Below are 118911 nucleotides of genomic sequence, written 5' to 3' on the forward strand. Positions count from 1 at the left end.
GGGGGGGGGCTTTGGAAATATGTGTGGGGATTTCTTAAGAAAATTCCATGTCCCTTTGAGGATAGGGCCTTCAACTTCTGGTTAGGTCAGAGGAAAGAACCCTGGAGAAAGACTCAGAGCATGCTGCTGTCAAGTCCTTACTCTGGGTCTCTGTTTACTCATCTGTAAACCAAGATACTGGACTGAATGATCCAAGCACCCTCTGTCCCCCTAACTCAGTGGAGGAAGTGCTAATGGGGTCTGGGTAGGAGGACTGGCTTCTTTGGTTTGTTGGTTTTGTGGTGCTAGGGATTGAACCAGGCCTCTGGCGTGCATACTAGGCAAGCCCTCCTCCCTGTGCTGCAGTTTTGAGGGCTGTTTGAGCCAGTCCTAGCCCTGAAGAATGGACCGACAGGATCAGAGGGCAGTGTTCCTTGAGGAGTTTTGTCCCGTCTTCGCTTCTCTTCCCATGCTCAAACTCACGGAAAGGCTACCAGAAGGTTCTCGGACCCACTGCAGCCTACCTAGAACTGAGCCATGTGCTCGTCACACTCTCTCTGCACTTAGCCCCTTTGTCTGTCCCCCTTCCCCTGCTAGTCGCCCCCTGAACCCTCTCTGTGGGTTCAGAAGCCATAGCATGCCACTCCACCCCCTCCCACTCCATGAACTGCTTCTATTTCTGCCTCTTTGACAAGTTGTGACATATTTGGGAGCAGCTGCTGCCTGGGTGGAGATGCCTTTGCTTTTCTCCCGGCTCCGACCTCTCTTCCCCAGTCCCTCTCCCAACAGCTCCCCCTTCCCAGAATGTGCCCTGAGACCTCCCTGCATTCTCCCTCTGGAACTCAGACATCCAGCTTTTCCTAGGTCTCTGAAGGGTTGGCCAGGGATCTAGAATTATGCAAAGGGGGTCTTCTGGGACAAAAAGTCATGTGTCCAGGGGTGGGGCTGGGACCTCTTCTGCCTGATTCAAGCTGTGTGGTTTGAGGCATTTCCTCTGGGCTTTACTTTTCTATCCTTAAAATGGGGGTGATGAGTAATTCCTTCCCTGCCAACTGTATGTCCCTTTGCCAACTATCAGCTGAAGAGACTTGACCTCTCCCAGTGCTATTGATTCCATGCTCTTGTCTTCTCTGAGGACTTCATTACGTCGCCTCTCCCTACTGGCCTTTCCTCTGAGCCCATGAACATCCCATTGAAATATCCATCCATTTTTCATGAAACCCTCTCAAATATGGCTCGGTCACTGATCTTCCTTTCTTCACCAAGTTTCTAGAAAGAGGATTTATACTTAGTCTTTCCACCTTCCAGTCAATTGTCTACTCATTGGCTTCCCTCTTCCCTGGGTCACTAGAACTGTTCTTTCACATATCACTAGACTCCCTCCGTAGGTGCTAATTCCAGAAGGAACCTCCCAGTTTTAATCTGACTTGGTTGGTCTGTGTCATCTGGCAATGTTAGCCATGTCCTTGACATTCTCTTCACTCTTAGCTTCCATGACCCCTCCATCTCCTGGTTCTCTGATTTTTCTCATCACTTCTCCTCTTTCTTTCCTCTCCCCTCTCTTCTACTCTCTCTTCACGAACTCCACCTCTGCCCAACTTGTAAGAGGATTTAGTCATCTTTCCTATAGTCTCCCTGGCGATCTCATCTCTCATCAAGGTTTTAACTACTATGTGTAACAATGTTTGGAGAATGTTAGCTGCTCCTAACTGTTATGTAGCGATTACTCCCAATTCTATACTCTAGCCTCAATCTCTTCCCTGACTTGTAGATCATATAACCAAGGTTTTGGTAGATATTTCTACTTATCTGTCTTATAGGCTCCTAAAGTTATAGGTATCTGATATGAAATCTACTCATTCTCCTCCATTCCAGTATTTCTCTTCTTGCTAATTGATACCACCACCCACCCAATAATTTTTCAGCGTCTCTTATCATCCACATCCAATCATTCAAGTTTCCACGGTCAGTCCATTCCTAGACTCACCAAGGTCAGAAATTGTTTCAGTTTCCACTAGCCAGAGGGCGAGACCTCATTAAAGACATGGAACATTTAACAGATATTGCAACCTTAGCAATAAAGATTACTCCAAATCTGCCTTCAGCAAGTTTAAAAGGACTGGGGGTGGGGGGAATAGTTCAGTGGTAGAGCACTTGCTTAACGTGTGTGAGGCCCTGGGTTTGATCCCTAGCAAAATACGCCCCTCCACACACACATTTAAAAACAAATCTCAAAAACATCAAATAAATTTAACTGTCTGCCCAAAGTCCAATACTCTTCAAAGGATTATAATAAAATCTAACACCCTGTTGTAAAAAATTCACAATGACAGTTATTCCATAATAAATGAGTAGATAACAAAGAAGTGGGAACAAATGTGACCCATGGGGGGAGAAAATTTAAAAAATTAAGTTAATTGAAAAAAAATTAAGTTAATTGAAAAAAATTAAGTTAATTGAAACTGATCTAGAAATTATAGGGAAGATAGAAATAATAATTAGGACTATTAAAATAGCTATTGTAAATATACTCAAGAATTTAAAGAAAAACATGAACATAGAGAAGAAAATAAATGGAAGACAGAAAAAGTGAAAGTTTTATGGATGGGAGTATGTGTTAGTTTGCTTGGGCTGTCGTAACAAAATACCGTAGACTGGCTGATTTAAACAATGAACATTTGTTTTCTGATAGTTCTGGAGCCTAGACGTTTGAGAGAAGGGTACCAGTATAGTTAGATTCTGGTGAGGACCCTTCTCCTGGCTTGCAGGTACCTACTTTCATGCTTACATAACATTTCCTCTTTGGACTATGCATGGAGGGGGTGGGTAGAAAGGGAGGGAGAGGGAGAGATAGAGGTGGAGAGAGAAGGTCTCTGGTATTTTTTCTTTTTTCTAAAGGTACTAGTCCCATTAGACTAGGGCTCCATCCTCATGACTTAATTACCTCCCCAAATTCCCATCTGCAAACACTAGCTCACTGGGTTAGGGGTTTAACATGAATTTTGAGAGGAAATAAATATTCACTTCATAACAGAACAGCAGGTTATACACTGCAGAAAAATGTTTACTGACTATGAATATAAAGCAATAGAACGATCCAAAATGAAACACAGGGAAAAAAATCACTAAAAACAAAACAAAGAGGACTTCAGTATCCTATGAGATAATACTATACCAAGTGAATTAACATACATGTAACTAAAGTGCCAGAAAGGTGCAGAAAAATATTAGAAGAAACAATGGCTACCTATTTTCCAAATTTGATGAGAACAGTAATTCATGGATTTAAGTCATTCAATAAACTCCCAAAAGGATAAATAAAGAAAAGCACACCAAGGCATAATCAAATTGCTGAAAACCAGTGCCAGAAAAAAATTTAAATATAGCCAGAGAAAAAGAGGCATATTATATAGAGAGGATAAAGATAAAAAATTACCACTGATTTTTCATCTGTTACGATGAATGCCAGGAGACAATACAACATCTTTAAAGTGCTCAAAGAAAAGACATCTTGTCAAGCAAGAACTCTATATCCAATGAAAACAGCTTTCAAGAATAAAGGTGACCTTAAGACTCTTTCAGACAAAGAGGAGAGACAGGATTCATCACCAGCAGATCTCTATGACAAGAAATGTTAAAGGAAGTTTTTTTAAGAAGAAGAAAAATGGTACCAGTTGGAAACTTAGAGGTACCTAAGAGAATGAAGAACAGCAGAGATGGTAAATGCATGGCTATAATATAAAACATAAAAAAAGAATGTTTCCCTCTTCAATTTTTCCTTAAAAGGTAGTTGGCTATTTAAAGCAAAAATAATAACAGTGTATTATTGGGTTTATAAAACAGAAAAAGATGTTTGACAACAGTAGAACAAAAGATGGGAGTGTAATGACAGTGTACTGTTGTAAGTTTCTCACATATGTAAGTAGTGTAATACCCAAGATGGACCGTGATAGCCCAAAGATGCAGATTGTTGACAAATACTAAAAAATAAAGGATAGATGTATAATTAACAAGCCCATACTGGATATAAATTGGGGTATTTAAAAATGGTTAATTTATTTGTGTGTCTACCCATCTAACAGTATGGATCTGAGGCAGTAGAGTTTCTGACCTGTGGACTTACAGTGTCCCTGAAGGTTTCCAGTACCTCACCATTTAGCAGGAGACAAATAATAACAACAACCAATGCAAACAACATACAACATTAAATCAAATAGTTCCTGCTATGACATCTATAGCGTTAATTGTCACAGTAAGCAAAAATGATGCGATCAGTTATTGCCCACAGTAAAAACAGTAAGTTTGCAAAAGGGTTTACAATTTCAAATGGTGAACAGAGAGAAAACAGAAGTGATTATTAAGAGGAGAGAAGATAGAGTAAAAAGTTAAAGGAAGAGTGAAAGAACAATAGAGATTGGCTGTTAGCAGAAGAAAAGAGAGAAAGAGAATCAAGGGAAACAGATAAGTGAGAGAAAAAAATATATAAAACTTAAAAAGAATACAAAACAAAACTGAAATATACTAATCTAACATCCTAGTCCTTAAAATACTGACCCATGAAAAATAACTGCCTTCAAAAAATGCTAGAAATGAAAAAAAAGAAGCAAATATGAATATGTGTAGGTGTCCACATGAAGCATTCAGGTCACAATTAAACAAAGAAAAGGAAAAAAAAAACAAGATTAATCTAAAAGAAGAAAAGAGGCAGAGGAGGGGATGGGGCAAATTGAAAATAATTTGGAAGATGGTAACAACATACATAACTGTATTAAATATAAATAGACTAGATTTTAAAAAGGAACACTCAACTACAAGGCTGTCTATGAGGATCTAACCAGGCACATAAAGACATCTAACTAAGCACATAGGATAGGTTGAGAGTAAAAGGATAGAAAAATATATGGGATGCAAACATAATCCTAAGAAGCCTGAAGTGGTTAAGTTAATATCAGGAAAAAAGTAGATTTATGAATGAGGAGTATTGTCACAGATAAAGAGGTAGATTATATAATGATAAGGGATCAATGAATAAGGCATATAATTCTATATCTACTGTGAAACAAAAACTGAAGAAACTGAAAGGAGAAATAGTCAAATCCAAAATTTTAGTTAGAGACTCCAATATGCCTCTTGTTAATTCACAGAACAAGTAGATGAATCAATATGGAAATAGAAGACTTAATCCATTAATTCTCAAGTTTCCAATTCTGTGAATATTTCAATGAAATTGACATGGGTGCATTAAAATAGGTTGGAAATAATAACCTAGAGCTTATATATACTTAGTATTTTTATTATATATGTGGACATACATACAAATATATATATATATATATATATATATATATATATATATATATATATATATACACACACACACACACACACACACACACACACACACACCNATATATATATATATATATATATATATATATACACATACACACACACACACACACACACACACACACACATTCTAGTGCTCTAATCATGCACCTGTTATTTTTCTAAAAAAAACCAAAAAGACCTCTAAAACATAATAGTTATTTCAAAGGTACCATGAGTGGTATATTTGTTACTCAATTTATGTTTTTAAAGGTGTTCCACATCTGGGTCAATGGGACAAAATTAGTTAAGCAACTCTATCAATTTTACTGTTGAATTTTCTACCTAGCAATAACTTTATACTTATTTTTTCCAAGTGTACATGAAACTTTCATCAATGTCACATGCTGGGCCATGAAACAAGTCTCAATAAATTTAAAAAACATTCACTAGAAAGAGCATGTGTTCTAACAATAATGGAATAAAATTAGAAATCAATATTTAATAAATTTCTGGAAAAATCTGGAAATCTTTGGAAATTATAATTCTGTACAACTCATGGGTCATTGATTACTGAGCTAAGTAAAAACAAGGGCCTGCACTGAATGAGTCAGAAACTGTGACTCATCTGATCCTCTCCATAAGGTGATGACCATTATTGGGATCTGCAGCATGCAGAGGTGTAGGCAGCTGGGAAGCCAGGAGCAGAAATTCAGGTCTTTCTCTTGCCAGGGCCCAGCGCATGGTCTGGGTGTCATTCCACAGTCAATGAGTTAGAGCTTTTACCCTCTGACCTTGGGGAGCTGGCCTCCTCCCCAGGCCCCGCCCATAAATCCACTCCAGGCTTGGTGCTCAGGGCCCCCGACTGGAGCCTTGTGTCCTTCCAACCCATTTGAGACTCTCTGTCCCCAGTGAACTTTCTCCTTGGCAGCTCACTGGCTTTCTTAGATGCTCTGTTGAAACTCCTCCCCAACCCCCCTGGCCTTCCTCGTCTAGGGGTCCCACCCCCACCCTCACTCCTGCTCCCCCATCCTGACCCCAGCAGGCCTGCTTTCTGTGCAAGCAAGACCCAAGACACTATGCTCCTCAGACTCCCTCCTCAACACAAACCCACTCTCGCTGGTCACCTGGAGCCCACCAGTAGTCAGAGCATCCCCAGACTATCCAGTGCTCCATTTCTCTTTTTCTTTTAAAGGAGAGACCCTTGAGCCAGATTTCCTGGATTTTAATCCTGGCAATATCACTTTCTAGCTTTGTGATCTTATGTAAGTGACTTTACCTCTCTGTTTAATAAGGATAAAAATAAGACCTGTCTCACGAGGCTCCTATACAGATTAAATGAGGTCATGTTTTAGTGCCTGGCACTCAGTAAACATGAGCTCTGTTATTATTATTATTATTAAATCCACCTTCTTCTGCCCACGTCTTCCCAAGAGACTGGGAGCTTCCTGAGAGCAGAAGTAGTATTTCTCCTATCACTCCATCATCCTGGGGGGAGGGCTTCATCACCGCTGAAGAATGGAGGCTCCCCACAGCAGGCACTGCTTGCTCCCAGGCTCTCGCCTCTAGGCGCTTGTCACAGGCTGTGGGTACAGGAGGCCTGGCAGAGCTGCACCCTGGTGAGGATGTTCTGGGGCCGTCTCTGGAAGCTCACTCTGTGGAGAGGTCTGAGCCTAGTGAGGGGCCATGGGATTCCAGATGGATTCCTGCTTAAGGCAGTGACTCCCAGAGGGAGCTGAGCAGCTCCTGGAACAAGGCCACAAGGCAGTCTCCAGGGGACAGTTCTACCTCCCTGAAGAGGCAGGCTGGGGTAACACCCCCTGTCTACCCACATCACTGTTCCGGGAGAGGCTACCTTACTTTTGCTCAGGGGGTGCAGAATGGCAAGGGGCACAGAGAGAACTGAGCTGGCATGGAATCCTGGCTCTGCCACTTCCTAGCTGGGTAACCTTTTCTTCATTTAATATCTTGGAACCTTCGTTTCCTCATAGTCAAAATGTTAACAGGAAAACCTGTTTCTCTGGGCATATCATGTGCTCTGTAAGTGCTGGTTGAATGAAGGAATGCATATTCATTTCCTTTCTTTTGGGCAGTTTAGGCGCCGTATATCCAGCCCTGTCTCTGATAAATTGAATTCTAGCATCTGCGGGCAGAACAGGTCATCGAGATGACATTTAATTCATTCTCAGCCTTTAATCCATCCCAGGCACACACTTAAATAAGCTCCCAAAATGGAACCCTTGGTAATGCATTCCTGAGCTTTGGTCATGAGAAAGTCCCTTCTAACATCACATTGCCCCCTCCCTTCCTGCCCCCAATGGCACATCCCAGGCATGTCATTTCTTTGACTCTTTTCTGTAGCCAGAATGAGGAATGTGGCATAACTCAGGGGGTCAAGAGTCAGATCCTCTGGATTCTAGTTCTAGCTCTGCCACCAATTCCCATGTGACCTTGGGAATTGGAAACTGATATCAATAGAGCCTGTGCTATGTGCTCCCCGTTTACAAAGGAGAAATCTGAGGCTCAGAGGGGTTAAGGAAGTTGCACCACATCACACAGCTACTAAGTGGTGAGTGCACGGATCCCTGATTCCTCAGTTCATTTCCACAGCTCAGTGCTCACTTCTCGGCAGGCCAGTTTCCTATCTGTAAAATAAGGGAATTGGATTCAGTGTTCGAGAAGGGCCTTTTAGTGTTGATATTTTGCTGCCACCTGCTCAAGGCCTCTGGAAGGAGCTCAGGAAATTTCTGCTCAGCTTCTTGGCTGAGTTTCCCTGCCTTTCCCTGACCTTCTCCTTTGTCTCTCTCAGGCCCTCCTCACCAGCCTTTCCAGGGAGTCTGTGTGAGACAAGGAACCAAATGTTTCCCTGGTGTCAGGGTAGTCCATCTGCTGCGTTCCCTGCATAGCTGGCTGTGGGAACGCCACACTCCGCCCCCAGGACCCTGGTGCCTAGAGTGTTTTCCTTGAGCCTCGGGGCCAGTCCGCATTCCCCTTCCTGTGGGGTCCTGAACCAGCCCCAGGCAAGACCCACTGGCTACTCTGCCTCCGGAAGCAGATGGCCTCCAGGGAGTGTGGGTGAAGGAACTGCACTGGCTTCCCAGGCTTGGGGGCTTTTCCTGGTACCCCGAGACCACCGAAGGAGTTCATATAGCTGGACATTCACTCGTGGCCATGATCTGTACCCTTAGTGGAGATGTAGCCCTGACTTTAGATTTCTAGCTGCACCCCCTCAGCCTATGATTTGCTTTTCTGCATTTGTGGATGGGGACATTGAGGCCTTGGAATGTGTGCCAGAGGACCGCCTTGGGACAGGAACTCAGGAAACTGCCCCCATTCCAGTAGCATTGCCTCCACAACACGGTCTGACTTTTCAAGTCCTGGCTGCCTGTTCCTATCTTTCTTGACTCTAAACAGGTATTTGAAAGCAGGTGTTACTTTGCTGGCTAGTAAGTTGCTCACACTTCCTGGTTCTAGGGCCAGGAGCAATGTTTTCTTGGATACTTGAACCCAGAGCCACCTGACCAGTGTCACTCGTAGGAGCTGGACCAGGGAAAGCACCATGGGCCAGTGTAGGATTGCATGGGGCGGGGCAGTGTGATCATCCTAACCGTGTTATCTAGAGCTACATCATCATTCAGGACGTTGTTGTTCATCAAGCACCAGGAAAAATGTTTTAGACACATTAACTATTGAGTCTCCATGATGATTCTATGAACTGGGTGTTATCAGCATTTCCAGACCGGGACTCATGGTTAAGGAACTTGGTAATGGTGCTAATGGAAGATGGAGGCAAGAGAGCAACCCAGCCTGACTCTCTCCAGAGTCAGTGGACAGTCTTGTCTGTTAAGATCTAAGGTCTCAGACTCAGACCTTGGATCACCTTGGTGATCAGAGTGTGTAAACAGTAGGCACTCTGCAAGTGTACACTGTGAGTGTTCACTACATACTTATCGATTAACTAAGCTAAGTGATGGAGCCCACATCACTAAAGCAAGTCTCTTCTACGTCACAGAGTGAGATTTCAGGACCATTTCTCCTTCCCTGGGTAGACCTCATAATCATGACCTGGGGTGAATTCCTGGCCCGTGGATCTTGGGGTATCCACTGGGAAAAGACAAGTATGCTATTTGAAAGGGCACAGAATTGTAAACTAACAGAGTCCATGTCCAAATGCCTTGACCTTCAAAAGGGTTGTTGTGGCCTGAAAAGTAGGTGAGTTTCATCAAGTCGCCCGGGGCTTTGTTTGTTCTGAGGCAGGCAGGCTTGCTCCTGGAGTCGGGAATTTCTGAACATTCCACCTAACCATTGGAGGGGGTGCCTGGCACCGGCGCCTGCAGCTCTGGGAGTGGGTGTTGGCACGATCAGTGGGCTCATGGAGCCTCACTCCCTGCCACATGCTGATCCCAGGCAGGGGCTGGCGAGCAGACGGTGCCTGCTGACTCGCTTTCGTTTGACTGGCCGTCCTTGCCAGGCCTTGGCTCTTGGCCTTGGATGCTGGGAACCGACCTCTGGCCTTTGACACTGCCAACCTCCCCTCTCCCACACTTGTTAACCGCAGTGAATTCATAGATGCATAAATTATCAGAGCTGAGAAGCATCTTAGACCAACTGTCTCATTTTAACAAGAAGAAACTGAGAACGAGGGAGGAGGGAGAGACTTTTCTAAGGTGACAGATGGTAGAGTGCAGTGAGCCATATTGGACTTCAGCGGTCGGCCTGCCTTGTCCTCAAGAACCAGGAATATTCATTGAAGACACACTAATGTCTTCTACATCCAATCACACTGTCTTTATGCCAGTGATCACCTGGGTGGCGCCTGCACACACACACACACATTCAACTTCCCTCTGTACTTCTCCTGGACCTGCCAAACCCCGGGTCCCTCCACATCCCTGTCACCATCCCCACCACCATCAAAGTTCCTTATCCAGCTTTCTGCCTCCTGAGACCTTGTTTCTGTTAGGTGACAAGGAGCTAATGGGACATGGTGTGAGATGTCTAGACCACTGGCCTCTTGTCTTTCCTGCACAAAGCAGTCAGAGAACCTTGACGCTTAGAGCTATGAGGCCTTAGGTTGTTAGGAACCCTCGCCAAGCCTTAGTTTGGTCATTTTGAAAATCAGGGTAATAAGGCACTTAGCTTAGTACCTGGCACCCCAGCAAGCTAATAGATAATGTCAACAATGATTTGCTTTCATTAGTGTGATTATGATTATTCCTGAAAGTGGTGGTTCTCTGGAGGAATTCTCACCCGGCCTGGGGGCCGGGGCTTGGGTTCTATGTACCTTTTCCGTGATGGTACCCATCCTCCCCCAGCCCTGCATTCTAGGAGTCTTGGTGGAGGTCTCAGGTCCTCCCTGGCCCAAACCATTGTCAGCCAAGCCTCCTACATTTCACGGATCTCAACTCTGCATGTTGCAAGTTATGAATAACCTCTGTCCATCTGTTCTATGAAACCCCAATAGTGAGACCAAAAGCAGAAGCTTCCTAGATCCCTGCCTCCATCCTTCCCCATCTCCCTCTGCTTCTGGCAGGATTTTTATTCTCTCTGCTTTAGAATTTAAAGCTCCTCTTTTTGCACTGCCTCCCCCAACACCAGGCCTGCGTGTAGATTCGCCATCACTGCACGTGTCGGGGAACTCTCGGGGGAACAGTTCTCTTGGAAGGAAGAGCTCATTTAAAGAAATTGCACAAAAGCCATGTGCTCCCTCCTCAGCTCGTGGCTGGCGGGGCCAGCAGCTGCAAAGTGGATGGAATGTGCCCAGGAAACATGAGGGGACTGTGAGGCAGGCACCATTCAGCAATGGAGCTCAGGAACAGTGGCTTCCTGAGCCTCCAGGGCCAAGCCAGTCCTCACTTGCTTGTGGGGGGGGGGGGAACGAGGTCAGAATCTTTGAGATCTTCATTCTCAGTCCCACCCGCTGTACTCTTCATGAGTCCCAAGTGCTCTGGTCCCTCTCAGCTCACAAAGTGATGATTCTAGGTGGTTACATGCTGTGGACTGAATGCTTGCCGCCTGCTGCCCCAACCAATTCATATATTGTAGCTCCAACTCCCAATGTGCACAGAAGCCATTGGGATTTTATTTTGAGATGTAACCTTGAGAGATAATTAGTGGTACATGAGATCACAAGAGTGGGGCCCTCATGGTGGGATTAGTGCCCTTGTAAGTGGAGGCAACAGTATTTGCATACCAAAGAATGGCCATGTGACCACTGCAAACCAGGAAGAGAGCCTTCACCATGACCCAAGCACATAGGCAGACGGATCCCAGATTCAAGCCTCCAGAATATGAAAAAGTAAATTTTATTTGTTTAAGCACCCAGGTTTGTAATATTTTGTTTGGGCAGCCTGAGCTGACTAATGTACTACATTAACAGAAGGGCCAGGACATGCCCTCTCCTCAGGAAGAGCATCTCATCAGGGGCTTCCTGATGACTGTGGTTTCCTCCATTAGTGAATCTTGGTGCAGAGGCAGCCATGTTTTTCCCATCTTGAACCACATGATCAGGAATCAATATGTGTGAAAAGTATTAATGGCTGTACCAAGTTCTTCAAAATAAAAAGTCATATTTATAAATCATATGTACAGAATAACAATTCAACAACACTCATATCCCTGCCATCTAGTTTAAGAAAGAGAACATGGCAGCATGTTCAATATGCAAACACAGTTTCCTCTCTCCTGGAGCTGAGGTAACTCTCGTGGTTAATTTTGCATATAAAATTCTCTTTTCTTTACTGAATTAGCACATTTCTATTTCTAAATGACATATTGTTTGATTTTACATGTTTTTAAAATTTGTATTAATGGAATCGAGCCTGTGTCTTCTTTTGTGCCGACTTTTTCATCTGTGTTGTGTGTGTTGTGCATCGTATATGTTACAATACATTTCCTTTTCATGATAGTGCAGAATTCGATTGTGTGAACATACTAGTGATTTCTCAATTCCATTGCTTATGGAAAGTAGTTTCCCCCCAGATTTGGAGCACTATGCCTCAGGGAGTATTCTACTTCATGCTGCTTGATTTCCTATATGGAAGAATTGCTTTGGGATCTGTGCAGAGAAGTGGAATTGCTAAGTCACAGAGTCCTTGCCTCCTAAACATTGCTGGATCATGTAAAATTTGTTTTCCAAGATGATTGCACCAATTAACACTTCTAGATTAGTGATGTTGTCAAACTTAAATTTTTTGTTGCTGTTGTATATGTGGAGGGAATAAAATGGTATCTCCTGCTTAAAATTTGAATGTTCCTGATGACTAATCAAGTTGAGCATTTCTTCAAATGTTTATTGGTCATTCAGTCTTCTTTGTGAAATTCCTACTCAAGTATCTTATCCATTTCTATTGGATTATGCCTCTTCCATTGTCATGGATGAGATAATCAACTTAAAAGTAGGAAAGTTTTATGTTGCCTTCTGGTTTTCAGAGGTTTCGATCTATGGTCATTTGGATCTGATGTTTTTGGGCCTGTGGTGAGGCAGAATGTCCTGGTGCAGAGCACATGGTGAAGCAAAGCTTCTTACCTCATGGTGGCTGGGAAGCAAAGAAAAGAGGCCAGGGTTCCCCATATCCCCTCCAAGGGCACACCCCCAGTGACCTAACTTCCTCCCACTAGGCCCCACCTCTTAAAGCTGTTACCTTCTAATAGTGCCACAATTTGGCAATCAAGCTTTTAGCACATGAGTCTTTTGGAGAACAATTAGGATTCAAACTGTAACACATCATCATTTCCTTACAAGTTGTAAGAGTTCATAGTATGTAATTGATATAGCATTGCATTTCATAAGCTAATTAAGCTAATATTAGGTTTAGGGTTCTCAAGCATGTCCATGAGGGAGACTGATGTGTAACTTTCCAATTTTTCTTTCCTACAAGGTTTTGGTACCATGATTATGTTGCCCTCATAATACAGATTGATAAAATTTTTTCTCTTTCTATTATCTTGAAGATTTTGTATAAGATTTGTGCTCAATTCTTCATTAAATACTTAGAAGAGTTCACTTGGGAATCCATACAGTCCTAGAGTTTTCTTCATAAGAAGTTTTTAAATGACAGATTTAAGTTCTTTACTAGAAATAGGAAGAATAATAATTTCTATTTCTTTTAGTGTTAATTTTAGTAACTTGTGCATTTCAAGAACTTTTTCCTTTAATGACAATTTTCAAATGTATTGGCAGTTGTTTAAAACATCCTCTTATTATATTTTTAGCATTTGTAGGATATGATTTAAAATTCTTGATATTGGAATATATGTTTTCTTTGTAATCAGTTTCACAAAGTATTTATTAACTTGATTAGTCATACAAAGAATTAACTTCTGGCTTTGTTGACTTTCTGTTATATGCCTTTTTTTAAATCCATATCATTGATTTTTGCTCTTATCCTTATTATACTATTTCTTAGACTTTCTTTGGGTTTAATTTTTTCTTCTTTGACTGGTTCTTGGATGTTTGGATTATTTTTTTTCAGATTTTATTTGTAATGTATGTATTAAAGCTTCACTTCTAAAATATGAACATAAATTTCCTTCTGAACACTGCTTTAGTTGCATCTCAAATGTTTTGATATTTTGGATTTCTATAATCATTCACTTCGAAATGTTTTCTAATTTCCATTGTGAATTACTCTATCATTTGTAGGTGATTTCAAAATGTGTTTAATTTCTAAACATTTGGTGATATTCTCTTTATCTTTTTGTCATTATTACTTTTCTTAATTACTTGTATGATTTCAAAACCTGCTCCAAAATTTACATTGACATTTAATTGCCATTGTAATAGTATTAAGAGGCAAGGCCTTTAAGAGATGGTTATGTCACAAGAGCAAAACCTTCATGAATGGATTGATGCTGCTACCTTGGAATGGGCTCCTCCTGATGAAAGGATAAGTTCGAACCTCCCTTCCCTCCTCACTCTTATGCCCTCCACCACATTATGATTCAGCAAGAAGGCCCTTTCCAAATGCAGCACTCCATCTTGGACTTTTTAGCTTCTAAACTGTGAACCAAATAAATTAGTGTTTATAATTTACCCAGTCTGTGGTATTTTGTTACAGCAGCAGAAAACAAACTAAGACAATTCCTCTGTTGTCAGAGCACATACTCTGTGGTTTTAGCTTTTAGAGGCTTGTAGGAATACTTTATGGTAAATGACCTGTGTGTACTTGAAAAGCACATACATTATGCAAGTTTAATATTTGGGTCAGGTTTGTTAATCATGCCACTCAAAATTTCTCTATACTACAGAGTTTTTGACTTTTTAATCTATCAATTACTAATAGAGATGTGGTAAAAATTCCCATTAAAATTTCCAATTAGAATTGTGTATTTATCTGTTCATTTTGTTGATTTTTGCTTGCTTCATATATTTTAAGGTTGTAACTAGTAGATACATAAACATAGAATTATTTTGTCTTTTATTGAATCCATTCTTTCATTGTTAACCTATTTATTTCTGATAATAAATTATTGATGTAGGACAAATGAGGCTGGATACCTGAAGAATTAACAGGGAGCAGATTTATTGGCTGCAGGGTCCAGAGGGGGTATTGCCTAAAACTCTCTGGAAAATGAGTCTAGAAATTCTTGAACTTTGTTGAGGGGAGGACTTGGAGGTTTACATTTTTGCAGGAGTTTACATTAAAGTATCTTTTTTTTCTTTGAGTTCTCAGAAAGTGCATTTTGTCTCATTTTTTAGAATAGTCAAAGATTTTACACACTTTAACACAAAAGCCAGAATAACATCATCGAATCTGTGATTAAACTTAGCTTTTGCAAGACAGAGCAATAGGAAATAGAAAGTTCTAACCACACTGAGCTCTTTTGCAGAAGTCTTTGCTGTTATTCTGTTAACAAGAACAATTATGGTAAGGGTCTCTGGAGAAGCTTAATTAAAATGCATTGGTAGAGGAGGGGGCACCACTACAATTATGCCTTAAGTTCTACTTTGTCTGAAATTAGTGTAGTTATACCAACTTTCTTTGGTTAGGGCTAATAAGGCATATTTTCCCATCCTTTTACTTTTAATCTTTTTCTGAACTTATATATTAAAATAAGTTTTAAATATAAGCAGCATTTAAAAACTTGAGTCTGTCTTTATGTGGGATATTCAGTTCATTATTATTCAAACAATTACAGATATGAGGTTTAAATATATCATGTTGCTCTTTGTTTTCTGTTTTCCCCATATTCATTTCTTTTTTAAAAAAATTCTTGCCTCCTTTTGAATTAATCAATTTATTTACTATTCCATTACTCTCTTACTCTCCATTAGGATTATTTTTGATGTATTATTTTATTATTATTTTAATTATGGCATGTGCCTTTGGCTTACTGTACTTTCAATTACTATTTTTACTATTTTTTACATAATAAGGAACTGACAACACTTTAATTTCTTTTAAGTACCTCCTTTTTTCCATTTAACTCTACACATATATAAAACCCTGTAAGACATTACTGTTATTTGTTTTAGTAATAAATTTCCTTCTAGATTTACTCACATTTTATTACTTTATGTTGTTCTTCATTTCTGCCTGAATTATCATCTTTCCCTCTGGGATCATTTTACTTTTATGTGTATTTTAGTGTTGGTGGGCTGGTGATAAACTCTATTTAGTTTGAGAACCTTTAACCTACATCTTTTTAAGATTATTTTTGCTGTTTATAGAATTTTAAATTTATGGTTATTTGTTTTTAGCACCTTAAATATGTCATTCCATCCCTTTTGGCTTTCAATATTTTTGTTGAAAAATCAGCTGACAGTATTATAGTTGCTCCTTTGCAACAATGTCTCTGGACTCTTCCTGTTTGTAAACAATTTCTCTTTGTTTTCTCCAGTTTCACTATGATGTACTTTTTTTCAATGTTGATATGATACTTTTCTCCAGTTTTACAATGATGTACTTTTGGTGGGGGAAGTTGTAGATATTCTGGAATCTGTAGCTCCATTTTGAAATATTCTAGACTAGTATCTTCACATGCTGCATCACATTAGCTTTTTTTCCTATCTTCTGGAACTCCAGTTGCACATATGTAGGGCTTTTAACCATGAACTATACGTCTCTCATGTATTTCCCATTCTTTGTTAGAGGTCTTTATTTTAATCTGAATATATTCTATTGTTTCATCTTCCAGTTATGGATACTCTCTTTCACTGTGTCTAATCTGCTGTCAAATACATTGAATGGATTCTTAATTTTCGTTATTGTATTTTTGTCCTAGGATTTCTATTCAACGCTTTTTGAAAGATTCTAATTCTCAACTGACATATGCTATCTTTAATGCATTTTCCTGGACACATTACTCATTGATATTTTAAAGTCTGAATCTGATAAATTAAAAAATCAGAACCAACTATGGGTCTCAGTTTTCTTATCCCTCTCTTGTCTTTTAATCTTTTATGTGCTATCAGTTTTGATTGATTTTTGGTTATTGTTTGATAAATTTCAGAAGCTCTATATGATGTTAACTTCCTCTGGATAAGGATTTAATTTTCATCTACCAGGTAGATGGGTTGTTATTAGAAAAACTTTATCCAGTTGAGACTTCTCTGTTCCCATGACACCCTTACTTCTAAAATATATTCTAGTATCTAAATTGAAAGCCCTGGGATCCTGAGCTCCAGTTTTGTCTTCCATGAACCATAAACATTGCCAAAATTCTGCTGATTTCTTGTAGCATTGCTTCATGTATACACCTTTAAGCAAATGCCTTCGTGGGAAAATATCTCTAGACTATTGGGCTCAATTCAATGCATTTTCCCTTTTCTTCAAGCCCTTGAAGTCCTGGCTGCAATTGTTGCTCTTTGTGCCTTCAGTTATATCCAGCATTTAAAATCTTGGTGTGAAGAATAATCTGATACCAACTATTTTTTTCCACAGGTAGGAGCAGCATAATAGGTGCTTAATATAGGACAGTCCAGTTCTTGGCTTCAACATGGGTCCCAGCAATAATTTGATTTGCCCTCTGAACAGCAAGTGAATCTCAAAATCCTGGGAGATGCTGCTTCTGAACCTGTGGCACCTCTTGGGGTTTTGATACAGATCAGTTTTGGTGAGAAGTGATCTTTCTAATTTATGTATTCCAAAACATAAATAGGAAGCCTGTCTTCATTTATTTAACTCAGTATGAGAGGCAATATAATACACAGTTAAGAGCATGTGTCCTGTACCTAGATTCCTGGGTTCAAGTTCCAATATATATGTTTGTGACTTTGAAATAGTTTCTAGTTTCCTCATCTATAAATGGGATGATGACAATAATACTGCATTTATCTTAGGGTGGTTATGAGGATTTAAAAAAAAATTTTAGTTGTCAATGGACCTTTACTTTACTTATTTATATGCAGTGCTGAGAATCGAACCCAGTGCCTCACTCTTGCTAGGCAAGTGCTCTACCATTGAGCCACAACCCCAGCCTCGGTTATGAGGACTTTTTAGGTTACTAATTGTAAAAGATTAAAAGCACTTGACATATAGTAGGTTCTACAGAAGTGTTTCTTTCTTTATATTTTTGGTGGTACTGGGGATTGAACCTGGGGCCTTGGGCATGTGAGGCAAGCACTCTACCAACTGAGCTATATCCCCAATCCACAAGTGTTTCTTATACTAAGTGATAATTCTTTAATGTTTTTCAATAAAGCTTTAAATATTTCTTCATAAGAAATCTTGCATATCTTTTTAAAGACTTATTTTTAGTTACCTAGTGTTAAATGATTATAGTATAAGTTACATTTTCTGGCTTTTTTTTTTTACTGGAAATGAATTGATTTTTGTACATGGAAATAGAATTGACTTGGTGAATTGGATTTTTGTATATTGATTTTGTGTCCAGTAAATATGTAAGTGCTTCAATTTATTCTAGTCATTTATCTGTGGATTATTTAGGATTTGCCACATAGATATCTTATCATACATGAAAAACGACAATTTTGATTCCTTCATCTCAATTCTTATGCCTTTCCTCCCTCCCTCCTTTATTTTCCTTCCCCTTTTCTGCAGCTTGTTTAAAATTCCAAGTAATTGGAATTTTAATTTTGGGGGGATATAGCTTGGTGGTAAAATATTTGCCTAGGATGCAGGAGACCCTGGGTTCTATCCTCAGCACTGCAAAAAAATTTTTTTTAGAGAATTCACTATTAAATATAATGTTTACTGCAAGTTTTTAAAAGCTATATTTTAATCAATTTCCCTCTGCTTTGAGTTCACTAAGAGTTTTTGTCAAGGATGTGGATTTAGTGGATATACATCTAGTAAAATACATATTTTTCAGCAGCAAATGAGATGATTTTTCTCCTTTAATCTATTAATGAAGTGAATTACATTAATTGCTTTCTTTAAAAAACAATAGAGCAACTTTCATTCCCTGAATAAATTCATTTTGGTCAGGATGTAATACATTTTTAATGTTGCTGAATTTGGTTTGCAATATTTTATTTAGATTTTGCATCAACATTCTTGATAAAATGGCCTTGATCTGATTTTGGTATCAAGGTTCTGCTAGGCTTGTAAAATGAGTTGGGTATTGTTTCTTGTTTTATACTTCCGGAGAAGTATTTGTAAGACTGCGATTGTTTCTTGAATTTGTGGTAGAAATACTAACTTAATTCCTTTATTAGTCATAAGGCTACTTAGGTTTATTTCTTCTTGGGTTAGTTGTGGTAAATTATATTTTTCTAAGAATTTTTTCCATTTCATCTAAATTTTCCATGTTTTGCCATAAAAGTTTTTCTCAATCTGATCTTACATCTTTTAAAATCTTTGTATCTTGTTTAATCCACCCTTCTCATTTCAAATATTTTTTGAGTTGTGCCTTCTGTTCTTTACTTGATCACTCTTGCCAATATTTTTTTTAAATTATATTTCAAAAGTTAATTTTTTGGCACTATTGATCCTCTCTATTGTTTTCTATTTTATTAATCTGGTTTCTAAGTTGCTTTCCCCCTTCTACTTTCTTTGAGTTTAATTTGTTGGGCCTTTTCTTTAATTTCTCCTCCTCCTCCTCCTCCTCCTCCTTCTTCTCAGTTGTAGATGGACAACATACTTTTATTTTATTTATTTGTATGCAGTGCTGAGAATCAAACCCAGTGCCTCACACATGCTAGGCAAGTGCTCTGCCACTGAGCTACCACTCCAGCCCCTTGAATTTCCTACGCTGAATGTTTAGCACATTAATTTTCAGTCTGTTTTATTTTTAATGTATCTATGAGTAATTGTATTTCATAAAATTGACATGTAGTTTTTAAGGTCTTGTAAATATTTTGAATTTCCATTATGATTTACTCTTTAATTCATTGAGTTATTTAATTTTTGTGTAGGTTTTTGTTTGTTTTGTTTTGATTTTCACAGGCATAAAAATTCTATAGACTTGCCTAGCATGCATGAGGCCAGGGTTCAATCCCAGTACACAACCACACACATATCCAGGATGAGATTTATATATTAAACCATATTAAAGATATTATTCCATTATCCCTGGGATTTCATAATGGATGAAAAAACAATCAGCATAATTGTCATTCTTGACTGTTTCTACAGTCATTCACTGCATAACAATATTTTAGTCAATATATGCAATGATGGTCTCCTAAGATTATAATGGAGCTGCAACATTCCCATCACCTAATGAAGACATAGCTGTTGTAACATAATGGCACAACCACATCACTCACAAGTTTGTGGTGATGCTTGTGTAAACAAATCTGCAGTGCTGCCAGTGATACAAAAGCATAACATATAATTTTTAAGTATAATACATAATACTTGATAATGATGTTAAATGACTTGCTACTATTTGGATCTTGAGTGTCTCCCAAAGGCCCATGTGTTAAAGGCTTTGTCCTCAGTGTGGTGCTAGTGGGAGGTGATGGAACCTTTAAGAGGTGGAGCCTAGTGGGAGGTCTTTAAGTCACTGAAAGTTTGCCTTCAGGGGATTGTGGGACTCTGGCCTCCTCTTTGTTCTTTCTTTGCTCCCTGGCCATCAGGTGAGCCACCTGGCTCTGACACATGTTCCTACCATGTTATGCTGCCTTGCCATAGGTCCAAGAGCAACGGCACCAACTGATCATGGACTGAAATCTCCAAAACTCTAAGCCAAAAGAAGCTTTTTCTCAATAAGTTCATTATCTCAGACATTTTGTTATAGTGATGAGAATCTGGATAAAAAAATGTTACTTATTTATGCATTTACTATGCTGTATTTTTATCAATATTTATTCCTTCTACTTATTAAAAAAAATGTTTACAGGGTTTGCCACATGAATACCAGCAGCAGCCTCAAACACCTCATATTTATTAAGCCTCTTGAGTGCATCAAGAGGCCACATCAAGGGTCTGGCCTATACCATCTGGTATGTGTAAGGGCATGTTATGATGTTCATACAATGATAAAATGTTCTCATGGCACAGTTCTCAGAATGTACCACCATTTGAGTGATTCATGACTGTACATCTTTTCTTTCTATTTTTGATATATTTTATTTTTTAAATTTAAAAACATTTAAACATTCTGGAAGTTCTAGAATACTGTGATGTGTTCTAGGTGTGGATTATACATTGTTTATGCTGCTTGTGATTAGTTGAACTTTCCAATTCAGTAGACCACTACCAGTGATCTATTCTTCAATTCTGAGAAATTTCCAGTTAGCCACTCTTTAAATACTGCCTCTACCCTTTCTCTTTCTCTTGTCCTCTAGAATTCTGATTAAATCTTTCATACTTTCTATCTCTTTGGCTCTTGGTGCTGCATTCTGGATAATTTCTTCAGATCTGTCTTTTAGTACAATAATTCTCACCTCAGTTTGTCTAATCTGCTATTAAAACTGTCCATCTAATTTTAAAAACACTTTTTAAGTTGTGAAAAATATAACAGAACTCAGAAAGGCGCAAAGATATGAATATATGTTATTGACTATATATTATCAAACTCAATAATTAATTATAAACAATTACCCAAGTAGAAATGGAATATTAACAACAGCCCTGAAACCCACAGTGTATAATTTCCTGAACCCCTTCCTTCTGAACCCCAACCCTTTCCTTCTTCAGCAAAAACTACCACCCTATCTGTTATGTCATCATTTCTTTGTTTTTTTTTTTAATCAGTTTGTCTGCAATATCTGATTTTGTTTGCTTGTTCTTTGTAAACTACTACTACTGTGTATATATTTTGGGTCTGCTTCTTTTATTCAATGTTATGTTTAAAGGTTAATCCATATTTGCATCTGTGATTCCTCTATTTTCAGTGCCGTGAAGTGTTCAGTTGTATATTATAATTTTTCATTCTATTTTTGGTGGATATTCGAGTTTATATTTCCCCTGTTTTGTGGGAAGCGGTTTCAGCAATGCTGCTATGAACATCATTGTATATTTGAACACACGTGCATGAGTTTCTCTGAGTTATATACTAGACATTGAATGTTAGGTCATAGATTATCTAGATAATTCCAAACTATTCTCCAAAATGATTATTTTAATCCCAATTATTTTTACTTTAATCTGTTTTTAGAAATTTTATTTGGTTCTTTTTCAAATCTGCTTGATATATATTTCCTTTCTCTATATTCATTTTAAATTTCTTCTTTTATATCCTTAAGTTAATACAGAAACTTTTCCAATACAGAAACTTTGCACAAGCAGATAAATTTGTATCTCAGGGTTTCTCAACTTTGGCACTATTGTTGTCTTGGGCCAGATACATCTTTGGTGTAACAGGCTGTCCCGTGCATTGTAGATGTTTAACAATATCCCTGGATTTCACGCACCAAATGCCAGTAGCACCCATCTCACTCACTCGCCCAGTATGACAATCAAAAATGTCCCTGAGAGGGCAAATTGCTCTGGGCTGTGAACCACCATGCTCTCAGTTTTATTCCTCAGTGGACTCTTGCTCATGGTGTTTTACTTCCTTGTGTTTCGTGATTTACTTACGTATGTATTTTTTACTGTGAGTTTATTGTCATGGTTTGGATCATAAATATTCTCCAAAGGCTCTGTGTTGAAGGCTTGGTCCCCAGTGATGGCGCTGTTAGGAGGTTGTGGAAACTTTAGGAAGTGGTTCCTAATGGAAGGAAGTTAGGTCATTGGGGTCTTGCCCTTGACCAAAATACCCTTCTTCATTCTTTGCTACCTGGCCACCATGAGGTGAGGAGCTTTGCTCAACCATGTACTCCCCACTATACTATTCTGTTTTGCCACAGACCCAGAACAACAGGGCCAAGTGGCCATGGACTGTAACCTCTGATACTGTGAGCCAGAATAAACCTTTCAGCCCTTCAAGGTGATTCATCTCAGGCATTTTGTCAGAGTAATGGAAAGCTGACTAACACACTCAGGTTTCTAAGAACATATCTGTGGGAATTCTCTGATGCCTGGGTTGAGGGTGCTTTCCTTTTCTCCAGGAGCATTTTTTATTTGCTATTGCAGACAACTGAGGGCACTTGCAGCCCAGAGTTATAAGAAAGCAAACTCTTGGCTTTCGATTTTTTGGATGACCAAGATGGTATGAATTGGGATTTCAAACCTAAACAAGTGTAGCTGGCAGTAATTAATTCCAAGGGAGGTGTTTTCTCCCCTCTACTGAGTGTCAAATTCAAGACAGGCAGGGCACCTATGTATTTTGAATTCACTCTTTGTGTTCCAGGTGTATTGGGTTTATGCTGGGGGTGTGGTCTTCCATCAGACTCCCCAATGCTGGTAAACCCTCTGAGTTGTGTAAATTGAAGCTCAGTGTCAATGACATCTGTGTCAGGCTCTCCTCTCTGGCTGCCTGCTTTCACATAATTTTAGGCTTCTAGGTTTGCCTTTCATTCTTTTCCAGTTTATTGATGCATTTAAAAAGGTGTTTAAATATTTGGTTCAGTATTTATTGTTGTCTTTACGGTGAGGATTATTCAGTGTACTCTGCTACACCTCAGAACCAAAGTCTATAACTTTTTAAATATTAATAACAATAGTAAGCCAACTGAACAAAGTTGGATTGTTACCAGCAGTTGGATTGAAAACGTATGCAGAGGCGCTCTCTTAGAGGCCTATGCTAGGTGTGGGTCGATTTTGAAACCATTAGTGCAGCCCACAAAAACAGGTATTGTTTTAGACAGCTTTTTCACTGCTGTGACTAAAAGACCTGACAAGAACAAATTTTATTTGGGGGCTTGCCATTTCAGAGGTCTCAGTCCATAGACAGCCCGCTCCATTCCTTGGGGCTTGAGGTGAGGCAGAACGTCATGGCAGAAGAGTGTGACGGAAGGAAGCCTCTCATATGATGATCAGAAAGAAGAGGAAGACTCCATTCTCCAGATACAAAATATATACCCTATAGCCACGCCCCCAGATCCACCTCCTCCAGCCGTACCCTACCCATCTTCAGTTACCACTCAATCTGTATCAGGGATTCATTCACTGATTGGGTTAAGGCTTTCATAGCTTAATCATTTCACCTCTGAATGTTCTTGCATTGTCTCACACATGAACTTTTGGGGGACACCTAATATGTAAACCATAACAGGTGTATAACAGACGGAGCCATGTTGTGTGCATAGTCTGGGAACATCTCAATACAGGCTCCAGAGTTCTATCCCTGGATTGTTGATTCTTAGTGTGGGTCTCTGTCCTTTCATGAAAGAGAAAAATAGACCTAGATGTCCAGAGTTAGGCCACACAATAGGTCATGTCTGGTACTTATTCAGAGTTGTCTAAAATTCTAGGAAAGCTGAGTCTTCTTGGTGAGTCTTCTTGGTGAGCCTTAATAAGTTCCCTGGAAATGAAGCCCTACCGAGAGGGCTGATGCCTGGAAATGTAGGCATATTCTCAAGTTTGTACACAAAGTGGTAACAGGGACTTTTTTTTTTTTTTTCACTATGGATTGAACCCAGGGGTGCTTAACCACTGAGCCACATCCTTAGCCCTTTTTATATTTTATTTGAAACAGGGTCTTGCTAAGTTGCTGAGGGCCTCATTAAGTTGCTGAGGCTGGCTTTGAACTCATGAACCTCCTGCTTCAACCTCCAGAGCCATTGTGATTACAGGTATGGGCCATGGTGCCCAGCTCCAATTCAGAGTCTTTGCCTCTGAACTTCTGTGAGTCTCAGTTTTATCATTTGTGAAACTGAAATAATACTAGAAATTACCCACATAGATTTGTTGAGAGGTTCCAATGAACCAGTGCAGGTGACGTACCAGGAATTGTGACTGGGCCATAAACACTCCATAGAGGTTAACATCCAAAAGGTCAAAAGCAGGACTGGGGCTGTAGCTCAGTGGTAAAGTACTTGCCTTGCATGCGTGAGGCACTGGGTTCAATCCTCAGCACCACATAAAAGATAAATTCATAAAAAGATATTGTGTCCATTTACAACTAAAACAAAATTTAAAAGAGAAAAGCTCAAAAGTGCAGAAACCTAAAGCAAATCCATACTTGTCCAAATCCGAGCCTTTTCCCCACCATGTGACTTTATATGCATCAACAGTGCTACGTTTCTGTACCGTTGATGATTTCATTGTGCTTGAAATAGTCATGCAATAAGAAATGAGAGGAGTTCCAGTGGTCAGTCCTGAGTCCAGTGTCCAGCCTAAGTTCAACATGGGCATCAGCAATGTGTCAAACAAATTCCGAGTGTTTACAAGTCTTGTACTGCAGTAAGGCCCGCAGCCTGATGAGTTGGGTCCCTCAAAGCCTTTTAATCCCCCGTGGCTCTTCATCTGGGAAGCAGCTCAGCAAATCTTCCCCCCAAGTTTCCATGACTTCACCACCCAAGAGCATCCACATAAACAATGTCTCCATACTTGGCTTCATCTTCTCCCCAAATTCAGCTAGCATATAATACTTGAAGCATGGGGAAAAAAATTTAAAAACCTTGTAATTTTGTTGGCTTTCTCCATGGTATCGTGCAATGCATGTGATTTGCCACGTGCAGAGTGCAAACTCCATAGTGCAAAGCAAACTCCTTTGCAGGGAAATGAACTGCAGAGATCCCTCTGCGCTGAGTGTCTCTCATTACTGAGCCCCATCTACCAGCAGGGAGCTCAGGTTTTGCATATTTATGGCCAAACTCTTTTTTTTTTTTTTAACAACCTCATCTTGACAGGTTGAGTTCTAGTTCTGTCAAAAGTCCCTTGTGAATTACACCTTTATGTGTATCTATAAAGCACCAAATAAAAATGAAATGAATAAATAAATAAACCAAAGGAAGATCAGCAGAGTAAAGGGAGGGGAGTGGGGGAGGTGGTGGGGTCCCTGATGGACTGCCTTTCAGGGCCAGGGGCTGTGTGTTCCCTTCTGGTCATGGAAGGAGGGAGAGAGGTACCTTGATGAGTCTGGATCTTACATTAATTTTCTGCATTTTTTCCTTTCCTTTTTTTGGTACCAGGGATTGAACTCAGGGTCACTCGACCACTGAGCCACATCCCCAGCCCTATTTTGTATTTTATTTAGAGACAGGGTCTCACTGAGTTGCTTAGCACCTCACTGTTGCTGAGGCTGGCTTTCAACTCACGACCCTCCTGTCTTGGTCTCCCTGGGCGCTGGGATTACAGTCGTGCGCCTGGCTACACTTTTTGCTTTTTGTTTGTTTGTTTAAGTTAGCGTTAACTGGGCATTTATACACTAGGCCCTGTTCTTGGAACCTTCCACGTGACTCCTTGGCTGGGAAGACAACAGACTCCTAACTCACATTTGGCTTTCTTTTGAATGGGGGAAGGGCAGAGGAAGAGTGAGGGGTCTGAGTGAAAATCACCTGTGTCCACACATGTCCTCATCCTGGGCTCCTTGTCTCAGTTGACGGCTCCACTCTCCACTCCCAGGTGAGGGGAAACCCAGGTGTCAGGATGGACCCCTCCTCCCTCCCTTCCCACAGCTCCCCCATTCCTGTCTCAGGTGGCCACACTGGCTTCTCTCTATCAGAGCACTTTTCACATCCATCCATAACTATCCACCTCCCGGTCCGTCTTCCCCTCTTAGGATGTTGAGTGTCTTTGATCTTTGATCTCGGATGCTTGGTGCCATAGCAAGCCCTCAAAAGATGGTTGCAGAATGAATGGAGAAAGCTCTGTCTTTTCTATACAAGGGTTTCTTGAGCGAATCCCTTGAACCCCGCTCTGTTGACTGTCCCAGCTTAGGCCATAGCTCTTGTCACCAGAACTTTTGTAACAACCGCCTGATGGCTGCTCCTTCTCTCCACTTGGCACCATTCTCACCCACTTTCCTCATTCCCTCAAGGGTTGTTCCCTCTCTAAAGGACAAGTCAGTGTGCCCTAGCTTTGATGAAACTTTTCAACTCTTCTCATTGCCCTGTGGATAAATTCAAGGCCTCATCTCTTATTTCTGTTCCTTCTGGACTTTGTGTCCAGCCATATTCAACGTTAATGTAAGTAGTGCTGATTTGTGTTTAGAACCCAGGGCCTTGGCACATGAGCCTTCTACCTAGGGTGCTACTCCCTTTTCTCTAGTTGACAATCTCTTGCCTATCCTCAAACATCCCTCCTCTGTGAAGCCTTCTGGGACCCTATAGCTTCCACTTCCAGAGGATTAGCCCTCACCTGAGTGCTTGTTTATTACTGTAATAGTTGGCTCACATATTTATGCCTCCATCTCTCCCTACCCTGCTAGACTCTGAGCACCTTAGGAGCACAATCCTGGGCTTGGTATCCCTGGCTTCTTGGTGGGCTTTATTATTAGGGGAAAGGGAGGAAGAGATGCAGAGATCTGCCAGCCTCTGTATGCAACGAAAACTCTTGGGTCCAAAGGGTCTGGCCTGAGTTGACACTGGCAGACACAGCTGCTAAAATGGCCCCGCCCTCCAAACATGGGCGTTTGCTGTCTCCTCCTTTCTTATTTCTCTTTCTGTCCTCTCATTTCTTCCTCTCTGCTCGCTCCCTTTCCTTTCTCCCCCTCTTTCATTCACTTTCCTCTCCTCCCTTCTTCTCATTGCTATTTCACTTTAACATGAATCCCATGTTACACTAACAACATTAGAGCAGTGAGTGGGAATCAGCAGTAATAACGGTGCACCAACAATTCTGCTACTACAACAAATCAGATTTTCATTTATCTAGATTCCCTTCCCATCTTTGAATGCCCATGTCATTTTGCGTAGTTGTAATCATGATGTGGTTTTAATTCTGTAGTCTACTTTTTAACTTAATATTGGAAGCATTTCCATGCTCCTGTATGGTCTTCCTAATTATTGTTTTAATGGCTGCATAATATTCCACTGAACACATACGCCAAGTTTCACTTAACTGTTTCCTTTCCATTGAAACGTTCCAGTCTTTCCCTGTTGCAAAGTGCTGTGGTAAATAAGCAGCGGTTTTTACCTCTTTCTCACTCCTTCTGTTCACTTTCTAAGAGAGAACTTCACTACTCTTGGCTGTAGCTCTCTTGCCTAGAGCAGTAATTTCCCCCTATGTGGAGACAGAAATCATCTTATTGGACACTAGGATTTTTGGGGAAAAAAAGCTTAATTCCTAAAAATTAGCTAAAAAACAGCTAAGCATTGCTAAAAATAATAAAATGCTCCTAAGGACATTTTTTGCTATTTTTATACTTTCAAAACGTGTAAATGCTACATCTCTTTGTTCACAAGGGGTAAGAACACAGGACTAGGTGGGACCAGGTAGGATCATGTTGGGGAAGACATAAACTTGTGATAGAGACACATTGTTTTTGATGGGAGAAAATGAGAAACAATGTGATTATCTATCACTAGGGACATGGGTAAATAAACCATGATGTGTCCACCATAGGAATCTGATATTCTTTTTCTTTCTTTATTGTTTTGTATTGGGGATTGAACCCAGGGGTGCTTTATCACTGAGCTATATCCCCAGTCCTTTTTATTTTTTTATTTTGAGACAGGGTTTTTTGAAGTTTCTCAGGTTGGCCTTGAACTTGTGATCCTCCTGCCTCAGCCTCCTGAGTCCCTGGGATTATAGGCATGTGCCACAGCTGCATGGCTTGAGGTAGCCTATCGAAAGATTGTAGAGTTATATGTCCTGACTTGGACAAATAAGACTTTTTATAGTGCATTTAGTTGCAGAATATTTGTAGCTTACAATACACACACACACACACACACACACACACACACACACACACCCTCAAAACCCAACACTAATAATGCCATATAAAATATAGGCTTATATTATATATCATACAAAACGCCTGAAAAAAATACATACCAAACTGATAACAATGGTCACCTCTGTGTTTAGGAGAAAAGGTCTGGCTTTGGGGGACTGATCCTAGAGATTTGGAGCCTGAATTACAATGAATGGTTTTATTACTTTATCGAGAAAGTGTATTCACAAATTACTTGTATAATAAAGAATTAATTTTTAAGTGCCCACCGCATTGTTTCTGTCTGCTCCTGCATGCTGAGCAGTCCCTGGCTAGGAGCTGGCCATGAATAAATGACATGAAGTCAGGGGTGCTGATAAATATGTAAAGGTCCTTTTAGAAGAACTGGGTTTTTGCCTTTTTCATGCTGGAATGTAGGCTGTTTGGGACAGGCTGGTGGGCCGGGATGAGGAGAAAGGAGATAAGGACCCCCCAAATTAGACCCTGCTTCTGAGCCAGTCCTCCCCACCCACTCCTGGCAGGTGGAAGTTGGGGGTTTTGAAGTGCAGTCTCTTGCCCTGAGTCCTGGACGGAGGACAACAGATGGGGCCACACAGACCACGCTCAGACCGAGGGGAACAGGTGAAGGCTCTGGGGTCAGAGTGTGAATGCTGGCGATTCATGAGTGCTGCGGGCGGGCGGAGTGCCCAGCTCAGGGGCAGTGACAGCTGGGCAGCATGTGGGCGGAGGAGGGGGCAGGAGGAAGGGGTGGGGGATGGTGGGTCCAGCCCTGGGGGCAGCAGCCCTAGAGGGCAGAGGACAAGGTCCAGATACAGTGGCAACTCCTCCCTCCCTACAGCTGTGGTCAGAGGTCCCAGCCTGCTCTGAAAGGCTTAGGAGCTGTGGCGTAAGTGGACATTATGAGGGAGAAGGGTGCCCCTTTTCTACCCCTTCACCCTCCTCCCCCATCCCCAGCTGTCCTCTACCTAGCCCTAAACCCAAGGCATTTGGGCCACTCCAGCAGCTGTGCCAGGCCTTTGGCTGGGTCAGGGCATGAGCAGGGGAAGCAAGCAGCTGCCACCCGTCCCCTTGCAGACGGGGAGTTGAGAACAAGGAGGTGACCAGGTTGGGGAACTCACAATCACAGGGCAGGCCACACCCCACACTTTTCTACCCAGAACTCCCACCTGCCTGCTGAAAAGCATTAGCATAAGAAAGGCCAAAGGACTATGAAACCAGTAGTGACCTCAGTACCAGTACTAGCTACCTAGCACTCAGTGCTATTGATCTTATAATGTATCCCCAGTCCTCCTGATGGCCCACCGGGGAAATAGTTGCCTTTTACCGATGAGAAAACCGAGACTTTGTTGAACAGTCCTCAAACTTACGCACTAAAAGGGAAAGAAATGAGATTTCCTGCCACATTCGCTTGGCTCTGGGGACCAAGCTCCTGTCTGACCGGACCGAGGAGCCGCAGGGAGCTGGGCGGCTCCACCACCCTCTCTGGGCTCCAGAGCTGAGCGCAGCACGAGGGGCCGGGTGGGAAGCCGAGGAAGCACAGCGTCCTTTTCCCTGGCGCCTTCTCCGGATGAAGGGCTCCCGTCCCTTTGGGCAGGTTGAGGAGGTTTGCCTGGCTCAGCCCGCGCTCTGAACCCCGGGCTCCGGGCTGGGAGATGTGTATAAGAGACAGGTACTTTACCACTGAGCTACAGCCCCAGTCCTGCTTTTGACCTTTTGGATGTTAACCTCTATGGAGTGTTTATGGCCCAGTCACAATTCCTGGTACGTCACCTGCACTGGTTCNAGCGGCGCCCGGCTGCGCGGCTGTGGCTGCCCCTGGCTCTGCGCTCAGCAGGTCCTCAAGCTCCCTCTCTCCTCCCCTCCCTCCGCCTCAGCGTCCTCCTCTGGGAAATGGGAAAACAGTTGCACTTACTCCACCAACGAGACCGTGAGAGGCAAATGAGCTCAATTAAGTGTTGTTGGATTGGGTCTTGGGCCCTGGGAGGAGATCACTCTGCCTGCTCCACTTCCCGTCCGTGTTTCTGGAACTCTACGGTGTATCAAGGAGCTATTTTAAGTCCTGGATCGAGTCGTCCAACTTTCTGGCCAGCCATGGTGGTAGAAATGGAAAAGCACTGAAGTCCGTGTCTCCCAGGGCCCCTGACCAGCCAGATGGAGTAAGTGGCTTTTTGGCAAGCAGCTGTTTGCTCTCCTGGCCTTCACCTTGGGGACCCTGGGTGGGCCCACAGAGGGCACTGACAGCCAGTCCACCCGCCACCTCTCCACCTTGACCTCAGGAAAAAGGCTTGGTGCACATTTCTTGCAAAGGTCCAGTGCTCTCTGGTAACAGGGCCTGGCTGCAGGGCAGAGGGGTCCAGGCAGATCTGAAGGGAACAGCTCTGGACTCGCATTTAGAGTCCCGCTTAAGATCAGGGACATGGGGTCAGAGAAGACTGGGGTTGAGGGAATGAGCTGAACCAGACTCGGTGGCCAAGGCCGTGTGACCCGTTTGGACTCAATGTTATGGTCGAATGCCTAGTGTTTCCACACACCTGGCTTCCATCTTTGCTGAGCCCCCTCAGGGGGAGGATTAGCTGTAGATATGTGCGTGTGAGAGGCTGACAGGCTCCCTGGGTCCCCAGCTGCTGACTGAGGAGAGGGGCCGCCCCATGCCTGTGGCCTTCTACCCAGCAGATAAAAAACTGTTCCTTCCAAGAACACTGCCCGACCCTTCCATCTCAGTCCCCACACCCTGGGACACAAGCTCCTAATTAGGGTTAGAGGAGTGAGGTGAACTGTTCACTTGATCAGGTTCCCTTTGGATTTCTTCCACTGAGTGGACTGCAGACTCTCTAAAGAGGGCTCATGGTGCAGCGGAAGAACATTGAACTGGGAATTGAGAGCCCTGAGCTCCTGTCTCAGTTTTAGTACCCGGTGGTCTGGGGCCTCCCTCCAAACCTCTCTTTTAATTGATTAAAGGGTATCATAATAGCTTTCAACCAGGCTCTGTAAAGGTACAGGAGATAAAGGTGAGAGGGGAGAAGGGGCCAGGCCCCTGCTCTCCCTTTCCTTCTATGTATATCTACCCCCAAAATGAAAATATGTTTGCACAAAAATTCATTTGTAACTTTTCATAGCATTACATATAATAGCCCCAAAGTGGAAACAACCCAAATGTCCATCAACTAAAGAATGGATAAACAAAATTGTGGTATGTCCATGGGGGGAATATTATTTAGCCATAAAAAGGAAATGAAGTGCTGACACATGGATCTACTCAGACCAAGTTTCCACATTGCGCTAAGCAGAAGCCAGTCATGAAGGACTATATATTGGATGACTCCATTGATGTGAAGTGTCCTGATCTGGCAAATCCGTGGAGACAGAAAGTAGATTAGTGCTTGCCTAGGGCTGGGTGTGGAGAGGGTTGGGAAGTGACTGCTAATGGGTACAAGTTTTTTTGTGTGTGGGGGGGAGGGAGGTGATGAAATGTTCTAAAATTATGGTGCTGGTTGTGTAACTCTGTAAATAGAGTACTCAAAACCATTGGACTGTAAGCTTTAAATGGGTGAACTTTATGATATGTAAATGATATCTCAATAAAGCTGTTAAAAAATTTTAACTGGGTGTCCTGAATTTATTCTGGTAACTGTAGTTGATGAGCATTTGGGTGCTTCTACTTTTAGGCTATTATAAATAATGCTGCTATGAACTTCTGTCCTGCTTTTCTTCCTTTTTTCCACCCAGCCCTGAGGGCCTTCTCTCCTGGAACATGCAGAAAGTGGTGGGGACATTTCTCTTTCGTGAGGGGCAAAGGCACCTCTTGATGGGTGCACAGGAAGGAGGGAGGTGCCGGGAGTCTGCATGCCAGCCTGCCTAACCTCCAACAGAAATCATCCCCTGCCTCTGTTTCCCTTCTGCCCAGTGAGGGAAGGGGAGGTGGAGGCTCACTTGCCCTTGTGCTCTCAGAGGTCGGGGTCTGAGGAGTCCAGGAAGTGGGGTGTCCGTGCTAGCTGGGCTGAGGAGGGCTGTGCAGGGTGGAGACCCTGTGGTGGCCCAGGTGCTGGTGGGTGGCAGGTGGATTGAACAGAAGCAACACACTGGCTAGAGATGGGGCTCAGAAGCCAAGATTCCATGGCTGGTGCCTTGTGGACGGGGTCAGGGCAGGGGCCTGGCCGTGGCCTTCAGAAGAGCTGGTGGACAGAAGGCTGTCCTGAACGGACATGCAGCGAGACTGGCACATTGCTGCTGGCTGTGTGTTGGGTAGAGACGGGGCTTGGGCACAAGGCCTGGGGGCCTCCCCTCAAGACTCAGTGGGGGTGAGGGGAGGTCTGGGGATGGGGAAAGCCAGGAACTTCCAGAGCCTCGTGTCCAGCCAGCTGTCAGTAACTGCTTCGGTCCCTGACGCTGGCTGGGGGTGTCTGCTCCCAGCCTCTTCCCTCGGATTCATCTCTCGTTGCCGCCGCTTCCCTCCTGGGCTGTGAGCATGCTCAGATCTCCTCTAAACCAACCTTTCCCACCCATCACAGCGCTAACCCAGAGGCACTCAGGTGCCCGTCCCTCGCCTGAAGGTTCTTTGAGTTCTCTGTTCCCTTCTTGTCACCAAATGCAACTGTGACCCCTTCATATCACCCTTTCCCCCACAAACACACCCTTTCCCTCTCCTCTGGCCACTCTCCCTCCTGGTCCTGGGGGGCACGGCCAGCTTCTTCCCAACATCCCCTGCGCAACCTCCCCTGAGTGCCTTCGTCTCTCCCAGGGCCTCCACTGCTCTGCTTGCCCTTGGCCATTTCCAGAAGCCCCGAGTGCCCGGCAGAACCCACCCTCTGTCCCCTCCACGCTTCTCCTTCACGTCTTCCTATGGTCTGCAGCATTTTGCCTTCCCCTTCTGCCCTGGCTGATGGATGGCCCCGGAGTGCTCCCCATGACATCGCCCTGACCCATCTTCTCTGTCTCCATGGCTTCCCTGCTACATAGCCTACCACCTTTGACTAAGGCTGCCTCCATCCTCCCCTCTGCTGGTTCCCTCTGCAGGGTCCCGGGATGCTCCTTCTAAACTGGCATCTTTCAGATCCTTCAGGTCACTGCTGAAAACCCTCAAAGGCTTCGGAATACCCACAGAGTAGACCGTGATGTTTGTCTAGTGATTCATACTCTTAAGAGCACTTTCAGACAAGTCAAACAGGTGATGGTCATTTCTCTTTCAGGATAAGAGAACTGAGGCTCCCGGAGTGGGGTAAGTTGTCTTTGGAGCTTTAATTGGGTTCATTGCCCATTGTAGTCCTCTCAGCCTCCCCTTAGGGCCTCCATCAGTGTGGCCCCTCGCTGTCACTATGCTACCCAGAGTCAGACTGGTGTCCCAGCCAGTCCCCTGGTCTTGCCCAAAATATAGCAGGCAGTTTCCTACCTCCCTCGCTTAGGCTAGGTGTTCTTTCTGTCTGCCCACAAAGCCCTCCCTATGCTACCCACGCTTCTCCACACAACCAGCATCCTGCCCCTCCTCAGGGCCCAGGCTAGGTGCTGCTTTCTTCCAGCCTGGGCCAGCTCAGCGTGCTCTCTCTCTTGCTTGAGGAGCCTAGAACACACACAGAACACCAAGCACTGGCTGACTGAGCAAGACTGGACACCAACCCTGCCCTCCAACCACTGACTTTGAGTTCTTGGGGAGCACCTTAGGAAAGTCCCATCTTGGTAGTAGATCCTCAGTCAATACCAGCTGAATGAATGGATGGGTGCTCTGCTTGAGATTCTCTTCCTCCCAGAAGCCCTTTCGGACCAATTGGCTCAGCCATCCCAACTACTTACTGAGCCTGACACCTTCACATCTGGGGCAGGCCTCCAGTGACCTGGGTTCCAGTTTTAGCTTTGCCACGCCTCCCCTTGAACCTCTCTCAGCCTGGGCTTCCTCATGTATGATTAAGGATTTTTAACACGGGCTTCATCACTTCCCAGTGTGTGGGGGGAGCATTCTGAGATGCTGTCTGGAGGGTTTTTTTATAAACACCAAACTCCTGTGTACCTGGGAGGGGACTTTATTGTTAGGTAAGTGTGTGCCCACTTGCGGTGGCTCCCTGGGGTGTTTGCATCCTGGACCCCTCCCCTGTGAGATGGAACTCTGTGGAAGCCAGGGACCCTAGCTTAACCCAGCTCTGAATTTAAAGAACTGCTGCTTGATCAATTCCCTGAGGAATTCCCAAGGCAGGACCAGGGCCCAGAGCATAGCCTACCTCACCTCCTAGCCCCCGCCCCAGACCTTGGCTCTGTCTGGGTCTCAGCAGTACATGGAGGAGCTGGGATAAAGCTCAGATTTTCAAGGTTTTTTTTTTTTTTCCTTTCCCCCCCAGGGCCCTCATGCATGCTAAGCAAATAATCTACCTACCACTGAGCCACATCCCAGCCCTCAAGTCTTCTCAATCCACAGAGCTAATAAAATCCATGTTCATACAAAGTCTTACACCAGAAATCCTTTTGTGAAATAGAGCAGAGCTGCTCTGCCCCAAGCAGGGGTGGCTCCCTGAGCCCTTGGGGTCCTTGATGCCTATGTCTCATTCTTGATCGTGAACTCTTTCTGGAGGTCAAGAGGGGAGGCTACTGTAATTCATAGCATAATTGTTGCCACCTCGTAATAGTTGCACCCTGTTTTTTCTATCCAAAAAATTGGTTTATAACCTTTGGTGACATAATGGTCACATGGTTCAATTCTACCTTAAATGATAAAGAGAGCAACAATGTATTCACCAGCGGCACAGGGAGGTCCATTTGCCTCCTCTGACACTGAGAGCCAAGAATTCTCAGAGCTAGAGCATTGTCAGTGTTCTTCCCAAAGCCACCTTAGGCAGTCTGTTCAGGGTACTGCAGTCCCAAGGGTAAACACACCTTAAGTGAGTGGCGTTGAGGACAGCACATCAGATAATGAAACCGGTGCAGAATCTTTGGGCTGGGAAGATTATATTTTCTAAGTCCATATTTCTCAACACTGTAGTGAATTTTCTCAAGTGTAATATTTTGACTATAATGCAGAAATGGATGACAACTAATGTGTTATTTTTTTTAAACCAGAGAAATGTTTGCTAAGCTGTCATGAAAAAATAATGTGCATTGATAAGGACTATTCAGTTTTGATGTCTATCCATGAGTATTCTGTGCATCTTAGTTTTGTGCCAAAGACAGTTTAGTAATAAATAATTTTTAAGTAATACAGGCACCATTTTGTTTTGAAAAAAGCTTCAGATAATGGTTACATCCTACCTTTTTTTGCAAAAAAAAAAAAAAGCATAAAACCTGCAACGATTATGTAGTGAAATATAGTGTGGCTTTGTTTTCTCTATATGCCCAGTGCTCAGCCCACTGTGGTATACAAAAGTGGCTTAATAACCAAGTCAGCAATATTTATTGCTGAATAGAATGAATTAATCAATGCACAAATAAATGGTTCTGGGGCCAATTATGATGAAAAAGAAATGAAAGGAACACCCTTGTTTGAGGATTTAGGAAGAGTTGTGCTGTCTGGAGGGACCTGGACTAAATGGCTCCCATATCCCATGTCCTCCTCCCACCCCACCCCCCACAAACACACAAATATAGGAACACTTAACCTGTGCTGACATTCTGCATTCTGTTCCTTCCCACAGACTCAGGATGTCCCTGTAAGAGCCCCGACCTGGGAGAAGGCAACTGGAGGGAGGGAAGAAAGAGGACGAGGCCCAGAAACCTACACAGCAAGTCTGGGGGAGGCGGAGTGGGAAAAGAGTGCCAAGGGTGGTGGGGGAGCTTAGGAAGTCAAGGCAGGGACAGACAGGTGACAGCCCTTTGGAGGAAGGGCCCCAGGCTTCCTTGCCATCCAGAATCTTTTTTTGGAGGAGGTTATAGGGAATTGAACTCAGGGGCACTCAACCACATCCCCAGCCCTACTTTGTATTTTATTTAGAGACAGGGTCTCACTGAGTTCCTTAGCACCTCGCTTTTGCTGAGGCTGGCTTTGAACTGGAGATCCTCCTGCCTCAGCCCCCTGCTGGGATTACAGGTGGCATGTGCCACCGCGCCATCGTCCTCCAGAATCTTTTTGTCCTAAATGCCTGCTCTTGCCTAACAGTTCTCCTCCTGCACTGCCCAGAAAAAGGCTGAGAAGTGAGATGGAGTCTAAAATGTTTCCTGCCTGCTTCTGGAAAGAGATGGAGAATTTCTTTTTCTTCGGGTGCTGGGGATGGAGCCCAAGGCAACATGCGCGCTAGGCAAGTGCTCTCCCACGGAGCCATATCCCCAGCCCCAGAGGAAATTCTTCAAATCTCTTCCATTTGCTGGGAGTCCCCTCAGGAGCTCAGCTAAGCCCCCTTGCTGGAGTCCTGGGGTGTGCAGGGATGACTTCAGGCTCCCGGAGAGGTCCTTCCTGACTGTCTAGTCCCATGTGGGGAGCACCAGGAAGCAGGCAGTACAGGGCTGCTCAGCAGGGTTGCCCCCCCCCCCCCAAGTGTCTTCCCCACACACCAGGTGGTGAGGCTGCTGGTGTGAGGAGCCTGAGAAAGCCAGGATGGGCCTTTGGAAGGAAAGAAATAGGTTCCAGGACCCAGAGGTAAAGGGGGTGGGCTATGCTTTCTGTGTTGTTCTCTTGCCTCCAGAGTCATATGCATAATAAAAGCTTTTCATTAGGAGTCCTTCAGGGCACTTAAACCTGGCACCTTTGAGATCCGCCCTCAACTTTAGTGCCACTGACTGTACCGAGCAGATTTCATAATTCTGAATTTTTCACTGGCTTTCCCTTTCCCCCCTGCCCCCTCTAGTAGTCCTGGTGTCTACCTGCCTTTTAGATTAAATGTCTGTGCCACATACCCTCCCCGCCAAGCCCATGGGTTAAGTCTCACAGCCCTCCTGTGAGGCGGCACTGATTGTACAGAGGAGGAAACCAAGACTCGGCTGCAGGAGGCAGGGTAAAGCATGGAGGGTCACACGGCTGTGGGCACAAGTGGACCCTGGTGTGGGGATGGTCATCTAGTTGGAGGGTCCTGGGACAGAGAGTTTGGGGCTCGGCATCAGTGCCAGTCACTTTGGCTCCACCGTCCCACCTCTCCCTTCCCACAGTGTCCTCTGCCCATGGCAGACTCTCACCTCCTCTCTTCCCCTCCTTTTCTTCCCCCACAAACCTCCTCTGCAGCCCTGATGTCTGCCCCATAAAGAACCAGGATTTGGGAGGTTTCCAGGGGGAAAGACCCAGTCTCCATCATAGCCTGGCCCTCCCAGCTTGGAATGGATTTTCCAGCCACTGGGGCAGGAAAGGATGAGAGACGTTGCTGGAATGGTGAGTAAACAGACAGAGAGAGGGAAAATGACTCCAGAGGCCACACAGTGAGTGGCAAAGCAGGGCCTAGAAGCCAGCTTTCAGCCCTGCAACTCGCAGTCAAGTGAGTGCTCTTTCCACTACACCAAATGGAGAAAGCTGTGCTCAGCTCTGACCCACCCACTTGCAGCTACAGCCTCTGGGGAGACAACGTGCTCTTCCCATAGCTGCCCTCTGAGAGGGTCCCTGTCTTGTCAGCTCTGTTCTCAAACAGGCTGGTCTGACCCTGCAGAAGGCCTGGCCTGGAAACACTGCGGGGGGAGGAGGCAGGGAGGGAAGAGAGGCGGTTTGGGGCTTATTTTCCCAGAAGTAGGGAACAGACGAATCACCTACAGGTATGACGCAAATACTTCTACTACACATTGACAATCCAGGGTGAGAACTGGGGGTGGGTGTGTGTATGTGTGTCCACGGGGCTCGGGTCCCCTTCAGAGCTGAAGATGCTGCTGAGAGTTAAGAAGAGTGACCCCTATCACCCACCCGTGACCCAAGCTGGGCCCTCCTGGGTCTTTCTGAAAGCTAGATGAGTGACCTTTCGGAAACTAAGTGAAAATTTAGGAGCAAGCCTTGAGTCACAGAGGACTTGAGTCAAAGGAAGGTTTGAGAGGCACGGGTGGGTGCAGAAGCCTGTGCTTCTGGGTAGTGGTGGGGGTGGGCTGGCCTGGGTTAGCAGTGTGAGGGAATCTGGAGGGGAGCCTTCTCCAGCCAGACTCTGGGGAATACTGCAGTTTTGTTATCTGAGGCACAGATTCCTTGCTCCCCCTGAAGGCTGAAGTGAAAGTTGTCTTTTCCACATTGGGCTTCTTCTGCCTCCAAGGAAGATTCAATTATGTTTGCTCCCTCCTCCCAGACGCCCAGGTCTCAGCCCACCCAGGTCCTCACTGCGATCCACCACAACCCCCAGCAGAAACAGCTGGCTCACCCTCATCTGGTCAGAATGCCTCTCTTGGCATCCTGAGGTCCCACATTGGGGCAGTGTGGCACTGGGAACCTCCAGCTGTACTCCCACCCTCTTAGGGTCCCTTACCAATGTGCACAAACAAGGATTTTGGAGTTTTGAATCTCTGCAGGGCACCATGATGAGCGAGGGTTTGCCTGGTTAGGTATTAGACAGCACCAATGGGCTACCTAAACTGGGACTGGCAAGAGGTGGCAGGGACAGTGGAGAGAGCAGAGTGGGGAACCAGGATCCTGAGTTTTTTTACGCTGGTCATCTTAGGATTTGTCTTGTGACCTTTTGGAAGTCCCCTCCATTCCTGAGCCTGCTTCTTTATCTGTAAATACCAGGGGACTGCACTAGATATCTTATGGCTTAGGTGTTGTGCTCTGAAGAGGGAAGAGGAGGAAAGAAATGCAGCATGGAGTGGGTGACCCCGGCAGGGATGCTCTTGGAAAGCCAGGTCACTTTCCTGAGCCTCAGCATCCTCATCTGCAAAATGGTAATTGCTAATAGGCTCTGAAAGATGGATGAGAAAGGAATTTAGTGACTCAGTACAGAGTCTTCGGAGTAATGTGTGCAGGAGGATGTGAGTTCCTAAGAATAAGCAGAGACTGGTTTAACTGGGAGAGCAGTTTGAGGATTAGGGGAGAGTGCCAGGGCTGCCAACCCATGGCCGGGCGGGGGGTTGGGGTGGAGGGGCATTCTGGAGCCCTGCAGGTGAGATGTTGCGCTGGGAGGGATGGAGGGGTCTCTGGAGACAGGACTAGGGCTCCCAGCGTGTCGCATTGAGAAAGAAGCGAGTGGTCTTTCGGTCCGGTCCCGAGACTGCGTTCCCATATCAGACCCTTCGAAAAACTCAGGTTTTCCCAGCTTTTCTCACATAGAATCACATTCTTTGTTTAGAGGAGGGGGTGGGGGAGGAGACGGAGGGAGGGGCCCGCGGGTGCCGCCGCCGCCCCCGCCCCCTCCGGTGTGCGGAGCCCGATTGTCACTCAGCTCCCGCGCCGGGGGCGAAGGAGGCGCCGGCGCCCCAATCGAGTCCCCCCTCGCTCCCATCCCCCTGGACCTAACAGGCCAGCCCTGGATTCTCCGGGCATTCCTGGAGCGAGTGGCTGCTGAAGGCGTAGAGGTGTGGGGACACTTGGACAGCAGAGTTCAGGTGGGCGGGAGCTCTGTCAGCTCTGGTGTGACCTTGGGTAAGTCTGTGCTTCAGTTCGTCCCTGAGGCTTCCAAGTGAGGGTCTAGGAGAGGGCTGAATGAAGCGCCTGGAATGCCCCCTTGGGGCAGGCGGTGGGCACGGGTTCCCGGCAGAGCTGGAGCAGGACCAGGAGAATGCTAAGAACGGGCACTGGCAATATCTCAGGTGGGTGGCCGCAGGCAGATGTGCGTGCGCGCTAGGAAGTCGGGAGCCCGCGCTCGGGCACGGTCCTGGCCTCAGTCCCTCAGCCCCACGCCTGCCACCCCAGTCCCAGGTGCGAAACAGGGGCACTACCTCTTTAAAAGCGCCCGGGGCCAGCCTCTGCCGCACCATGTGATTGCTTGAAAGGCCGGGCTGGGAGCGCTGCGGCGGGAGCCGGAGGACGATGAGCTGCCGCGCGGTGCCCAGAGCCCAGCCCTGCCTGGCGCGGCCCCGGAACTCTAGGGGGCACGGCGTGCCGGGAACTTTGGGCACCACCTCTGGGACCCCCTGCTGGCCAGCAGGCAGGATGGTGAGCTCCCCGCATCCTGTTCTGTGGACAGGGGTGGGCAGAGCGGGCAGGGGGACCCGGGCGGAGTGCGTGTGCTGGGAGCTCTCACACCTGATACAAAAGCCAGTGGCAGAGAGAGCGCTGCTATTTTAAGTTGCTGAATAGAACCTCTGGGGATGATAAAGGGAGGGGACAAAGGCTAGGCATAAAAGGGCCTGGGTACATTGGCCAGCCCGAACAGGCACTGGATGTGCCAAGTAGGGCGCATCTCTGCGGGGCAGTGGGAGTTGCGGGGCTGCCTGGCTCCCCTCCTCCTCTAGGCGGGCCTCCCCACCCCAGGCTTCCTGATTACAGGTGCCTGCCTCGTGCCCTGTGGTGCCTGTCTGCTGATGTGCCCAGCCTGTGCCGGCCATGCCGCACTCCATCTCGGCCTTCCAGGCCGCCTACATCGGAATCGAGGTGCTCATTGCTCTTGTGTCCGTGCCGGGGAATGTGCTGGTGATCTGGGCAGTGAAGGTGAACCAGGCGTTGCGGGATGCCACCTTCTGCTTCATCGTGTCTCTGGCGGTGGCTGATGTGGCAGTGGGTGCCTTGGTTATCCCACTGGCCATCCTCATCAACATTGGGCCACAGACTTACTTCCACACCTGCCTCATGGTGGCCTGTCCTGTCCTCATCCTCACCCAGAGTTCCATTCTGGCTCTGCTGGCAATTGCTGTGGACCGTTACCTCCGTGTCAAGATCCCTCTCCGGTGAGTTCACAGCAGTGAAAGGTACTGGCAGCAGCACCCCATCTGCCTGGCTTGAGGGCCATCTAGAGAGGATGAAAGGTAGAACATAAGATCCCAAGCAAGGCAGGTATTCTCTGGGTCATTGCACCCCAGCTCTCACTCTGCCTTTCTGTGTTCTGTGCCATGGTGTTAGGCTGAGCTGTGGTTGGAGAAGCACGAAGGGGTTGGATGGCTGGAGAATTGTTAACCTGATAGTGCCCAGGATCCCAGTATGGAAGATACTGCAGCCAGGGAACCCAAGGCTGCCCGTCAGACTTGAAACGGAGATGGAGGATTTGGAGGGTACACCAAGACAGGGCAGCAGTGAGTGCTGGGGGTGGGGGTACTAGTTGAATTACACCAGTCCTGGGGAAAAAGAAGAGGAAAGCTCAAAGCTAAGGTGGGGGTGAGGATGTGTGAGAGGGGCACACTAGGGCCAGCTGTGTTGCTGCTTCTCCAACCAGACCCAGGCTGTCTCCCTGAAGGCATTCTTCAGCTTTCACATTCTCCAGGTGTCTCTGTGCCAGCCGGCTCCACCCTCTGGGGCTGTCCTGCTGAACCCAGCAGTCTGATTACCTCTGTCCAACTCCCACTAATGGGATCTCTATTGCGGGCAGGAGGAGGGGAAAATGCCAGCGCCTGCTCCTAATGTTCCTCCTGTTCTGCTGCAAAACTGTCTCTCTCTCTCTCTCTCTCTCTCTCTCTCTCTGTTGGTTACAGCAGAGGCCCTTGTGCTGCTTCCAGGCTGCAGAGTGGGGAGCCTGATGGTAGCAGTCCTCAGTGTGGGTGTCCAATCTACATTGGGTCTCCCTACCCAGGCCTGCCAGACCATAATCTCGTCACCAGGCAGTGCCTGGGCCACCAAGTGCCAGCAAGTGCCTGGGCACTCTGCCAGGAACTGGCCTTGCTAGGGTACCCTTGTGTGCTTGCCCCCTCTTTACATTCTTGTAACCAATAGATTCCTTTTCTAATGGGAAACTCTGGCCATCTCCGGCACCTGCTGTCCCCAGCGTAGCTTCCTAGACGCTCATATCTGGGACATGGGGCCTCTGGTCTCACTTGGCAACTTGCCTGGGCAGGCTTGGGCACTCACCGTGCTCCCTCTGGTCACATTGTACACGTTTAACTTTTCCAAGCCTCTTTTTTGTGCTACTTTTTTTTTTTTTTTTTTCCTGTTCTCACCATGGTCCTATAAGGGAGGTAGGGCAGGAGCTGGGAAAGGGGAAGCAGGCTGGGGACTTGATCCAATCATCTTGCCCTCCTGCCCTCCTGCCTCCATGCCCAGCACCATGATACCAATCTCTCTGCCCTCTCTACCTCCCTCACCATCACCAGTTTTCTCCAGGAAGGTGGGGTAAAGACTGCTGCTCAGGGGAGACAGGAATGCAGCCCCAAGGCCCCATGAGTTCAGTCTCTGTGGGGCCTGTCCAGATGACGCTGGACGTTAGATGGGCTGACCCTTGCAGCCCGACTGTTATAACTAAGTGTGGTGCATTAGGAAATGTTTGCAGATGTAGAAAGGCCATTCCTCAATTCTGTCTGCTGTGTGGGTGCCAAGGCAGATCAAAGGCCCTGTCCTGATGTGACAGATGTCACGGACTGTAGAATGTGCCCTGCTTGCCCTGTGGGGCTGGGCCTGGGGATGGCTGTGTTCTTTTAGGGGATAGCTGCTATTGCTTTAGAGCTTGGGGTCTTGCAGGGCTGTCTTCTGAGGGCTGAGACATGGATATGCATAGAATCTAACACAGGTCTGGGCTTGAATCCTTGCTATAAATGTCTGCCTCTGTGACCTTGAGAAAGTCGCTAATTTAACCTCTTTAAACTTTAATTTCCTCATCTACAAGAGGGGACATTAATAATAGTACCTACTGCTACATTATGGGAATAATATGAACTCATACATATAAATCACTCGAGACTGGGGATGTAGCTTAGTGGTAGTATGTTTGTCTAGCAGGCTCAAGGCCCAGGGTTTGATCACAACACTGCAAAACAAAAGCAAAACCAAACAAGCAAACCCTTAGTACTATGCCTGACATATTATATGCAAGCCATAAATGGAAGGTTTATGTTAGTAGTTTTATTATCATTATGAATAGGTGGCTCAAAGTGGGACTGGATAGGAAAGCCCTGTCTCCCTACCCCAAATTCTCGTACTCTTATGCAGCAACACACACACACACACACACACACACACTCTTCCAAGGAGGTGTGAAAGTACTGTTACCTTATATCTATACCTCTTTCTTCTCCCCTGGTGAATCACTGGTGTCTCTAGGGCAGTGACCCTGGCAGTGACAACGTCTTGTCTGCTTCTATGAATTGTCCAGAATGTCCACCCAGCTCAGTGTCTAGCCCCTGGCAGACATTTCATAAATGGTGGTTGAATTGTCTGTTTCCAGAACACATTCAGGTGAGCCTCAAGCAAGCCTCTCAGGTATCTAACCTGTAGCTGTCTTGCTGTGGATTAGGTCTGCCCCCCATTCTATCTCAGGGCCTGACCATAGCTGCCCCCCCAGCTCAGCGTGGCTCTTCCACTGCTGTTCACCAGCAGTGCCTGGGAGTGCCCTATCCCATGGGGAGCAAGCAGAGCTCCTGGCAGTGGTGTTGGCCTACTCTAGATCTTTGCCTGACACTGCCCAGGTGTTGTGTAGAACATACAGTGTGCTCTGCTCCCCTCTGGGCAGCTGGAGTCAGTAAGCTGCCAGGTCTGTGAGACCCCTCTCAACCAGAGATCCCCAGGCATCCTGCTCCCTGCCCTGACATGTCAGTCAAAAGTAGATGTGGCCTTGGGCACTAAGAAATAATCCTGCCAGGCACAGGTGGGCATGTCTGGATCATCTGGGTACAGGAGTCGGTGGGTTCTTCCGGAGCAGGGCATGGGTTGGTCAGTCAGCCACAAATCTTATTTTCTTCCACTTGGCAGAAAGCCAGGGGAGAAGAGAGATTCACATCATGTGGTGTGAGCTCCATTTACAAATACAAAAAAAAAAAAAAGTTTGAGTTGTTGAATCATCAATAACCTGTGGTCATTTGCATGTGCTTTACATGTTATTTGTATAGCGCCTCCATATGTTTGGTAATCGATACCTTATTCCCCTCACTCCTACTTCTAGGGAATCTTCATCATTCATTATTTTCTCACCTAGAGATTTCTTGGTGGCATTCTGTGGCAATGTGGTGCCTACTCCAGGGACCTCCCTGACCAAAGCCTTCTCAGTGAGAAAGAGACCCTAGCAAAGGCTGCCCATGACTAGATGGGTTGGAGTAAAGTGAAGGGATGGTGGCTGTTTGGACTCAGTCAGACTTGAGTTTGAACCTTGCTGTTACCAGTTAGAAGTGCAACCTTGGACAAATTATTCAACCTCTTTCCTGCAATATGTTAAATGAAGGGATTGGATTCAAGGTCACTAAGCTCCTTTTGACTCTTAACTTTGTGGGTTCTTCCTTATCCTGATTCTTGCCAGTGCTGCTTGGGATCCTGGGAGGGCTTTTTATTGTGTTTGCAGCTCCTAGTGAGGCATAATGCTGTCTTTATATGTTCTATCCCATTTGATGTTCGTCGTCTCTCAGGAGTGGAGTTTATTGTTATCCCCATTCAATAGACAATCCTGTAGATGAACTGAGGTCTGAAGCTCTGGAGGTTCAGCGGTTTGCCCAGACAAACAGCAGAGGAGCAGAGGCAGGCTTGAACCCAGACCTATCTACAGATGCCTTTAACCTTCAGCCTCAGTTATCTTGCATCAGCCCCAGAAGCTGAAGGATTTATGGATGAGCTTCCCCCAAGCTGTCTGTGGGGTGATTTTTTTTCCACTGACTTTTGCCTATGGTCTCTGCACTCTGCTCAGCCCACATTCAGCTCCTCCTCCTTCTCCACCTTCACTCCAGTGGGCAGTTGAACCCCTGGCAACCTTGCTTCTGTCCATAGCTGGAAGCCTTCCCAACTGGGAGGCAGGGAATCAGGGAGGCTGGGCTTGCTGGGCTGAGTTTGGGCAAGGAAAGAAATCTGGTAGATGAGGGTGTGTTTGCTCTTAGGCACCAATTTAGCCCGGGATTTCTTGGCAACTAAAGTGCCTCATATGCCATTGCACCCCAGCAGGTATCTATGGCCTCTGGGTCCCAGTTGCTCTGAGGTCTCCATCTGCTTCCAGGAGAGATAGACTGTCTCTAGATCCTCTGTCTAAGGATGTATTAGTCATAGGCCTAGAGTGTCTGAGATGAAACAACGGCGGAGAAAGCCCTGGAGCCCAACCCCTCACACTTGCAGACTGACGAGGAAACCGCTCCCCAGGGAGAGTGGGAGCTCTTGCCTCCTCCCAATCCAGACTCTTGTCCTCCTACCTGTGATGTAAGAGGCTAGAGCAGGAAGAGAAATCACAAGCTGCTGGAGGTACAGAAAGAAAAATGAGTGAGATCTGCAAATCAGCCTTAGGCTTGGAGGGGGAATGTGATGGAGGGAAGTCACTTTGTGATGATGATGATGATGATGATGATGATGATGGCACTGGGGATTGAACCCATGGGAGTTTTACCACTGAGCTACACTCTCAGTCCTTTTTATTTTTTAATTTTGAGACAGGGTCTCCCTAAGTTGCCCAGGCTGGCATTGAACTTACCATCCTGCCTCAGTCTCTCAAGTATCTGGGATTATATTATAGGCTTGTGCCACCACCATTAACTGTTCACTTTGTGATTTAAAAGGCCATTTTTTTCTCTGAATTGGGGTATTCTTCGGGTGGGTTATGCCTAGGAGCACAGGTGCTGTGGAATCATCTGGATCCCTTCCCCCACGCATCAGATGGCTTATGGAAAGTCTCTGAGAGCCTAAGGGGCAACCTGGCCAGGTGTCAGCTGCTTGGAAGCAGAGAAATGGCCAAGACGCTCTGGAAACCTCCTTCTACCCGTGGGTCATAGGGGCTGCACCCTGACATTTGATGTTTGTTTCTGAGCATAAAAGCAATCCGTGTGGATAATGAGAAGTATAGAAAGAACAGGGATGATAAAATCACCAGCAATCTGCCACCTACAGAGAACTACTGTTAACATTTTGATGTTCCAGAAAATTTTCCACACACATGAATGTAGATATAGATACATTACTTTTACGTATTGACAGAATCTATCTAAAAATGGTTTTATAAGCCAGGCGTGGTGGTACATGCCTGTAATCCCAGCAGCTTGGGAGGCTGAGGCAGTAGGACTATGAGTTGAAAGCCAGCTTCAGCAACTTAGCAAGGCCCTAAACAACTCAATGAGACCCTGTTTCAAAAATAAAAACATTAAAAAATGGCTTTATATCCCTTTTCATTCACTTACCATTTCCTTGTGTCAATTAAAATTATTTTTAAGGACTTTATGATGATATAACACTGGATTGTATGATTACTTATCTTTTAGATCTCGTCTGAAATAGCTCCTCTCTAGGGAATCCTTCCCTCACCTCTCTCTGACCAGATTCATTTTCTGTTAGATGCTGGGATTGGGTTTATTCCTTCCGTGGTTTACTCCTTCCATGTTACTCATGGCCCAGGGAGTTTCTGGGCTTCATAAGGCCCACAGAGCCAAGGCCAAGTCTGCTTACATACCCATGTATCCCCCATGCCTGGTGCAGAAACTACAAACATTTCTGGAACAAATGAATATTTGAATATTGTATTTATTCATTCTTAAATTGGTGGCTATTTAGATTGTTATCATTGATTATTATTATTATTATTATTATTATTATTACCAAAAACACTTTGATGATTCCCATTGTTTGTGGGGTCAGAGTCAAGGTCAAGCACGGTGGTTTGTGCCTCCTGGTACACAGCACAGGCTCTCTGAGGATGTTCTTTTGAGACTGTTTCCCAATTCCTTTCACCCCATCACCCCAATTCCTTGCCCACACCCTCCACACTGCAAATCCCTGAGGGGCACTTGATGTTTTTCACCCCAGCTGCCCTTCGGGGCTGGGGAGGACAGGGCAGAGCAGGTCCAAGATCTGGCCCTTATTGCCTGCTCTCTGTTCCCTGAGGCCTTGGCCTCTTCTTGAGGAGAGCAGCCTCCAGACTGGAGGGCCAGTTCTTGGTTGACCCCATTTGGCAGGGGCACAGATGTATGGAGCAGAGACAAAGGAGGTTGAAGCACACACCACCTCTCCTTGGGCTGCATGAATCACTCCTTCAACCTTGGCCTTGTTAACTCAAGCCCAGGAGAGGTTGCCAGTTGAAAGGATGGAGAGTGGGGGTGGAGAAGGGGAAGGAATAGGAGGCGGGAAGGTGGGCCTTGGCACTTGTGTCTTCTTAGAAACACTGATTTGAAGGTGGGCAAGGAGATGGGCTTCCCTAACCCTGAAGGAGAAGAGGTGAGGCACCTTCTCTGTCTTGCCCCATGCCTTGACAACTTTTCTATAGTAGGAAAAGAGGTATGGGGCTGGGGACTAGTGACGCCCATTTATCTATTTCATGTGCCTGGCATGGCCTGGTAAGGGAGATTCACAGCCTGGTTTAGTCGCTACCTCTGTGAGCTCTTAGCCACTATAGAGATTATGGATGTCTGCAGACCAAGGTGGCCAAGGAGACCTTCCTGGCCCGCCTGTGGTAGGAGTAGGGGACGTAGGAGACTGGTACCTGGCAGGTTGCAGTGCTGAACCCCAATCCACATTCACTATCTAAAGCCCAAGTCACGAGGGAGAGGCTCTTGGGGACTGTCTTCCTGCTACCTGCTCCAGAATTTCTCTGCCTTTTGGGAAAAGAGGGTAACTGATCACCTTCGCTTATCCCCACCCAAGACCTATTGTAGACAGATCTATTTGTTCATTCATTTGAAAAGTATTTTTTTGAGTGCCACATATGTGCTGGGCACTGGTATGGATCCTTGGGAGTCATTCCTTAACAAAACAGATCCTCGTGGAGCCTGCCTTGTCACGGGCTGGGGGACAGATGCCAAATAATAAACACAATGCTTAAATTATGTAGAATGCTAGAAGGTTGGGGTATTGAAACAGGCAAGAAGAGCAGGGAAAATGGGATTGGGAGTGCAAGGCCAGGGGGGAGAAAGGGTTGCCACTTTAAATAGGATGGTCAGGGAGGCTCCATGGAGAAGGTACCATTTGAGCAAAACCTGGAAGGTGAGGGCATAGGCCATGCGGACATCAGGAGAATGTGCCTGGCGGGAGAGATAGCTAGAACAAAGGCCCTAGGGTAGGAATGTACTTGAAGTGTTCGGTGACCAGCATGGAGTCCTGTGCCTCTGGAATGGGGTGATAAAAGAGGAGAGTGGCTGAAGATAATGAGCCATTGGTTGGCCCACATACGACCTGGAGGCCTCTGGAAGGGCGTGGGCTTTTATTACGAGGGAAATGGGAGCCATGGCAAGGCTTAGAGCAGAGAAGGGGCAGGGTCTGCCCTAGGTTTTAGAGGATTGCTGCTCTGCTAAGAACATGCTCAGGGCAGAGGAGCAAGCAGGAGACCAGCGAGGAGCCATTACAGCCACTACAGACAATGGGGGCTTGAATCTGAATCATGGCAGAGGAGGTGGTAGTAAGTGGTTAATTCTGGATGTGAATTTTTAAATTTTACCTTTTTATTGAAGTGAGATTTTCATGCAGTAATGTAAATGTACATACATCTTAAGTGTGTAGCTCAATGATTTTTTGTTATATGGATATACCTATATAGCCACCACTGGATTAATACTTACAATATATTCTATACCCAAAAGGGTCCCTTGTGCCCCTTTCAGTCAGCGCTCTCCAAAGGGTAGGCACTATTCTGACATTTATTCCCATAGATCGATTTTGCCTGTTATGAACATTTATAAATGGAATTGAGCAGCAGGTACCCTTCTGTGTCTGGCTCCTGAAGCCCAAATTTAGGGCTGAGACTCATCCCTGTTATGTGAAACAGCAGGCTTCTCCACCCCACTCCTGCTAGAATTCAGCATATGAATGCACTATGATTTGTTTAAATGCTGGATCTATTTTGAAGAAAGAGCCAGAGACTTTGCTTCTGGCTTGGATGTGGGAACGAACCTATAGATTGAATATGAGAAAGAAGAGTCAACGTGACCACTTTCAATCTGAAGCAACTGGGAGGATGGAGTTGGCATCATCCAAGATGAGAAAGGCTGCAGATGGTGCAGGTTTGGGAAGCAAGCAAAGGAGTTCAGACTTAGCTATGTTGCACTTGGAGTCTCACAGATCCCTTAGTGGTGTGTTGAGCAGACAGTGGGATATAGGAGGAGAGAATTCAGGAGAGAGGCCTGGGCTGGGGGATATAAATGCAAGAGCCACTAACATGTACCTGGGGTTGAAATTCACAAGGCTGGGTGAGATCCCCAAAGAGACACAGTACAGATGAAGAAGAGAACCAAGGACCAGGCATTGAGAAGTTGGCAGGAAGAGGATGCCCCAACACATTGAAGACGAACCCCAGATGTAGGAGGAAACCCCAGAGACAAGTGTGGTCCTGGAAGCCAAGTGCAGAAAGTACATCAAAATGGCGTGAGAACTCAGCTATTTCCAATGCCACCAACAGGGAAGTGAGATGAGGACTCAGAGGTACCACTGAGGGAGGCCAGGCCATGAGTGACTTAGATAAGGGCAATGTCAATGTCAATGCGTGTGAGGGCCACAAAGTCTGATTGGAGAAGGTTCAGGAGAGATGAGGAATAGATTGAAGGCCACTGGTTTAGATGACTGTCTCAAGGAACTTCGTTGTAGAGAGCCAAGTATCAGGGCAGTGGCAGTCAGGACCAGTGGGGAGCAAGCATTTTTCTTTGTGTTTTGTTTTTTTTTTTAAAGATAGAAGAGTGTTTCATATGTTTGTGTGCTGGCTGAAATATCCAGAGGACAGTGGAACACTAATGATGGAGCAATAGAGAATTTCTAGAGTGACGTGTAACCTAGCAGGGTGGGGAGCTAAGGTGTACATGGTGGGGTTGGCCTTGGATGGACCCCAGAGGCTCTTCTGTGTGCATAAGTCGAGGTGCAGATGCTGGAGGTGAAGTTCTCTTCTGACTGTTGTGGCTTCCTCAGTGAAGAGGGAAGCAGGGTCATCAGCTGAGAGGGAGGGTGCCGAAGGAGGTATTGGGGGGAGGAGCAAGTGTGAAATAATTCTGTAGGAAGTGGGGAGTGACTAGTCTCGGGACATCTACTCTAATTGGGCGCAGCATGAAGGGCCCACCTGAAGCTCACAGCGGTGAGTTGGAAGTGAGACTCAGCCACACGGCTGTGTGTTTATCACCGGCCATGTTCAACTATGCAGGTGCAGGCGTGGAGAGGGCAGGGGGCTCGTCCATCCTTTGTCGGTTCAGAAGTACCAGATTCCTGCTGCCGTTAGGTATCTTATCATGGTCTAGAAGTTGGCTTTGGTCCCTGCATTCATGGAACTTAAAGACTAGTTAAGAGACAGTAAATAGACCTGTCAACAAGCAGGTAGGCACAATTATCATTTGGGAAGAATTTGAGGGAGGAAACCACCTTGGTATTCTCTGTGTCAGTTCTTTGCTGGTGTCTCCAAAACCCTCTGTTGACATCCGGAGGGACCCATAAGGGCTCAGGGCTTAGGTAGGGCCTTGTAGGCCATGTGGTTCATGGTGAAGAGTTTAGATTTTATTCTAAGTGTACTGAAGCCTCTGAGTGGTTTAAGCAGGGAATGTCATAATTCAAATTACATTTTAAAAAGGCCAAAATTCCTTAACAAAATATTAGCAAATTAAATCAAGTGATATAAAAATGATAATATATCACCACCAAAATGGCTCTTCCGTGTATGCAAGAGTGACTTCACATTTGAAAAAAAATCAATCAGGGTAATTCACCGCATTCGCATGAGAAGATCAGCCTGCCCGTGTGTGAGGACTGACCGCAGCGGCTAGGAGAGGACCAGAGGGAGGTGAGTTGGGACTGGGGCAGCAGGGGGGGGGGGCAGTAGCGAGTGACAGAGATGGAGAGGACAGGCAAGGTTTCATACGTGGTAGAGTGAGAGCCAGCTGGGAATGAATGCACTGGCTGTGCGGAGCAGGGAAGGACTCACAGGTGACTCTCTGGTTAGTGGGACGGCCCCTGGTGGAGGATGGTGCCATTTCTGGAGATGGGGAAGGAAGAAGAAATTGAGAGATTTGGAACCTGTGAGGTTCACAATGGAGGTGAGGTGACGGCAGGGTCACTGGCGGTCGTCTTCCTTCCTTCTCCTGCGGGGTCGGGCAGATGGACCCCTCCTGCCTCACATGGTCTCAAGGACAGTGTCCTTCCAACCTCCAGCAACCTTCCTGGGCACCTCCAGCTGTTCCATCTGCTCTCCTCCCCCTCACTTCTCAGGAGGCCATTGGCTTCCTTAGACTGGGGTGGGAGGTCAGGATGTGTGACTCTGGGCTCCACCAAACAAAGGAGACTGCAGAGTTGGGGGTCCTGCCCTCTGAGGGGCTCCAATCAGCCTGGGAGACAGTGGTTTCTGGGACAGCGAGGGCCCACTCCCTAACCCAAGCCTCCACTCATCCTCAGTAGCCCAGTCCTGGACAGTGTGCCTCATTTCCTCCTGTCCCTGGAACCCACCTGATGGCCTGCGTTGGGGGTTGTGTTGACCCCTGTACAGTGGTTGTCCCTCCCAGCAATCAAGGTCCCCTCACAGCTGCCATGGGACACTGAGTGGCCAAGTTTCTGCTAGTGTAGCAGAGAGGGTGGTCTGGCACTAAGCAGGCAGCTGGAACACCGGCCCTAGTCCATCCCAACGGCATGGCAGGCAGCATGGGGACCCCAAGCCTGGCCTGGGGACACGCTGTGTCCCTGTCACTCCGGCCTCCTTGTAAGCAGCCCTTTCACACAGAAACCACCTCCTTTGCCTTGTGGAGCAGAGAGCTTTGCAGTGCAGTTGGCAGCAGTGGCGTGGGCACCGCCTGCTCTCACTGCCTCCTGGCTCCCAGTTCTCAGCTCCCCGCCCCTGGCCAAGAGCGGCTTCCCAGCCCTTTCTCTGTCCCCATGGAACCCAGGGCTCTGGCAGGCAGGACCAGTAGCTCCCCAGAGATCCTCCTGGGGACAGGAGAGAGGAAGGTCTGTTTAAGAAAACTCCTGTACTCAGATATTTTTAATGATCTGCCTTCCAGAAAAAGCATCTCCCTCCCCCTGTCTTACGAGGGTGTCTAAGTGACATGAGGAGTAAGAGCAGTCTCTCCAGACAGACAGACCTGCAGCAAAATCCTACTTCAGGCACTTAGAGCTGTGTTCTCTCGGATAAGTTACTTAGCACTGTGTGCTTCCATTTCCTCTTCCGTAAAATAGGTTTCTTAATACTTCCTTTCCTCGGCCTGCGGTGAAGCTTAGAGATGATGATGTCCAGGGGCTAGTGCATAGTAGGCGCTCAGTACAGGGGCCCTTACTATTGTTAAATAATGCAAAGCTTATTTTTTATTTACCATTTGATGTTCTGTGACTCAACGTTATGTGGCTGTTGTGATCCCCCTGGGTTCAGGTCAGTGTCAAAACAAGGTTGCGTGCACTAGAAGGCTGGGTGGGGTCCGTCCCACTGTCCTGCTCACCAGGGCCAGCGGTTAACACATACCTGGCTGGCACTTAGTAAGTATCTTAATTAATGCAGGAAGGAGAAGAGGCTCATCTGGAGGAGGGAGGTAGTAGAGGGGAAGAATGGGGCCAGGTCGGAAAGTCAGTTGGGTCTTCACATTTGCCCACACGAGGCAAGGGCAGGTGACGAAAGGCCACTCGGTGAACATGTCCCTGTGAGTTAGAGGTTGGAGTACAGAAGGCGAAGGGCTCCCCAGGCTCACCCAGCCAGCTAGAGGGTGAGGATCCTGGCCTCCTGGTCCCCAGCTCAGCTTCCCCGTCCCCTGTCATCCCATGATGACTGTTTGTATGAGGCAAAGGGTGGTGAGGGTCCTCTGCCCTCCCCGGTGCCCTCGTGCCCCCAGGAACTTATCCTGGGCAGCTTCTATGGGTGCGGGCCTCTGAGGTTGCTGAAGCAAGCGCTCCCTTGGGGTCTGGCAGCTCTAACTTGTCTTGGGCAGGAAATCATTCAGTGTGTTTGGGGACTGGCTGGGCTCCACAGACACACCTGCCAATGGTCCCCTATAAACAACAGTGCCCCACCCCCGCATTAGGGACTGTGATACAGCAAGGCAGACAGGGTGCAGGGCACTGTCGGCCCCCAGGGCTGACTGCAGTCTGGGAGCAAGGGGTGTGCAGGTATGAAGCCCCACCATCACCCCCACCTCTGACTACTCCCAGGTGTGTGTTCACACAGGCTCACGTGAGCGTATGTGAGAGTGCACACATGCATGTGCAGGGGGCTACTGCTGTTGGTTTTATGTCAAAGAGTAACTCTAGGCTTCTAGGCCGCCTGTTCAGCTGTTCACCCACTTCTCTGCCCACCCAGTAACTTGCTCCCTCATTTCCAGGGTCCCAACAAGAGTCCCTGCCAAGCCAATTTGCTTGTGCCCACCCAGCGCTCACCCTCCTCCCTGACACAGAGACACAGTTTGCATGTCCAAGTCCATGAGTACTTCTGATGACTCCAGTCCTGTCCTCAAGGGCCCAGGCCCTAAGTCTAATAGAGGAGACTGACAGGTGCTAGCAGGAGGCACACAGGCCAGTCGGATGCTCAGTCCCACGCCTCCTTCTACCTGTGATCCAGGCTCACTTCCCTGTCCCCTGGCCAGCCACTTCTTAGCCTATCCAGGCCTTGGAGTTGAGAAGAATGAGAAAAGTCTAATTCCTCCTCCTTCTTGAACATGCGCCTCCTCTAGGAAGCCCTCCTGGTTTGTCTTGAAGTTCCCACTCCTCCCTGTGCTCCTCTTTAACACAGCTCTTCCTGCCAGGGACAGTGGTGCACGCCTGTAATCCCAGCTACTCTCGAGAGGCTGAGGCAGGAGGATTGCAAGTTTAAACTCAGCCTGGGCAATTTAGCAAGATCCTGTCCCAGCGTAAAATAAAAGGGCTGGGGATATAGCTCAGGGGTAGAGCACACCTGGGTTCCATCTCCAGTACCAGAAACAAAACAAAACGAACAAGAAAAAAAACATGCCTCTCTCAAACTGAGCTGACCTGTGAGCCATGTGAGCTATTCATCTCCGAATCCAGTCGGTTGCTTAGTGCGTTTGGTATTCAGTGAATCCCTGAGTGATATAGGGTGGCTCTCAGCACCCAGGACTTGCTGGGCCCGTGCAGAACACTTGCATGAATGGTCTTGTTTCAGTCCTTGCACAATTTTATGAAGAGGCACTAGAAGTATTTTATATGAATAGTATAACATATCCCCGTTTCCACACATAAATCTGAGGCCCAGGGAGGTTTAACAACTCGCTAACGGTAACGCTGCTGAGTGTGACCAGAATTGGCGAATGAATAACTGCGTGATTGAATGAAAGAACCTGTATTTGAGCCTTGACTTCAACACTTGCTGGGCGACCTTGGGTAAATCACTCACCTCCTTGGGTCTTGGATCTGTGTTTATACAATGGGCATAATTCCAATCCCTGCCACTAAGAGTTGTCTGGGAACAGGAAGGAAGGGTGAATGGCCTCCCTGTTCAGCACTGGCTCTGGGGGGGTGTGTGTTTGGGGGTGGGGTGGGGGGTATGAATCCGGCCTGCAGCCCAGGCACTGCCTATGGGCTGGCCTGATGGCCTGGCACTGAGGGGACAGCAGGAGCTGATGTGGGCCACAGGACTGGGGACATGTGAGTGGAGGAGAGACCTGAAAGACAGAGGAGCTCTTCTGGGAAGATAGGAGGGGAGGGTCCGGAAGCAGATGGCGCTGCCTGCTTGGCAGGGGAGTCGGTGTTTGAGGAGAAAGCTCTTCCCTCGCGTGCCACGCTGCTCACCACCTGTGGCAGCTGTGGACGGCTCCCAGCTGCAGGGAGAGGAGCCATCACGACCAGTGAGCATGGGACCTACAGAAGGACAGTCCTGCCCCGGCGACCTGCACACAGGAGCAGGAGACTGCTGGGTGGGGAGGGCGCCACTGTGGTGGCCAGGGCAGGCTGGCACTATGCTGTCAAGGACCCTGCAGCTCCGGGACCTCTGTGTAGGGGCTGGGTGTGAGGAGGAAGTCCGCCCTGCAGGGAGGGGAACTTCCCTAGGCCCTGAACGTCCTGTCGCCGTGTGGCTGGGTCTGCCCTCAGCCCACAGTCAAGACCCCAAGAAAAATGATCAAGAGAAACCCCTGTGAGGAGAATCACAGACAGGGAGCCCCCACCCAAACTGGGGAGGGTCACTTCTCTCCTTGGTACAGGGAGACTTGCGGCTGGGAACCAGGAGGCCTGAATCTGGTCCGGGACTGGCCGCCTTGCCTTCTCTGGACCTGCATCCTCATCAGTAAACAGGACTCACTGTCTCTGGATGACTTCTCTGGGTGGATGCTGGCCAGAATCTAATGATGGGGACATGCAGGGTCTGACAGAGGGAGGGAGGTGCAGTGCATCTGGGGGCGGGGGCAACACATGGGCTGTGGATTCGGGCTGGCTGAGCTCCTCGTCCCCTGATCCTGGCTCTGCCATTACTCGATCATTCTTTTGGAGCCTCAGTTTCCACATCTGCCCAATGGAACCGATGACATCTGCTTCATGGGATCATGGAGAGAAATGTGTGTGAGAACAGACGTGTCACCCATCATCTCCGTCCAGTACCACGGAGCTCGTTCCTTCCTCTTCCTGCTGTTCAGTGGGAGGGAGGGGATGGCTGGGTGGTGGCGTGCAGGTGTGTGTCTGTCTCTCTTGTGGTTGGGGTGGACAGTGTGGCTTTGGGAGTTCCTGATCCAGCACGCCAAGCCTGTCATTGGTAGGCTGGCCTTGGGGAAGTGACTTTGGTAGGGCCAGGAGGTGCAGAAAGCCCTAGGAATAGATGACAGTGTGGTCTGCCACTGTTCTGGGTACAATGCCTGGGGCACCTGCCTCCGAAATATCAGGTGGACACCTCCCTTCCAGTAACTGCTCCCTTCAAGCAGGTTGCTGCTTCCAGCAACTCTGGGGGCCCTGAGGCTGGCACCAGCGGGTCTCTAGGAAGGAAGCCTTATGGTCTTGCGGAAGAGGGAGTACTAGTGTGTTGAGTAGCTCCTTGATGTCAGGTGCAGCGTTGGGTGACCTCTTTGGTAGCATATCTAATTTTACTTAGTCCTGCAAGCCTGGTGTCAACACCCCATTACAAATATAACCATAGAGAACCAGGGATATAAGGTAATTTCAAAGTCATTACCCAACTAGTAAGTAGCCAAACTGAGATTTGAATGTGTCCCTGCCACATAACCAGGTGGATGCTATTTGTGCTAGGCCACTGTCCGCAGGGCTTTCCAGATTGTGGAGAACCAGAGCCCCTGTCCTTAGGGATCTTCTAGGCCAAAAGTAAAATCATACAAAATCTTGCAGATAGCAAGAGAAATTGGTGCCCCTAAAGAAGGCTGAGATTTCTGAGAAGTCTGGCCTGGCCTGCTGCCTGGTTTCTTTTAGGCCCTGCCTACTTTCTTTCTAGCCCTAGAGCCTGCGTGTGCTCATTTACACAGCTGCCTCAGTCACAGGTGCAGGAAAAGCTAAATCAGGAGGTGTTGCTAGCCTCACAGAAATAATCCCACGAGGCCCACGGGGCTGAGTGGTGGGGTGGGCTGAAGGGGCAGCCCAGCAGGGTCTTGGGATGGTGCAGCGCAGGTCTCAGGGACACCATGTCCACAGGAGGGAGACTGGGCTCAGTCTTAGCTCAAACACAACCAGACAAGCCATAGCCTTGGGCCTCAATTCTCCTGCCTGTGAAATGGGGAGCACACAACCTGCCCTCCTCACCTTGCGAGCTGATGGGGACTCCAGCAGGAGCATGGTTTGGTAGTGCTTTGCCAGTGGTACTGAGATATGCACTCTAGAGCTGGGGGGCAGCCTCTTGGCCCTCTCTCTTCTGCTGCCCAGCTCCCAGACTCTCTCTCCCCATGTGGGGAGGTGTGAGGGGTTGCCCTGAACAGGAGCTATGCACACACCTTTAAGTCCTGAGTAAAGAGGTCCTGGACTGGTATTGCACCCATTGCAACGCAAGCGGACTTGACCTCCGCTCGGATAGGAAAGGTGCAGCCTGGGAGTGGGCGGTACCCGATGGCGTTGAATTACACCCACCTGTTTCTCGTAATCCTACCCTTTTGCCCTTTTATGGATAGAATGTTCCATGGATTAGCTCCCCCGGGAAATAAAAGCCGAGCCTCAGAACGCGCCCCCTCTCTCTCGCCAGCCTCTCGTTTTTCTCTTACCCCCCCTCATCTTTGTGGGAGCTTGAGGCCAGGAGCCGGGAAAGCCATCCTGATGCCCAGAAAAAGGTATCCCGTGTCTGCGTGGTCATTTCGTGTGACCCCAAATTCACCCAACTGACCCTGGTTCAGTAGCCCTCGATGGATGGGGGCTCCAGGGAGGTATTTCTCCATTGGGGCAGTAGGTCACATGGATGGATGTGTGATGGACGCTGCGGGACTCTGCTGTGTTCCTGTTTCCTGCACGATCCGGGACAATGCCGTTGTTTTTCTGGGCTTCCTCCTTCACCCTCCTCCCCAAACAAGGGTGGAGAGAGCTACTTTTGTGCAGATATTGGGCTGTGTGCCACTGGATCTGGCTACTCTGTGTGTGTGGTCAAGGACGAGCAGCCTTGGCATTTCCTAGGAGCTTGTTGGAATTGCAGAATCCCAGCCCCACCCCTTCCTAGGCTTGTTGACTCATAATCTGAATTTTTAAAGGACCCAAGGTGATTCATATGGACACTAGAGTTTGGGAAACTCAGGCCGTAAAGGACACTGGGGAATGGACCCTCAGCTTCCTCACAGCCCCTTGGGAACATCAATGCATGAACACAAAACACCTGCTTTAGGATTCACTTGAACAGTTTCAAATGCAGAGACTTGCTTGTTGCAGAATGCATTCATATATCAAAGATCAGTCGATGGATGCCGTGGCATAATCCCAGCAGTTTGGGAGGCTGAGGCAGGAGGATTGCAAGTTCAAAGCCAGCCTCAGCAAAAATGAGGTGCTAAGCAACTCAGTGAGACCCTGACTCTAAATAAAATACAAAATAGGGCTGGGCATGGAGCTCAGTGGTTGAGCGCCCCTGAATTCAATTCAATCCCTGGTTATATATATATATATATATCCATATACAATCATTGTCAATAAAACTAAAATAAAATAAAGATCATGAGACAAGCTAAAAATACAACAGGAGGTTGGCCTGGGCTGCAGTTGCTGGGCTCCAACTCCAGCCCCTAGGTGCCTGCGCTTGGGCAAGGCCCCAGGTACCTCTGTGCAGAGGAGATGGAGACCTTCGTCTGAGGATGGTGGTGAAGAGTGGAGGGGAGACAGTGTAAAAGCCACGGCCAGTGGTACCCGTGGAATCACTGGGAGGTGGGTGGGGCCCAGAGCAGCTCTATAGCTGAGGAAACTGAGATTCTTAGAGGCGACGTGATTTGCAGACACGTCAGTGTGAGTCATGCCCAGGCCATCTCTGCCAGTCAAAAGCCGGTGGCAGTATTTTGTTGCCCTGAGCCGTGCCTCCCTGGCCCACCAGTGTGCCATGTTGGAGACCGTGGGTGCCAGCCACATAGGACGGGGACGGGTGGGAGAAGCGTGGAAGGTCAGGTCTTTGTGCGACTTGAAAGCTGGGGCCTTCCAAATGGCCCAGATTGTGATGTTTGTATCCGCTGGGGAGGGTAGCCTCGGCCTGTGTCCCCTGCTGCCACTGTTCACGTGTCCGCCCTCTCTGGTGGCTGTGGCGCGTGTCCTGCTTGAGTCCCCCAAGGCCCATTACTGCTGGCTGTCCGCGTTTTCTTTTTCCAGCTCTGAGCACGACACTTTGAAGTTTTCGTGAATGGTGGATGGAAAAAAAAAAGCTCTGATTTAATAAGCTTCCTCCTCCCCCACGCACATCATAATGTGAGATTCCCCCATCCAGGGTCGCGGCAGGTGGGTGTGATTTATGGGGCTGTGCAGAAGTGGAAGAAGTGCCTGAAAATGAATTTATTGATCAGCCCTTAGAGAAATTGCCCTGCCAGGCCCCTGCTCTGGGATGCCGCCAGCAGCTACCACGCGGTTCCATTCTCTCAGTTCAAATGACAGGGTACCTCCGAGAAAGGAAAGAAGGAGGAGAAGGACTAGGAGGAGAAGGAAGAGGTGTTGGGTAGGCTGCTCCCTATGGAACCACCCACCCTGGCAATGAGGAGAGGGGCTGGTCCTGCAGCAGGAAGAAGTGTGGTTAGATTCTTGCTAACTGCTTGATAAAATGGCTTGAGATCCTGGGGCTGGGCAAAAGGGCAGGATCTCAAATGGAACTCTCTAGAATTCTATAGCAGGTGCCTCATCTGTGAGGGCTGGGCTGGGGCTCCTCTACCTGATGAGAGGGATATTGTTCAGATGAAGGAGAAGCCTCAGACCGGCTTCCCCTTGCCCTCCCTCCTACCTTATGCACATGGAAAGGGATTGTTGATATAGTTGGCTTAATATCTGCCATGTTTGTAACTGATTTTGATTCATGGTGCTTTTTCTTTGTTTTTTCTCCTCCTCTTTTACTGCCTCTTTGATCCTGATTGAACATTTTATATGATTGTTTTGGGTGCTTACTGTGTGCCAGGCTCTGTGGGAGTGCTAAGAAGATGACACTGAACTGGGCTTTGTCCTTGTCCTGAGGTATTGGCAGTTGTACCCTCAGGGAGGGAAACAGCATTTTTTTTCTGATTGTCCGGTGTTGGGAGGAGGAAGGAGTCGGTCCCCACCACAGTCCAGGGCTCTACTGTGCCATCTCCTGCTGCCGGCTGCCCTGGGAAGAGGGTCCTGAGCCTTGCCTGCATCCACCTGGGTGAGCCTGGGTGTCTTCCCACCTGTTGCTGCATCTGTGCATCTGGGCCCCTCCACCCCTGGAGCTGAGGGCGGGGCTTGAGAAGATGCAGTGGCTGGTGGGGCCCAAGGCCACAGCTGCATGCTTCCATGTGCTCGCCCTGGGTGGCTGCTGGCTGGGAAGAGCTGGTTTCTGGATTGGGCCTAGCCTGGGCTTCATGTAAATGCCTGTCCCTTGTGGGGCTGGGTAAGTGTGCATGGGACACAAGGTAGAGAAAGTATCGGGAGGACTTCACAAGGACAAAACAATCAGAAATTGCTGGGGACCAGGGTTCAGGGGCTGTTGGTTTGTTTGCAGTGTTAGGGGTGGAACCCAGGGGTTTGCCCATGCTAGGCAAGGGTTCTCCTACTGGGCTATGCCCCCAGCCCCCAACTGCTATTATTTGAGTTCTGAACCCCACTGACCTGGCGGCAAGTTGGGGAGAACGGCCAGAAGCTGGGAGAATAAGACTGCACTTTTTCTATGTCCCAGGACTGGTCTCTCCTTGGGTTCAGATGCAGCAGAAGGGACTGGATTTAGATTCTGGGAAGGACTTTCCAATGTAGAAGTATAAGGTCCGGATTGGAGATCCGAGGATGGGTGTGGATTCTTTCTTTGGAATGATTTCCAGGGTGGAGAGCTCTCTCTGTCCTTTCTGTCCTCCTCCCACATCCTGCCATCTGTCAAATTTTTTCCGGAACAGAGGGCTAGATGCTGTGAGCTTTAGGAAGCCTGACAGCCCAGGGCAGTGAGAACAGAGAAAGAAACATGTCCTGTGAGAGCAGTTGCCTCCTCACAGTAGAGCAGCCCTGCCTCCCAGGGCCTCCACCCCGGCTGGACTGACTGCTGGGAGTGGGTGGGTTACAGTCCCGTGGTGGGAAAGGGCCTCCAGATGCTCAGGGGGGAGGTGGGGGAAGGACCTGGCTTCCCCTGAGTCTGCCCCCCACCTCCATCCTCCATCCTCCATGCTGGCCACTGCACAAGAGAGATTCCCAGAAGGTGCAGCTTCTTTGGGACGCCTTGGTGGGGGGCGGGGGTCCCAGTGCTGTGCTGAGTAAGTTCTCAAACCTCCACCCGCTGCCACCCTGGACTTCAGTAAGACAGATCAGGGAACTGACTGAAGCCATAGCCAGCTGGGTGGAAGACCCGGCTGCAAAACAGAAACGAAAGTCCCGAGACTGGCCTTCCAAAGTGCAGCACAAGTCATTTTTGTTTATCTGTGTCCTGTAACCCGTTTGGTGTCTCTTTAAGAGCTGACGGTGTTTCCCAGAGAATCAGAGGCGCCCTTCTGTTGTAATAACCTGGGTCCCTGGCGCTATTTGCTGAGCGCCTGGATAAACTAACAATGCCCCTCCCCCTCTTCTTTTCCCAGTGTGCCCTGGACAAAGCCCAGGCAGGGAGACTCATTCCATGACCAAGGCCACAGCTGTTAATGGGGGGAGCCTTGGTGTGGACTTGAAGCTTCCTCCACAGCACACTTCATTCATTCGTTCGTCTTTTCCTTTGTTCACTCAACAGATTCCAGTTCTCTTTTCTTTCCATCTTGCTCCCCATCTTCCTCATGTGGGACACGACGCATTCCAGAGAGCAGGGGATCCCTGGAGGAGCGCCTGCCTCCTGGGGAGCAGCCCCAAGCTGCACAGTGGTGAGGGGAGCTTCTCTGTGATCCTTCCTCTGCCTGTGCTGAGCTCAGCCCTCCCTGGAGGAGGGCCCACACATCCCAGAATAAGGAGAGGTGACCTGCCAGAACCAGGAAAATGTCCTATCTGATCCCTCATCCTGCAGATGGACAAAGCCCAGGCAGATGACCCCAGATGGGAAGGGTCTCGCCTAAGGCCAGCTCACTGCTGGCAGCACCTGGATCAGAAAGTGTCTCCCACCTGGGCACGATGGTGCACATCTGTAACCCCAGCAGCTTGGGAGGCTGAGGCAGGAAGATGGCAAGTTCAAAGCCAGCCTCAGCGCTTTAGCGATGCCCCAAGCAACTTAGTGAGACCCTGTCTCAAAATAAAACATTAAAAAAAAGGGCTGGGGATGTGGCTCAGTGGTTAAGTGGCCCTGGGTTCAATCCCCAGTACCAAAAAAAAAAAAAAAAGAATATAGAAAGTATCCTGACTCCTGCCACATTGAGGTGTCCCACGGTAGGATTGCCCTCATTTGGATGTCCTAACTTTGGCAGCAATGGGCCCCCTCTGCTTTGTGAGCTGGGAGAATTCTGCCTCTTTAGTTCCTTCCTGCCCTGGTCTCCCCATGTGCCATCTGGGCTCCAGGATTCTTTGCTGCCTCTTGTAAGAGACTGTACTCAGCCAAAGCCAGAGAGGCCTCCGGGAAGCCAAATGACCCGGCCCACTCCCTCCCCCACGGTGACAGGCCTTTCCACTGTGCTGGAAAAGGAATTTTGCCCTTCTCACCAGTGTGGTCATCCTACAGAGACCTCGCTGCACCAGCTGCTCACAGGTCACTAAGTCCGTGTGCAGATGAGATGGTTTTTTCCGCCCACTAGATGAGTCAGAAACAGGTCCCCATGGCAGGTGAAACCATTTGGCCTTGATTCTTTCTGCTTCCCAGCCACATCCTGAGAGCTGGAGGCCCGCAGTACTGAAGTCTGGGTCCAATTCTTGAATTTACTGTGCAGGTCAGACACCTCCTCTTCAAGGACCACCCCCACCAGGAGTGGGGACGGTACCTGGCCTTGGGGAAGGAGGTGGTTGCATCTCAGCATCACCTAGGGTTCTCTCTTGACGGTGCCATCCTGGAACATTCTGGTATATTCTAGACCAGGGGAAAGGAAGGGGGTCATAAGCTATTATACCTGGAAAATGTGCCTTCCCCTTTGAGGTCCCTTTCCCTACACCCTGTCCCTGGTGGCCTCCTCTGAATCAGAACCACTCAGCAAGCCCAAACCTGTTTTTGTGGGGTGGCAGGGCACACCTGGAGAGGAGAGGTGCTTCACCCCAAGGTTTTGCGGCAGAACTCAGGACTTGCTGTGTGAGCTTGGAGTCTGGGGTTTGCTGGTGGCTGCTGGAAACGTGTCACCTCATATGTCACTCGCATGTCAGGCTGGGCCTCCCCCACAGAGTTCCTTTAGGGCTGGGGCTGTGTTTCTTCTTTGTACTCTCAGCACCCAGAGAGGGGCTCTGAATGGGAAGGAGGGAGGACACAGGAGGTTCCTCAGAAAACAGGCCATTTTGGCATCATGTACATAAACTTTATTATATTTCCCACCAGGCTGTGGGGTTGTGTGCCCTCAGCAAGTGACCAGGAGCTCTTTCCAAGGCCCATTACACTAATGACCTAATCAGTTTATTCAGCTCTTTTCTTTCAAGTGGCTCAGAATGCACCCCTCCTCTCAGTGGCCCTGTGGGCTTGCCCTGGCCACGTTGGCCTGACCCCTCTTTGAGGGATCAGTGGACACCGATGTTCGAGATGACGGGTGACGTCACAGGGTCAGGAGTGAGCAGGGTTCTTAGGCCCCAGACGTCCTGCCCCCGGCCCTGGGCCCCTGAGCCAGACTCCCCTGGGCAACGTTACTATTAAACATTTGGCCCCTGGAGTGTGCCGAGCGCCTTTGATTGTATCTGGTTTCCTGTTCTCCTTTGGGAGGAAGAATTTCTCTGCAGGAAGTAGTTTAATAGTCTGAAAGCCTTACTTCCCTGGCCTTGAGATCCAAGTTTCCAGTTTCAAGTGGCTAGATCCTTGATAAGAGAGGCAGGAAGGAGGGGGACTAATACTGCTCCCTCTCAGCCAAGGGCGAGGGAAGGGAAGATGGAGGCTCTGGTCTCTGACTATCCCGACTGCAGGAAGATCAAGACCCTCTGCCCCGCCCAGGACCTGGGTGAGGAGCACATGGTAGCAAACAGGGGCTATCACCCCAGCCTGGTCTCAGCAGCCAACGGGGCACGTTAACCTACTGTCTTCTTCACACACCCACTGTACCATTTCTCTCCTCTGCATCTAGGGGGTTGGTCACCTTGCTCACAGCTCACCCACAGGTCTTTGGAACACCTGGGTCAATTCTTCTGCTGTGACTTCACTCCTGAACCTCCAGGGTCAAACAAGGAACACAGAAATCATTTTAGGTGTTCACAACTTTGATACCAGGAACTGGCTGCAGGGGATGGAGCAGCTGAGACACCAGTTTGGGCAGGGAGGTTCCCTAGAGCCGGACCCACAACAGGAATCTGCCCCTGGGCTGAAGGACCAAAGGAGGCGTGTTGTTCCTGGAGCCTGGATCCATGGTGGGACTGAGAGGTCCCTCCGTGTTCCTCTAGTGCTTCCATGTTTCCCACGGACTCAGCTGACCCAGGGGCTTGGAAGTGCACCTGCAGGGGTCAGCCCTTCCGTGATAGAGTGCAGGGCAGAGCTAGGAAGGAAAGCCGAGGGCAGACAGCTTCAGGACCAGCGTGTTCCAGTCTTGTTCAAGTAGCGACACAGTGGCTCCACTCATTAAGGCCTCCATGCCCACCCTTTCCCAGGGCACCCTCCTCTTTTCCCAATCAAATACCTCTTCACCAGCCTGGGTCCTGTGGTACATTCATCATCTGATGTCCTGTGAGCTTTTCCTATTCTAAGGAAGCTTATTGCTCATGTTCTCAGAGTCAGCCTAAAAATCAGTCCCCAGTGGTGTCCAGGAAGAGCCCTCCTCTGAGGCTATAGACAGGGAGAGGCCACCCCTCTGTGCACAGTTGGGCCTCCAAATGGAAGTGATCTTATTCATGAAAGGGGACTATTCATGAGGCAAAGGACCAATGAGGAGCTGGGGCGGTCTCATTGCTGCTGGGATCTAGCAGGACACAGAGATGTGGCTTCTCTAGGCTGCAGGCTGGAAGACTGGGGAGACCCTCTGCTGGTCTCTCAATATGCTAGGGCTCACAGCTGCTGTAACATGTTGGTGGCTGGCTGTTAGACTGGTGGCACTTGCATACATCTCTCATCAGAGGTCCTCATCACTGCAGCCATAGGTCACAGGACCTAAGCAGGGGACCAGGAGTTATTTGATTCAGCATGAGATCCCCTGCAGCTCCCAGCTCAGTGGGGAATGAGCGAGGGAACTAGCGTCCTCATCCAGCACACTGTAATTGCCTCCGGGGTCAAGACCATGCCCATCTAGCTGACCATCTCCAATTGAGCAGCTATCATTTAGTCCTTTTCTCTGACTCTCTGAGCTGTATCACGTGGCAGAACCTCAGTCAATCATTTCTGAATAAAGGGATGTTTGCATTCATTAATCCATTTTTACAAGTATTTATTCATTCAACAAATAGCTACTGGGATGCTGAGTTGATTATGCAAAATAAAAGCTCTATCCTAATTGAGCTTTTACACTCTAGTGGAGAGAAACAGATACAAATGCATCAATTCACATATAGCGAGCCAGAAAGTGAGATCATCTCTATCAGGAAAATTAAACATGGCATGAAGCCACGGGGTGATGGGGATCAGTTTTACAGGGTGGTTTTGGAACTCTGAGGAGGTGGCATCTGTGCTGAGACCTGAATGAGGGGAGAACTAGCCTCCCGGACACCCTAGGAGATGTGCAGGAGGTGCCAAGGTCCTGAGCGGGGAGAGTGTCCCCTATATGCACACAAAGGAGTGTCTGCGTGGACAGTGTGTGTTCCCTGGGAGAGGAATGGGGTTCCACACAAGGGGACGAGGGCAGGGAGACTTGCTTAGTGGTCAGGATAAAAACCCCAGACGACTTGGTTCTTTCCTCTCCTAAGCGTTCACACTGAAAGCAAGTCTTATTTCTCCTGATCCCAAATATGTTCCAAAGCCACACCCTTCTCCCTGCTGTCTGTTGTGCCCACTGGGGCTCCTGGCCCTCGTCTCCTGCCTGTGTGGCTAAAATGGCCTGCGTTGGCTTTCTTCCTCTCATTCCCTGCTACCACACATTCTCCATGTGGCACCTTGAGTTTTGTTTTTAAAGCAGAAATTAGATTATATCCCTCCTTTGCTGAAAACAGCTTTCTCCTGCACTCAGAACCTTTTCTGTGGCCCTCGGTGACCATTTCTGCCCAGGTCTCTGGCTGAGACAGCCTCTCTCTTGCCCTTACCCCTGGGCCTTGTCCCCACCAGCCCTCTCTTCCTTCCTCAGCACCTTCACCTGGCGGGAACATCTGGAAGGCTCTGCCCTGGCTCTCTGCCCGGCTGCTCACTGGTGATCATTTAGCTCTCGGCTCTTGTCTTCTCCTCAGCGAGGAGGGCTGGCTCTCCCGGCCCAAGTTGGCGGCACACTCTGCCTGTCACTCCCTCTCAGTGCCTTGCGGAGCCACTTGATAGATCTTCTCACTCTGGAATGTTCTGGTGCGTCTGTTTGCATGTCTATTGTCTGTCTCTCTGCCTTCAGAATGGTACTTTTATTAGAACCTGTTCTCTTCTGTATTCCCAAACCCTAGCACCGAGTTCCTGGGCCTGAAAGGTGTTTAAGGAGTATCAGTTTAATGATTGAAAGGGAGAGAGCCCAAACTGCCTGGTTGCCCCAGTGGGAATAGAACAGGTGGCTGAACACCTGGGCAGGAAGTGTGCCTGATGGCTTTGGGGAGGAGGAGGCTCCAGGGCAGGGTATGGTGGCATCCTCAGAACTACTTGGTCCGGGAGGTTCCCTGGAGCAGGCCGGGTTTGCCTTCCCACCCTCACCATGGCTCCCTCCACAGTGTACACCTCCCTCATCTTCCATCTTCCAGAGAGGCAGAGCTGGCTGCCTGGACATGGACACGCCTCAGTCTTAGAAATCCCATCTCTGCTTCTTCCCGACGGAGTAGCCTTGGACACACTTCCCCATCCCTCTGAGTCTCAGCTGTTGTTCTGGGCTGTGCTGAAGAATCTGTGAAATCGTGTCTACATGGTCCCCGCCCAGCATATGGAAGGCAGCAAGGAACGTTCTCTGTCATCGGCATGTTATTGATACCTACCAGCTGACTATGGCCTTTCAGCACCCCCCATCCCCATCACTTAGCCTCAGAATCTCCCTCCTCTCATGGCAGCCTGGCCAGAGCTCAGGGAAGAAGCAGTGACTTCTGCCCTGTCCCATTAAAACACAGACCTACAGATCTCATCATGGAGAGTTTCAACAGGAAGCTTCCTTCCACTTCCTTCCTCAGTGGTCCTTTTCCTACTTGGGGTCTTTGCAACCCTATTGCTCCAGGGACCCAACTTTTCATGTTACCCTCACCAATAAGAAGATACTCACTAATTTCCTATGGTGTTATCTTGCTTTTTTAAAATATGCCTGGAGAAGGCAAGTCTTACCCTAAAGGGACATTTTGTAATGGTGGGACTCTGCATCTCGAGGAAGACGCCTGTATCTTTCTGTCATAGCTTTAAGGAGCTGTCTGCCCTGCTGGCCTGAGGATTGGCCCACTTGGTGTTTTCCTGTCTCTATGGTCTGAGATTGAGCCCTCCTGGGGTGGCCCTCTCTCTGGTTGGTGCCTAGCACAGTACCTGGGATGGGGAAGACTTGGGCCTCACTGGGAAGGGATATCTCCAAGTATTGGAGTCACTTCCACACCCCCCCCCCACCTCATGGATGCTTCTGCTTCCCTTTCCCACATGTAAGGAGAGGTGAGTGTCTCCCCCGATCCTGGGAGGCAGCCCCGGTGAGAACCTGCCCCACTGAAGCCAAGGTCCTGGGCTCAGCCTTTCCCACCAAGGAGAAAATAGCAAGAAAAACAGATGAGAACTGATACCCTGTGCACAGGGTCGGCTGGGACCTGGTTCTGGAGGAGCCCCAGGAAAGCTTTAACCCCGGGGGGGCTCTGAGCAGTTGGGGAGGGTGGGGGATGGGGGTGCAGCTCTCCAGCCAGAAGTGGTCGCTTCCCTCCCCCAATCTGGGACACTGTCCAGGTACTCCTCCCCTCTTTCAGTAGGTCATCATTGAGGTCACTGGGCCCACCCTCTGTCTCTCGGTGGTATCTACCTTCAACAGGGTCCAGTGGTTCTCATTTTAAACCTCTTAGGCAAGGAATATTCTGAATCTGTCCATCTTATGGATCAAAATGACCCACAATCAGCCTGGACCCTGGAGGAGAGCTGGGTTTGGAGTCAGGAGCCCCGAGTGAGTGGAGTTTTTAATCTGTTCCACGGGATCCATTATCTGCTGGGCTCCTGGCAGGCTGGTTCCCGGGCTCACCTGAGCCGTGACTGTTAAAGGGCTGCATAAACAATAAACGTGATGTAAACCATAGATGTAAACGGGACAGCACCTCTGGCCTCACTCTTGCAAAGGCTCACCCTGGGGATGTGGCCCTACACTCTACCGGGGGGGACAGACAAGACAATTTTTCCCACAGAATGATCCCTGTTCCTTTGATCTTTGCTCAGAGACTCATGCTTAGAACTTCTTTCACTGCCCCTGAGAGGACATGCAGGGGACAGTGAGATCATCGGGAGCCAGGCCTGAGTAAGATGTTTTGCAGTCCTTAGGCTGGGCTTGCTGAGCATCTAGAGACACTGGAGTTTTTCATGTGCATGTTTGTCTAGTAGCTTGGAGGGGTAAGAACTCAGGCTAAGGATATTGGCAAGATGTTTACAGACATTTGCACATAGAGTATCTCATTCCATCCCCTCCCTCTGAAGTAGGTCTCATTGTACAAAGGAGGAATTGAGGTAGCACACTGCAGACTTGGGTGGACTAGAAGCCCACACATTTGGGACTTCTGATCCAGCGTCTGCCTCAGGCCTGGCCATTCTGCTGAGGATTCAAGGAGGAGGGAATGGGATTCCCTTACTGCAAGAGAGTTAGGCACAATTGAACTGATCAGCCAAGACCCCTGAATGGTTTGGGGACACAAGGATCCTAGGATCACAGAGGAGGGAAGGGGCAGTGCTGCAAAGCCATTGGAGTCATCTAGGGTCCTCAGTTTCTCTACTGGAATGCTGCAGAGATCAGATGAGGTCCCAACAGTCCCTTTTAGTGTTTATTTTCTAGATGGGACAGGGAGGAGGCATCTGGCTTCTCCTGCTCTCCTAATGGTCCCCCTTCCCATCCCCATAGCCTGCACAGAGCAGGAGGGCTTTAGCACATAGTAAGAGGTCTAGAAGAATCATTGCCCAGGGTGAGGGGGCAATCGTCCTGAGAAGGCAAGAGCTGCAGATTCCATAGACACAGGACAGAAAGAAACAATCAGAGGTCCCCCTCCTACCCCAGATTTCAGGAGCTGTTTACGTGCTTAGGAGGGCACTCCATCCCTCTCAGATGCTGCACTGGAAAATAACAACTGGGCAAGCTGCTGCTGCTCGGGCAGCCTCGGCACAGAGCTGGGCGGGCCCCAGCCCTTGGCACTTGTTCCAAGGCCAGTGTGTGGGCAGATGATACGATGACTGGCTGCTGGTTGGGATGGTTTAGAGGCAAGTGGGGAGCCCCCAAGATATTCAAACCCTACCCTCAGTATTGGGTTGGGGACAGGCCATCACGTCTGGACCATGTCTCCACATATCATCCTGATGTTTTACATGCTCTGTGTGTCACAAGGTGAGAAAGTTTGGAAAGCACTATCCCTTGTCATCATCCTGTTCGTATCCTTTAAGGCTCCTATCATGATCTGTAGTGGTCCTGTTTATTGGGTCATTCCCTTAGAACTCCTAAAAGAGGTCCTTTGTTATTTTTTTGATCATTAATCAGAATTCCCTCCTTCTGCAGGAGAAACAAGCCAGTGCCTTGCCAACTTTGCCCTGAATTTTAGATACTGAAGACTCGGCCCTTGGGCAAAAGATCCATCCTTTTCTACTTTCTCTGGACCCTCCTGTAGGAGCCCGCCCTGCCGCCCCCAAGGGGCTGGGTGAGTCTCAGAGGGATCTTCATGGCAGCTAGGAAGCAGTTCCTCATACCCTTCCCTCTTCTCCCACAGGTACAAGACGGTGGTGACCCCACGGAGGGCAGCAGTGGCCATTGCTGGCTGCTGGCTTCTCTCCCTGGTGGTTGGCCTGACACCCTTGTTCGGCTGGAACAACCTGCAGGAGGTGGAGCGGGCCTGGGTGGCCAACGGCAGTGTGGGGGAGCCCGTGATCAAGTGCGAGTTTGAGAAGGTCATTAGCATGGAGTACATGGTCTACTTCAACTTCTTCGTCTGGGTGCTGCCTCCGCTGCTCCTCATGGTCCTCATCTACCTGGAGGTCTTCTACCTGATCCGCAAGCAACTCAGCAAGAAAGTGTCAGCCTCCTCCGGCGACCCGCAGAAGTACTATGGGAAGGAGCTGAAGATCGCCAAGTCGCTGGCCCTCATCCTCTTTCTCTTTGCCCTCAGCTGGCTGCCCCTGCACATCCTGAACTGCATCACCCTCTTCTGCCCCAGCTGCCACAAGCCCAGCATCCTCATCTACGTCGCCATCTTCCTTACTCACGGCAACTCAGCCATGAACCCCATCGTCTATGCCTTCCGCATCCAGAAGTTCCGGGTCACCTTCCTGAAGATCTGGAACGACCATTTCCGCTGCCAGTCGGAGCCCCCCACTGACGAGGACCTCCCTGAAGACAAGGCTGATGACTAGCTCTGCCTTCTGCTCCCACCAACCCATACCCAATGGGGTCCCACCAGCCCTCACCTCCCCGCTGTCCCACTGGTCTTCCTGAGCCCTTCCCCAGCTGGGCTGTGGGCTGTGGCAGTGGGGAGGGTCTGAAGAGATGCCCACGGAGCAGGGGGCCCCTCCACAGGGAGTTAGCCGCCCTGCACCGAGGGGTCCTGGCGGAGATTTGGGAGGGCAGCCCAAGGGAAGGATCTTGTGCCCTGAGGCCAGAGAAAAGTGTCTTGAGCGCCCCCTGCCTGATAGCCCATGAGGCGTCTAGCTGAGCAGGTCCTAGGGGCCAACTGTGGAGGAGCCATTGGGGGCTGGGAGAGGAAGCTCTGGCTCCTTCAGTGAAGCAGAGGAGTCTACTGGTGTAGAGGGTTGGTGGCATGTCCTGGGACCAAGCTTGAGGATAGGAGAGAATCCCCTCTGAGATGGAGATAAGCAGAGAAGGGGCGGGGGGGGGGGTGTGTCCTGGCCTGCTTTCTGTCCTGTACTGTAGGAGAAGGTGGCCAGGAGCAGGAATCCAGGAGCCTTAATCTCTGCCTCCTAGGATTCTGTGCCTGACATGCTGGGCACCGGGTGCCTGCTCTCTTTGTCCTGGGAAACCCAGGATTATACTTGGAAGAGGCAGAAAGAGGGGTCCAGAAGTCATTTCCCAGTTTGTGTATTCCCCACTGGCCGTCCTTTTGGCCCCTCAATGGGGCCTCTGAGCCCCGAGGGTGGTGTGGTAGGTGCCAGCCATGGGCAGCCACCAGGTGGCAGCATCGAGCCCTCTAGGGTCTTGCCCCAAGCTTCCAAGGAGCCTGGATATTGTAACTTCCCATCATGGGTGGCCAAGCTCCAACAGTCCTGAATGAAGATCTGGACCCTCCTAGGTGACACCATCTCTGCTGCTTCTGGGCCCAATAAAGAGAAGAACCCCAGAGACACCACTCTTAGGAGCGTTATGCCTGCCTAGGGAGGATGTGAGAAGCATCTGGGGGGACCCAGGGCTGACTGTGGGCACTCCTGGGGTGGGGTGTGGCAGGCTGGAACAGGCCAGAGAGGGCCACTGTCCTGAGAGGCCTCCAGGGAGGGCCTTGCTGGCATTGAAATATCCCTGGTGACTAATAAAAAACTGTGAACCCTCATGGAGAACACAGTGCTGCCACCACCCACCACTGTCCTGGGGGAAACAAGACAGACTTCGCAATAAAGACACAGCGGTGGGGGATGTGGGAGCAAGCAGGGTTCCAGAGAAGGTGTGTCTGTTTCTATAGTTACATACTTGGGATAGCAAGCCCTGAGTCACAAAACAAGGTCCGACCATTCCCATGTCCAGAAAATGCCCTGGGACATTTTGAGACCCTTCTTGCTGGCTCCTTCCTCAGGGTGGTGGATCCACCCACACATGGGGACACAGTGCCTCCCCTTCGTGGTGACGCTCACTGCCACAGAGGCCACAAACTGTAACATCACACACCTTTATTTGAGTGCTTCTTGCTCAGGGTACAACTCTGCAGGGTGTTCCAGTCTCTGTTCCTTCCGGGCTCCCTGGTGCCCAGAATGCCTGACCTGGGGCCTGCCAGGCCCTCTCCTGAGTTCTGAACTCCAGCCTCCGGGGACAGGAGGTCATCAGGTAGGGGCGGTTCCATCAGTTGTTGCTATGGAAATGCAGGTCATTTGGTATCTGCTGAGCTAGATTTTGGACCTGGGGGACGGACCCCTCAGGCCTGCAGGACCTTGGCAGAGAACATACTTCTGAGCCCCGGTGGTAGGAGGCAGAGCTGGGCTTCAGAGCTGCAGAGGGGGGTGGGGAAGCAGCCCCTTGTCCCTTCCTAGGCTGCCCCCCCCTCCTGTTCCAGGGCTGAACTCTGCCCATCACAGTTCTAGATATTTCCTTACTTATCCAGAGCCTTAGACACACCAGGGGAAAGAGTGCGGGGGCTGTTGTCCCCACTTTCATGTTGAGGAGACAAGCCCCAAGAGACTGCCCCTGCTTGTGGCTCAAAGCCAGGGTTAGACCCCTGTCTAGCGGACCACCGGCATCACCCCCTTGCGGGCCTCACAGCACCACAGCGCCCTGCACCACTGATGCATGTCTCTGGGCAGGCATCAGAGCTGCCTGGGACTGCAGATTTGTTCCCAGAGCTGACTTCTGCCTTCCCTCTTGTCTCCACCCCCTGTCCCCAGAGGTAGCAGAGGGAGTGGGTCCAGTCCTTTACCTGTCTCCTCACACCAGCCTCCTCCATTGCTCCTCAGTGTGTGGCTGAGGCTAGAAGAGATCCTGCAGGTTAGAGCTTAGGGGAGGAGAGGAGGGAACATCGAGGTTCAAGGTCACGTGCTCCCCCCCACTGGGTCATCTTCCCCCTTGGAAGGTCATTCAGAAGGCCTGATCTGATCCTCACTGTCTCCTTCTCTCCTGCTTTAATCTTCAGCTCTCAGTGGCATCCAATCCAACTCCAAAGAGGGAATGTCTCCTATTGTCCCATCCATGGTGTGGTCCCCAGAGAGCAATCCCTTACCTTTGACTTCCAGCCGGCAATCCACGGATGCCTCCCCCAGCACGTTGATGGCCTTGCAGGTGTAGACCCCGGAATCAAAGGGGCTGGGTTTCCTGATCTCCAGGGTGCAGACCCCTTGCTCAGAGAGGGCACGATATTTGGGGTCCCCCTGGATGTTCATTTTGTTTTTCATCCAGATGATCTTGGGCTGGGTGGCATAATCAGAGGAGAGCTGGGAAGGATGCTCTCAAAGGGCCATTCTCAGGCCCCTGGGGAGACGCTGGGATCTCCCAACCCTACACTGCCCCCTGTCCCACCAGCCCCGGGCCCCTCACCTTGGGCGATGCTCTGACGCTGCAGAAGAGCTGAGTGCTGTAGCCGGGGGTGGAGGTGTGGTCAGCCAGGGGCTGGGTGAACGAGGGGGCTTCCGAGAAGTCTCGCTCAATGAACCCTTTAGGTTTGGCAGCAATATCTGGGTTCGAGGGAAAATTTGAGATTACAGAATTTGAGGAGAATACATAAGGTTGACTTTATCCAGGATTTTTGAGAAGCCTTGCTTTTTTGTGGGAGCTTAGAGAAGAAAAGTCAAAGAAGCCAAGGAAAGCCAAGAGGGAGACAGGTGGGTTGGGGTGGTAAGCAGAGAGAAGAGTGGGCAGCAACACAGAGCAGGGGAGCAGATCTCAGCGGAAGGCGGAGACCAGTGACACGGAGTTACCGTGTTTCATTCCTGTCTTTGGAGACCTCATTAGTTTTCCTTTTTAAAACAGAAACTTTCTCCTAATTTTGTGCAGGTCAGGCTGGTGTCAAAAAGACTGTGCCTTCTGGAGCCCACACACACCCTGGGTGGGGAAAAGGCCTTGGACATAGAGGGTGACAGGGAGAAGGGCCTGGGATTTAGCATTTGACCCAAGAGGGCCAGGCGCCCTGCGGAGATGCTGTAGTGATCTCGTCCATCTGTGTGACGTTCTCGTTAGGCGGTGAGTTTGCTGCTTTTACGAACTCGCTGGAGTCTACAAATCACGTACATATTGCCCTTCAGGGTAGGTCCCTTGGGACGCTGTGCATGAGACCTAATGGCTGCTGTGACGTTCACAGCCACACACATCTTTAGAATAAGTACACAGCCTCCCAAGGGGCACTGCTCATTTGCATGGGTTTGCTCTGATGTGTTTGTTAAAGCCCATCAGCCACATCCCTTACTTTATAGCCACTCTGTGTGTGCACACACACTCATGCACACACTCACACACAGTGGTGGAGTCAAAGGAGGGCAGAGAATGGTCCAGGAAACAGGCACCCAGGAGAAGTCCAGAGGGAGGGATGCAGGGACGCGGAGGTAGAGGTAGAGAGAGACAGGGAAAGAGTCCAGGGCAGGAGCTGCTGGCCCTGGCTTGGTTTCGGGCCTGAACCAAACCTACCCGCCTTCCGGATGTGGGCGAGCTCCTTGGTGGAGGTGGCTGAGTCGCTGAGGCCACACAGGTTTTCTGAGAAGACCCGGAAGTAGTACGAGTTGCCAACGATGAGGTGGGAGATGGTGCAGGTGGTTGGGTGGTAGCGCTCCAACACTGTGAACCATTGCTGTGGGGACCCCGGCCCCGTCACACTCACCCCTCACCTTAGTCCTCACCCTCCCGGTGGCTGCCTCCCCAGAAGGGTTCATTCTATGTCTCCAACCCTGGGAGGTGAAACCATCCAGCTTTGGGTCCCAAAGGACTTTGAAGTGGGAGAAGGGGCACCTGGGTCACTCAAGTGAGCTCTCTGGGACCTCAGAGAATTCTAGAGCCTTTCTATTTTGGATGTGATTGCAACCTCATTATCACCTGGGGACTTCAGGATTCAGTCCCAGCCAGGATCTACTGAATCAGAATCTGCATCTTAGCAAGATTCCTAGGTAACTAATATGCCCATGAAGATTCCAGAAACACAGCTCCAGAGTTTGAAAGGCCTCTGACAGCCCGGGCCAGCCCTCCTTGCTGTCTTAATGGGGAAGAGTCCTGCCAAGGGTCACATAGGGAGTCAACAGTCACTGCACTGAAACTGATCCTGAGACTCTTGGTGGGATGGGCCTTTGCAGCCACCTTAGGCACTTCCTCCCCACCCCACTCTGTCCCGGCAGGCCTCACCCCCGTCTTTTTGTCTGCCTTCTGCACCGTGTAGCCCAGGAGCTCTGTGTTGCCCGTGTCCTGGGGTGGTGTCCACTCAAGGGCAGCATTGCAACCCCACACGTCCAGTAGCTTGATGCTGCTGGGGGGCCCAGGCTTCTCTGCAGGACCACAGTGGAGGGGAGTGAGCATGAGGCTGAGCCTGCCACAAAGTCCCCACACCCGAGTTTTGGTTCCTGCCGTGCTTCCTCAGCCTGCCCCCACCAGCCATCAGCTCCACGGGGGATGTTTCTACGTCCCTGAGGACCAATCCTGTCTCCCCTGGCCCCTTACCAATCACCAGGATGTCGATGGCTGCCTTGGCCTCCAGACCTTCCAGCCTCACAGTGAGTTCATAGCGGCCTGAGTCAGAGCGCTGGGCGGAGCGGATGAAGAGGATGGAATCCTGGTCCCCGCTGCGCACGTTTACCCGCTTGCCGTCCAAGACTTGGCCATTGTGTGTCCATGAGGCCTGAGGCTTGGGCTTCCCCTGATGGGAGGGAGCCCTCAGGGTGAGTGCAGGTCAGGCTGGCACCCCCACTCCCTCCAGCTCCGGGGTATCTGGAACTGTGTCCTTGGAAGCCTGTCCCTTGGTCCTTCTCAGGAGGGGCAGCAGGGGCTGGAGCCATAGGTGCTGCCCCAGCCTTGTCCTCCAGGTGTCCAGCTGCACTGGGGATCCACCTGCCAGTCCACAGGCTGGGGGTCACAACTGAGTCATGTGTGTGATCAAGGAAGGACGAGGCCTTCTTGGTGGATCCTAGGCAGAGCCCTTGGGGGAATCCTGATTTTTCCTGGGCTTCTGCTGTGGACCTGGCTGGGACTCTGGTTTCCACCCAGACTCTCCCTCTAGGTAGAGGCATACCCACCTGGAAGGGGATTTGAAGGTTGATCGACTCTCCCACCTGGCGGATGTAAGTCTGCTGAAGGTGGCGGGGGACACGGATCTTGGGGGGCTCTGCATGAAAGCAAGAGTCTAGGCTTAGCACAGCAGAGGGATAGCTGAATGGGGGCTTCTGACACAGGGATAGGGGACAGCTGGCTCTGGCCAGACAGCAGCGCTCCTGGGTATGTTCTGGCTGCTTCCTTGTGGGAGAGGCAAAGCTCTTACTCGTGAGATCGTGGGGCTCAAATCCTATAAGGCCCTTGGGGAGCTGAAAGCCGGGAGGTTCCAGAGAGGTCAGGGCCTCCATGGTGTGAAGTGGTAGGCATCCCAGGCACTCTCTTGGCACCTTGACCCTGCCAGGCTGGGATTTGCCCTGCAGCCCAAGCATTCGAAATCTCCAGATGGGCCCTGCTGGCTCTCTGGCTCCCCCTGGAGGGGAGCAGGCGCTGCACCTGTCAGACTGTACTCCCAGGACAGAAGGCAGTACTTCTTCCTGCACACCCTGCATCCCGCACCCCCCAACAGCCTAGGATTTTCAGAGAAGCCCTTCCTTGTTCGGTCCTAGGCCTCTCGACCCAACCCGGGGGACTAGGGTCTTTCTCTGCTCAAATGAGGCCAGAGCAAGTATATCCCTTCTCTCTTTGTGGCCCCTCTCTTTAAACCTCATGGTTGGAAAGTCCTTCCTGAAGTCCTGCCTCTGCCCCACTATGGCTTGTAACTACCTTCCCAACCTTCCTCTAATCAGGTGCAACCAAGGGAATCACTGGACATTCCAAGGGAAGTTGCCACAACCTTGTTCCTGGGGTGGAGGTGGGGGTGCATGTGCTGGGCCTGGGACGGAGGCTCCTCAGCAGCAAACAGGTGGCAGCAGTTGGTCGGTGGCATGAAGGGTGGCAGAGAAGGAGGAGACAGCCAGAAGGAACACTGTGTCTCCAAGGATTAGCTGAGCGGGCATTTGGCTTGGGAGCAGCAGGCGAGGAATGCTCTAGGGGCAGCTGCAGGAGGTCAGGAATGCTTGGCAGCTCCAGGTGGCCAAGGAAGGACAGCTGAGCAGCTGAGGATCCTGGACAGGGTCCCCACCCCAGCCTGCTCTCCCATAAGAAGCCTGGCTGTCCCCTACTTGTTTGTGGCCTTCTCCTCCTCCTTTTCTCTCCAGGAAATTCCCTCCTCTCCCGCCAGTGGAATTTTAATGGAGAAGCAGGTCTGAGTCTGGCTGAGTCTGGCTGGCTCCTGAGACACCAGGCCTCAGAGGCCTCTGAGTCTGACCTCCTTGGGGCCCTGGGGGAAGGTCGGGACTCCCCCAGGCAGGAGGACTTCCTGGCACCTCGGGGCTAGAGTCAAACAGCTATCCTGTAGTTGCCATGTAGGGGCACGTCTCATCCAGACTCAAAGGCTGGGAATGTCCCCTGTAGCTTGGTGGGGCATGAATGGCCTCCTGTGGGCATCAGTATCTGGGAGCACCATTGAACAGTTGGGTGACCTCCAGATTGTCCCTAGGTCCCTTGGGATCTGCTTGGCTTGGATATGTGAACCATGACAGTCTGGTTCTATTTCTTTGAATCCAAACTTGACCCGTCCTGTGGCCTTGATACCCTTTCCTTCTGAATGCCTGGTCTAGAAGGGTGGAGTTCTGCTCTCAGCCTCCACCAGGAACCACTGTCCGCCTGGTGGAAGAACTAGAAGGAAGATGGAGAAGGCCTCAGGCCACCTGTTTGCCTGCCTGTTTCTCCACCCTGGGGCCCTGCTCTGTCCCCAGGGACCTGAGATCAGACCAAATGACTCATTGCCATTAACAGACTGAAACATGATCAGCTCTGGGAGGGTAGTGAGGGTAGGATTGGGCTAATGCACCCTGCAAATAGAAATATTAGCAATGGGGACAGCAGCTGGCCTTCAGGTCCCTAGTGAGGCACTGCCCCTTGGGGATGGAGAAGCCCTCACAGGCCTTTTGTGGACCCCCTTCCCCTTCCCACTAGGGCTCTGGGAGAACAGGGGCAGCAGGCTTTCTCTCTGTTCCAGAACCTTTGGGGGAGATCTGGAACCCAGGCTTAGGAAATGGGCAGAAATTGAGCCTCCATGGCCACTGGAGGGATTAAGATTGGCTAGAAGGAAATCAGGTGGTATCTTAGCACTGGGACTCTGAGACAGGTGACCCAGGGACCTGAGCTTTCCTTTCTGGACATCAGGAAACCTCTCCCCAAAGCTTTGGGGCTGGACTACTCAGGGAAGTGACTTCTTTGACACCCCCAGAGACCCCTGGAAGCTAAGAAGCCCGGCACCTTCTCAAGTCAAGATGGCAGGAGCACGTGGCTTGTGCATGTGAGTGTGGGGTGGGGAGAGGGCTTCGTGGATCTCACTGCCCATGGCTTCATTTCCTCCATTAGATGGGGCTGGGGAGCAAGAGGTGAGGTTTACCTATGATCTCCTGGATGTGGACAGGCTGGTCCAGCACTGCAGGTGGACCAGCCCCCGCGGAGCTCACTGCGGCCACACGCAGGAAGAACTTGTCTCCTAGAGCCAGGTTCCGCAAGATCTGCTGGGTCACCATCATGGGCCGGGTGTTCACAGGGACCCACTCTGAGGCTGCGAGGAACCGAGAACATGTGAGATCTTGGGACATGGTCAGGGCCACCCTTTTCAATGGGGTGTCCCTTCTCAATGGTGGTCTGGGGACGTTGACCTCCCTCTCTGGGCTCATTTTCCAGTTGCTCCACTTTCCTGAATTCTTCATGTCCAGTGTGGCATCAAAAACATGGAGCGGGGGAGGGTTAGACCACTGGAATGGTGACCAGAGATGGGGTTGCTGAAGCCCAGTGAGGGGTAGACACCTTTACAAAGTCACACAGCAAGGTGGGGGCAGAAGTAGAGGCCCAGATGAGGGTGACTGATGTGGAGGGGTACGGAGGCAGCAGGAATGGAGCCCAACACTCCCCATTCTCTGTTTCTCCTCATCACCTCCCTCTCTGCACGGCACCTCTCTCCTCCCCAGAGCAGTGCTCTGTTCTGTTATTCAGAGGCTCCTTGGAGCTGAAAGGTGAGGCTCCTGAGGTCCCTGCCATCCCCCTGCCTTCAGCGGGCCCCAGTGCAGCTAGAAGTGGGGGCGGGTTAAGGAAACTACTACCTGTCCTCCTCCCTCCCATGCCCCCAGACTGGGACTGGAGGTGTCCCTGCTGCCCTCCTGGCCACTCATGTGGGGCGTCCGCTGGGCTGAGCACTTACTTCCCTCTCTGCAGATCTCCACCACGTAGCCCTGGAGCCCCAGCCTCCCCAGCTTCTCCGGGGGCTCCCAGCTCACAGTCACGGAGCTGCTGCTCACATCCTCCACGGTCAGCAGCAGCGGTGCGCTGGGGACATCTGAAGAGAAGCCAGGATGAGATGAAGAGGTTCGTGGCCATAAGGCCCCCCCGGCACGCCTGCTGCCCTCCTCCACCTGCCCGGCCTCGGCTCACCTTCGCTTGGGGGTGCAGGCTTAGTGACCGTGGGAGCTGTGGGGGCCAGTGCCTGAGAAGCAGGGTCCTGGGGCTCCTGGGGCTCCTGGGGCTCCTCCGCCTGTTCTTCTCCTTTGGACTCCGATGCTGCCACTTCTCCAGAAGGCTCTGTGATGGGAACACTGACAGACTCAGATGCCGTCTCCTCTGGACCAGAGGCAGTGGCCTCGGAGGTGGCCTCTCCTGTCATTGTTGGGCTGTAGAGGGTGAGGCTGGGGTGTGCAGGGGTCAGCAGTGGAGGGTCTGAGCCTCCAGGGTGTCTGGGACACCTAGGACCAGGCTTATATAGCCAGGGGCTGCCCCGCCCCCAGCCAACGATTCCCAGCTGTGGGGTCAGGTCAGGCAGGGGGTGGGGGGTGGGGAGGGGAGGTGCCCAGTCCAGGAATAGCTCTGGGGGAGGAACCACGGGGCCCCTTGAGGAGTGCACTACCTTGCCGTCACCCTGTTTGGACCTCACAGTCAGGGTGCTAGTGCTTGGCTAGGAGCAGGCACAGATAGGTGAGCTGGGACACCATTAGGACCAGTGCCCAGGTTTGGGGCAACGGGAGACAGCTGCTGTTTAGAGAAGGAAGTCTGGTCAGCTCTGGGAGTCTGGCTTCCGTGAGCCACTTAGATGCAGGTCTTTTCAGACCGGGGTCTGGGGCTCAGACAGCCTGCTCCAGCCTCCCTGGTGAGCACTCACTCCTGGCTTTGCCCCTGGGGTCCTCTCTGCCCTGGGAACTCTCCCTTGTGCTCTGTGAGGTCAGGGCCCTACCTAGGCAGGGAGTTGAGATGCTCAAGACGGAGCTGGCCAGAGAAGGTCCTCCAGCATTGGGACTCCAGGAAGAAGAACTGTCCCTGTCTATTTTCTTGTGCTCTAACAGAATATCACAGAGGGGTAAATTATGGATAGATGTTTATCTGCTCACAGTTCTGCAGGCTGGGAAGGCCAAGAGCATGGCACCCACATTGGTGAGGGGCTTTATGGTGTCATCACGGGGCAGGTGGGCAAGCGAGACAGTGAGAGGAACTTGGCTCAACCCATCCTTTTTATCAGGGACCCATTTTGAGATAACTAACCTGCTCCCACAATAATGACATTAATCCATGGGTGAGGGCAGTGCCCTGGTGGCCTGATCTCCCCACCTCTCATAAAGACCCCTCCACTTATACTGTGACAATGGCGGTTGAATCTCAATGTGAGTTTGGGGGAGGCATTCAAACTGTAGCAGGGACTAAGCCCTTCAGTTCCTGTCTCTGCTGGGAGGTTGATACAGATCCGCCTTCCCTCCCTGCCTGGGGCTTCCGTTTTCCATGACCAAGTTGGGTGTGGGATGAAGTTGTGGGCAGACTCAAAGGAACCCTTCTGGAGGGCAACTCCGAAACTTCCAGCCTCTCAGAACAGGACGTGGGCATGGACCTGCCCAGTGTGGGAAATGATGAAGGTATGGCCCAATTCCTAGTCACTCACTGAATAAAATGTTGGTAATAATTTAAATGCCGTGTGCAGGAGTGGGAAATAGTGACTTCCATTGCTGCAGGTGGGATAGTTGGGAGCAACTTTGGGAAGAGTGACACAGAACCTAGAGATATGAACAAAGCGCCTGCTCAGTGACCCTGATGTTCCACTCCTGGAAACACTCACCCGGGAGGCCAGGGAGGCCCAGATGAGAATGTTCACAGCAGTATTACTTGTACTAGCCCAAATCTGGGGTGGGGGTGGGGGACAGCTCTCCTTCAGCAGTGGGACAGATAAACCACTGGAGAACATTTATGCAATTCAAAAGCAAAATCCGGAATAAAATGAACAAACTTCAGTCTCAGACAACACCATGGCTGCTCTCACAGACCTAATGGTGAGGAAGGGAGCCAGGCACACAGAAATGGGGCCATCTCAAATGCTCTAAATCCAAACACAGGCCACACCAAGCTACTTTTTCAAGGTGCACCCATAGGTGGTAAAGCATGCAGGAAAGCAGAACACAGTTAGCATGGAAGTCCAGGTAGTGGGTCAGGGTTGCATGTGATTGGGAAGGTCCTGGGGTGCCATCAAGGTTTCATTTCCTGCCCTTGGTAGTGGTTACGGGAGTTTTCATAGTTTTCATGCATAGTGACTGTAAATTAAACAAATACATTTATACACTGTTTACTGTGTATGATGTATCCCACAATTTAAAAATAAGCAAGCATGTTATTTTTTGAGGGCCCTCATCAACATGCAGACTGTACCCCTTCCTCAGAACAGGGGGCATTAGAGTGTGGCCGCCTCTCAGCCCTGGCTGTCCTTGTGGGGAGTGGAAGTGGAGAACCCAGGGTGCCTTGGATGCAGTCCTGTCTGGGTGCTCATGTCCTCTGCCAGTTGATTCAGTGTCCTTCTGGGCAGGGAGCAGGCCCTGGAGACCCGATCTCCATCCTTGGCCTCTGACTGTGCAGCTATAAGCGAATGTGACTAACCCTGCAGGACCCTGAGTCAGCCCTGCCGAGCCGTCCCAAGCTGGGGGGAGGGTTGCCCTTGGGGCTGCTGTGTGGCTGCCCAGAGAGCCCCTCAGCCCTGGGGTTTCAAATACCTTTGTGTGACAGGGCAAGCAGTGGCAGGGTTGAGGGAATGCTTGGCCACTGGCCAGCCCTGAAATGCTAGGTACCCCCTAAGGCTCTGGCCAAGTTCTTTGCCTTTAGCAGAGCTGTGACCTTGGAATCAGCTGCATCTGCCCTGCTCTGCTTGGTTCGGATTTCAGGGCCACAGATAAGTATTTTCTTCCCTACACCTGAAATCAGAGTCACAAACCATCAGGCCAACTCGTGATTATCCCAAGTCACAGATAATCCAAACATGAGGAAATCCATGAATAAATTCTCTTTAGTTTTGGAGGATGTATCTGGACTCTCTTTGGATAAAGTCATTCCAGGGCCCTGGAAATTCACAGAAGGCTGGTGAGGGCATCTCCCCCTCGTAAAGCATGGGAAACTGGCTGCTCTTCTGGGTATCTGATTCCCTCAGCCTCCACTGGCACCACGGCCCCAGACCAGCTAGGCAGAGGTCAAGGGATGAGTGTGAGAGGAGGGACTGCAAGGACCCTGGGCTACAGACAAGGTCATCCTTTGGACAGACACGGCTTTCAGTGCAGCAGTGCCCCTGGGTTACTGACATGCACGTCACTGAGAATGTCAGAGGCTAAAGGCCATCCTTCAAAGCCCTGCAGAGAGAGGCTCCTGCCCTGGAAGGCAGGGAAGGTACATGAGAGGACATGTGTGTTTCCTTCTGACGCTGAGGGTCTAGGGTTCAGGGCTCTCCAACCCCATCCTATGATGGGCTCCTACCACCTTCCTGGGAGCCAGGAGAGATGAAAAGCTGGGATTAAAAGCATTCCTTCCTGGTGTCTGCTAGTCTTCAGGAAACAAAAATGGTTTCTTTCAACAGAAACTTAATTTGGAAGTCTGGATGGCAATGGCTTTCGTATCTGAAAAGCCATCAGCCACGCTTGGGTGAAGTCCAAGGCAGGAGAATCTAAGGAAGCTACCTTCCGCTGGGGTTTCCTGCATCCTGGTGGTGAGGACGTGGTAGCTTCATCTCTGCAAACTCAGGGCTCCCAAGCCTCAGGGAGAGGAATCCAGAAAAGATAGGGGGAAGTGAGCGCGATGGTCCAGGGTGCCACCAAGACAGACCAAGCAAGTGCGATGCACCGATAAGCTCTTGTACTTTACTGAGCAGCTGTGGGATTAGGAAAGGGAAATGGCATAGGAGATACGATGATGGATTATGTTCCTAAACGAAGGTTTCAAATTGAGCTTTGCAGAGGGTATAATTAGTATGGTAACTGACTCTTAGGATGTTTGGCTACTTGGTGCTAGAGCTTGCCAAAATGGTGTCCTTTCATTAGGAGGGTCGGGGGTAAGCAAGTTGAAGAATTCCCCTGTGCCAGGCTTGGGGGTCTATGAGCAGTGTTATTCATCAGCAGGTATGAATTGATACTGGGTCTGACATTGTGCTGGTTCCTAGACCCTCACTGACCCCACAGCCCCATCTCTGGTGTTGCCCTTGGCGCAGGCTGTGGGGAAGAAGACGGAGGCTCAGATGGGAGATCAGCAGTACAGGTGCTCAGGCTCCTGGCCAGCTGGAGTCAGAGGGTGTGGGGCGTCCTTGGACCCCACGGTATACAGAAAGACAGGGCTAAGCGGCTGAGAGTGCATCCTTGATGGCATTGATGAGAGGGAAGGGTAGATTCTGGCCACAGAAGGAGCCCCGGAAGTCATCCAAATCCAGGGCCCACACCGCGGCACCTGCCAGTTGCTTCTGTTTCAGGTACTGCACCTGGGGAGGGAGGTCCAGAGGGGGAAGGGTTGGGTTATCCAGGGCAGAGTGCATATGGGGATACCAGGTACCTGAGACTGACCCCCCACCAGCAGCCCAGACCTCAGGGCAGGAGGCTGACTCTGGCTGCTTGGAGCAGGTCCCCCCTCCCTCTTTGTCCTGGGGGGTGGCCCGGTGAACTTACCTTGCTTCTGACGCTCTCCTGGTCATCGTATCCCACCCATTGGTTGCCCTTGGTGGCGTAGGGAACCAGCTGGCTGGGAATTCTATGGACTGTGGCTCCGTGGAGGAATTCACAGATCTGAGCAGAGAATAGGACATGGGTAGAACAGGGAGACTTTGCAGGACACCAGGAGAAGTCACTCCCCAAGTCTCTGTCAGCCCCTCATTTCATCTTGCAGCCTCATTCTCAGGGGCTTTGGGAGCTGTAGGCTTCATGCAAATTTATGTAAAACAGATGCAAATGTCCCCCCAGTTCAGCTGCCATAGCCTGAGGGCTTTAAGGGATTCTGATTGGCTCCTCCATCTTTTTATTTTTTGGAGCTTGAACCCAAGGGTACCCTAGCACTGGGCCACATCCCCATCTCTTTTTATTTTATTTTGAGACAAGTTTGTGCCCATCGCCCAGGCTGGCCTTGAACTTGCCGTCCTCCTGCCTCAGCCTCCCAAGTAGCTGGTATTATAAGCATGTGCCACCGTTTGCCTTCTCCATCTGAAACAGGGATTTGAGAAGGCGTGGGTGGACACCGAGTACTAGCCCCTGGCCACAAGAACATCAGATGCTAGACTGGAGACCCTGCCTCTTAGCCATTGCACTTTGCTGGGCTGGAAGGAAGACCCCAGCTCTGTAGCCAAAGGAATGTTCCAGGGGTTGGTGGTGCAGACTCATGCCTGCTGGAGACTTTGGTAGCAACAGGCCTGACTTGTCTCTTCCTCCTCCTCAGGGATGTGAGGTCAGCTGGATCTGATTTTATTCCCAAATGAGAGAAAAAGTGGGGGTGGGGTGGAAGGACCCCCTCCCCCATGGCTGTAGATAGCTTTGGGACAATCTTAGCTTCTCCCCCAATTCTATTACCTCATAGTAGGCGAGGAACCCTTCTTCCTTGGTGAATCGGCCTGGTATTCCCGGCCCTGAGATGGGGGCTCCAACACCCGTCTCGGAAGAGGACAGAGTGAAACTCCTCCCAAAGATGGGAATGCTCATCACCAGCTTGTCGGCTGGGGCCTGCCTCAGCATGTACCCCACAGCATAGTCCTGGGTGGGGATAGAGCGGGGACAGGAGGAGCAGTTAGCTGGGCTGGTGGCGCGGGGATCTGAAAGGGTTACAATGAACACTGCACTGTGACAGGCAAGGTTGCGGTGGCACGGGGCGTCTGGGATTCCCCATTCCTCTGGGAACTGATCATGTCAGTTTAAAACGAATTTTAAAGTTCCATTCTTGAAAAGCTCCCTTTACACATAGGAAGGGATCATTATTATTTGACAGATGCAGAAATCAGGTGCCTGGCTCAGACTGCACAGCTAGCAAATGGCAACTTGAAGACAGACACCCACCTCCTAGCCTCTAGCCTCTCTCTATTCTGCACCTGCCTTCACTCAGTACACCCCACAGCCATGAGGATGAAGGATTTGGGCCTCAGGGTTCTCATCTATAAAATGGGTCTTATAACCCCTGCCTTGTGGGATTCTACTGAAGATTGGAGGGGTTGGTGTGTGAGCCCTGGCAGGTGGCAGGACTTTGTGACCCCCTCCCTCCCTCCTTCTGGGTACCCACAGTGTTGCTGTATCTGTAAGAACGGGTATCCTTCTGGCCTCGAAACAGTGGGCTGTGATGTCCTGTGGACCCGCGCCAGGCTCCATGGAAATCGTAGGTCAGGGTGCTAATGAAATCCAGGTGTCTAGAAGGAAGGGGATGGAGGGTGAGGTGGGAAATTAGAAAAGCTCTTGGCCTCACATCCAAAGCCCCAGCAGGATGTGATCGGGGAAGCAGGCAGTTGACAGACAGACCATTAACCCAAAGCCCAGGAGTTCCTGGTGACCACTGTCCTGGCTGCTGGCCCACCTCCCCTGGGCCATGCCAAGGTGTGAGCTCAGGGTCCCAGGAGTGTACTCAGGGCCAGAACAGTCCTCTCTGTTACCTCCCGCCCCAGCACATGGCTGGCCTCTATCTCACCCCAGCCTCTGCTCTCCTGCCAGGCTCACGTGGGTGAAGCAGGGAAAGAGCCCAGTGGGGAAAGAAAGAGTGGGGACAAAGGATGGCCCCACCCAAGGAGCCCTGGAGGGAGGAGGAAGTCCCCTGCAGGCATGCTGGTGAGGGAACTGTAAGTGGATGACACGAATATGAGCTTCAGAAATTTGGGACAAATTGTTGAAAGCCACCTCTTTCCCACCAAGTGATCACTTGAGACACCAAGTCTACACTTGTAAGATTCTAAGGGAGATTCTAAAAGTGGCTGGAGAGTCACTTTTCTTTCCTGCTGGGTTGGCCACTATCCTGCCTGGGCTCTGGGGAGAGATCATGCGAGGCTTCCTATGCGGACAGGATGGTGGGGCGGCAACAGGAAAGGGGGCCGCCTGTGTGCACAGACACGGGGGTACCTGGAGACTCCCAGCATTCTAGAAACACAGGGTATTGCTGCTGCAGGGCCTCCTCCCCCAGGCCCAGCACCTTGCTCTTCTGGCCACGGGAAAATACTCTGTAATGGTTGGTGGCTTTGTATATTTTTTCCTATTGCGTTTCCCAAATACACCTAGAGAAATGCTCTCAACTGGTTAGCAACATGCCAAGTGAAAAAAGAAGGTCAGAACTCATGTTCCATTTGACAGATGGGGACATTGAAGCACAGGGTGGGAAGGTGACTGGCTCAAGTTCACATATCCAGATTTGGGAAGAACTGGGTCTAGAAGCCTGGTCTCCTGGGTCTTCATTGAATTCTAGGGTAGAGGAAGGAGTGGTATGGGCAGAGGCATCTGGGGGCTGGCTGGGCAGGAGACTCACTGGGATATCTGGTTGATGTCATAGCCGCTGTCAATGTCAATCTTCCCCGGGGACACAGCTGCGCTGAGCAGGAGCTCTTGTGCTCCGGACTGGGCTTCCTTTGCAAATTCGGCCTTCAACTCCTGGATGGGAGATGGGTGGGTGAGTGAAAGAGACCCAGGCGGCAGGAGGGGGAGACTTGTGGAGGGACGCCAAGCTCTCTCGGCACCTCATGGACCTTCCCTATCTGCTGGGACCACCTATCTGGCTAAGAGGCCCGTCATGGGGCCACCCATCTTTTTTCTAAAAAACTGGACCAATCTCATCCTCAAACCCCATGCCCACCCAACAACACTCCATCACTGCCTGTCCTGGGGGGACCATCAGAACAGTGGGTGATGTGGTTGGCAGGCGTGTTTGCCTTTCAGTCTGTGCTTTGTTTTAGCCGGTCTGTGAGATCCTAGGATCAGGTGGTGTGGACCATCGCTCTGCCCCTGGGAACTGGAGATGCTTGGGCTGCCCCAGGTGGAGCTGAGTGCCCCTGGCTGCAGTGAATGCTGGGTAGTGGGGGACATCCGTTTGGGACTGAACCATGGACAATGGATGCTCCATGTTCACTGACAGTGGCAGTGAGGGGTGGGGACCCTGCTCAGTCATGGCCTTCTGCCTCTTAGGACCCCACACCCACCTCCCACTGGGGTCACAAAGTGTCTTGCTTATTCTCTAAGAGTTCCAGGGCTCAGAGGCCTTGGATCCTAGCCAGGAGGCTGAAGTCCCCCTGCCTGTCCTCAGGAGATCCTCTGTGGTGGACAGAACGGACCCACCCCTGACACCACCCCCCCCCGCCCCCAGCCAACCTGACCAGGACCTTGATTAGGGTGGTGTGAAGCTGCTTGTTTCTTCGTCCGGGGGACAGCCAGGCTATGTCCAGCCCATCAAAGCCATGCTCCCGCAGAAATGGTGGCACTGACTTGATGAAAGTGCCGCGCTTCTCCACGTTAGAGGCTATTTCCGAAAATCTGGGACGAAATTCACACCCCCCCCAAACCGCGTGTTCTCAGCATGAATAGGTCAAGTGCTCCCAGTTTCTACTGGGGCTCCTGGGGCCTGGGGAGCAGGGAGCCTGGACTGACGCAGCCCTAGGAGGGCCTGGCTGGGACAGTGTGCACCTCCAGCATTAGAAAGAGCCAGGCGCCCCTGGTTTCCAAGCCACTTACTCACCAGCCACTTCAGACAGGGCACAGCCCAAGTCTCAGTTTCCCCATCTATAAAATGGGATCATTATAATACCTCCTGGTGCTGTCATGAGGGTCACATGTGACGGAGGTGGGAAAGGGTACTTGACCCCGTGAGCATTAGGTTCCTTCCAGGCCTCATGGCAGTAGCCCTCAGAAGTTCTTTGCTTTCAGGTCAGAAAGATAATAAAAAGAGGATGGGTAGGGAACCAGGAGGTACACTGTGAACATGCTGTGTGACTTCTGGTAAGTCCCTCTCTCTAGACTCTGGTTTCTTGGCTATACATGAGGCAGGTCCCTGACAACAATTTAGGCCTCTCTGCCAAACCAGCCTGGGGCCACTGTACCCTCCCCCCCATAGTGGGTGGAGAGAGCCAGGCCTCCCCACTCCCATCCCTTCCTCATGCTCCAGTAGTAGGTCCTACCTTTGAGAGCCAAAGTTCCATCCTCCAACAGACAGAAGGGTCTTGAGTTTGGGGTTCCTGTGGGGCAAAGAGGAGGGATGATGGTGTGGAGTGAAATCTTGGTGACACTGAGGATCTCTGTGTCTCTATCTTTGAGTGAGGGGCTGCACTGGGCCTCTGATGACCTCCTGCCCCTGAGACTCAATATTCTTTTATGTTTTGTTTTTTGGTACCAGGGATTGAGCCCAGGGGCATTTAATCACTGATCCACATCCCCAGTCCTATTTAAAAATATTATTTAGAGATAGGGTCTCACTGAGTTGCTTAGGGCCTTGCTAAATTGCTGAGGCTGGCTTTGAACTTGTGATCCTCCTGCATCAGCCTCCCAAGATGCAGGGATTATAGGCTAGAGGTCATAGACTTGGTGGCCATTACTCTGAGATAATGCTGTCCCTTCTCGTTGCCCCTGATGGAGAAGCCAGAGAATGGCCAAGTAGGGTCACAAGCACTTTCCAAGCTCCCTGGATAGGCACCCCTAGGGGAGAGAGAGAAGGCCCCTTTCCCAGGGGAGCTACAGTCTGCCTGTCATCACCCAAATACTGCCCAACCCCACTTCACACCTCCGCTCACTGAAGCTGAGGACCCTTGGCTCTCCATCCAGAGGTGGTCCTGGGGGCCTTCACCATTCTCTTGAGCAGAGTAGCCCTACCCTGGAGCCAGCCCGGCTACTCCCCCATCTTCCTCCTGCCCTGGCCAACCTGATTTTGAGTGCGTTCAACATGCCATAGAGTGTCTCGTCGTTCCATTCGAAGATGTCAATCTCACTGTTGCTTATGTTGGCAAAGCTGTAGATGATGTGGGTGCAGAGGGAGGGGCCAATGGCATCTGGGAAGCAGCTCCCGTCACCTTCCCGGTACTGGGACCAGTTCGTGTAGTAGCAGACCAGTTTGTATGCAAAGCCTGAAGGAGAAATCTAGGGTGGGACCTGGGCCGGGATTTAGCCAGAGACACTCCCGTTGAGCTCAGAGTTGAGCACCAATGGGGCGTGGGAATGGGTGGGGGGAATGGGCCAGAATCCTGAGCAGAATGAAAATTCTGACATAAAAGAGCTGGTGCACGCCCCTGCCTCTGAGGGGTTCCCTATGTGATAAAAACGAGGCCCGTTTTGAAGGCACTTGGAACAGGTCAAGTGCAGCACAAGACCACACTGCAGGCAGAAACAGGCCACGTGGAGGTCAAGATGAAATGGGCCTCCTGTGCAGTGCGGGTCCAGGCTTCCTGGAAGCAGTGGCCTTGAGGGAGGGCAGGGACCTGGCTCAAGACAGCCAGTGTCAGAAGACACCCTGGCCTTCCTGCCAGGACCCTCCATGAGGTCTTTAATGCCAAAGGGGCTCTGACTGTCTCTTCTCTCTGTCCAGATGGAAGTGTCCCTAATTGTAACCCACCCAGAAGGGCGGTCCCCAAACTGGTGTACAATATCACAATGTCCTCTCATTCTAATGACCCCTACAGCAAATGATGTCCTTTCTGGCCACTTGGTTATGGAAGACAGTGGGCATCGCTTGTCCACGTGGTCCCTGGGCCCCTGACAGTGGTGGGTCCCTCTGTCTCCTAATCACTGAACGTGAGCTTTTTAAAGTCTGTTGTTTTGAAAAAGTTCAAATCTATTGAAGAGTAAATAGTACATATCCATAACCCCAGCCCCCTGGTTTAACGAATGCAAATAGTTCTAAGCCTTTGGGGTCACTGAAGAAACTTCAAGAATGCTCTCTGGCCCAAGACCTCCTTCTCATGGGTGCTACACCTTCACCAAATGCTAGGACACAAGGTAGGGGTGGGGTGGGGGCGGGGTACTTACAGCACTGCAGCAGCACCAGGACCGCAAAGCCTGAAGGGAAATTCAGGGTCAGACTCCCTGCAAGTACATCTGAACCTTCCTCCTGCCCCCTCCCCAGACAACCAAGGCCCTACCATGAGCCTCCACACTCGATCCCCACCCCCCCACACCCCGGCTCTGCTTTGTCCCTGCTGGTCTCCCCCACCCCAGAGACAGGAGGCTGGGACCCTGTGCAATGGCTCTGTGGGGTGTCTGGGCCCTCCCACCTGAAAACCCACAATCCCCACTTGATCCAATCCCCCTTGGCTGGACCAGAGACCTGTCTGAACCACCCTCAGACCCATCCTGGCTGCAGCAGAGTAGGACAGGGGTGGCCTCTTCCCAGTGCTCAGCAGCTCCTGGTGCCCAGCTGCCCAGACAGAGCCTCTTTCCCAGGATTCACACTTCCTATTTATACTGGTCCTACTCTACTCCCCACATCCCCAAACCATCCCCTTTACAGGAACTAAGCTTGTATCAATGACGGAAGCATCAGGCTCGTGAGTGGGGGTGGGGGAGCCTGCCCGCTACTAGAGGAAGATTGAGAAACTGTGGACTTTTGAAAACTTTGCACCAGTTCTTCAAGATGCACCTGCCAACAGAAGAGCCACCCTGGAGATGACTGGGGGTTCCCAGGGTGTGACTCAGCTGCCTTTCCAAAGCCTGCTTCCTGTTATCCTGCCACAACTCGCTTCTTTCCAGCAGTTTCCGGGCTCTTCTGGCAGCTTCTACCTCTGACCAGGCCCTTGGCCAGGTTGAAACAGGGCACAACTGCATTGTGTGAGCCTCGGCAGCAGAACAAGACTGTGTTATCACCTTGCCTGACCTCCCCCCTCAAACTTTCTGTCTCCTGGCTGTACCCACAGCTGACCCAAGTCTAGGCCAAGGCCAGAAAGCCTTGAGGGTAGGTGGGGAGGGGGTCCCCCACCTCTTCCTTTTAAGCAATTTATACGCTGTTTGTTGAATGGGGGAGCCAGGAGAAAAGAGAGACATTTCTGAGAATGCTCTGAGCCCTGACACTAATTTTTTTTTTTTTCCCTTTCTGAAATGCCAACAGTGATGTCTGCCAAGGGCCTTTGTAAGCCTGCGGGAAGTACTGTGGAGTAAGCACGGGAGTAACTGTGGGCCACTCGTGATGTCCCCCAGGAGCAGCGGCTCAGAGACTCTCAGAGAATCAATAATCTCTGCTCCTCTCTCAGTGATGCTTTTGAAATCCCAGCCCAGTGAGGCGGCTCCTCTCTAAATCCTTCAGTGACTTCCCATCACTTTCAGCAAAAGAACAAGTGTAGCTGGGTAGTCAGATGCTGTGTTAGCATGCCCCAGGGCCTGATTTCCACACCCGAGCCACCCAGAACAAAACAGAACAGAACCTCAACACTCACTGCTTAGTGAGGCTCTGCATGGTTCAGCCACTGTTTTTTGGTCAAAGATGCAAGACAACTGCACTCTTTGCAGACTAGAACTTAGTTAATAGGCAGCCAGTGGAGAAAAGTTCAGAATTCTAGGAGTCAGAATGGGTCCGAGAGCTTCCCAATCCAGTCCTTCTATTTTTACCATACCTTTAGGTAATTGTCAAATGCCATCCACTTGGCCCCGCAGCCTCCCGGGCAGAGGCCTCTCCCCATCCCTGCCTCTCGTTTCTCTTCCTCGGAAACTCCAACAGCCCCTCCCGTTTGCTGTTGAGTCCATTAGCAGTGGATGTTCTGCATGGTACTTGGTGAGTACTAAAAAGTCACCACCTCTTCCTCTAAGGTGACTGGCTTCTTTTGTACTGATGATTGACAGCAATGACAGACCATGAGAATTTTTCCCTGTTCTTTTGGAAGCACGGATGCGGGGGACTTCCTTGCATCTCTGATGGAGATAGTATACAGCAGACTGGGCAGGCAGACATTTCCCCCACAGAGGATAGGATGTGAAAAGAGCATCTTCTACCATTACTCTCTGCTTTTGTTAAAAATCATCTCATATGTTCCATTGGCCATTCCTGTTATCCTGTGAGCCTTCGGGCTCAGTTTGTTGATTCCACATTCTCCATGGAAATAGCATTGTCACAACCAAGAGTCCAGACACTCCTTGGCCTGCCGCAGCAGGACTGGCCAAGGGTCCCATAGTATATCACCTGCTACCTCATCTCAAGCCATGCTCCCCCAACCCCTGTACTCCTCCAAGCATGGCTCCTTCTCAAGCCGTGTGCTTTTTCTTCTTTCTCCCACCACAGGGCCTTTGTGTATACCACCAACTTGCCTGTGCATAACTATGAAGGGCCTGAGATTTTATGCTTCTTGCAAATTAATGAAATAGGCAGCCACAGTTTTATGAATGCTGACAGATTCTGCTCCAGGGACAAAGGACTTTTTAATCCTTTGGCAGAGCAAGCAGATGAACTTCATGTTTGGGCCACTTGCCCTTGGCCCCCAAGTCCCACGAGCATGACGCTGGAGCAGCCGGGAGGATGCTGTGCTTGCAGCGGTTCCGTGACAGCAGAGGAACCCATAGTTTAAGGAACTTAGATCTACAGCGAGCAGGAAGCCTGCCTCACCTTGACTTTGGAAAGAGATATTATCTTTATTATTCTAGACAGGAAACAACTCCAGAGGGAGATACTGTTTCCATCTCCAAGGCTGTTTGCTCTGCAGACATCATCGAGAAGAGCTTGCACGGCAGACAGTGCCCTGTGGGGGACACCTGCACTAATGCAGGCAGCCCTGGAGATGCCCCCAGTACCTGCCCTTCTTCAGCCAGTTTATCCTCCTCATCCTTCAGACTGAAGCTTGGCCACTCCTCCGGAGAGGGTGGACTCCCCTGGAGCTGTCAGATGCTTCCTGCCTCGATCACTAATACCCAGCCCAGCCCAGCTCTAATCATACCCCCACCCCATTTTTTTTTTTTTTTTTGGTGTGTGTGTGGCAGGAGGAATAGAAAAAATCTTGGGCAGGAAGAGACTGTCATGGAAGAATTCAAGAGAGGTTGAGACGCCAAGCTTGGGGCACGGTGCTTGATGCAGGATCAGGAAGGAACTTGTAGGTGGACATTGCCACCCCTCACAGGACATGTTCCCGGGACCCCTGACATGGCTTCCCAGGCATAATCATTTTGAGGCTCTCTTCCTCTTGCAAGGGGTGTCATTGCAAACAGGTAGAGTTAATGCTCCCCCAAATACCTGAGCAGGGAGGTCTCTTTTCTGCATGGAGTTCTCTCCTTCCAAGTGGGGAGTAGCTGCCAAGTAGGAATTGAAATTCATTTCTAAGTCCTCAGCTCCATCTTGGTGTCGGCCCAGAGTAGATGCTGTCACAGACTCAGAGGCAGAAATATTTGGATGAGAAAACAATGATTTAGGAAGGGTGAAGGGGAGTGACATTTCCTGAAGACAGGCTCATCAAAAACAGAACAGCAAATACTTAAAGGGAAAAAATGATGACTAAGGTTACCTTGCTCATGGCGGAAATCTGTAGCCTTCTTATGTGTTCCTTATAGTCAGCCAGCGTGGCAAAAATCAGGATAAAACCGTTTTTGTCAATGACTCCATACTTATAAGAAATAGTCAAGGCTTGTGATTTTGGAGTCCATACCCCACCTAACAGCCTAACCTGTTATTTTGGGTTTTCTCCAGATTCGGGTTGTCCCACCTCCTCCCTGCAGTGGTTCTTAGTCATGAGTGAAAGAGACCAAAGTGCCAGGTTTTGCTTTTACTAATCCCTCTTCCCTGTGGGCAAATTCTTGTCTTTGATTCATGGATTTGACCGTGTAAGTTGCTTCACAATTTTCTGACTCAGTTCTATCCAATTGATATTTTCGTTTGTTTGGCCAAGATTTATTTCAATTGGCATAAATGTATTGTCCATTCGTATGTAAATATTTTATTTTAATATGGTTAGCAAAACCAGAGTCAAATGCTAGTTAAAGCTTTACAGTGGGGCTGTGGCTGTTGGCTCAGTGGTAGAATGCTTGCCTCACATGTGTGAGGCACTGGGTTCGATTCTCAGCACACATAAAAATAAATGAGTAAAATAAAGGTCCATCAACAAATAAAAAAAATATATAGTTTAAAAAAGACTTTAAAAAAGCATTACAGTGAACTTCTGTCTGGAAAGCCCTTATGATTGGGAATTATAATAATAATTATTATTTTGTAGTACTGGCTATTGAACCCAGTGGCACTCTACCATTAAGCTACATCCCCCCAACCATTTCTCAATATTTCTTAATATTATTTAAATATTTTTCTTAATATCTCTCAATATTTTTTAAATTTTGAGAGAGGGTCTTGCTAACATGCCCAGGCTGGCCTCCAACTTGTTGGAGGCCTCCTGCCTCAGCCTCCAGGGTAGCTGGGATTACAGGTATGCATCTCTGGGCCTAGCTGGGAATTTTATGTGTGAAGTAATCATGGGAAGTCCTTATCAACACTACTTTCTCTAAGATCTTCATATTCATTAATATTCCTGGCCAGACAAGAAGTGAAATTGTCTGTAACCCATAAGACTGGAATTTCATAAGTCATATAGCTATACCAGTGTCTTCTCAAATTTCATAGGTGTTCTTTTGACATGTAAAGTGTGGCCTTTCTTTTTTAACCTTGAGCTTATCCTATGACAGTAGATTCTTTGCTTAACCAAACTGTAGTCAGGCTTCTGAACCTCCTCCCTTCTGTATTCCCTTGTAAAATCCAGTTTTAGCAAAAAGCCCTGCCAAGTCAGTTAGCAAGAACCCCCCACCCCATCCTCACTACCTATCCAGGGTTCTCCTTCTCCACTACCCCCCAGGTAACATCTGATCACCCTGACAAGTCAGAATCCCCCAACCCCTGCCATTTCCTTAAGTCATTTCCCTCCACAGACCCCCACCCTGACCCTTGGCTATAAATCCCTCTTGATCATGCTCTATTCAGAGCAGAGCCCACTCTGTCCCCCCCACTGCAAGACCCTGCTGCTGTGGTCCCCATACCCATTGTCATGGTCCTGAATAATGTCTGCCTACCCGTGCTTTAGTAAGTGTCACTGGATATTTTTTTTCTTTAACACATATTTAATTAAATGGAATTTTTGGCACAGTCAATATCTAATTATATTCTGGTAGTAAAAATGACAGTTTCTATATAAATAACCTACGTGATCACAGTCATTGGTTCCATCTAGAGGTGGATAAATTACACCAGCTTATATAGTTACATTTTCCCTTTTGAATTTATAGAACCATGCATTTGGGCATAAAAAATAAAGAAACTTGTGAAGGTACTTTCCTTTTATACTTGGTTGTCATCGGTTTGTAAATAAGACCCATCCATGTGAGTTATTATAATGTGCACAATTAATTGTTTTTAATGTTCTTATCCTGATGATATATTAACTTATAAGCTATATTAAGATCTCATGGATTTTCTTTTTAATTCTGAAATTTGAAAGTTCCATTTAAAGGGCATTTCAGTGTGCTATAAGTATAAAAATAAACACTAGAGGGCTGGGGCTGTAGCTCAGTGGCAGAGTGCTGGCCTAGCATGTGTGAGGCACTGGGTTTGATCCTTAGCACCACATTTAAAATAACCAAATAAAATAAAGCCATGCTGTCATACACAACTACAAAATTTTTTAAAAAAATAAACACTGGATTTAAAGAAATAAAATGAAAAAAGGTAAAATATCTGACTAAAATATTTAATTGAAATATTAATCTTGTAGATAAATTGGGTTAAATAAGATATTGTTAAAAGTTTTGAAAATTTTATTCCAGTTTGTATAGATATGTTAATTGATGTGAATCATAAAGAATTCCATTTATTTCATCCATGTAGTCCTAAGATGTTAATTTTTATTTTGTTGGTCTTGCATAAGGTATTCCACTCCTACAAAGTTGTATGCTTTTTGATCAGTCTCTTGTTCAACTCTGTCCTTGTAGCAGGAAAGCAGTCATAGATAATAGTGACCCAAAGAACATGATTGCGTTCCAATTAATTTTCATTTAAAAAACCTGACAGCCAGTTGGATTTGTCCCAAGAGCCACAGTTTGCTGATTTTTGTTCTCGAATCCAGACTACAACCACTCTAGAATTCTGACTCAGTCACTTGGTCTTGCGTAAGGTATTCTTGTGTAAGGTTCAATCTAAGGTCCATGGTCAGCTCACAGGGCAACCCGGACCCAGGGTGCATATCCTGGTATACTATAGTCAAGACACCAGATTCAGCTCTTTGTTGATGTTCTGTTGTTATTTCTTCCAGAAGACTGCATTCCTGATCTTTAGCTTGGAGTCGATGCAAGGCAAAAAGAAATGTCATCTGTGTATAATGAGATCAAATGGTTCTAGTTAATCAACAAGAATGGAGGAGAGTGGAGTCTTTTACTAAGGTATAATTTGCAGTCAATTTGTGTGAGGGAAAGAGGACATTAATAAATCTCCAGGGCCTTCATTGTCTCCCAGTCAGAATCCAACCAACTGTTTTTTAAGCCTAGAGACAAAATTTAAATGAATGAACATCTTGAAAATTATTGTGTCAGTCTTTGCACATGAACGTTTGAAAAACGTTTCTTTTCAAAGTGAAATGTGAGTATGACTATTTTTCAATAGAATCATTGAGAGATTTAAGTTAATACATTTTGCTCATAAATACTTGGTAAAGCTGAATGTTTCTTCATAAATAGGATGGCACTTATAATTGTGTTGAGATAATCAATCATTTGAAGAATGTCAAATATAGCTGGTTATTTTTAAATCTCTCTCCTTTTATAGGGTAAAAGAATAAATCTCCGTGTTACCCATGGCTATCTAAACAATCTGTAGCAGCTGGGGGTATGGCTCAGTGGTAGAAGCTTACCCAGCATGCATGAGGCCCTGAGCCCCAGCACTGCAACATAAAATAAAATTAAAAATCTTTCGATTGCTGCAAAAAGCATCTTTAAAGTCTTACTATTCTGAATATGGGGCCTGAATTTGGGCAAGGTAAAACTCGAGATGTAAGATGATATAAGATATGCATATATAAGTATTAAAAGGTAAGAAAAAAGAAATATTTATAAATATTATTATAAATAATATTTTTGAAACATATAATAATAAAAAGCAATAATTAATAAAAATTAACTTTATCTAAAAAATAAATTTTTGTTAAAATATAAAAATATGCCAGACAGAATGCAGTAATGAATCATAATACAAAATTTTTTAAAAATCTAATAGAATATACTCCTGTTGTTTCAAATGGCTTTTTTTCTAAATGTGGTATTGTCATTTAAGTATTTACACAAATGTAAAAAAATTTAAATTTCTAAAACATTTTTTTTCCATTTTCATTCTTTAAATCTGTTGATTTAAAAATAAAAATTATTTTTCTTGCTAAAACTATAATTTGGGGTTGGGAAAGGATAAGGCTTTTGACTGCAGATTTAATTAATGAACTTGGTGATTAGGTTACATGATAAGAGGAAAACGGGATTGCTAAACAACTTCAGAGTTTTGGGCCAGGTGTGGAAGTGACTCTTGATGACTTGGGAGGCTGAGGCAGGAGGATCACAAGTTCGAGTACAGTGTCAGCATCTTAAGCAGTCCCTATCTCAAAATAAAAAATGTAGGCCTGGGGCTGTAGCTCAATGGTGGAGTGCTTGCCTCACATGTGTGAGGCACTGGGTTCGATCTTCAGCACCACATAAAAATAAAATAAAGGTATACAAAAAAGTGTTTAAAGGGCTGGGGATGTACCTCAGTGGTCAAGGTCCCCCTGGGTTCAAACCCCAGTAATTAAAAATAAACAAACAAACATCCCAACTAATGTGTAATTGTATAAGAAGAAATATTTATATATTTGTAACTGAGATGACTGTTTGGAAAAATTAAACTGATTTAATAATTTTGGTTTAAAAACAAGTCTATGCCTTCTTGAGTTTAGCACCTGCTGACGTGAGCACCATGTTCTAGTTTATACAACTCTTTATTTTGTCATGAAAAGCTCAATTATTTTGAATTGCCTAAATTTCACTTACTGTTTTTGCTGATCATATAACCTAACACTAATTTATTAGACATTTTGAAATTTCAAAATAAAGTATCCAGCTAAATTAATTATCATAATCAATATCTTATATAGGAGACACATTTTTAATAATACTAAAGATCACATGGACTTAATGTGTCAGCGAAAATTATAATTTCTTTTTTTATATATATTTTTAATTGTTGATGGACATTTATCTATCTATTTACTTACTTATATGTGGTGCTGAGGTTTGATCCCAGTGGCTCATACATGCTAGGCCAGCACTCTACCACTGAGCTACAACTCCAGCCCTAAAATTGTAATTTCTAAGATAGGCACTGTGGTGCATGCTCATAATCCCAGTTACTTAGGAGGCTGAGGCAGGAGGATCCTCAGTCTCTGAGACTCAGATGCTGTCTCAAAAGGAAAAACATTTTAAAAAGGGCTGAGGATGTAGCTCAGTGATAGCTCAGTGATAGCTCTGGGTTCAATCCCCACTGCTGAGAAAAAAATTGAGATTTTCAGATCTTTAGTTAACTTTAAGAATTTAAACTAACATTTATTTGGGTAAATAATCAATAATGTTTGGATATTTGAGCAACATAGCTCTAAAATACCCCTGCTATTACTTAATAACATATAGCAGAGGGACCAGTAATAGGCTGGATAGCTTCTATAGAAACCTCTGGATTACATTAGTGTATATACTAAATTTTTTCTAGAAAGGTGGGCATGTATGCAAGATAATCAATGTTTTGTTTATGAAAGGGAAAATGGAATAATTTTGTCTTAAACTAAAAATGTTCTTGGTAAGCCAAAACATAAGAGAAAATAATAAAAGACAAATTTGAAGTTGTACCATAAGTTCAGGTGGCCTAAAGAGACGTAAACTTTAAAATAGCTACAAATAGTGAGTTTAAAAGGAACAATGATCTGCTCCCTGGTGCCATGTCCTGAGCTGCTTTCCTCTGCCACATCCTTCCCCTTGATGTTCTGCCTCACTCAGGCCCCAAGGAATGGAGTCAGCCATCTACAGACTGAGACCTCTGAATAAACTTTCCCTCCTCTAAGGAAAAAAAAAAAGAAAGAAGCAATGACATATGTCAAATTAGTTTAATAAAGTTGGCTGGACATTGATGAATTTATTCATTCGTATTATATTCCTTTCTACAATCATTAGTATTAGATTCTTTATATCATTTGCACAAATGATTTACACCAAGAGTCGAAATTGAGCTCTGGTTGTTTATAGAACCTCTTCTCAATTAACATAAGACCCTTTTATCATCCACATACATGATTCCCTCCAGAAATGGATCAATTGTATCAATTGATTTGCTCAAAGTCATTTCATTTTTGGAGAAGAGGTAATTTTATCACTTCTTGTGCCTTTTTGGAGGAGCTACGATGGAGCAAAAGAATCTAAGGCAGAAGTGGGCACCACCTGCATCTGTTCAGAAGGTTGATCCAGACCTGGACTGTCGCTCAGTGCTAGACCACTTGGCCAGCATGTCCAGGGCCCTGGGTTTGATCCCCAACAGGTGTATCCTAACCCCAAGAAAACCCCAATACTTGATTAGTGAAGACAGATAATTAAACACTATTAGGTCTTTTTATTTTATTTTATTTTATTTTAGTTCTACTTAGTTATACATGACAGCAGAAACACCATCAGGTCTTTTGGAGGGAAGTATCACTTGAACATCTGAGTAATTTGGAGATTTTCTTTTTAATTTAGCAAGACAATCCCTTAATATCCCTAATGCTTCCTAACACAATGTCTCCTTTTTAACTTTATATTTAAAAAAAAAAAATCCAAAGGGACATTACTGCTTGAATCATTTGATTAGGGAAATTAAATAAAAGCTGATTTGTCTCCTTTCATCTTTGGTACAGGAATTTCACCTCTGTAACTATCAACAGCTATTGGGACCACAGGGACTTTAAAAATGAGAACTTTGGGCTGAGGAAGGAAGCTCTGAGCTGAGAATAAAAGGAAAGCTCCTGTTGGCCATGAGACATGTAATGCAGAGAATTCTATGAATTATCCTAAAGACACCAAACAAACTTTTAACCTTGTATTCTTAGATGCAGAGAAGTATCAGAATTCTCAGAAAAATACATTCACCCATAAAGACTACTCAGGGGAATCAGATTCCAGAAACTTGGCCCGCTGCCCCTGACGGAAGTCACTTAAAGCCTGGTCATTGCCTCAAGCCCAGATTCCACTCTTGATGCTACCCACGTGGGCCCCTTGGCCATGTGCCACCAGAGCCATCACCAGGAGCAGACTTGAAAATCATTGGATGAGCTGTCCTCAGAGGAGTGAGAGGAGGGTGAGCAGGGCTTCCCGGGGCTCAAACATAGAAGGGTGCACTGTGGGTTCCATGTGTCTGTTGACTGCATTGGTAGGTGCCAGGTGGCCCATAGCTAAGAAATAAGCTGTCAGAGGAGGACTAGGGACTAGTGCATTTAGAAAAGGAAAGAAAACATTCACTCACAAAGTGTGAACACAAGGAGTCAGTGGGCTTTCAGATGGAACTAGTTTCAAGTACAAAGAACAAGTATTTAAAGGGAAAAATCCAAAATGGCCACAATTGTCATGTTTACATTAGTAACGCCTCTTTGGGGTGGAAAACAGCAACTCGTTCCCGTGCTCCTCCTATCCACTACATATCCTCAGACTACAGCATAGCTAAACTCGGGTCAAACTGCTTTTGTTAAGGAATCACATTTCTGGGAAATATTCAAGTCTTCTCATTTGGGGGACTAGAACCAGTCAGGATTGGTATAAAGTGATTGACACGTATTATGCCAGCACCTCATGCTGCATCCTGGAATGGAAATATTGGTCGTTTCTCTTAGGAACAACAAACTTAACTTGGAGAAGACTAAGAACTTGCCCAAAGCCATGCAGATTTCACGTGGTAGAACAAGACTTGAGCCAGACTCGGTTCTTTCCACACTGAACAAGGGGGTTGCATAAGAAAGGCTGCCCTCGTGGGGAAGATAGAGGAGGAGAAGAGGGACAGAAAGACTATATTCGAGCGAGATTCACAAGGCCCAGTCAGACAATGGAACTCAAGAGTTGAAATCGCTACTGTCCCAGATAACTGTAGAGATCTTGCCAAGAAAGGAAGTCAGGAGCTAACTATAGATCAAGGACCGTGACGGTAGGAAATCGGTGGGTCTCTGGACTCTGCCTCTTCTGGTCAGTTATCTTCCATTCTTCCTATTGTTTCCCTGCAGTGCCTGGTGCTTAAACCCCAAAACTGAAAGGGACAGGTAGGAAGTGGGTCGCCAGCCTCTGTCCAGTTCTGCAACTAGTTCAGGAGGAGAAAGAAATACCACAATATGGTGTTGGTGTGGGTAGTTTTGAGAAAATTTAAAAATAAGGGAGGAGGTGAATAAATTCCTGCTGCCATAAAAAAAAGGAGAAAAAAAATGTTCTTAGAGCTGCCTGAGACCAAGGGCTGCCACACAGATTCTTCCAGGAAAGGGTTACTGAGCCCCCCCATTAGGTACCATATGCTAGGCTACGCCCTGTCTGGTGAGAAGAGGGCAGGAGGACCCGCTTTAGTTTGGAGGGTCAGGGGACCTCTCCGAGGAAGTAGGCTTAAGCTGAAGTCTGATGAGGGGGAGCGAGGCAGGCCAAGAAGCAGGAGTCATCTAAATGGAGGATACCACGTGCAAGGTCCCAGGGAGGGCCAAGCAATGTGGCTAGAGTAGACTGAGTCAGGCAGAGAGAGGCAACAGGCGGGTGCAGAGAGTGGTAGGGTCTGGGTCAGGGGGCCCTTGTTAATCACGGAGGGGTCTTTTTAGTTATAGATGGACACAATACCTTTATTTATTTATTTGTATGTAGTGCTGTGGATCGAACCCAGGGCCTCGTACATGCTAGACAGTTGCTCCACCACTGAGCTACAACCCCAGCCCCACTGAGGGATCTTATTCTATGTGTGACTTGAATCTCCCTGAACATTTAAGCAGGGTACAGGATAGGACATACGTTTTGGAAAGTCACTCTTGCTGTTCTGTGGCAAACAGACATAGAGGGAGGCAGATGAAAGAGGCCACAGTATGAATAGCCGTTTTTTTGTTTTTATTTGTTTGAGATGGGGTCTTGCTATGTTGCCCAGACTGGCCTCAAATTCGTGGGCTAAAAGGAACGTCTTGCCTCATCCTCCCGAGTAACTGGGACTACAGGTACGAGCCACCATGCTCAGCTAGGAGTAGCTATTCATGAGGTCCAGACAAGAGATAAGGTGGCCTGCACCAGGCCCATGGGACGGAAGTGAAGAGGAGGGGGCAGGCTGTAGACGGTCACTGGAGGGAAAGTCAACCAACTTACTGGTGAGAGGAGAAGAAGAGGAGCAAGGAACCACCTTGGGGTCCTACCTTTCGCAACGGGGACAGGTTGGGGAACTTCCTAGAGCAGAGCACCTGTGGCGGGGGTGGGCTTTATTGTCCTGGGTCTGTTTGGGGCATATTCAAGGTGAATTGCTCGGGCTTCACCTGAGCTCTGGAGCTCAAAAAGAAGCTGGAGGCAGGAGGTAGATAAATGTAGGACTCATTAGCATAAAGGTACTATTTAAAGCTGTGGAAGCCATGAGCTCATTGAGAAAGGAGGGGCCTAGGCCCAGGCCCAAGCCTGAGGTCTTCTGACATTTAGAGACCAGGTGGAGGAGACTGAGGAGGTTTGACTGCGGCTGCTTCTTTCAACTCCCCATATACAGCTCCTGCAGGCCCCCTTCCATGTGCTGAGCATCTGGGTATCTGGGTGCACTGGGGAGGGGGACAATGTCTTACCCCTAAGGGTTCACCCTCCATGCAGGGAAGGAATAGTATGAGTCCATAATAACATTACGACATGGTCAAGTATTTATAGAGAAGGATCTAGAAGAAAATTTTGTGGTCCCTGGTCCTGGAAACTGCGGGTATGGGCAAGTCTGTAGCAGGGGACAGGGGCCTCAGAAAGATGGAAACCAAGGGTGTAGAGGCTGGAAACAATTCCATATGTGGCTTCCTCCCTCAAGACCCCCTGAGTCCCCTGGCACCAAGATGTACCTTCCTTTCCCCTCCCCCAGCAAGTCCAGTTTCCATTGTCCCCACACAGCCTGGTCTTCTTCCCCCTGCAACTCCCACTGTCTGGCCACCTGCCCATCCTCATTTCCGTCTGTCCCCACGACTAGACACCCAGGCCCACCCCTTCTCAGTCGGGCTAGCCTCCTTAGGAGAACTGTTTACTAAAACCAGGATTAATGTGACAGAAAAATGACCACAGTCTGGGGCTTTGCCCTCCATCAAGGCGGGTTGTTTTCTCAAAAAAAAAAAAAGGTTGCTTCATTTCCTGCTGTTGAGAAATCAGGCATGTTGACCTGCTTAGATTTCACACCACTTGAAGAAAAGAGAAATCTGCTCCTACTGAGCCTCTCAGAGAAAAACAAGGTTAACCCCCTCATGCCCACAGGAGAGGCCCCCACACGAGCACCAGCTCCTGACGGGCTGCACCTGCTGCCTGGGTCATGCCAACCCCCCTTCCCCAGGCTCGCTCTCTCCTGAGGCCAAGTGCAGTCCTAGAACCTGCCTAAAGCTCTCTGTATCCTTACCTTGGACTGCTTCCCTCCTGGATGCACCCCTCCAGGCTGGATGTGCCCTGGGGGTCCTGGCTCTGAGTCTCCAGTCTGACTACCTGAGACTACAGTGAGGCTTGACCCTCACTCAGGGCCCAGGCTTTGTGCTGACACCCTAATGCTTTAACCCCTACTGTCACCAACCAGACAGCCTTTCTCCTTCCTTTGAAATGTCTGGTTTGCTTCTTTTTCATTGCTTATGGCTCATTTCATCCAGAATTATCATACTTCGCTGGCATGCCTTCTCCCTGCTTCTAGATTCCATCCACTGCAGAAGATCAAGCCTGGAGTCTGGGGTCAAATCTCACTTATGTCCATCCACAGCCTCAGCTGAGAGCTTGGGCATGCTTGTGAAAGGAATGAATTTTGATTCAAGCTGATATAGGAAATGCAACCGAGGACTTGATTTATTGGTTCTCGGTGAAAATACTCCTCAGACAGCTAAGAACAGAGTCTATAAAGGGCTAGAGAGCAGTTTGCTTTTTCGATCACTCAATGAGCATATTTCAGGCATTCACTGTGTTCCAGAAATGGTGTTAGGAGCTGGAGATAAAGTAATAAACATTCTGAGTACTGGAGATTCTCTTCTAATAAAAGGAAAGATCATCGGAGATGAGGAAAACGTCGCAGAGCGGTAAGTACCAGGATGAAAATGTCAGAGGGACGTGATGGCATCCTGGGAGGTGTTTGGAAGGGCTCTGAAGAGGAGAGCAGGAGGATGAGCTGATGGGCCGAGGGGAGGTCTGGGCGGGGGCAGTCCAGAAGGCAGCAGCTCCCTTAGAGCTGGAGGTCGGGGAGAGGAGACGGGATGGGTTGATCAAGTCCACAAAACACAAGGGAGGAAAGAGTGGCTGCAGCCTGGGGAACCAGGGACATGAGCAAGGACGGGGGGCAGTTCAATAGAGAGCTTGAGGTGAGGAAGCCAACAAGAGACGGCCCATGTGAAGGGCAGGAGCTCTGCCCTGAGTGAGGATTTGACTGCCGATGCTCAGTATCAGTGGTACGTGAACTTGAGCGACTTTTCTGGGTCTTATTCTCCTCATCTGCAAAATACCTACTCTTTGAGTTCTTGTGAAGATTAAATGATATAATATTACAAGTAAGCACCTATCCACGCCGACTCTACAGTGGGCACCCTGTAAGAATCTGAAAGCCAGCATCACGTGGTCAGGGATGGCCAGAAGCATGGAGCCCACGGAGTGGTGAGCTAGCAGTTGGCCTAGAGGAACTGTTTGTTCTCTCCTCTTTCCTCTCCCCTTTCCCCCACCCTGCCCTTCACCTTTTTCTTGTTTTTTTTTTCTTCCATCATGATTTTTCACTTTCACTTTCCTTTATATTCTTTCAAGTCAGTTCGACTGCCCCAAATTTAAAAGATATGTTTTAAAATCCTGTCTTGCTCATGTTCATTTCAGATGGTTTCTGTCTGGCTTGAAAAAAATCAGGTGTTTTTTCGTGCTTTGTACACCTCTCGTAATGAAAAAGAAACGACGTCGACACCAAAATAAGTGATTTTATACACTGATCTGGCCTTGGATGATTAGGTTTTTCCACTGAAGTCACTGTCCTTTAATAGAAAATGGTTCCCACAACTGGATTAAAGGATTAGAGAGAGATTGTCTCGAGGCACTTGGGGCCTGCTGTGCTGGGAGAAGGTCTCTCCACCAGCCAGCTGAGGAGGGGCTGTCTGGATGCTGTCCAGAGGCCAATGAGTCACTCCAGGGATACTCTGGACACAGCTCGGCTGCTGTCTGGCTGCCACTGCAAGGTAGCACAGGTGGACTGGAGGGAAAGGAAGGCCTGCTGGGGTCAGGTGATGGAGATTGGGACCCAGCGTAACCTATAGGGACAGGCCCTGGCACTGAGTGGAGTGTCAGATGTGTACCCATCCCCCTGCCCTGCCCACCCGCTGCTACAGGCCCTTGTGCCTGACCAAGAAAGGACAAGGTTCCTGTGTGCGTGCCCATGTGTGTGGCAGCACCACAGGGAGGAGAGAGCAGGTCCCCATATCCAGCTCAAGGCTCATACTGACAGGGGCCTTTTGTCTGGGAGAGCAGGATGAGGGGCAGCATTTGGCGCTGACTAGAGGATCGGCCCTGCCTTGCTTTCTTGTTTCGTGATCCGGTACAATGGTTGGCAGCAGCTGTGGCCAGTAGGTTACCTCGTCCAACCTGCCCACTGTACAATAGGAACCTGAGGACTCCAGATGGGAAGTGGCTTGCTCAAGGTCACACAGGGAGGCAAGGCTAAAGGCTGCCTCAGAGTCTAGTAGGCTGACATTCTTGCTCTGACTGTGGGGTCCCAGATGAAGAGCATGAAGCCCTCCTTCCCTGGCTCATGTAGGGGAGTCAAATCCCCTCCTACTCAACGGCTGCCTTTCTGCGAGGCAGGTGGAGAGAAGGAGGCCCAAGCCGCACACCAGAAGGCAGTGGAGGACTTCACCACAATGCAGAGAAGCCACATGGGGTGCACCAGAAAACCCACTTCAAACCTGAAGATGGTGGAGAGTTCCACCCCTAGAGATGCCCAAATAAGGTCATATGAACTACTGCTACAGTGTGAGGATCTCAAATTAGATGCCAGGAGGGAACTCAGGGAAAACAAGATCACTAGCTGGTGGGTCTGGGCTTGTGGGGATGGGCTGGCTCCTTGGTGGCCCAGCTGCCCTGCTCCAGAGGAAGGTCAAGGACAAGTAGTGATGGGGCAGGACAAGGAGAGATGGGCACTGGGTCCTCGTGGACTTTTCTTCTAGATGCCTCCCCTTCTCATGCAGCTGTCTTACTGTCCCCCAATGGAGTGTGGTCTCCGAGGGATGGAGGGACTCATAGGGTGGGGGATTGGAAGACAGGGAGGGTGGGTTCTGCTAAGCCCCGGCTTCTGGCTGCCCAGCGTGTCAGTTTATTATTGGCCTGGGTAACAGCTGGGAATGACAAGGACACCCTGGAGAAGGGAGTGGAGTGAGATCGGGGCCATCCTAAGCTCCCAAGATCTTCCAAAACGCCATCTGGTGGGGCCAAGGAAGGCAGGGGGGTGACAGGAATGCCTCTGCGCACCCCGCCCCTAAGCCCTGAACAAACCTGGCAAGTCCCGAAAGAAAGGACCCTGGGCCTCTGAAGGAGCATTTCTGTCCTTCAGACGTGTGTGGGAAACATTTGTTGCCCAAATGCCTGGACACGGGGGAGTGGGAGAAAGCTGAATCAGCACAAAGAGGGCTTTTTAGTGGTCAATCCACCCTGGACCAGGTGGTGGCTTGCTCAGAAAAAAGCATGACAAGGACAGAGCAGTAGCTGGGGACCCTTGAGCCACATTCCACTCCCAATAAAATATGCCTCATGATCCTTTCAGCGGTGGCTCTCTCTGAAATGCATTGCCACCTTCTACATGACATTGCTCCTTCAGCCAGGGTCCCTTATGGTTCACCCAAATTGAGTGACAGTAAGCCCTAGAGCCAAGGACACAGGTGCCTTTCCCACTTGAGAAGAACCTGTAATGTAAGGGTTCTTCTCATGGTGGGGGGTGGGGGGGCTCAGGACAGGAAGGAAGGAAGGAAGGAGGAGTTAGGGAGCTGGTTTACTGAGCCTGGATCCTCTGGAGATCCCTGAGGAAATGCGTGGATCCCTCCAGTGGGAGGAGGTGAGGTGCCTCCAGATGAACCATGTTGCCAGAAGTTTCTTAGCTTCACCACGGGACCTTCAAAATCTGCCTCCATTGCCGTCACCTCTGGGGAAGCTGCTGGTTTGTGGCATCTGACTCAGTCTTCTTCAGAGACTCTTGGAGATGGGGTCAGACCGAAGAGATAACCAGAAACCTCTCCATCTTTATCTCAAATGGGAGCTCCTACTCAGGGAACTCAGAGGTACTGAGTTCTGAGTAAAACAAGAGGAACAAGAAGATCTTTTGCTTAGAGAGGGACAAGAGTTTCAGCTCCCCACCTACTCAGGGAAAAATAGAAAGTGCAAGGATCCTGTAGCCACCAAAGACATTGACTCAGTTACAAGTCATCCTCAGAAATAGCCAGCCAAGATGGCTTTACCGATGACTGCTACCAAATGTTCAAGGAACAGATAAGTCCTTTAGACACAACTGTCAGAAAATGGAATGAGCCAAACTCCCCAGCTCGTTTTTATGAGGCTACCAGAACCTTGATACCCCAGATCAGTTTATCATCAGCCTGGGCAACAGCTGGGGTGGCCAACGGGTCACCCAGCTCAACCTAGAGTGTGGCAAGGACACCCCAGAGTGTAAGAAAGCAAACTTGCACCCCCTTCTTGCTCATTAATAAATGGAAAAATGTGAAAGAAAATATTAACCTAATCTGGCAATGTACAAAAAAGATATGTATCATGATCAAGTTGGATGAATTCTAGGCGTACAAGATGCATTTAATCGGGGAAATTGATTAATATAATTTGCTTTATTAATAGAATAAAAGCAAAAATCTATAAATAAAAAATATTTGATGAAATTTGCATCCATTCTTATGAAAACTCTAAGCAAACCAGGAATAGAAGGAAACTTCTTTAATTCCATAAAACCCAAAATAAATAGCATATTTAATGCTGAAATATTGAAAGCATTATCTTTCAGGTCAAGAACAAGGCAAAGATGCCCATATCACTACTTACCTTTACCACGGTATTAGAGGTCTTAGTGGAGTTGGCAAGAAAAATAAACAACAAGTTTAAGGTTTGGAATGCAAGAAGGAAAACTTATTTGTGTAGGTACTATGGTTGTCTACATAGAGTGCTTGTCAGGATTTGCAGAATAATCATCAACATTTATAATAGAGTTGGGAAAATAATGGGATTCAACATCATTAGATGAAAGTCACCATACAACAGCAATAGTAAATTAGAAATTTTAGCTTTTACAAAAGATACAATTTTCAGTAGTAATCAAAAATAAAAATAGATTTAGGAGCTAGTCTAATAATTAATAATCTTAAAGATATTTAAGAATAGTATCAAACAATTTTATTAAAATCTATTGTAGGGAGGAATAAAAGAATTTTAGATAGGGCAAAGGGGAGGGAGGGGAAGGGAGGAGGCAAGGGAGTAGGAATGATGGTGGAATGAGTTAGACCTCATTACCCTAAGTACGCGTACCAAGACATGAATGATGTGAAAAGACTTTGCGTACAATCAGTGACTTGAAAATTTGTGCTCTATATGTGTCACATAAAATGAATTGCATTCTGCCGTCATGTATAACAAATTAGAATAGATAAATTTTTTAAAAAAAAGAAAAATAAATAAATAAAATCTACTTAAGAAGACAACTAAATAAAGAAATATGTCTGCCAGGCGTGGTGGTGCATGCCTGTAATACCAGTAACTCTGGAGGCTGAGGCAGGAGGATCAAGCCAGCTTCAGCAAAAGTGAAACTCTCAGCAACTCAGTGAGACCCTTGTCTCTAAAAAAAATATACAAAATAAGGCTGGGGATGTGACTCAGTGGTAAAATGCCCCTGAGTTCAGTCCCTAGTAACCCCCCCAAAAAAATAAATATGTCATGATTTTACATAGGGAGACACAACATCAAAAAGATGTTGATTCTTCCCCAAATTAACCCATAGATTAAACCATAGATTCAATGCAATTCTAATCAAAACCTGAGCAGAATCTTTTTCTTTTATTCTCCTCTTCTTCTTTGCATGTGTGTGTGTGTGTATGTGTATGTGTGTGTGGGGGGAGGGAGTAGGTGTGCACATTCCTGTGCATGAACCCAGGGCCTTATGCATGCTACGAAGGTGCTCTACCACTGAACTACAGCCTCAGCCTTGACCAGAATTTTTAGTAGAAATTAGCAATATGATTCCAATATAAATATGAAAAAAATAAGCTAAAAGTACCCAAGACATTTCTGAAACTAAGCACATAGTAAAAGGACTTGCCCTACTAGACATTAAGATTTGTTATAAAATTTTAGTAATTAAGACAGTGAGTTACTGAGGCAGTGAAAGAAAAGTAGACCAATGGACTAAAAAGGTTACTCGTGCATATATAGAAACTTCTTATTTCAGTGGTGGCATTGCAGGTTAGGTTAGCATGAAAAGAATAGATTGCTCACTAAATAGTGCTGGAATAACTGTTTATCCATTTGGGGAAAAGTAAAATTGGATCCTAACCTTCCAGCATTACTCAAATGTCAATTTTAGAAGGATTAAAGAGGTAAAGGGAAAAACAAACCATAAATCACTTAAAAGATAATATAGGAGAATGTCATTTGACCTAAGACTAGAGAAAGTTTTCTTTATTGTTTTATTTTGTTTTTGTTTTTAAACCCAGGAACTATTTTATTCCTTAGTTTGGATAAGATAGGGTGTGTGTGTGTGTGTGTGTCGCGCAGTACTAGGGATTTAACACAGGGGTGCTCTACACTGAGCTGCATCCCCAGCCCTTTTTATTTTTGAGACAGGGTCTTGCTGAGTTGCCCAGGTTGTCTTTGAACTTGAAATCCTCCTGCGTGAGCCTCTGGAGTTGCTGGGGTTCAGGAAAATGCCATCACACCTGATTGGGGAAGGTGTGATGTAGTGATGGGGAGAATAAGTCCCAAGAGAAATGGGAGAAAACTTACACAACCACTGAGGGAAAACCCATTGCCTGTTCGTGGTAAGGCTGAACACGGCCACACCCACTTCCCATTAATTCCACTCCTAGCAAATCCTTCCCAGATGCACCAGGACCTCATTCAGGAGAGTTCAGGACAGTACTGTCTGCATTCGCCCCATACTGGAATGTTTGCCCACATGACTGTTTGCCACAGTGGAACGTGTCAGCGGTGGCCTGCTCGGGTGATGGAACACTGTTCAAGGTGAGAATGAGCTACAGCTACAAGGAGCACAGGACTGGGCTGCTGGAGACACCACAGTATAACTCTATTTACATAGCTGTCAAAGCAGGCTAAGCTAAACTGTGGCGTGTTTTGAAATGTACACAAAATTTGAAAAACTAAACAACAGAGTGAAATCCAAAATGTAGCTTGAGGGATCAGGGAGGGGACCAGGGAGGGGCATGTTAGTGGCTTCCAAGGTGCTGGTAGTGTCCTGCGTCCTACTTGAACCATAGGCTTATGGGATCCATTCACATATATATTTTGAACATGCTTCTATATGTGATATATTTACAATTGGAGTTAAATAAAAAATAATAAAGAGTTTCAGCTCTAGATAGGGTGTGGTCCATTTAGAAATCAGAGAGAGACCCTCTGGTAGCCTGCAGGTGGCCAAGAGAGCTGGGTCCCTCATCTGACAGGTTGTGGGGGTCAGAGGGAAATTTGCCTGGGGTTCTAGCAGAAGCATCAGATGTGGTGTTTAATTCTTTTAGGGAGAGGGCCTCAGAGACCTCAAAGAGTGTCATCACCATGAGGGAGAACAGCTGGACGTTCTTGGGGACACCACCAAAGTGTAAATACCCCCGCATTACTTTCAAACTGTATTTCTGAGTCAAGCACATCCTAACAATTCAATCAGCCTTTGTGCCTGTCTTCAAAGGTCACACTAGGTCGCATCACCTTATTAATATGTTCAAGTGTTGTGGGTGGTAAGGGAAAGTCTTGTTTAAATAGTGGTTTTTGCTTGTGGCTGGGGCCCAAGCTTAATAAAGGGGATTGCCCTGCACGAAGAGAGTGAGAAACCCACACCAGCTAGAAGCAAAGGGGCGCCCTATATGTGGAGAATTTAAAAATAGGCCTGTGCTTTATTATCCTCATGAGCCTGCAGCTCCAGAGTGTTCGTGAGGAAGCCCCCACCCCCTCCCTCGAGGCCACCTTCCCGTCCCTTGGCGATGCCAGGACTGGAGTGCCCCACTAGCAGCTGGAACTGCGGCGAGGCAGGATTCATCTGCATCCTACTCTGACCCAGCATAGCTCCTGGAACATGGCAGATGCTCAGGAAATGCTTACTGGTTTAAGCATTATTAAATTTCATGGCCAAACTATGAAATTAGATATTATATCTGTGGCATAAAGGAGGGTGCAAGGCGGGGGGAGAGTAATGGAGACCATGGGGGGCCTGCAGCCCTGCTCCACTGCTGGCTGGGTTTCTGCGTGTTTGATCCCACAGGACTGACGTCAAGGACTTGTTAATGTGCACACTGAGGCGTGGCCAGGCCCAGCAGAAATATCCAAAATATATGGTCTGAGGAGATAAACAAAATGAACACAACCTTAACTCAGCGAGGAAAAGCTTGCAGTGTTCTGGAAGGGGCTCTGGGCATGGGTCTCATTCACACCAGCCTCTCAATCCTGCTTTGCCAGATATTGCCCATTTAACTGGAGGGAAATGAGATCACGATACTTACTTTGGAGGGACACAGTGAGGATTAAATCACATGGGTTCATTCATTGACCACCCACTCAGCAAATATTTATTGCATGCCAAATGATGCTAGTATGGTCCCTGGTCATGCAAGAAATGTTAATTTCCTAATGACTGGACATTAACATTAAGAGGGCAAATGATGTTCAATAGAAAGGCTTGGGAAAGTAGTAATCTTCTCACAAAATGAGATAAGTACTTAAGTCTGGAAATTCTCTACCCTGGAGACAGAACCAATTTCTGCACCTGAGGACAGAAGAAGAAGAAAATCAGAAAGGGAATGGTTCTGTTTTTATTGAGCCTCAAATGAGTCATGGAAAGGACAAAACCAACTAAGATGTTGTCCTTGCCCTTAGGTGCTTGAAACTAGGGGGAAGATTGTAGCCTGCACCCAGATAACTGCAGAAGCAAGTGGGCTGGCCCAGTGCTGCCGGTGAAGAAGCCGTTGAAGTCCAGGGCATGTGTCCTGTAGGAGGCAACCCATGAGCTGACTTTTTGAAGGTGACTAGAGGAAGTCTGGTGCGGAAAAGAAGAACAGGAAAGGCAGATGCTCAAGCAAGGATGGGATCCACTGGGACACACCCACCACCCAGGATATGGCTACAATGCATGTGGTTTCCAGGCAGCAGCCTGGAGCAATGAGGAGTGGACCATGCAGAGCCCTGGGCACCAGAGCAGAGCAGTCACCAAAATCTGACTCTGAAGGTGAGGTCACACTGGCCAGGAGCAGTGACCTAGGAACCCTGACCTCAGTTGCTATTACTAAAAGGCCACTGATCAGGTGGGAATCAAGGTGACTGTTGACCTTAGGGACTGGGGACAGATATGCTCTGGGAGACATGCATGGAGCTATGATTACAGGCACTGGACTGTAGGAGGGACCCCCATTGAGGGTGCTTTCAAGGCACAGTGTGCCACGGTTCCCCCACCCCCCCTTTTTCACTTTTTACCTGTTTACTGTGGGTGTCCCCCCTCTATAGCATGGCAGCCCCAGGAAAGCAGAGCCGCTGACTCTTGTCCAGCTGTGTCCACCAAACATCAGGCTGGCATGTCACAGACACTTGGTCAGTGCTGAGAGGACTGAACTAGAGCAGGAAGACCCAGAGAACTTTTGGGGCCCATAGGCCATGTTGGAGGCAGAAGGGATGCAGTCTAGCACAGATGGCTTTTGGGGCGCAGTCATTGTTCCTATCTCAGGAGGATTCATTCAAGAAATGAGGTGGGCCTGAGCTAACAGGGTGACAGCAGCAACTGGGGGTTCCACATTAGGAGTCAGAGTGGCTGAGCTCCATGCTGATAGCTGGGGCACCAGGGGACCACATTGGAGTGGGGATGACAGGAGAGGTAGGAACTTTATTCTTTGGGTGGGGGGAAGCCATTGGTAGTTTTTAAGCAAGGAAAGTGACAGGACTGAATCCCTAATTTAGAAAGAGTCAGCTGGTTGCAGTGTGCAGGCTGGATGGGAGGAGGCAGGATCAGGAAGTGGAGAATCCAGGGAGAAGCCACATCTAGAAGAAAGGTGACCAGCTGAGGACTGTGAGTTTGGGGAGGTGCAGGGGCTGTGGACAAGACTTCCTGAAGATAAAATTGGAGCAGATGCAAGAGTCAGTATTCAGGGGGACTTTGGCTAACTGGACAATTATAGAGGCCTCATTCTGCTAGACTATGCTAGAATCTTGACTTATCCAGCTCATAGAAGGCAAGGGAAGGGCCAAGAGGCAAAGAGGGAGTGCTGGCCACCCGTCAGGCATACAGTACTCCTTCAGTCCTCACGGCCACCCTGGGAGGAGGACGGCCCCATTTGACAGTAGTGGATTTCTCTGCCTAGAGCCACAGGGTTCCATCAGACAGAAGTCTCCCCTGTGCCCCCTGGGCTCAGGCACTCCCCATAAAGAAACCCTCCACTGGACTTTACTGGGAACAGCTAGAAAGCTCTTACTGGGATGTAGATGTGATCTGTTCCCTTCTGGTTGAGAACGCAGAGGATGGGAATGGGTGTAAAAAGCCTGCTCTGGCCAGCAGAAGAGCAGGGCAGAGGAGTGGAGAAGGTCTTGTCAGGGCCATCTAGTGCTGAGTGCACTCAAGGGAGGGACCTGGTCACTTCCCCGTCTCAGCTGTGCACCTGTGCCTCACCCCAAAACCAGCTTTGAGAGTGACAGGCTGGACTATTAGGTTATGTGCAATTTTTCTTCAAATAGAACTACCAAGATACAACCCAAAGCTACAAGGGGTATTTAGATTACTCTCTACTCAGCGATGCTGTGTGCGCTTGCTCTTCTGGCCTGTCTTGGCCCCTTTGAGGCCTCCCTCTGTTCTAGACTCAGAGCAGGTTAGAATCAGTCTACAGTTAAATACCTACAGTTAAATACCTACAGTTAAATACCTACAGTTAAATACCTACAGTTAAATACCTACAGTTAAATACCTACACGGTAAGGAAAATGATTACTCTGGTGTCATCTAACGAATGGGAGCAGTAGGTGAGATGAGACATGTGAAGGGTTTATTTCAAAGCCAGCACTTGGTCCTGGGAGTCAATTCGTCCTCTAACGCAAAGCGACTGCAAGCAGAGCACCTAAGCTGCAAAACGCTCTTCTCTGCTGCCATCTAGTGTTTATCTTGGGAATAACACCCCAGTGGAGGTCAGCAGAAAAAGTGCTTTCTCCAAAGACTTCTGAGCCCGGTTGAATCTACATATGTATATTTCCTGACTTTTTGTTCTCATAAATTAAAATGTTTCTGTAGGAAGGCCAAGCCATATTAGTTGTATTCCCAGTTTTGAACCAAACTGTGATTAAATTCATCTTTCCTTTTTATATTTTTCTCTCTCATTTCTGATGTAGGTAGGTGACCAAATCTAGTTAGTTGGGACCCCAGCAGCCTCTGGCCTAGGCTCCAGTAACAGGGTAACTGAAGGTGGGTTCATGGAGGTGAGACCTGATATATAGGAGTTCACACATCCTAAACGGACTGCCTTCCCACCTTGTTCTGACCTGTGCCTGCCTTATGCCCCCCTCCCCACTGGCCTCCCCAGGGCAGTTTTTGAATCAACAGTGGGCTTTAAGAACCACTTTGAGTCACCACATCTGGGGAGAGAGGGCTGCAAATTAGATATTTATTTTTCAAGTAAAAGACGCAATCCAGAAGTCACAGGGAAAAGAAAAGGCAGTCAGCAGGAAGCCTGGTTATGGAAAGACCACAGGGAGGCCCTAAGAAAGACAGCGAGGCAGGCTGAGACGTGATCCTGGGCCCCAGCTTTGGCATGGCATTGGATGGGTCCTAGGGACTCATTTCCAGGTGCAGCATTTGCAGGAGGCACTGAACACCAGGCCTTGGGGGCAGCTTTGCTGGAACAGCCAACCCTCTGCACAACTGTAGTAGCTGGACGGATTCTGAGGGTTGGGGTAGAGCCCGTTGGGTTTGCCCTGGCAGAAGTTGTCTTTTCCAGGGCTGGGGCTCTGCTCAGGTTCAGAGGGATGACCTGGTGCAGGAACTCCAGGCTCTAGGGACCTTGGAGGCACATATGGAAGACCTGGGAAGACAATGAAACTCAGCTAAGGTTCAGTCAAAAAATCTCAAACCCACAGGCGGAGCACACAGGCAGCCGCTATAGGAACCCAACACTCCACACCCCACAGGTGGAGCACAGCTGCACCTTGAGCTGGGCACAGCTCAACAGACCACACCTGGGCTGCACATGTAATGGCACTCAACGGCCATATACCACTGCAAAGGCCAACTGTATACTGACAAGGGGTTCCGGGGGTCCCACACAGCAGCTGGGCACAGACTTTCCTCTTGACAAGAGAAGAACAAGGGCCCTATGAGGGCCTGTGGGGGAAGCCCTGTCACAACACCCTGGCAGGCATTGCCACAGCAAGGAAGAGGAAGAGGAAGAGGAAGAGGAAGAGGAAGAGGAGAGAGAGTGCAAAAAGAAAATCCTTTCAACTGTCTCCTCAGCTCCAGGGTTGCATGAACTATGCAAAATCACAATGTTGGGGCCCAGTCATTTTCTCAGAAGGGCCCAGCCCCTGTGGTTTGAGATGCAAGGGTTTGTAACCCACTCTGAATCCCCCCTCTGGCCCCCGGCCCCTTACTCACTCAGCTCCCGCCTCAGCGTCTGGATGAGGGGGTATTGGCCCTGGTTGCAGAAGGAGCCCGCAAAGTCATCCAAGTCCAGGGTCCAGACCATGGCCCCGCCCAGTCCCTTCTGCTTCAGATAGCTGACCTACGTCGGGGAGGATGGGAGTTCAGGAGCCAGCCAGGCCAGTCCCAGAACCCAGGGCCTTTGGCGCCCAGGACCCTCAGTCCTATGGGCAGTGGGGGTTTCTGGAAATGGCCCTGGGGTGACGGCCTGGGTAGTTGAGACCTGACCCTACTGGGCACAAGCATGGCCTGGGAGGGCCTGGGGGCAGGGGTGAGGAGTGGTGATGGTGGGTGGCCCTGCCTCAACATCCTGGTCATTTCGGGCTGAGCTCCTGGTTGTGATGTGTTCAGGTACCAAAGAAAACGCTTAAGCTTCCCGAAAAGTCTGCATGGAGTTTTCTTCCCAGTTCATACCTTTGCCCTCCCTGAGGTTCCTGAAGGAGCATAGTATGGCTGTTCTCTCTAGAAGAGAGGGCTTCCCTATCCCCTCACCTGCCAGGGGGGCAGGGTGCTCACCCCTGGAGCGTGGCTGGGGGCTGGTCTGAACCCTTGCTGGCCTCAACTCACTCTCCAGCCACCTCCCCTCCCGTCTCAGCCATGTCCCACAAGAATGCCTACCTTGTATATTTCAGGACTTGTCTCCCAGCACCTGCCACCACATCCCTTCTGCCATCTGTGACCCACTCCCCCCTGGAATCTCCCAGAGTACTTTGTCTGTCTACTCCTAGAAGAATTTGCTACTGTCAACTCTACATCATAATTGACGTGGGATATGCGGACAAGCAGTGTCCTCTTCAGTAGCTCACGTCTCAGCTGGAGAGGGGCCTGGAAACATGTTGGGCAGGAGGAAGGGGTCCTATAGGTAAACCAAGGCCCATGGTTTGAACATACTCCAAATGTTTCCATGGACTGAATAAAATCATAGGCCTAATTATGCATGTATCTCCTCTTCATGTGTCTGCAGAATTTGGTTGTATTTAATAAAATCCAAATCCTTTTAAGAGAGCTGATCCATGTAGGGAGATTTTTTCATTGTGCCTTAATCAATAGGTGGTAAAGGTACAAAATGCTATCCCATGGGGATTTGTGAAACATTGGGACATCGACAAGGAGATTCGTCCTTGAAGAGGTTCTGGATGTTGTCATATGATATTACTGACAGGTCTTGGGGTCTGCCCAGGACATCCCCCCTCCCAGCAGGACTGGGCCTCACCTTGGCTTTGAAACTCTCCACATCATCAAAACCCACCCACTGGTTGTCCTGGAAGACATAGGGCACCTTCTGGTCCTCGATTCTATGCACCCCCTTCCAGGAGCACACCTGCAGGAACAGAAGGCTGTGCTGGGAAGGAGGAGGGAGACCCCGGCAGGTGCCTGCCCTTCCCTCCAAGGAGGAGGCCAGAGATTGGAAAACTCCTGTCAGAGGAAGTCTGGAGAACATAGGAGCTTCTAGAGTGAGCGACCTGGAAGCATGAATTTAATCTTTTAGCACTTGGACTTAAGGATAAATCAAAGATGGTGGGGATAGGATAGAATTCACCAGGCCAGAATTCTCTGTGCCTGCATCCTTACTCAAACTGTGGGGGAAGCAGCCCTCTAGTTCCCAGGCATGCCCCTCCCCCACAAATACTCAGGGTAGTTATGAGTTTTCCTACCTCATAGTAAGCCAGGATCCCTCCTTCCTTAGTGAAGGGGCCGGGAGCACCAGGCCCTGTGGCTGGAGCCCCCACTCCAGTGTCTGACAAGGAGGCCAGGGTGAAGGATCGTCCATAGGTGGGCATGCCAAGAATCAGTTTGTTGGCGGGGGTCCCCTTCTGCAGCCACAGTTGTACAGCAGCATCCTGGTGGTGGAGAAGGAGGAGCCCATTAATCTCCTCTGCCTTTGGCCTGGTTCTTTTGGGTCCCAGAAAGGGCCTGGAGGCAGAGACTCCTCAGCTGGAGATCCCAGGGTCTATAGCAGTGTTCCAAACCTGACCATCTACTTCAGATCTTGTCTCAGGCCCTCGGCCCCGTGAAAGAAGCTGGGTGGCAGGAGAGCCAAAGAGCACGGCTCTGGAGCCAGACAACATTCACGTCAATATTGATCGATGGCCCACCGTGGGCCGGGCTCTGCTCTAGATGCTTGGCGTACATCAGTGAACAAAGAAGACAGAGACCCCTCCCTGCCTTCCCCAGCAATTTATTTAAATAGAAATAATAAAAACAGCCATCTCTAAGGGCACCGTGTGAATTAAAGGGTATAACACAGGGGCGAGGTCAAGGACAGAGCAGTACAGGGGAGCCAGCAGGGTCATCATTATTACTGTAGCTGTGAGTTCCACCTGAGCGCAAGAGCAGGGAACTGGGGCTATTTACTTATCTCTGCCTCCCCGGGGCCAAGGACAATGCCTGGCACTTGGATGTTCAAATAGATCAATGGTGTAGGCAGCCTCCTTACTCACCTCTGAACAAGACTGTCCCCCAATCATGACTTACTAGATGTCAGACCCCAGGCCTATGACAGGAACAGGTTCCAGATGGAAGCACATTGGATAAATGACTCGTGAAGATTCTTTCCTTACAGCTCACATTCCCAAAGAAGCTGCTCTAGGTGACTCAGGTCTCATTACTTGCACCCTCAGCACTTAGGAAATGGGGCAGTTTCACTGTATCGATCCTCCTTCCCTCCCT

The 118911-nt window shown here is 48.5% G+C and overlaps 4 protein-coding genes across 9 annotated transcripts in view; 1 reads left to right on the forward strand and 3 right to left on the reverse strand.

Annotated features, from left to right (window-relative positions):
- Positions 1 to 39624: 39624 nt before the first annotated feature.
- Positions 39625 to 71539, forward strand: Adora1 (adenosine A1 receptor). 4 transcript variants are annotated; one of them, XM_048809722.1, is made up of 3 exons: positions 39625 to 39829; positions 40676 to 41073; positions 69752 to 71539. In XM_048809722.1, exons 2-3 carry the CDS (start codon positions 40733 to 40735, stop codon positions 70389 to 70391), a joined length of 981 nt encoding a protein of 326 aa, XP_048665679.1. In that variant the 5' UTR covers positions 39625 to 39829; positions 40676 to 40732; the 3' UTR covers positions 70392 to 71539. The 4 variants fall into 4 exon arrangements, with proteins under 4 accessions (XP_048665679.1, XP_015339351.1, XP_015339353.1 ...); XM_015483865.1 differs by lacking the exon at positions 39625 to 39829 and adding an exon at positions 40062 to 40342; XM_015483867.2 differs by lacking the exons at positions 39625 to 39829; positions 40676 to 41073 and adding an exon at positions 57341 to 57369.
- Positions 71540 to 71858: 319 nt separating this feature from the next.
- On the reverse strand, positions 71859 to 79924 carry Mybph (myosin binding protein H). Of its 3 annotated transcripts, XM_015483864.2 has the most exons (11): positions 79366 to 79924; positions 79136 to 79270; positions 78332 to 78499; positions 75900 to 75988; positions 75328 to 75523; positions 75016 to 75155; positions 74311 to 74470; positions 73228 to 73364; positions 72914 to 73100; positions 72614 to 72663; positions 71859 to 72130 (listed from the first exon to the last, which is right to left on the reverse strand). In XM_015483864.2, the coding sequence occupies exons 1-10, from the start codon at positions 79592 to 79594 to the stop codon at positions 72647 to 72649; spliced, it is 1458 nt and encodes a 485-aa protein (XP_015339350.1). In that variant the 5' UTR covers positions 79595 to 79924; the 3' UTR covers positions 71859 to 72130; positions 72614 to 72646. The 3 variants fall into 3 exon arrangements, 2 of the variants coding, with proteins under 2 accessions (XP_015339350.1, XP_048665678.1); XR_007349877.1 differs by having other exon boundaries at positions 72614 to 73100; XM_048809721.1 differs by lacking the exon at positions 71859 to 72130 and having other exon boundaries at positions 72443 to 73100.
- A 3381-nt stretch (positions 79925 to 83305) lies between these two features.
- On the reverse strand, positions 83306 to 90601 carry Chi3l1 (chitinase 3 like 1). Its single transcript, XM_015483868.2, has 10 exons — positions 90466 to 90601; positions 90168 to 90197; positions 89068 to 89269; positions 88331 to 88387; positions 87539 to 87689; positions 86692 to 86813; positions 85468 to 85591; positions 84768 to 84947; positions 83877 to 83993; positions 83306 to 83692 (listed from the first exon to the last, which is right to left on the reverse strand). The coding sequence occupies exons 1-10, from the start codon at positions 90488 to 90490 to the stop codon at positions 83552 to 83554; spliced, it is 1149 nt and encodes a 382-aa protein (XP_015339354.1). The 5' UTR covers positions 90491 to 90601; the 3' UTR covers positions 83306 to 83551.
- A 24595-nt stretch (positions 90602 to 115196) lies between these two features.
- Chit1 (chitinase 1) overlaps positions 115197 to 118911 on the reverse strand; it is a 12171-nt gene continuing 8456 nt past the window's right edge. The window contains exons 8-11 of the mRNA XM_015483869.2: positions 117897 to 118082; positions 117455 to 117562; positions 116197 to 116323; positions 115197 to 115627 (exon numbers count right to left, since the gene is read on the reverse strand). Coding sequence (XP_015339355.1) covers positions 115383 to 115627; positions 116197 to 116323; positions 117455 to 117562; positions 117897 to 118082 — 666 coding nt within the window. The 3' untranslated portion in view covers positions 115197 to 115382. The remainder of the gene's footprint in view (positions 115628 to 116196; positions 116324 to 117454; positions 117563 to 117896; positions 118083 to 118911) is intronic.

The sequence above is a fragment of the Marmota marmota genome, unplaced genomic scaffold (assembly GCF_001458135.2).
Source record: "Marmota marmota marmota unplaced genomic scaffold, marMar, whole genome shotgun sequence".
Lineage (NCBI taxonomy): Eukaryota > Metazoa > Chordata > Mammalia > Rodentia > Sciuridae > Marmota > Marmota marmota.

Coding starts and splice junctions, on each gene's coding strand:
- Adora1 (XM_048809722.1), top strand. CDS start 40,733: ATGCCGCACTCCATCTCGGCCTTCCAGGCCGCCTACATCGGAATCGAG. Junction 41,074..69,751: donor CGTGTCAAGATCCCTCTCCG/GTGAGTTCACAG, acceptor CTTCTCCCACAG/GTACAAGACGGTGGTGACCC.
- Chi3l1 (XM_015483868.2), bottom strand. CDS start 90,490: ATGGGTCTGAGGGTGGTTCAGACAG. Junction 88,388..89,067: donor TTGAACGCACTCAAAATCAG/GTTGGCCAGGGC, acceptor TTTGCCCCACAG/GAACCCCAAACTCAAGACCC. Junction 85,592..86,691: donor GACATCAACCAGATATCCCA/GTGAGTCTCCTG, acceptor CCTTCCTTCTAG/ACACCTGGATTTCATTAGCA.
- Mybph (XM_048809721.1), bottom strand. CDS start 79,594: ATGACAGGAGAGGCCACCTCCGAGGCCACTGCCTCTGGTCCAGAGGAG. Junction 78,500..79,135: donor GGAGATCTGCAGAGAGGGAA/GTAAGTGCTCAG, acceptor GGTTCCTCGCAG/CCTCAGAGTGGGTCCCTGTG. Junction 75,989..78,331: donor CCACATCCAGGAGATCATAG/GTAAACCTCACC, acceptor GCTTTCATGCAG/AGCCCCCCAAGATCCGTGTC.